Genomic DNA, 144,179 nt, shown 5'->3' with positions numbered 1-144,179 from the left:
AGTATATATATATATATATATATATATATATATATATATATATATATATATATATATATATATATATATATATATATATATATAACGATTGATCTTCATTTCATTCAGAACAAGTATGAAAGAAACAAATCCAATAGAACCGGATTGAAGGTCAGCCATACAAGTGGGGCAAAATAATATATATGATATCGAAGAAAGAAGGTATAATCATTTGATTTCATAAGTGTATAATAGAATTTTGTTCATGTTAGAGAGATTAGTTTATTTCTTTATGATCATAAATCATAACTTAATTTTGTTCTCTCATGTTTAGACCAATGCTTTAGAAGAAAAAATTAGGTTGATTGAGATATATAAATCAACCCACACAAATGTTGGCAATGACTTTCTGAGTATTATTGCATCCAACAATTATGTAAGTAATTGAATCATTTCATGGTCTTGTATATATAAATATGTGTTTTGTATATAACTAATTCAAGTATATGTTCATGTTGTAGCATGAGATGGCATGGCTGGCATCACAAGACTACCATATGAAAGATTTTGTGATACTTAAAGAGGTCCTTGGCACACGACTTAGCGATGTCAAAGGCATGGGGAGTTGTGTCGTACCAACCCTAACTTTCTCTTTTGTCAATACATTGAATGCCCTTAAACATGCGCTTAAATCAACTCAAGAAGAATTGACGGCCACCAAAGAAGAGTTGGGCACCTTGAAGGGTATAATGGTTGATATGAAAGCTAGGCTAACATAATTTGAGAAAATAAAATCTAGGTTGGCACATTTTGAGAGAATGGTTGCAATAATTTTAGAGCAATCATGAAGTTCCAACTAAAATATATTATTAAACAAATTCAGTTTTAATAATAAAACACTAGTGTTTTATTATTTTTTCATAACAGCTAAAAGATATTATAATAGTTTAATAATTTTTTCTTCATGCATGTATCATTACATAGTTAGCTGCTTAGGTTTGTTTACCACATATATATATATATATTGTTTTCTATATTCTATGATTGTACACATTGCACTAAGATCCTCATGTTCAAGTTTTCTTATGCAATTGTGGACACATGCTGGATTTGGATGATTTTGATTTGTCTTTTTTTTTATGAAAATAAAGTGAATACAAAAAAGTTTATGATGTATTTTAGTATTTGATTGATGTTTTGAAGCTTGTAACAATTGAAGTTTGTTTTTTGTTTCTGATGTTTAGGTTGAGCAAACATAAGATACATACGTTTGAGAATATAATGCATATTCCTACATTTTATTGATTATCAATGAAACTTCTTATTTTGTATTATTATAATTATTATAATAATTATTGTTATAGACTATTTTCAATCGTATGTATGGTTATTTGAATCAAAGAGCAATTTTTATAGTAACAAAAAATAGAAAAATTGAATTAAAGTTTAAAGTGTTTTGTAGTAGCAGAGTTTGAAGTGTGATATTTTTTTGTAATAATTAAAGTGTTATGTAATAATCAAAGGACAATTTCTGTAAGAACAAAAAAATTCACATGATTCTATACAAATTTCTCAAGAATTGTGCGAATTTTCATCAAACCATGTATAAGTTCTATGAAAATGTGCATGATTTTATGCATATTTCTTTCTAATTAAGAGATTTTTCATCAAACCATACAGAAATTTTATGCAAATTCACATGATTTCATGCGATTTTATTTTTAATTGTGTGGATTTCTATCAAACAATGTGTTAGTTCTATACACATTCACACACTTTTATGCAATTTTTTTTTTCTAATTGAGTAAATTTTTATCAAACAACATGAAAGTTCTATGCAAATTCACACGATTCTATGAAAAAACTATGCCTATAAAAATATAATTTAAAAAAAAAAGACTTTGCCGACGATATTTATCATCGACTATATCAAAGTTACTAGCACCCATATTTATCATCGATTTTCTTAATCTAACCTATGATATTTATCGTCAATTGTTTGAACATATATTACTTTTAAATATATATATATATATATATATATGTGTGTGTGTGTGTGTGTGTGTGTGTGTGTGTGTGTGTGTGTGTGATGATAATTATCGTTGAGTTTAATTTATACCAAACGATATTTGTCGTTAGATATTTTTAACATATATGTTTGTTAATATAAATATGATGATAATTATCATTGTTTTTAAGAGAGAACTAACGATAAATATCATCAATATTATTAATTTTACTTGACAATATTTACCATCATATTTAATTACTACAAATGATGGTATTTATTGTTGGCTATTTAAACATATATGACTTTTTAATATCTCTATTATGATAATTATCGTTGACTTTTAAAATAGAACTTATGATATTTATCATTGACTTTCAATAATATATGCAACGATATTTATTGTCAGTTTAAATTAGTATAACTGACAATAAATATTGTCGCTTTTAATTCTTATTACTGACGATATTCTAGAACTGACTGTTTTATACTGACTATATCATATTATTGAATTTATTTTTAGATACACGACTATATCATTGAAAAGAGTAATATAAATGATTGTAAAGGGTTGATGACATGAGCGACAATATTTATCATCATTGATGTTATTGGATACCATAAATCATATATTGCTGACGATAAAAATCGTTAGCAGTGTCTTGCTTTCTTGTAGTGGCCCTCCCCATGATGCTGCGACCTCACACCGGAAGCCCATATCATAGGACATGACCTTCTCTTTCATTTCGGGACACTTTAATTAATTATTATTATTTAATTAATATTTTTGATAATATTTTTTTAAATTTTAACATAAAATTATGATTATTGTTTGTTAATATTAGGATTGAGGTTGTTGATTTATTTTTTCTCAGATAGTTGCATTTCAATAATTTGGGGGGTTTGTTAATTTTTTATTTGAATTAGCTTATGTATGAATGATGTTTGCTAAGATTGTGGTTTTTATTTTTTAAATAACATAAATATTTAATTAAGTTTTAGAGTTTTTTATATTTTTTCTTAATAGCATTTAGAATTTTGTTTTGCTTTTAAATAAAATAAATATTTAATTTAGATATTTTTGTATTTTTAATTAACATTATACATGATCCAATGCTTACTTTTAGTTAGAAATTTTAGAGTTTTATTTTTTTTTTGTTTCAATTAGCTTATATGTGAAAACAATGAATGTTGTTTGCTAGGATTGAGGTTTTCATTTAAAATGTTTTAATATCATGAATATTTAATTAGATTTTAGAGTTTTTTATATTTTTTTGATTAACATTTAGACTTTCATTTTATTTTTAAATAATATGATGTATTTTTGAGTTTTTAATTAACATTAAACATGAATCTACATGCTTGATTAACATGAATGTATAAATAGAATTCATGTTTCGATTTTGTATTTGTTTAAATGACATGAATTTTAGATTATGCTTTTAGGGTGTTATGCGTTTTTTTTAATTAGTACTAATTATCAAAAATAAATACTTGACTTTGGTCAAAATTTTGAATTTTAGGTATTTTATTTTAATTAGCGTAGATGGAATTTTTAGTGCTTTATTATTAGTTTTATTATCTTTTGTTCATTGGATTAGTGCTTTCATTTATTAGCCTTATGATGAAAATAAATTTGTGAAAAACATAAAATTTATCAAATATATTTGATGCTTTTTTATTTTGAGTGACTTGTACTTTTTTTTAATTATTTATAAAATATTTATGATGTCCTTTTATAGTTTTTTTTAAATATTAACTAATTAATCGATTATTTATTTCTACGGTGTTTGTGTTCTTTTGTCACGTCTTGTTGAATGCATTTCAAGATCGAAACTTGAGTTTAGTCACAATACATTATTCATAAAATGTACTTTCTTTGGTCTTTATATTAAACAAAGCTAATTTTTGAAGTATACATACTTTGTGAATTTTAAATAATTTTATTTATTATTAAAAACATGTTATTTAGTTTCAACAAAGGTTCCTAATGATAATTATAAATATGGCACTGTAGTTTCTCAATTTTTTTTGCACTTGCTAGTATAGTTTATTATCATAGAATCTTTTTCTTTTTACTGTGCATTAGCTTAAATTCCTCACTCTGCCACTGGCCCAAACTTCTTCTTGGTTAGGAGTATGGGATTGTAACAGTTATAGGCTTTGCAAGAACAAACCACCAAAACTGGTTTCCTTTAGTTATCAATAGGTGATTTGCATTGTAAAAAACTTTTTTTTATCTGGTAGGAGTCTGCCTAACCCCAACCTACTCATAAAAAAGACAAAGAACCTCAAGCTATGCAATTAAGATGAAGTGCAATGTGATTACACACTTTAAGTGTACTGCTGGACCTGATCACCGACCATCTGCTGTTAGGCCTCATATCAAAGATGGTGAGTGATCAAATGCAGCATCACACTAAGGGCCTGTTTGGAGGGCGTTTATCAGTTTATGCATTTGAAGAAGTGACAGTTGCCAAATCCATGATTTAGTGTAAATACAAAGGAAAAAGGGTCTCACTTCCCATCCCAAATGCATAAACACCCATCTCAGCGCCGAGATTCCAAACATGATCACCAAGGTAGTTTGACCAAGATTTTACCTAGGGACAACAAAATGCATAAACGCCCATCACAGTACCGAGATTCCAAACAGGCCCTAAGGGTGTGCAGTCATGTTGCACATAATCCTCCCTCAAGTTACATGGCTGTAAAGTCAAGACATTGTTTTGTGTAGTTTTTCCACTGGGAATAGCAATACAACATAAATGGAGCATTACGCCAATAGACACACAATCCATATGGGTGGTGTCCTGATCCAAATTATTCTATTTTCTAAAAAAAAAAAAAAAATTCACACAAAATCTCATGTAAATGACATTGCCCTGTGTCAGCCCAAAGCCTCCAACCGACTCCAACTAGACGTAGTCACAACCCTTCAGACTTGCTCAAATCAAACCCTAGCTGTTGCAATGACATCCCCCTAGACTAATTCAAACCAAGACCAACATTGGCACAATCATGGTTGGCACAACTTAATAAAAAACATGAAAAAAGACATTTTCCTCATTAAAACAAAGGTTCTATCGAGAGAAGCGTTTAGTACACGAAATGTTATATCTTGTCAAAATACTTTGGAAAAAAAAGTGTGACATGGATCCAAATTTATAGAACATTAGTTTTGAATGTTGTTGAGCCTTGTTCCAAAACATGTAGTTTTTATGTTCTAACCTATTATTTAATGAAAATTCACACACACACACACACACACACACACACATATATATATATATATATATCGTGGTATAAAACTCATGAGTCATACTATGAAACTTTGGGAGAGGGTGATTGAGTCTAGGTTGAGGAAGGTTGTCATGATATCGGAGAATCAGTTTGGTTTTATGCCTGGAAGATCAACTATGGAAGCTATACATCTTCTTAGACAACTTATTGAAAGATATAGAGAGAAGAACAAAGATTTGCATATGGTTTTTATTGATTTAGAAAAGGCATACGATAGAGTACCTAGGGACGTTCTTTGGTGGACAATGATGAAGAAAGGTGTTTCTCTCAAGTACATTAGTATAATTAAAGATATGTATAAAGGAGTAGTAACCAATGTCCGCACTTGTGAAGGGGTGACAACCAATTTTCCGATAACGGTTGGGTTACATCAAGGATCTGCTTTAAGCCCTTTCCTATTTGCGATAGTGATGGATGAGCTTACGAGATCAATTCAAGAAAATGTACCGTGGTGTATGTTGTTTGCTGATGATATTGTTTTGATTGATGAGTCTAGAGCTGGGGTTAATGCTAAGTTAGAATTATGGAGACAAACATTGGAAGCTAGAGGTTTTAAGTTGAGTAAGAGTAAGACGGAATATATGGAATGTCGGTTTAGTAAGCAACAAAGTAGTGATGGGAGTGTAGTGAAGCTCGGTGAGCAAGAAATACTGGTGAATGATTATTTCAAATATTTGGGATCCATCATTCAAAAGTATGGAGAAATTGATGGGGATGTAAATCATAGGATAAAGGTTGGGTGGATGAAATGGAAAAGTGCAATTGGAGTGCTGTGCGATCGTAGAATGCCATTGCGGTTGAAGGGAAAGTTTTATAGGACGACTATTAGACCCGCTTTACTATATGGTTCAGAATGTTGGGCTGCCAAGAGACATCATATTCAAAAAATGAGTGTAGCTGAGATGCGGATGCTTAGATGGATGTGTGGAAATACAATAAAAGATAAGATTCGGAACGAGGAGATACCTAAGAAGGTAGGTGTTGCACCCATTGAAAATAAGATGCGAGAGAATCATTTACGGTGGTTTGGACATATTCGGCGAAGGCCTAATGATGCTCCAGTTAGAAGGTTGGAGAAATGAGAAAATATATTAGTTAAAAGAGGTTGGGGTAGGCCTAGGAAGACTTGGATGGAGATGATAGGAAAAGATATGAATGCTTTGAACCTCACCGAGGACATGGCATTGGATAGAAATGATTGGAGGAAAAGGATTCATGTGGAAGACCCCAAATGAATTTCTTTTTTGGTTCATATCGCTGACCCCAATGGTTTTGGGATGAAGGCGTAGTTGTTGTTGTTGTTGTTGTATATATATATATATATATATATATATATATATATGAAACAATATTTGTTACTAATGAAAGTAAGAAACTAATAAGCTAGAAATCATAGGTGCAAGTTATATTCAAAAAAAAGTGATTTAGACTTTTAGTTTCTTACCTTCGTTACTAGTCAATATTATATATATGCCATTTGTTGCTCTTGTGGGTTTTAAATACTCTAGTGAATTTCTTTTTTGTTATTTCTTTTGCACACCCAAAATGTGTACATGTTTTGGTTTAGTAGAAAATGACATTTGATCGCGCTTTTATGGTATATGTGTATGAATATTTGAATGTTGACAACTCAACTACCTACTCTATGTTGAATTTTCAACTCTCAAAAAATTATATTTTTACGTTGAAAGAAAATATGAACAGAGTGCTTGTTCCTATTATTTTGACTACGTTGAACACATTTATAGTCATATTTGGCTAAAATGACCTTCACCTGTTATTTTCAAACTAATGGGCTTGGAACCCACGACGGCAACCAATATCTCTTTGAAAATTTTATATAGCCTTGCATGACTTTTGATGAAATTCATGGACATTCAAATATTATCTTAAAATTTTTATATAGCCTTGCATGACTTATGTTCATGTGATATTGTATGCAACTATGATTTATCTAAGATCTCATCCTGCTCATATGAAAACTTATATAAGTCATGTCAATTTGGTTACGAGAAAAAACCCCAACCCCAAAACTTTGAATACACTACCTTTTATGTCTCACAAATCAGGTTAGAGGTATAAGCTTTAATGAGTTTAGGTAACGTAGTGTATCTTATTATTCTTTTGTAATAGGGTTTCTCAAAAAACGAGGCCTTCAAGAGATAGTCCTACTCATGGTGTTAGAATAAGAAAATCACTCAAAGACCCAACAAAGACCATGAAGCATGCGATACACATGCTTACCGTATATGCCAGTTAAGTAATTTGATATACGCAAAGTAAGTTAGTCCTATTGAGAGACAATGGTTAATAACCAAGCCCATTGACACCCCCAATTGGGTTTGTATAATGGGGGGTTGTTGTTGCAAAGGAGGTGCTGACCGTGGTAGAGTCTGGTTGTCGTCCACTTGTAGGCAGGCTCGAGCAAATGGGACAGACAGGTTCTTGCTCATAAAAAGGCTGCCTCTCATAGATGTTAAAGGTGCACACCTTTAATGCCCCTTGCCCAAAATAAGCTTTAATAGATTGCGCATCTTGAATGGAAGGAGGACCTTGTCTCTTTCCCATTCAACCACTAAAGCCCAGTTAGTGCTAGGGTTGGAAAACAAGCCAAGTCACTAACAACTTAGCCTAGCCCATGTTCAGCTCAAAAAGAGCTCGTTCCAAACAGTAAAGTAGGCTGAACAAACTAAACACGAGCAATATGTGCTTAGATTGTATAAGCTCAATAAGTAATTGTACACATTTTTTAAATAATAGTGTAGAACAAATAATCAAATTGCAAATAATAGATTTAGAGACAAAATCTTATGGCTTATAGATTAGAAGCAATGCACTTGTTGGTCACTTGGACCTTGAACTCAGGTTGAACCAACCTTCAACATCTCGAGCCAAGTTTTCTGCTCGTTCGGCAGCCCTAGTTAAGTGCAAAACCCGTGGTACCGCTAGCGGTCAGGCCACGGGGCGCATCATAAATTCACAAAAAAGGTAGCGGGAGCTGCCATTCCGTCCAACTCAGACCGCTAGCGGCAACTCTTCCTCACCCGCCCCTCCATTTCTTCCCTCCTCTGCAAGCCCCCCGCCCTCTCTCCCTCTCTCTAGCCCACGAGCAATGGATTCCCTTCCCCTCTCTCTCAACGTCTTCTTCCCCGCATTGTCTCTGCGTCTTTCTTATCTAACATAGGGTTTCTTTCTCTCTTTCTATATAGTTCTTGTTTATTTGGCACGTCCAAACCCTAATGATCGCAAATTTCCACCGTTCTCTGGCCCGTGTCGAAGCTTCTGAGCCGGAGGAATGGAGCAGTCGAAGGAGAAGGAAAAGGAGATCACCGCGGAGCTCGAGGAATTGGGCATCGGGGAAGGGGCGACGGCGGAGTCGTTTCGGAGGCTCATGGACTCTCAGAGGGAGCTCTTCCACGCCCAGATTGAGCAGCTGCAGAGGATCGTCGTCACGCAATGCAAGCTCACCGGTGTCAATCCCTTGTCTCACGAAATGGTAGGGTTTTTTCAATCGCTTCATCGGTTTCGCGCCTCGTTTTTTTTTTTTTATTTATTTTTTCCGTTGTTTACCCGGCTTCGTCGCTAAGGAATCGGCGAAAGTTTCGTACTTCTGGACGTTTTTTGCGCGAATTCATGGTATCTTCTTGGACGGAATTTAAGGTTTTCTTCATAGATAAAGATGTTTCTGCAGGACGACTGGTGAAAAATGCTGTGGGTTCGGCTTAATTGTGTTATTTCGGGGTTTGTTTCGAAAGAGAGGGGTTGTGCATTGTGGAAGTTGGGTGAATTTGTCGCTAATGGTGGCGTGATCGGCGTTTTTTGGGATTTTTGTTGCATGCTTGGTGTTCGTTGTCACGGGAAAGTTGAATTTTAGTCGAGAGAAAGCCTTGAGAGGATGCGATTTGCACCGTGTAGAGCTGTTAATACCAACCACTTGTATGATTCGTGGTCTTGATGTCTCGTGTGCGAGCTAATTGTAGTCGCAATGGGCAGTGAATGCGTCCAAAGACCTTGATTCTTTATCTGACGATCGCATATGATGCATGATTAGTTGGACATTGTATTGGTTTTTTAGGTGAAGGTTCTTTTCTTTTGGGTTCTCCATTACTCTGCCTGTTTCCTCTTCTTCTCGCACGTTTCATGTTGTTTGTCATCCTGTTTTAATTTGTCTCGTCGTCCATATCGGTGATATCACTATGTGGATCGGTACCATTGTAATTATTAAGAAGGAAGATTCGTGATTTACTCTTCAAGATTTCATGAAAGAGTTGCCATTTGCTGGTATGGTGAATTTGAAATTTTGGGAAGGTCAAAAGATTAGTTAAATACTCCCCCTTTTCACATCGTCCATGGGTAAAGATAAGAGAAAGCATGTGCATGTGCACTGACATGCAGCTAGTGTGTTGTGTCTTTTAATCTGCTTTGCCTAAAGGCTCCTCTCTCTTCCTCTATTCCACACATTCTGCAGGGAGAGGTGGTCATGATGATGATGATCTCTATATGATGGCAATGATCATTGACAATGATAAATGGTAATTTTTCTGTTGCCATGAATCATGACAGTTTTCATCCATGCTGGTCACATTTGGTCCATGGTTCGTTGGATATGATCACACATACACATACAAGGAAAATGGCAACTAGACCTTTTTTCCTTTTAAATTTTTTTTTGCCTTTTCTTCTCATTTTATAGTCAAGTTGGAGAATAGCCCATGGTAGGATTCGAGCCTGAGACCTCTGCACTAAGACAGTGAGAATTTTATTGAATGGCATGCGATACCTCTATTTAATTTCATTATTTTCCGTGGTTAGAATGCCTAGTTCGGAGCTTTCCTTAATGTGTTCTCTGAATCTCTGTAACTTTCTCTGTTGATTTTGGAAATTCACCTTGTGGAAATGTTTCCTCATTGTTTAAATATAATAACTTTCTATTTCAGGCCCAATACCAAGAAACCATATGGCAAATGACATTTCTGCCTCTTGAAGCAATACGCTTGAAGGAACATCATAATCAAAATTGATAGTATTCTAACGTGTTCCTAATTACTTTATGTGAATTAGTTTTCACAAACGTTATTTTTATTTTGCTTAAGGGTAATAACTAGAGATCTCCAATGTAAATAGGAAACCATATGAACATGAAACCACACTTGTATAATGCTCTCATATGGATATAGGAGAGTGCAGGCTAATTATAGCTTCAAAACAATATGAAAACAGAAAAATTGAAAGAGGAGAAAGAGAAAAGAAACTTATCTCAGAATAAAAAAGGCAGAGCCAATGTTTCTGCAAAACTATGAGCATATGAATTGTATTTCTGCCATGTTCTCATATGAATGTACAAATACTCAATAGTGATGGTTTTAAAACAAGCAAAAATAAAATTTATGGAAACAGAAAAGTCAAAAGTGGAGGAAAGAAAAGGAAACCCATGCTCAAAGATGAAAAGGCGGAACTATAGAGAAGGAGAGCGTGAGAGGGGGATGGAGAGACCCTTTTCATGTGGATGGTTTCAAAAGGGGAAAATACCTGACAAGCTATGTCACATGGTGCGGGTGTGGGTACGGGGGTGCGGCAAAAATCTAAAAAATTATATATATATATATATATATATAAGTTGGCCATAAATGACCCTGGGTGTGTTGACTGCACCCAGGGTCAGGTTGACCACATCGGGTGCGGGTGCGACGCGGGTGCGACACCTAGTTGGAGAGTCCCTGTGACATAGCTGACAAGGATGGGTGAAGCATGCTTTCAGACCAGCAGTTCAGCAGGCAAGTATGCTGTTGAAGCCTAGGCCAAATCCAGCATTGTCAACTATACCAATTAAATACCAACCATCCAGATGTTCCAAGCATGGTTGGGCTGGAGTATAGTATGTACTATGGCTATACCTATTGTCATGGTACCTCTACCTTGGGCCACCACGTGATACTTGATGCAAATTTTGTAAACTTTTGGTTTACTTATTTAAAAAATGGGAAAAAGAGGGGGAAAGCTTTTGGGTTTGCATCATCCTACTTGAGAGTTCATGCTTTTAGCTATCCCATGGTTTGGCCACGTGGGAAACTGGAGGTAAGAATGTCTTCTAGGCAGCTTGGGCACTGGAAAAATGGGAAAAAATGGGAATCCATATGTTTGGACTAAAGCGGCTGATACACATTTGGATCAAGAAGAATGCTAGCTAATTCAGATGCTTTTGCCTTCCACACCAATGGTCCGGTGATATGTTCATATGATTTGGAGACTGCCTTCCTGGTGGCTTCAACTGGTTCCTTGTCACCTATGCTCTTGCATGTATGATTTTAAATGGACTGGGAATTCCTTGTTGCCAACATGTGAGGCTGTAGGTCGTGTGTTTCCGATGTTTAGCTTCTGTAAGGATGTGGTTTAGATTTGTTTCTTCCACAAAATCAATCAATCTTTTTTATAAATCAATCAATCTTTTTTATAGGTAAACACAAAATACTAAGTTCAGCATACCCATAAAGATGTCCAAACTAATCTAACAGGTGAAAATATTGGTGTTGTCTTTTTTGAGCTAATTAGCTATATAATTGACAAGAGACCAGTCTTGTGAAAAAGGAGTACTCATTGCACTCTTCTCTGTGGAATGCAGTTCCATAAAGGTAGTTACTGGCACATCTCATTTTTTTTGGAGGAACACATTCCATTTTCTAATTCCAGACAATAGTTACAATTTCAGCTTCCAGTTGTAGTCTTTAATAATATTATGTTCAACCTTGTGGTCAAGGGTTTGTGATAGAGGTTGCAAAGTGTCTGTTTTCTGTAAATGTTTATTTAGCACGGTTGCCATGGTGCATGCTATGGTTGGTGCTGGATCCTTATGTTTGCTCAATCAAAATATGTGTTTCACATATGCACTTTGCATGCTCACGTGTATCTTTTTACCATTTAATATGCAGTTTGTTGGAACTTACATTTATCTATAATTTTTGCCTTTTGCAGGCAGCTGGTGCACTGTCGATTAAAATAGGTGAGTCATGAAGGATGTTGACAGTTTTGCATTAGGTGTATTCCTCTAAACTTGTGCATCCAAGTCCAGCTTAATCCTAATTTAAGTCTGGCTGATTAGGTTTAAACTTTAAATTCAGACTCTGTCTTGGATTTAAAGTTTCTGAATTGAACTTAACCTGGTTAGGCTTACCTTTTTTAGCTGTCATTTATTTTACAGGATTGTTATGATTATACAATATAGACAGTTTCTTGCATAATATTTGGAAACACGGTTGCACTCCAGTAACTAATGAACAGTGAAGTCAATAGTTAAGTTTCCTTTTTTGAAGAAAGGAATTAATGATCTACTCATGGGCGAGTCCTTTCCTACATCATTTTCCATGGTGTACAAAGCATTTCTGTTATTCTTCACTTGGCGACTTATGTTTATATTGTACATCATGAAACAAGTCTTCACAAAAATTATGCATATATTTAGGTTCATGTGATTGTCTCTATTCCAAGTGTGTTCATCAGTTGCTCTTTGCATGTACCATTCTGATATTTAGTAGAGTTTTTGTCCTTTTTTGGGGTGCAGTTTAGGAACTTTATTCGTTTCTTGTTACAAAGTGCCCAAGTTTTGGTTCATCTGTACTTTTTATTGGCAGGAAAGAGATCAAAGGACTTGGTAAATCCTAAAGCAGTAAAGTATATGCAATCAGTTTTCTCTATTAAAGATAACATCACCAAGAAGGAGACACGTGAAATGGGTGTCCTTTGTGGAATAACTGTTACTCAAGTAGGTGTACTTTCTCTAATTGCTAATTGATTTGAAGGAAGTTCAGTTTATGCATTATATAGTGTTTCTTCTGCTATTATACCAGCTTGGTATGGTGGCATCAATGAGTCGCCACTTGATTTCAACTATAGAATATCACACTTCTATGTTTAGCATATTGTATTCCATAATAATTAAATGTGGAGAACTCAAATTATGCCTTGTGATGATGCAGTTCGGGCACTCCGTAACTTCGATGTTTTATTGGACCATGCCAAGCCTTGTTCTGGGTTTATGCGGGTCATGTTTTCCAGACTTATGGCCTCCAAATTTTCATATCTGGTTGAATGTTCTGCTGTGGATAAACTGTGTGGCCATGCCATGGGCTGCAGGATCTTGATATGTATGCATATCTTAAAGTCTTTGTTCAAGTGTATGTGATTTTGAGAAACTAATGCTTATTTAGATTTAAGTTCCTATAAAACTTTAATTTGATTCATAAATGGATGGCAAAGGTGGAAATTAAATTTTATATGCTAGTAGAGGAATGAAGGTGAACTACTCTTTTTGCCAATTTTTAAGCCTTTTTAAATGATGAAACCAGTGGTAGATGGAGGGCTAGAGTCTAGCATTAGCTATCTGACTGTTTGGTTCTGCATGTGATGAAGGCCAATTGACTTTACCATGTGGAATTAGACTCGTTGATAGTGTCATATTAAGAATATGTTCGCTGGGTGGTTAAGAAAGGAGAAGTGGAAAAAGATATCTTTTGGGGGTAATGAAAACCAGAAACTGGTAGACCTAAGAAAAATGAGATGATCTGGGGACCATTGATATGAACGTTTTGAACTTTCCATTCTGTAAAAAGGAAGTTTTGGTTTTCTTGCCATGAAAATATGTTGAAGGAAGTGGAGCCCAAGTTACATCTGGGAACAAGTAGAGATGTAAGTGGTACTTAGATAGGCCGTTGGTTGGCTGAAAGCCTGTTAGTCGTACATTGTCATATTGTCCCAGTTGTCCTCTAGTCTGTGGGATGACTGTTTTCTCTTTTGAAAGATAAACCTTTTATAGCTGCTTGAAGAATTAGATGGAGCTTTGGATGATTTGTGTTATAAAATGCCTTGACAAGCTCTGGATTTCTTTCTTATCAGAAAATCTGCCCTGCTTGGCAATCAATTAGAAAAGGGTTAAAACTGTTAAATACCACATTATCTACTTACTACTTTCTAGCTGTCCATTATCCTTCATATGAAAATGGTCATAATGGTAATAAGACTTTGGGCAATGGTGAAGATTGATCCTTCTTTCATCTCTGCCATTATTTAGCAAAAGACTGCCTTGTTAGTTGCTACTAGCTACTTTCATATCAGCTTGTTTATAAAGGCGAAGATTGAAATTTGTTGTTGCTGTTTGTTGTCCATCTTAGAAGATGTCATAGGTCTGTTCTTTTGAAACTTGAAAACATGTATCCGGATCTGTTAGCCTTCCTGATAGCAACTGCATATGGCTGGATACATTTCTGCACCCTGCCTAGTCTTTGTATGTCTTGCATTGTGCTTGTTGTTTTAGTTTGTTTGCCATGGATGCTTGTCCTAAGCTGGAAATTTCATTTGATAGGGGATTGATGAATTCTTGGTCAGATTGTTTGTTGGTTTTATTATTGCTTTTGGTTGCTGACTTCTCATTGTTTAGACTTAACTGAAAGTTTTCTAACACTATTACTTAGTAAAGTCAAGAATGAAAGTTATCATGAGTGGCTTTGGTCATTAAGTAGCATTACATGCTCACTTATGAAAAACCCACCTTCCCCACTCTGTCTTTGAATCTTGAGTTGCAATCATGGTTTCTAAATCATAGAAATTGCAGCCAATCCTAAACTTCCTATCTTTGCAGGTTAAAGAGTTCTTTGCTGGTCAGCGCTCAAAAGTTAGGCGGTTTATCAGGGTATCACGTGAAGAGGCAGTTAGATTTAATTCATCTAGATCAAATCCTGATGGGCAGCCAACCAATTTTGAGCATGATGTTTCTCAACCTGCTCAAGTTTCTGAGCCGTCTTCTGAACTCACTATTGTTGAAGCCAACCCCTCTTGTTCGCCACAAGAGGAGACAATACCAGGAATTGAACCTTCTGACAAAAATTTCGTTGAGAATATTTTCTCTTTAATGAGGAAAGAAGATACATTTTCTGGCCAGGTGAAGCTGATGGAGTGGATCTTGCAAATACAAAATTCAGCAGTGCTGCATTGGTACTGGTGCTATCTATTTTTCAATTATCATATTTCATGCTGTACAATGTTCTATCATGTTGATGGTTTCATATCACTGGCAGGTTTCTAACTAAAGGATGTATAACAATATTAGGGGAATGGTTGAGCGTGGCAGCATCTGAAGAGCAGACAACTGTTCTTGTTATCATATTGAAGGTTACTTGCATTTGGTGCATTTGTTTAGTTAGATTCATTAAACATGTTATTGTTATCGTGATAGTTGAGTAAGATGGCTGTACAGGTTCTTTGTCATCTACCACTGCACAAAGCTTTGCCAGTACAAATGTCTACCATATTGCAGATTGTTAACAGACTTAGGTTTTACCGAACATCAGGTATTGTTGATTATTCTCAGTCCTGAATAGCACGTTTTGTTTATATTTTGTAGTCAACTATTGACTGTCAGCAGTATTTAATTTGGTGCCGAGGATGATGTTGCAACATCCTATAAGTCTCTTCTTGGGACTCTTGCATCGGGATGGGAACATCATTTCCATGTGTTGCCAAAATATGTTGTTAAGCTGCGGTGCTGAGGATGGAGTTTCCAAACACATTCTCTTGTGATTGGTGTTGAAATGTGGTGTTGGGGCTGCCAACTCCATTCCGAATGCAGGGTTTTGGCAACAGTGGACCACTGCTCCCAAACAGCCGAGAGCTTTGCGGAAACTGCAACACACCTATTAAAGGCTCCCAAACAGAGCCTAAATTATGTCAGACCACATATTTCCATGACTTGTGGTATCAAAAATTTTAGTTTTACACTTCTGCCAGTTGTAGCTTTTCAATTTTTCTATTTTCTTGACGTCAAGTTGTCTTCGTGATGTCACTGTGTGACTGTAGTGTTGTGGTCCAAGGAATGATAGACTCGAGTAGTTGAAAGTGGTCTGCACCAAGTATGAGAAAAATCATTAGAAAACTGGTGGGATCTTTTAAGTAGTGCCTTCTTTCTTTCTTTTTTTTGCTCCAAGAGGGTTTGGCTTAATGGGATGGAGCCTAGGCTGCTAGGCAGGCGGTCTAGGTTCAAATCCCATTGGTGTCACCCCTTGCTCAAGCTGAAATGTGGAGACTCCTTGGGAGCAAGGCTGTCAGGACAGCAACCATAATTACGGCAGGTAGAGCCAGTGCGACCAGGTCTCTGATCCTGGAGGCAGTTTCTCCATGTAAATATTAATTTTTTTCCCTCATAAAAGCGAGTACAACTGAACTAGGTATTTTCGGTGCTCTTTTTGCAAATCTATCCCTGTTCAGCATGGTCCATTTACTGGGAATCGACTGTTGAATCATGCTTTTCCGACAAAAAACATGATTTTTTTTATGCTTGAATACTTGTGAAAATTCTAAGCCATTAATTTTCAAGTCTTCAAAAATCCTGCTTGTGCATCGTAATCAAATGATTCAAAGATCCTGTTCTTTTAAAACCAAGCACGTAGTTCACATCCTGTCAGATTTAAGGAAAAAAAAAAGAAAAACTGAAAATTCTTGGTTCACACTTTAAATCTCATATTCTAGTGGCTATATATATGACTCATTTGAATTGGGGAGCACAAACAGTGCAGAATATTTTGGTCTAATCCATGTCAAACCTGAGAGAGAGAGAGAGAGAGAGAGAGAGAGAGAGAGAGAGAGAGAGAGAGAGAGAGAGAGAGAGAGAGAGAGAGAGAGAGAGAGAGAGAGAGAGTTGTAAAGTCGTTTAGGGGATGGGGAACAACAAATGCTCGCTCATGCTCACTGGCGCTCATTTAATTAAATGATAGAAGCTTGAGCACAAGCTTTAAGATAATTTAGAGCTTAATAAGCTTGTTTAAAGTTAAGTAAAATGGTAAAATCAAGCTTGCTCATGGAATAGATGGGATGAGTTTAAGCTAACTTTGATCTCACCATCAGCGGATGTAGTTTGTATGACGGTACCTGACCTGACTGAAAGCTGAATACCCAGGTATTGGCATAAAAATGCTGGTCCGTGTACTATTTGGGTTACCTCTAATGTGACCAGCTTTGGATATTCAATTCAACTTGGCTTTATTTGATTATTTTGCAAGTGTTTGTAGGTGAACACATATTTAGATGCTCTTTAAATTTATGGGTTAGATTTGGGCGTCCATTTTCTGAACTCAACATTATAAGACTGACTACTTGTTAATTGTGCGGGTTCTAGTGCATGTTGACGGGTCAGATATCCACCACCAACAGCCCTAAGAACTCAATAAGCTTGTTTAGGTTGCAAGTAAAAATGAGCAGGGAGGTGTTGCTGTTGGTGCCTTTATCTCTGGCCTTTGGCATGAGTTAGTTTGGGTTGAGCCACACATCTAGAAATCCAGTTTAATATGTTTTGCCTTTTCATGAACTCGATATGTTTGCTTTAGAAAATCATCCATCTATAGGTTTTAAAATTTTAATCTATCTACAATTTGGTATGATTTTACTAGAGAGATCTCAAGGATAATTTCTTGGTTTTCCAAAATTCGGACTTTCAATATGCTGAATGTTAGAGGTTTGTCCTTCTAATTTTAAGTACAAATAATGTAGGAAAAGTGAATTCAGTTTGCAGTTCAATAAGGCTGGGGCAAGTATGGCCTCTGTTCTAAATCCATCACCTTGTCCTTGGTCCATCATTGCGGGCCCATGAAGGGCCTGGTCCTGGTTCTCATGTTCACATGATGGGTCAGTTTCGGTTGACATTCTGCTGGTTCAAATTCGCTTCTTGATCATCTGTAATGATATACTGCCATTCTACTGTGGAGCATTTCTATTCTGCACGTTATGCATCCCTAAGAGGGGTATTTGGATGCACCAACTTATATGGAAAAGCAGAATAGTCTGGTTATTTTATTATGCCCAACAATGCTGCTTGTTCCACTTTTTTCCATCCGTTTGTATGCTTCAAGGCAATCCCAAAAGTTTTCACACTCTGAGCTTCTCTTTTCTTTTTCATTTCCTCAATGTCCGTTCTTGACCATTTGAAACTCATTTAATTTGAAGATCAGACATATCAAACAAGGCAAGGATTCTTTTAGCAAGATGGAGCAAATTATTTGTGAGGAGCCAAGCCTGTAAGAGACCCGCCTCCGGCTCACCTGACATTGAGAAAGAGAAATTAAGAATGCAGAGGTCCTATATTTCTTCACTATGTTTGGTTTAAGCTTTTCTTCTGCTGCACCACTACTAACGATGATCAATGCTTCTCCTGCAGGATCAGTGAACTCCTCAAAAATGAATCATGGCAGTCAAAGATTGATATTACCGTATGTGTTCTTGAGCCTTCTACTCTGCCAACTTCCTTATGAAACTGCTAAAAATTGATAATTACTTTACATTTTTCTTTTATTTTGGTTTGCAGGATGATATCCTTGCTTTGACATCAGAAACTGTGGGGTACTTGCCTAATTTTCTTTTCTTTATTTTTCACACATACACACAGAGAATGGAAATTAAAGTTTCCTTGCGCTCCCCGCCTTGTTTTTCATTCAGGAAATCAGAGCCTGCACACTCTCTAAAGCTGCTTACAGACTCCTGTGATGATTCCAGTAGGAAACCTAGTCGGAGCATTTCTTCACGTATCCTGCACCTTCAACATGAAGTTTGTTGTAAATCCAAGGGAAGAACAATTGTTTCATTGCGCGTGCTAACAAAGTTAAGCATTTACTCAAATCTTTGAAAGCAAAGGGTGTCACCATGGGTAGTTGGGTTCATGCTAGTGTTCTGTTGTCAAATTATTATTAATCCAAAAGAGCAGATCCTGTGATTGGACCAAGTACCTTGAAAGGTACTCAGTGGGGGATGCATGGCATCCACTCAGCCGAGTACTGGATCTGCTCTCCCATTTTGGTCCCCTAATGAACCAACCATAGGATACTGCGTCAAAAATCTCATGGTATGTTCTTCAAGCAAGGGGGATTTAGGTGGGTTATGTACTAATAGAACTGATGGGATAAGTCCACAAGGGCTCCACTCATCTGGTAGGGGTGACTTGTGAATGTCACCAAGTTGTCGGAACATCACAAGTTTGAAACCCACAGGCGGCGGTCCCTTGCCTCAAGGTCGAACTGGGTGTACTCCTTGGTGGGCAAGGGGGCACCTCAAGGGTTTTACCAACTGGAGGCCAACCACTGTGCAGTCAGTGATGGGGGTGGGTTGGTTTCCCTTGGATCATCCCAAAGAAAAAAAAAACTGATGAGATAAAGTGCTTAATTTGATAAGAAACTGTTATGGGTGCTTGGGGATTGTTTAACAAGAGATTAGCCACCAAAGCTACCATTAGGGGACGTTTGAAAGTCTTGAATATCAGATTCAAGGATCTGAGGTGGGATGGTGTAAATGAGATGAAGCACAGATCCTCTGATCTGAGAAAGGGGAGGGGGGTTGGGGTTGGATCTCAAATCCAAGGATCTCCCTGGGATTTGAGATACTTCCCCTGGTGGTCCAAGCTAATAATGGTACTTCAACAGAAAATGTAGTCTCTAAGTATCCACTATGCAATATATGTGCAGCCATATGATGCACATATACAACTGTGGCATGCATATTATAATTGATTCTGGATGGGCGTAGGGCTTCTGCTGTGTTAGGTGACAAAATGATCTTACATAAAATTCTAGGCCAGAGTTGCTGATGCAAATGCATATATAAACAAGGTTTTTTCAATGTTATGAACACATACAAGCTTCTATAAGTTGCTGAAGATAATGGTGCAATTCTTCTATGGATATTAACATACTGAATTGATACCTGTTTAGGCTTATTGGTTGTCTAAAAATAAAAGGTGATTCCTGTGCTGTCAAATAAACAACCCCTAATTTGTTGATTTGAGAGATGAAGAGCAACAAGAACTTCCAAAGGTATTTCTAACAATGGAAATCTTTAATTGAGGATCTGTGCATGAGTGCGGGCTCCTTAACCAGTTTCAGAAACAAGAGGAAAAAGGAAAGTGTTGCTGGTAGAGCAGCCTGGTCGGGCTAATTCTGGGAGGAACTCACAGGTCACAAGGGTGGTGCAGGCGCGGCCGATATCTGCTGATGATATACAGAAAGCAAAGATGCGAGCAAGCTTCTTGCAGAGCAAGCACAACAAAGATGGTCCTCCCAATGGAACTAAATTTTCCACAAACAAAGATAATATTCTTTCTCAAACCAGCAAGCTGGTGCAGAAATCGGATGAAGCAGTTCGATCTGTAGAGGGTGAAAAGAAACCTGCTAAAGCCACTTCCAAAGCCTCAGAATCTCCAACAGGACCTGCTTTAATTCAAGATCAGACTGTTCAAGAAGATTCAAGAACCAGCAATGGTGATGTTTCCTTGACGCAAAGGCTACAACCTACCAAAATTCCATGGCGGAGACCCCCAGGTAATATTTGGTTCTGTTGTTTTCTCATGTCTTTTTCTAGTTTTCTTAGTTTAATCTGGACATAAGAGGTCACCAAGTTGATGGGACATCACAAGTTCAAAACCCACGGGAGGCATCCCTTGCAGCAAGGTCGAGGCTGGGTATACTCCCTGGTGGGATAGGGAGACCTCAAGAGTTTTACCAATCTGAGACCTGCCCATGTGTGATAGGTGCTGGGGGGGTTTTCCCTTGACCTAGCCACAAAAAGAAAGGTGGTTAATAAGAGTTTAATGCTTGTTCTTTGGAAATTAGCGATGATTTACAGAACCATTGAATTACATTCAAGTCTGTCAAAAAACATAACTTTCCGACATTGCAGTAAAAAATTAATGATGATGTCATCATCACCTTCTCCCATTGTTTCTTCTCGTGTAGAACTCTGATGCATTTCAGGTCTGCTTCATTTCTCTGAGGCATTCTGTGATTTAATAAAAGATATAAAACCAGATGCTGTACTTTTTCAAGGATGTTTACCGTCGTCAGCATACTGAAACCACGCATCCTGTTTGTTCAAAAGCCAGACCCCACATCGCCACTATATTAACCTCTCGTTGAATGTCTTCAAATACCTTTTTTGAATTACCATGATAGAATTAATAATCAGAAGAAATGGATTTAAAAGAAAAAAGCTGTATGAATAGGTTATAGTAGGTGTAAATGTAATGCATTGTCAAGTCATTGACAAATGAGGAGCATTCCTTATTATGGTGCCGGTAATATAAATTTCTCTGTTTATTTTAAATGTCAATAAAATAGTTCTGATATTTGTTACAACATCGATTCATGGGTAAGGAACCCTTGGTGGAAAGATGTAATATTTTTTTTTCATTTTTTTTTTTGCACATCTGACCCTCTGGATGTGATCTACATATTGTTTAGTAGAAACTGACCTTTGGATCATGTTTTTCTAATGTGTATTTCAGATTTTATGAGGGTTGAAAAATCAACGGCCTACAATGTACCAAATTTTCAAACCTTAAAAAACATATTTTTACATTAAAAAACTATGATCCAAGAGTCAATTCCTACCATTTTGACCATGTTGAACACATCTGTGTTGTCAGTTTTGGTCAAAACAGCCTCCCCTTATTAGTTCCAACTAGGGTAGGGCGTTCCTTGCCCACAAGGGTAGCAAATGCTATCCCTAAATTCACTGTAAATCTATATGGAAAGGGGTGTGTAATTTGGTCGTTTTGTGAAGTAAAACAGAACTTTAATGCTGTTATCCTGTGTGTGGTTTCCCCATTAATTAAAAAAAAACAGAACCTTAAATATGTCTCCCTTGTTTTCTTTTCTTGGAGTATACATGAGCCTAATATTCTCATCAAGTCTTGATCCCTTTTCATGGTGTTAGCAGATCCCCACCATGATATGCATGGATTCAGCATGTTGGTATCAGGTAAAATCACATTGCACAAATGCAGTGTGCTGCCGCACCTGATCACCATCCATCTGCTATTGAGCCCCACTCTGACAGGTTGTACAACAGAAGACGGAGGGTGATCAGGTGCAGCGGCACATTGCATGTGCAATGTGATTGTACCTGGGCCTGCCTCGGATTCAGCTGGTGTTATCTCCATATCATGCAATGTTTCAACAATAGTGGTGGTTGCAAAGCCCCCATGAAAGAACAATGTCCAAAGCATTAAGCAAGAAGCTTTTTAAAGCACAGAATTCCTTTTTGATTACTAGAACAGCTAAACGGTTGTAGGAAAATGTATTCCCAATCATCCTTTGAGACTTCAATTTTTGTACACGATGCAGAGATGAGGATCAATTGCCTATGGAGAGTTGGAGCAGGAGGGAAGAGCAAAGAGGTAGAGGTCCAGACTCAACGTCTGATGAGGGAGAGGGAGACGGTCTACCGGAAAATCCAAGACATTCCGTCCAATCCCAAGGAACCATGGGATATTGAGATAGACTTCGATGACAGCTTGACACTGGAAGTCCCGGTTGAACAATTGCCGTCTGGTGGTGAGTCGCCGGTCGACACCAGGCTTCCATCTTCCTCTGAAGAAAGAGACATTGCTACGACTTCTGAGTCTGTAGTCTCTGCAAATACAAATGCTCTTGTTTCTAGCATCAGTGCAGCACCAGACATGGAGTTGCTAGCTGTCCTTCTCAAGAACCCAGAGCTAGTCTTTGCGCTGACCTCTTGCCAGGGCAAGAACATCAGCAAGGAAGAGACGGTTGCGTTGCTCGACCTACTCAAGACTAGTAATGCTGGCTTTGTTGGTGTTCTGAATGGATTGACTGGAAACAGTTCTGGACCACTGGTAGCTAAGCCGGAAATCCCGCCTGTTCCACCAAATGATGTACCATCTGCTTCATTGATGGTGAGTTGGGTGAGGTTTGTTCTGTTTCAGTTGCACTTTGTGTATAGTTATGCACTCTAAAAATGATTTATGATGTGCAGCCAAACAGTTGGAGATCAGAACCGTTAGCGTGGGATGGTCTTATAAAGACTTCACCTTTAGAGAGAACCCTAGATGTGTCTCCTTCACTGGCCGTTCCACGATCTCTGCATGCCCAAGTGGGTTTGATGGTCCAGCAGACTCCATTAACCAACTCACTGCTGCCACAAACGTCTGCCTCTGTTTCAACAATGCAACATCAAATTTTACCTGCTGGAACGCTTCTGCAGCGAGCCACAGCTGCATTGCCATCACCGGCTGAGCAAAGTCCGGCCCCTGCGAATCCTGCTTTGCAACTGCCTGGCAGTATCCTGCCGGTTCTTCAGATCCCCAATGCTAACTTGTCGATTAAATCAGCTCCTGCTTCAAGCTTGCCTTTACAACATATTCCACAGATTGCGTCTTCCACAACTTTACATGTCAGTGCAAGCAGACGCAATCACAATTTGAACATGTCTCCAAAACCGTCGGCCTCTTCAAATTTAGGTAAGGAGATGCCGGCTACACAACCACTGCTGACTCTACTACCGGCACCACCAGCATTGATACCTGAGCCTCTGTCTGTTCCACCACTGTTGCCAGGATGGGGACCGGGAATCAGCAATCCGGGTGTCCCTGCAGTCGATCACTACAAGAATGGTGGGAAGCAGTCCACACCAACCAATGCTGGAATTAGGCCTGGCGACAAATCAGCAGGAAGTGTTCCTGGTCTGGTGTGGGATCAAGATGTCCCGGTGAGCCGGAATAGCTACAACACTTTGCCACAAGTTCAGCGGCAACCAATGTGGTCAGAACCAGGAGGATTTCTCCGGGCTGCCGAAGGTGTTGACGAGTTTCCAGGCGAGCCTGAGTTTGAAACATGGAGCCCAGAGAGGAGCCCCCCTCCACCTGTGGCGATTAACTATGGTCCTCATGGCCGTCAGCAGTGGGCCGGCCCCACGAGTGGGTCGAGCCGAGAGCGTCGGCGTGGCTGGCGCCACCGTAATCGCAGCGGTAGGCCTTGGCACAACCATAGTCATGGTAACAAGAGGGACCGGAGGCGCTAGGGCAGTGTAATAAGAGGGGACGGAGATACTAGAACAAGATTGAGATGATGCCGTGAGTCTCCGGGGGATGGTGCCCTGGTTGATTTTCCAGTTCTCTCTCCCTCTCTCTTTCTGTGTGTGTGTGTGTGGGGAGGGTGTGGAAGTTAGGGATGGGTGTTGTATACCTAGGGGTATGTAGGTGAGCCGTTAGATTTTATAATTTTCACTCTTTTTCCTTTATTTATTCCATATTTAGGGCGAAGGGGGGGAGAGGGACTAGCGTCCTAGTTTTTGAATTTATAATTTGCAACATTTAAAAATGCTGTTGGTGGCCCACTGCTGCTGCTGTGGATAGGTCATAATTTTAAGGGAGTTTATATTAGGGGCATGCCAAACTCTGCCATTAGAAGGTCTTGATCCGACTAGTGCAACCCCAAGCTTCGAATGATTTGGGTTGGTGTCAGTGGCAAACAGCTGTTAAACTCTAACCATGACATTCCTCAAGGACTTTACGTGTAGGTGATTGATGAAAAATGATATCTTGACCTGTTGCCATAGGGGTGTCTCGGGTTTGGTTCTAACCCAGGTGAAACCAGACCTGGCCTCAATTTTTGGATATGGTATCAGGTCTGGACCTGAGTCTAATGAGACCCACCATAAGAGAAACCATACCCAGATCTGATAATAACTACTTGAACCAGGGGTTATACCCACTAAAACAATATTTTATTATTATTATTTTTACATTAAAAAATTGTGAGTCTTAATCGAAACTCTGGCCTGCTATAAAATTTCGCAAGCGCTTCATGTATTAATCGGACCTTTGGGTCCGGACATGGGTCTTAATCAGGTCTTCTTATTTACCTTATAATAGGGTTTGGTTTGGGTCGGGTTTCAGTAAACTTGACCGGTTGAAACCCCTAGTTGGCTAGCATGAAAAACAAGTCCCCTTGCCATTTGTATAATTTATGACTTGTGATAGTTTACTCTCCTTGGAGAACTTTTTTTACCTTGTTTTTTAATGTTCAAAACCGGTCGTGTACCCAACCAATCAAGGTATACCTCAACCCGCCTAAATAACAAATTATTGGGTTCAGGTTTTTGGGGGTCACGGAAATAGAATCTTAAAATTGGATCTACATAATTTTAGAAATTTATTTTTATTAAAAATATGTATAAAATATTTGGGACAACTCATGTACTGGTGTTAACCTTTAAGTTGCCATCTGCATCATTTGTCTTGTGACACTGGTGCCCATGCTGATGGGCAGTGCTGGTAAAGGCTCGGCTCATGCTTAGGTGAGCTGAGCTTGAGCTTGAGCTTGGTTCGTCCCTGAATGAGACAAGCCAAAAAAACTGTTCATATATATATATATTACATTAAAGTATATATTTTATTTATTATACTTAATTTCATATTTTATGTATATATTTTCTATGCAGACTTTTCTTTGTATATATATATATATATATATATATATATGAGATCTCCCAAGCCGAGCTGAACACCTTATGTTTGGGCTTGACTCATTTAAGCTACATGAGCTGCTCGTGGTTCAGCTTGCCAGCTATATGAACCAATCACAAACGAGTTCGTGAATGAACCTAGCTGAGTCACTAACTGCTTTGTTCGTTTACCAGCCATGGGGACATAGTCATTTAGCTAACCCCAAATTATCTTAACGTTCCATGTGTATGGGCAGGGAGCGGAAGGATGGAGTTTTTGAAGGTTAAACAATAATACTTGGAAACAGCAAGAGTTTATTAAAAAAGAATAAATGTTTAAAAATGTTTTTGCACTTTTTAAATGTAATTTTCCAAGCTGTCATTCTCAAAAGATAAAATTCCACTTCTTTTGGGAGATATAATCGTTTCTCACGTGCTTTAAGTGGGGTTTCTAAACCACCCAATCACTGTATATTTTAACATGGTTTTGATCACCGGACCCATTTCATACCTCTCCCTGAAGACCTGACCCACATTATTTGCAGGCCTGTACTCGAGCTTCTTTTGTAATGGTTTGGATCTGGGTCTATTATTTAGGCCTAATTTAAGAATGAATTTGATTAAAACCTGATCCATTTATACCTGACCTGGAACATACCTGAACCCGATAACCACCGGTAGCGGTCTTCAATTTTAATCACATGAAACCTGAGGAACCAAAATCATGTTTTGTCCAGTTTGGATCTACATTTTAGAACCATTTTAAAATCAGGTTGGATGAAACCTAACTGAAAAGGATCGCATGGCATCGGGCATCTTTTTTCTTGTTTTTCTCCCAAAAAGGGGACCGATTTCATAATTTTCATTATGAAGAAAACACAGAATCCAAATCCAAATCTGATTAGGTCAAACCCGATTAAGTCGGACTCGGTATGCCTAGATTCAACCCAAGTCCGACCTGTTTACATCCCTAGGTTTTACTCAATGCTAGGGCCAAGAGTTTGTGTAAAGTTTGTTATCTTTAAGCATTTGCTGCCCAAAAGCATAGATAAGGTTACAATGGTATTCTGGATCATTATTTCATGGCTTATATGCTATTTTGTGGTAGGACTCCCACAAGCCCATGTGTATCCAAACCTGATCCAGCGAGTTTGGTTGGGGCCCAGTGGGCCATGGGTAGGTGCTATAGGTGGCAAGGACCCAATGTAAAAAGGTACATGTCAATGGATACCAATTTTTGAAAAATCCTCAGCTCAGCCTTTTCAAGCTTTCTCAAGGGAGAGGTGTGAAAGGATATACATGTAAAAGTGGAAGGTGGTGGGAAAGCCCCAAAGGGGTTTAGGGTTTAGGGTTTTGGCATTGTGTGATGGACTTAGGCCACTAGGAAGGTGGTCTAGCTTCGAATTTCATGGGCTTCACTCCCTTACACAAGCCCAAAACGTGGAGACTCCTTGAGGGGGGTAAAGGTAAGCCTTTACACTGTCAGAACAACAACAATAAGTATGGCAGGCAAAGTCATCGTGGTTAGGTCTCTGATCAAGAGGATGATTTCTCTATGTAAATATAAAGAAAAAAAAACTGAACCTCACTTGTGTTAGCATGACACTTCCTCGTTACTATGATTCTATGCTTGTTTCATTCATGGCAGGAAAGGAAAGGAAAAGAAAGGAAGAAAGAGGATCAGGTCAAGGCCATGGATGCCGTTGATCTTGAAAATGCGTGACACCCACCATACAGAGAATAAGGTGCATTGTGAGCCGTTCATTTTAAATAATTGAGATAAGGTCAAACTGAAATACTAACGATATCAGGAAAAAGGTGAGGCTCATCCAAGTGATGGGCATCTCATCCAAAAAAGTTTGGATGCCATCCATCTTGAGATCAATGGCATCCACAGAAGATCCCGCGGTATTACCATCAGATCCCACTCTAACCTGATCCTATGTCGGAAAGGATTACATCAAGATTGCCAGCTCAGCATTTTTCTCGTGTAAGTTGCATGAAACTAAGGAGGCTAGAAATGACCTGTTTGTTTTATGAAAAAACAGCCGATAATGGTTGTTTTCTCACGGTGTCGGAAATAAGTGGGCCAGATGGGAAAACGGTTGCTCAAGTTAGGGGTGGCAATTGGGTCGGGTCGGCGGGTTGGTGGGTCGGGTTAACGGGTCAGAATACCTCAACACGAACACGACCCATTTATTAAACGGCTCGGATGTAGCAAACACGAACACTACCCATTTATTAAACAGGTAACCCGACACAACACGGTTAACCCGTTTAATAAATGGGTCGGGTCGACATGACACAATTACACGATACGATGACCCATTTATTAAACGGGTCGACCTGATAACATAGACCCGATAACCGACCCGAGTAACCCGAATAACCAGTCTAACCCGAATAACACAATTAGAAACAGAAAAAGGGTGGTGGTGTGCGCCTGTGCGGTGATGGCAACGAGATGGAGAGGAGAGGTCTCGGGCTCTCGACTGGGTAGGAAGGAGTTAGGTGGGTGACTAAAGTGTAAAGTTAGGAGTTAGGGTTAAATAAGTTTATATATATATATATATATATATATATATATATATATATATATATATATATATATATATATATATATATATATATATAAATGGGTTGCGGGGTTGACGGGTTCGTGTAAACGGGTTGACCCCCTCACTAACCCGTTTATTAAATGGGTCAAACAGGTTGGCGGGTTGGCATACCCCTAACACTTACACGACCCGTTTAATAAACGGGTTTGGCGGGTCGACCCGTTTATGACACGAACCCGTTTAAGCCAAACCCTAAACGGGCTACGAAGCGGGTTGGCGGGTCAGGTCAGATTTTGCCACCCCTAGCTCAAGTGGAGACACACACACACACACGAAAACCCATGGTAAAGCATTTTCCTGCAGAAAACAAAACCCTGGCAGGTTCTTACGGGATGTGCCTTTCACACGGAAGGTATTTCTCATGGGCCGTCATGAAAAAATATTGCTATTTGCGCGTCGTATTCTCTTCGCGTGTCGAGTCGCATCCGTATCTTTGTGACATACAGTTGAACGACGGCCACCATAAACCCCAAATCCGCGCCACAATTTTTTCTTGAAAAACCCTAAGAACTCTGTCGATCCATGCCTAGGGTTTCCCTCTTCTTCAGAAACCCTAATCTCCGCCATTTCTCTTCTTCTTCTTCATGGCTTTCTCTTCCTGGAAACCCTCTGATGAGGTGGCCGTCCGATCCCTCGCCTCAGAAACCTCCCCGGGATCCTCCTCCGATCAAATCCCGAGAAGGAGACGAAGAGGAAGAATTGGATCTGCAGAGGGATTCCGCGATCATCTCCCCGCTTCTGCGCGACCGCCCGGCCGATGATTCCGGCCTCCGATCGGCGCTCGATCGAACTCTAATTCGGCCCCATCCCGCCCTAATTCAGCGCCTCATGAGTTCCTGTGAGTACTCCTTCAGACCCCTCCACACTCTTTTCCTTTGGGCTGAGACCCAGCCTGGATACCTGCACACGCCGGCCGTTCTCGATTCAATGGTCGATCTGCTGGCGAAATCGAGGGAATTCGATTCGGCCTGGTTGCTGATCGATCGGTTCTCGCGGCCCGGCAATCGACTGGTCTCCCACGAGACCTTCACGATCATGATCAGGCGCTACGCGAGGGCGAGATTGCCCCAGTCGGCGATCCGGACTTTCCATCTCATGGAACGATTTGGGGTTCCCTCGCCGAATTTCGATGTTCTCTTGGACGCCCTCTGCAAGGAAGGTTTGATCCGATCGGCCGAGGCAGTTTTCCGGCAACGGAAAGAGCCACCTCCAGCAACCACCTCGTACAACATTCTTCTGAACGGATGGTTCCGTTGCCGGAAGCTCCGCCATGCCGAGAAACTGTTTGCGGAAATGCGGGAGAGGGGTGTAACTCCGACTATTGTTACGTATGGAACCTTGATTGAGGGGTACTGCCGGATGCGTAGAGTCGAGAAAGCAATCGAATTGATCGAAGAGATGAAGGCTGTAGATGGGATTGAACCCAATATCATAACTTACAATCCGATTGTGGATGCTCTGGGTGAATCACAACGATCAAAGGAAGCATTGACTATGGTCGAGAGGATCGTTTCTTACAGATTAGAGCCCACAATTTCGACGTACAATTCGCTTGTGAAAGGATTATGTAAAGATGGAAACTTGCTTGGTGCTAGCAGGGTCCTCAAGGCGATGATAGGGAAGGGTTGTCTTCCTACACCTACTACTTACAATTACTTCTTCCGATTCTTCACAAAGTCTGGAAAAATCGAAGAGGGTATGAATCTGTACAGCAAGATGGTCGAAATGGGGCATGCTCCGGATCGATTAACTTATCATTTGCTAGTGAAGATGCTGTGCGAACGGGGTAAGTTGGATAGGGCAGTTGGGATCATAAGGGAGATGAATTCGCGAGGGTGTGATCCGGACCTTGCGGTCTGCACAATGCTGATTCATTTGCTTTGCAGATTGGATCGATTGGAAGAAGCTTACTCTGAATTTGTGGGCATGATTGAAAAGGGCCTTACTCCTCAGTATCTAACATACCAGAGGCTGATTGCAGCTCTGAAGAAAGCAGGGATGATGGAAATGGCGAATAAGATATCCGATATGATGTCAAGTGTTCCACATTCTAAAGGATTGCCTGATACATATAAGGGAGACGATGTTGATAATAGATCATTGATAATGAAGAGAGCCCAAGCAATGTCTGATGTCCTAAAGAGTTCTAGGAATCCAAGAGAGCTTTGTAAGATGAGAGGTTCAGGTGACGGTGCTTTGGAGAAAGCAAACCAATTGATAGCAGAGATTAGGAGTAGAGCTTATGGTTCTTAACTAGTTCCCCATGGGGGATATTCTGTACAGGATGATGCTCCTCAAGGTGCAGATGGACGTGAGTGAACTTGTTTTTAATGGGTGAAAAACTTGCTTGCTCATTATATCCCCGGCGTTTGAGGTGAAACAAACGGGCCTCCTTCCCACTATTTGAGGTGAAACAAACGGCCGGCGTTTGTTACACTCCCACCCGAGGGAAACTTCTTTACTTTGAAAAAGACACTTTAGAAGGTAAGTGCTTCCACATTGGAGTGGTTTTTGATAGAAAACATATTTCTAATAATGGAGATGTTTGTTTCATCCCTTTCTGTGAAAGACGCCTTGTTTCCTATAAAAGAGAGCTTCTTTCGTAGCAAAGGGCACGAAACAAACGCCCCCTAAAATAAGGCATCGCCGGATCCCAACTTCTAAAATAGTCTTAATGATCATTGATCCCCATGAATTTAAAGGAAATGCTCAGAAATAAAAAGGAAAAGAAGAGAAATATTGAATCACATGAACGGATAAATTGGATAAGATTTTCTTTTATTTATGGACATCAAGAAGCTTGAAAGAATCTGCAATCTTATAGAACTCATACCTCAGAGATGACCATTCTGATTCTGGGGTCTGAGTATTTAAGGTGAACAACCGGCCATTATGTGCAGTACAAACCGCAACATTGTGCCTATGAAATGAGGGGCCTTCCACCTTAAATTCTAAGATGTAGTACATAACATTTGATCCAGAGTCCAGTACAGCTCTTGAATCGATTAGGGTGGCAACAACCCCTAACCTCCCTGAACCTGATATCTTCTTTATGAGTGCTTCCCCAACTTCTCTTGCACCACCAAAAGCTTCAATTCTGTAAAAAGGCCAACACCAATAAGAGCAGAACAACACGGTAGAGAAGGTGCTGAACCCTTCGTCCCACACAATCTGCAGGTGCCTTTAATTGGTGGGTTCGGCCTGTTTTTGATGACCTCACCCGGGTTTACTTTTCAGGTGGCAGGGTTCTCGTTGAGGGTGGTTAGGGTTCCATTCCCATGACCATCAAGCCTTTGACTCTCTAAGGGCAACGAAGAGGCGGAGCCAAAAATCCAAATTAGGGTGGGCGCATATGTGTGTTTGTGAGTGCAAATATTTGTTTATATATATACCGTTGATTTTTGAACCTTATAAAAACTTATTCATGCATCGGAAACAAGTGATCCAATTGTCAATTTCTAGTAAATCAATCATGTTGAACACATCTGTAAGGTTAAAATTTTGAAAAAATATCTAAAAAATTCTTAGTGGGTAGGGTTGGTAAGTTTTCTATTTTCATTTCTCTCTCTCTCTATACATAGAGAGTGGATGCTTTTTTGTGCTTGCAGTTACAACATGCCTATCTAAAAAGATTGTTTTTATTTTTTCTAAAATTTGACAATACAGATGCGATCTACATGCTTGATTTTGTGGGAATCAACTTTTGGATAGTTAGATTCCAACACCCAGTTAGGTTTTTATAATATTAAAAAGTCAACAGCCTATAATTTAAAAAATATTCAATGTTTAAAAATCATTTTTTTTCAAAAAACATGATCCAAGTGTGATTTCTTAGCAAATGAACACATTTGTAGGGTCAGATTTTTTAAAAACAACCTGTACAAAAAGAGTTAGACACCTACCTATATATGTATATATGTGGCTAATGTAATATGTACCCGCATGCATCAAGATTTTATTGGTCTTATTTCATTTTTTCTAAAATTTTACCATACATGTGATCTAGATACTTGTTTTTACAAAAACAGACTCTTAAATCATCCAATTATAATGTACAAGAATAATCTTTTAAGGCTTGAAAACCAATGGTTTAAAATTTTCATAAATATTCAAGCATACAAAATCACGTTTCTTGATCCAATTACAATAATCTAATAGTCGATTCCAAGCAAATAGATCACACATCTGCATAGTTAGATTTACAAAAGAACTATAAAAATCTTGATTTATTATAATATATATATATATATATATATATATATATATATATAAACAGGTATGCATCAAGATTTTTATAGGTTTTAATTTATTTTTTTTAAAATTTTATCATACATATAGATACTTGATTTTACAGAAACATACTCTTAAATCATCCAATTATAATGTACAAGAATGATCTTTTAAGGCTTGAAAATCAACGGTTTAAAATTTTCATAAATATTAAGCATACAAAATCACATTTCTTGATCCAATAACGATGATCTAATAGTTGATTCCAAGCAAATAGATCACACATCTGCATGGTTAGATTTTAAAAAAACTATAAAAATCTCGGTTTATTATAATTTATATATTTTGCTAGTTATATATATATATATAAAGAGAGAGAAGAGCGCAGCATTTGAGGTCAGGGTTCCTGTGTAACTATGCCACTGGCTATGTGTTTACACTGTTGGAACAGCGACAGTAGGTACAGGTTTAACCAGCGAGACTAGGTCTTTGCCCGAGGGTGGCTAAAAAAAAACTTACGCAAAATCAAGGGGAACTGGAGTGACGATGAGGCTGACGTTAAGCTCTCCGCTGGATCCAGGTGGACCAAATGCAGCCACTGGCTCTACGGAAGACCTTCGTTTGGTGCTGTTGAGTGGTGGTGGATCCAGCGACCTTTCAAGCTCTGCTCTTCCTGCAGCCCGGTACAATAGCCGTTGATCTCCCACCCAAGTTGCCGGATAGATGAACTCTGTTGGGGAGCAGTTGTAAAACAGTGAGATAGGATTCCAATTTTCAAGTCGATAAAAACAGACTTGACCGCTAGATTATGCAAGCTTTCACCGGTTATCAACACCCCCAAAACTATATCGCAATGGTTCGTGGACTCATAGACTGGGATTCAGATTGACTCAAAAGTTCATTTTTTTTGCAAGAATGGGACACGAGGACACGGAAATTTTTTAATTTTTTAATCAATAAAAAACTATTTTTCAATATTTTAGCACTAAAACATGCCTTTTTGCTGAAATAAAATGAAAATAGAATACAATATTATTTAAATTATATGTCGCCAGTGTCCACAAGCGTATCAGATCACAAAGACACTAAGGCAAAATAACATGTTCCTGTTACAGGGACAAAAATACCCAGAGAGAGAGAACCAACGAAACATCAACATTACTAAGACAAAGGGTCAACAAACGTTGAGTCCACGAAACAGACTGCAGACCCAATCCAAAGGCCGAAAACACAAAAGCAAACAGAAAAACACAAGGATAGAAGTCCAAAAAAGAACGAAAATCCGACAAATTCAGCCAGGGTCAAGAGGAAGAGAGGGCAGCTAAAGGTGATGGAGACCAAGGCAGCAGAGAAGCAAAATTGCGTACACATCAGCAAAGATGCAATGCACGAGCTTATTGAAAACAATCAGAGTTTGATGGAATATCCCATTGTTGCGGGTCATCCAAACAACCTACCAGGTAGTGAGGAGCCAAGTTCTCTAGATCATCCGCCATCTCTTGCAACTGCGCATCTGCGGCGGGTCCCACAGAAGATCGAGCGCGAAAGAGTCTTGTCGCACGTTGACATCAGGTTTGTTCCACGTACTCTTCAAGAGATCCACAAAGATTGGGCATGCCCAAAACATATGATAGGTGGATTCTTCCGCCGCATTGCACATGATGCACCGACTTGGAAGCTGAAAACCCACTCATTTGAGGAAGCTGTCCGTCTGGACCCGATCATGCAAAATCAACCAAGCTAAGAACTGAGAACGCAGAGTTGGGCATAACAAATGCTCAGGTAGCCAGTCAGCTCCAGGAGGAAGAAGAGACCCATAAAGAGATTTGGTGTAAAAAGCGTCGCTAGGCACAATTGCCCGATGCAAAAGCTGGGCGGCAGGGTCGGGATCACCCTCATTCATGAGGATGAAAGACATGACTTTAAGTCACATACGACGCAGGTGCGAAGTAGGAAGCCTGTGATGACGATGATAAAAAAAGAACAACTCAAGGGAGCCATATTTAGCATCCAGTAAAGGAGCACACGAATTGCCAGGACGGTGCGCCATCCAACATTGCTTCATGACGAGAGCAATACTTTTAAGTCTCGGAGCAAGAATCCTCAGACTCGCCATACACCTAGGGAGCAACAAAGAATTCCAACCCACCAGATGACGCTTAGTCTGAGGATGCAGTCAGACCAGAGGAAATCTGCCATCAAACGGGAGATTTTTTTTTCCACGCCTGAGGGCATCAAGAACAATAATAAGGAATACCGGGATAGAGGATAAGACATGCTTGATGAGGGTAAGCCTACCTGTGATAACAAGGTAGGAAGCCTTCCAGAAAAAAAATTTGGTCTGGACTTTTTGAAAAGTGACATTCCAAGCTGTTGAGGGGATGCACATTAGTTGCAAAGGGAGACCTAGATAGGAAATTGGAGGATCCAAAGTGGTGCAGACAAAAATCTGCGGACCAATGGCCAGCAAGGAAGGGGGAGGGGGGGGGGGGGGGCATTGAATATGGACATGCAACATTTATTGTCGTTAAGAGATAAACCTGACATAGAGAGAAAAAACTGAAGGATGAGCTTGAATCTCAACATTTGTTACACGGAGGCATGACCGAAGATGATCATATCGTCAGCGTAGGTGAGAATATGATGGGAGAATTCCTGAATGCCGAGGGGATCAATAAAGTCAGAATTCACAGCCCTCTTTAACAAAACCACGAGGCCCTCATCAACGACGTTAAATAACAAAGGAGAAAGAGGGCAGCTTTGCTGAATACCGCACCCAAGCTTGAACTGTGAGCCTCTAACTCCATTGATCTTAATCATAGAATAAGCATTTAAAACTAGTTTGTGCACCCATCGAGAGAAACGATGATCGATACCGAAGTTGTCAAGCATATGGAATAAGAAAGGCCAATGAACTAAGTCAAAGGCTTTATGGAAGTCGAGCTTGAGAGAAAAAAGGCTGGTCACTGATATTCAAAGAGTGTAGGACTTCCGAGGCCAGGATGAAGGAGTGATGAATCCTCCTAAGGGGGATAAAAGCGATCTGGGAATCCGAGAAGCGACGGTTCTGAGTCTGTTAGCCAAAACCTTAGCAATAATGCAGTAGAGCCCCCCCCCCCCCTCAAAACTGAAATAGGACGGAATCTTGAGATATCAGATGATGCCACATCCTTAGGGATGAGAGAGACAATGGCTAAGTACATGTGGAGCGACAACCGACAATTGCGATGGAACTCCACAAAGACTTTGATAACGTCATTCTTAGTGTAGGACCAAAAGATACAGAAGAAGTCAACGAGGAAGCCGTCAAAGCCAGGAGCTTTCCAACTTGACAGGTCTTTAATAGCCGAAAAGATCTCATCGTCAACGAACAGAGATTGCATGGATATGGATTGGGCTAGGTCAATAGTCCGAATGAGGAGAGGACCAATAGAGCCACCGACGGAGGGTTGAGCAGCATAAAGGGCCTTGAAGTAAAGAGAAATGGCAGGGATGTCGTTGTTGGCATAATAGGTTACTCCCTCAATGGAGATAGAAGGGATGGCATGCCTCCTATGCCATGCGAAGCGAAGGAATGAAAAAATCTGGTGTTGCCGTCACCAGCGGCAAGTCAATGCACTCTCGATCGCTGCTTTCATCGAATTTCATCCTTGATTCGCCAGGATTGCAAAAGCAGAGAAAGCTCAACAGATCTGACTTTTAAGCTTTGAATAGAGGAATCAGAAAGGGAGTTCGAGAACTAGGGATGGCAGTGGACCGGGGGACAACGAGACCCCGCCCCGCCTCGCCCCGTTTGGACCGGGGATGAAGGGCATGAAATGGGGATGGAGGCGGGGATGAATGTTAAAATCTATCCCCGTGCAGGGATAGACTTATGCTTTCCCCCGCCCCGCCCTGTCCTGTCCCTGTCTCAATCCCCGTCTTTCCTCGCCCCGTCCCCAATCCTTTAAGGAATGACTATAGATTGAGGGGAAACGGGGCCCCGCCCTGCCTCACCCCCATTTGGATCAGGGATGGAGGACATGAAACGGGGATGGAGGCAGGGGTGGAGGTTAAAATTCATCCCCGTGCGGGGGTGGAGGCGGGGATGAAGGTTCAAATTTAGAAACCGGGCGAGGGTGGAGACCTTGCCCCCACCCCCGCCATCCCTACCGAGAACGACAAAGAGTGATGAACGCCAGATAACTCTTGTTCCCAGGCGTCCAAGTGCTGAAATTTGTTGATGCTATTAGACCGAAGCCAAGCTTTTATGTCGCAGGACAGGCGAAAGAGCTTCACAAGGCAACAGACGGCAACTCTAATCAAAGATGAAAGACCTAGTAGAGGAAAACCCTTCCCCCCAACGAGTAATGACCTGACTATGGTCAGAGACAGAAAGAGGAAGAAGAAAGCAGGTGTTGTCGGGAAGGATCACCATAAGATCTGCGGAGACGAGCACACAGTCTAGCAGTCTGCAGCACGGACAAGATCGTCTATTAGACCATGAGAAAGCCTCATCGGCAGGAGAAACATGGTAGAGCTGGTGCAGTTGGACAAAATCTTGGAAACCCCGCATAGATGTCGATGGAGAAACAAGAAGGTTGGAATCATGGATGGACAACAAGCAGTTAAAGTCTCCATTAGAAGGTGCAGCTCCCCAAAAGAACCAAGAACCCTGCTCAAATCAGTCCAAAAAGTGGAGCGAAGGTGGGGACGATTGGGACCGTAGACAAAAGTGACCACAACAGGGAAGACCCCCGCTTTCAAGGGGATAATAAATGATAGGGAGAACAAGCCTTCGTCAACTTGAGAGATATCCAGAGAAGGTTTACCGAGGATAAGAAGACCACCAGCGTAGTGGACCACAAGTTTAAAAAAGAAATCGGCCCATCTCCAAATTTCGAAAACAACAGAACGAGAAACCATGACCATTTTGGTTTCGCATAGGGCAATGAGACCTAGTTTTTCTTGGCGAATTCAACTTGCCAAGAACAAACACTTATCGAGACAATTCAGTCCCCTGATATTCCAGTACAATACCTTCATAGCTGAAAGCCAGCAAAACTTCGAGGGGTGGGAGCTCTCGCAGAATGCCTAGGCAAAAAATCAGCAAGGGTGGGCAAGCATTGTGGGAAGCGACGACGCCCACGGCGGGCAGAACAACAATGTCTCAGGGAGGAAACAACTCCAACAGCTGGTGAAGGGGATGAGGAGGCAGTCCGACGACCAAGAATGGTCTTCGCTTGGAGAACCACATAGGAAGGCAGAAGGTCAGAGATCGCAACAACAAAAGCTAGCATGACGTCAGAAATATGAATGAGCTGCAGATGAGGAAGAAAGACTTCGAGCAGTCGGGCAACGCCATCCACGTCGATGCCCAAAGGAGAGGAGGGATGATTGAGCCCTACATGTGGGTGAGCACCTGCAGGGGAAGAAACACCAGAGGAAGCGATGTCGGGCTCGCAAGGTGAACCTTTGTTGACCGACATAAACGAAGAAGGGCAACGAAAAACGAAAACCACAAGGGGGGGGGGGGGAGAAGAACTTGCATGAGAATAACCATGCTAATGGAGGCGTGACAGAAAATGGTATTGAAAATCATCACATGAACCGAAGGGCCATCAAAACGCCTGCATAGGGAAAGGATCATGAGCGAATCCCCACATTTAGACTTACGAAAGCTGCACACGACTCCAGAAGCAAACGAAAAACCTTGCAAAACGGTGGCCTGGGAGAGAGCACATGCTAATGATGGCCCTACGACTCTGAGAGGGGGGAATAATGAGACTTGAGTCTGGGAGAGCGAGCAGGTGACAGATTGCTGAGCAGGAGAGCCATCATCAAAGGGCGGAAACCCAAAAGCCTCGAGAACGTCAGCTGCAGAGGTTCTTGGTGGCTGAAAGGAGCGATAACAAAAAAACCTCGAGAGCAGAAAAAGGAGCGAGAGTAGATACCAAAGCAAATGAAAACTGAGAATACCACCAACCACACCATGAGTTGCCAAAGCACCTTGAGAAGGGGCGACAAGAGATAAATGCGAAGAGGATTGAGGACGTCAAGAGATTCCTTGCAAACCACAAGCATTGGGAGACGAAAGGAGAGATGACGACTTCTCAGAAAAGCAATCATCAACGGGAGGAGTTCCAATGCACTTGGGAGCATCACTTCGAGATAGAGATGGCGGCTGAGAGGAGCAGACCGAGGAGACCACTAGGCAAGCGGGAGCTGCCACCGAAAAGAGTTGCTAACAGAGAAGGACATGCTAAAGACTTCACGAAGGATTTTTCGGTGAACGACATTGGCAATGTAGGCGACTTGCTGGTCGAAACCCAGAAAGAACCGATTTTGATAGCCAAAAAGGATGACTTGGCTTCAAGTAGCTTGCCAACTTGCACCCAAGGCAAAAAGGAAGCACAAAGTCGGGGATTCTGAGAACGCCCAGGACCCTAGCTGGATATCGGCTTCTGTCGCAAGGAGAGAGAGGGAGGACTATTGGTACGATGACGCTTTTAGACAGGATGCTGTTAGGAGAGGAAAGATGAAGCACAACGGTGATAGGCGGCACACTTCCGAAAGTTAAGGGAGAAACACTCGGCACACCACCAGTCGTCAAGCTTCACGCGACACAACTCAGTTCGAGAGAGAACACATGAGAAAGAGCATTGTCAGGAAGGTTTAACATCTTGCCAACCTCGAGCATTGCCCCTGCAAAGAAAAACCTGAAAAAAAAAATGGCTCACGCAACAAAGATCCCATCGAGCAACTCTGAAGAGGCTCCTTCCTGACGACACAGATGAAGTACCAGATGTTCAAGGGGAGGAGTAAGCCAGAGCCCAGACAAGACGAGAACATGATCGAAAATGATGAGAATAGCTTGAATGATACACGAAACAGAAGGGCAACATCAAAACCCCGTCGCCCTAGGGCAAAAGCAACACCCCAGTCATTCAAAGCATCTTGAATGGAAAGAAGGGATGGTTGACGTGCAGAAGATAGTTGAAGCCGATACCCCCAAAAGAAACATTGTGAGGAAGACATGGAGAGAGGTTTTTGGAGTTTCATCGTCATCGTCACCCTTGTGTTCACGGATTCCTCTGCGAAATCCAGGTAAGTATTTGCAGACGATCCTAAGGATCGGACGGCTCTGCTTGTCAAAGCCCTCGAGGCGCAGGGCTTGAGCTAGTCGAGGTCAGAGAAGTCGTTCTCAAGGAGGGACGAGCGGCAGTCGAACCACTCCTCCTCCTGCTGGATGATCTCGTGCATCCGTTCCAGGAAGGTGCGAGAGTCCACCGTCAGATCCGACGCCAAAACCACGATCGACAGCCGTCTCCTCCTGAACTGGTGGAAGGGATGGTGGCGATTCTCGGCAAAAGGGGTGTTGGGGAGACAACATGGGGAGAGAGACGAGAGTGAGAGAGCTTGGTGAGCTCTCGTAAAGGAGCAAAGAGAGAGAGAGAGAGAGAGAGAGAGAGAGAGAGCATGGACACTAAAGGGAGAGGGGGTGTGGTACGTAGTGGGTGAGATATATATATATATAGAGAGAGACTTACCGAACCCTAGAGAGGGATCCCAGCACCGGCTGTGCCCATTGATCGGGTACAGAACGTCCAGCCTCAGGCTCCGGCCGGTTTCCGGCAACAGGCCGAGGACGGCGCTCGTGACTCCTGCGAAGTTCGCGCCGACGGCGACCAGCGAGGCCGACGCCGCGCCCGCCAGAAGCCGCCTCCGGAACACGAGGGCCATCGACGAGAACTCCTCCGCGGGGCTTCTCTGCACGCCGCCGCCACCGCCGCCGCCAGCGGAAGGGTCGGGCGGCGCCCCGGAGGGTTCTCCGTCGCCGGAGAGTTGGCTAAGGGGGATTATTCGCCGGATTCTGTATGATTCCGGCGAGGGCGCGAGCGACCTTCCGGCGAAGGAGCACACTCGCACGGCCATGCTTTTTTTTCCCTCGAACGAGAGGATGGCGTTCCGCTCGTTATCCCGTTCGGTGCGTTTCTGTTTTACTGGCGGTTCGGTTTGGATGGATTTTGATTTTGGATCTAAACCGATCCATACGGCTGAAGAAACCACAGCGACACCATTAGACACGGTTATACAGACACGAACACGTACATGTACTATCTCAATAACTTCAGTAGTATTTTGCTAAAAATGCATCGTTATGTACTAACCAACCAAACAACGGTTTTTATTGATTGAAAATTAGAAAATTTGTCTCCTTCAAAATTGCTTCAATTTTTATCTGTATATTTAATTTTCTTTTTTTCATAAAGCAACAGTTAAATATGCTTGAAAAACTTGGCAAAGCCAATTGATGACTTGTTCTCTCTTGCATTATAAGAAATTTCTTGTTAACAAGGTCTATATAATAAGAACGCAAATTGCATATTCCTATTTATTGTTCATTTAATTAATTGCACATTTTTTTTTGAATTTTCATCTCTATTTAAATTGTTAGTGCTGGCCGAGATGCAATCATATTTGCCAAATTCGTCCTCGGCAATTCCTCGGGAAGTGCCTTATTCAGCACATCGTGATTAATCGGCAAATAAAAATCTGTCAACCTCATGCTAGGTATGGCTTACTTGAAACATGGGTGATAAATGGACATCTAAATCAGCCATGATATGTTTTTTTTCTCGAAAGGCAAGCTGTGGTTAGGCAGACCCCCCACCAGTTATTATTCAACGTACCACTGGGTTTTGAACCTGCAATGTCCCACCACAAGGTGACGTGCACTGACAGCTCCTACCAACCCCAATGATATGATTTTGCTGGCCTAATTTTGGTCAAAAAAAAAAAAAATGGGATAGAATAGGTTTAGAGGAACTTGGATTGATCCATTTGGTCAAATGAGTTTTCTCTTAGGAAAGTGTTTGGAATAGGGTTACAGAAAAATTCTGAAAAACATAACAGCTTACATAAAGAACTGATGAGATGTAAAAGACATAACAAGCCTCAACATTATATACAAAAAAAAACTCACTTGCAAAAACAAAGGATTTTTCTTGTCCTATGGAGTGTGTAGGCACTTTTGGTGCTTTGTTTAAGATTTACAATGGAATTAGAAGCTGAATGAGGAGAAAAATGATAATAAGGGCAATTTACAAAAGGGCGCCCTAACTTGTCACTATTTACAAAAAACTGTTCAATATTTTTTATTGCTACATTTAACCCTTCCTCTTTTCATCGAAAATGCTTGGTCCTATCATTAACTTGACCTTTGTTTACTCAAACCAAATGGCTAAAACGCCTTCACTATTAATTTCCTTAGGGTGCGTTTGTGTGCCACAGAAACACGGGTTTTTGCGAAAATGCACCGAGCACCCCAACTTTTTCTTGAATTTATAACCTGAAGAAACTGCACCCGGCGCGAAGACCTGGTCACGAGTCCCACTTTGATTATGTAAATGATGTAGTACACACAAACCCACAAGAAGGCGTTTTTCACACAAAAAAGTTGGAATGCAAATGGATCAGATCCGGATCAGCTAAATATATAGGAAAGTCAGATAGAGTCAAAACAGCCAAAAATCATAAAAGTGGGTTGAGAGGTGTCACATAGACCATGGCCCTGTTTCAGTGTCTGCGGTGTAAAAGTCTCCGAGTACTTCACCCCTGCTCGCCAGGAATAGTTATATGTTGGCTTGGGCATTGCAGCAAAGGAGGCACACCCCAAATGTCAAAAACACTTGACGTCCTTCAAACTTTATGACACCTTAAGACAACTCATCTAGCCCTTGTGGGCTTAAAGACTAGCTGTTTGGAACCTTTTATGTCCATATATGCAGGGTTATGCATACTGCATACTATGCATCAAGTACCAACTTAAGCAGAAAGGGTTCTTGAAAAAATCATTTAGTGCAGTGATCAATACCATAACATGGAAAACATGAAAAGGTGACATATTTTCATATATTTTTATGATAATAAAGTCCAAGCTTCCACGAAACCAGGATCATCACAGAATAAAAACACAATTGGCTTTCACCTGTTTTAGCATGTGTCCAGCATTCGACTACGATGGCAATAAAAAAAAAACTGCGAAGTTTGGAACTCCAAGCGACTCTTGTTTGTTGAGCTTGAAATTCATGAGCAGTTCAATTTTACGCGGGTTAAAAACCTAATTTTAAGCTGTATCACATCTAAGTATTATGCTTCCTGTTATGCGTACAACTTTCTTCTGATAAAGAAAATGGGTGTGCAACATGCATTGAAATCTTCAAACTTTAGAATCACATATATAAATTAACCGATTATGATTTTAAATAGCAAAGCAAGCGACAGCATGCAGACACTCGCAGGAGCCTTTTCACATACATGTGCATGCTCACTGCATTTGATCTAGAACCAAAAGAATGACATGCAACTTTGAAGGTTAATGTTGGTTCATAAATCATATCAGAGCACACACCATGAAAACAAGAAAAGCGCGGGCGCGCGCGCAGGCGAGAGAGAGAGAGAGAGAGAGAGAGAGAGAGAGAGAGAGCAAATTATGGTCTTTAATGATTAAAGATATGCATACCCACTTGAGTGAAGAGAATTAGAAACTCAATTACAAGACAGAAGAACCTTCAATTCATTCATTATAGATGATGAAACACTGGGAAATGAAAAGATACCACAATACAGCAATACAACATTGGATAAGATAGCACACCCCTTGAATGAAAGACATCAGAAATGTAAACTCAGATCAGTACGATATCTGCTGAAGCAAGCAGGTGACTTCCACATGGCAGCTGATCCGCACAGCTCTATTATAGCAAACACTTGCTTGAATAACACCAGCACCCATAACAAAACTGGTGAACCATATGATCTAGCAAAGGAAAATCAAGACTTCTCTGCAAATTTATTATCCCAATGGCATGATTCTCATAGAATTGGGATGCCGTATCCAAATGAATCTCTAACTATTGAAAGAGAAAAACTGTGTTTGTTATGACAAACCACACAACCACATCCCACCTCACAGCAGTACCCTTGCACTTGACTAATTCCAGGAGAGACACCATGTTGCTTTCAGCTATAGGTCTTCATGTAAGTAATGTCATGCATAATTAGTTTCTCAACAGAGGACGCAAGAGCACTTCTAACCAGATAGACCATCATTTCCAGTTTAGATTTCAGACTTATAATGAAGATTTTGACAGCCGAATCATTTCAAGAGTCACTCCCTTTTCAGGGTGAATCTGATTCCTGATTTTATTAGTACTGCCCTCCTCATCCAATATTTCTTCTTTAGGGTCTATAACAGCACCAGTACCGTTACCAGAAGCAAGAGACGTGGCTTGCTCTGGCACTCCAGTATCTTTCTTCCTCCTTCGGGATCTAGATGCCAGGTTATCCGCTGCCCCAGATTTTGTGCCCCCCCCCTTACGTCTTGTGCTCAACAAACCACATGCAAGAGCTTCCAAGGCCCTTATTGTCAAAGGTCGGTTTCTGGTGCTCTGCCTCCTGGCCTGTGTTATGGACTCCTTGGCACTAACCATGCTATCTGAGGGTTCAAATACTTGGGCACTCTCTGTCTGCTGACTCATTTCTAATGGAAAAGAATCTCCTTTCATGTCAGAACCATCCTGACAATGTACCACTTGTGTATCAAATGCATCGTCCATTTCAACATCAGGTGGAAACTGTGGTAAGTTCAGATCAATAAGAGTACGTGGAAAACTTTTGCTCTCACAAAGAGATGGACCTTTGTCCTGAGACTTTATGCTGTCTAAACATTCATCATCCACTGTAGTTTCATGTCTCCCACCAAAACTTGTATGGGGAGCACTTGTCTCCTGAGAATGATAAACTGCTGTAATTTCAGGAACACTGGCCTTAAATGACTTTGAAGGGAGCTCCTCTTCCTTAACCTTGGATCCAACGGATAACAGTTCATCTTCTTTACTCTTATCTTCATCACTGCCTGGGTTAATCCTCCGCCGTTTTGAAATAGGAGTTAAATATTTATTCAGGGAGGATTCTGTCATATGATCAGGTTCATGATCTTTCTTCTTGGAAATTAATGCAACAGGTCCTCTATCCAGATTGTATGTACATGTTCTTGCCACATCCATCTCATCTTTAGGTGATGTTTGTTTGGAAATGGAAAGTTGACCATCTGGAGGCTCAGGTTGCATTCCTCTGTTGACGACCTTTTCTAAATTATCACTACTCTTAGCAGGAGAAGCTTTCAAATCATTAGGAAATGTCTCTGCTGAATCAGATTCATCAGCTAGCTCCTCAGAACTATCACCATCAGTTTCGGTTGAAAGGCTGGCTGGACTGCAAGTGCCAGAATCCACAGGTAAAGTTCTCATGTCTCTTATCTTGTATGGCTCGTCATAAACCATACTGGTATCTACAACCGTAAACTTGATATGCTCAGAAGTGCAATTTGAAAGCCTTGGGCGAAGATAGCAATGGTGATGGTGATCAGATTGGCCTTTTTCATCCAGCTTAGCATCCGCATCCCATAAATCTTCCTTGACACTGTTGCCTTTGGTCCCATCAGCCTCAATCTCAAGCAGGCTTGGATCTAATGCTACTTTATTCAAGACATCACTAAGTGAGTCAAAGTAATGAGTACCCTTCACAAGTTTCCTTCTTGAGAATTTCTTTATTCCAGGGATGAGGAAAACCAATGAATTCTTGGAACCAACATAACCATGATTTTTAGGCTGCTCTGAGTGCCAACCTCTTGCAAGTAAGCGGGGCCAAACAGCTTCCCAGAATAGATCATTTGACCGAGCTTTGCTTAACCTGAAATCCCCTGTCAGAAATTTAATTATCTCCTCAGATGTCAGGAAGGAGCATGCATTACCGACAGGAATTTCAGAACGACCAACAGTTGGTTGGTTTGCCTTTGCTGGTTCCACAATGATGCCAGTGAGGTCTTTTTTTCCTTTCCCAATCCCAACAGCTTCTACTAGTGTAGCCAATCCCACTGTCATCTTTAACATGGTAACGTATTCCTCGAGTGAAACTTTTCCCTCATTATATGCTCTGGTATTCTGTCCACAAAATTTAATTTTTCTTCAAAATTGAAAAACCCAATGCATCTACAAAAACCAAAAAAAAAAACTATACATAATAGAAACAAGAAAAATCAAATATGAATTAGCAAGCACTCGCCCAGAAGGGATACAGTCAAAATGGAGGGCAGAAGCTAACCATGGGTCTAACATAAGGGCCATATTTCATTAGTAGACATGCTTGGATAATTCTTCCACAAGTTCGGCATAACAAAAACCAAAGAGATGGTAACTGATGGAACTAAGCCAAAAAATCAGTCTTCATCCATTTGATTTGTTACTATTTTTCCTTTCTTCATACTGTACTGGAGATGTTTCACCAGAATGGGGAGTGATAATGAAACCATTGGCCAGAATATGGGAACAAATAAAAGGTCATTTATAAGCTATTTTCATTACAATATGCACTGGATAATACAACCAAACTGACATTAACCAGTCCCATTTATCACTCTGGACATCCAAGAGCTTGTAGATTGGTGTCCAATAAATATCTGTGAGGAAGTGGCTTGATCAAAAGTTTCCTTCTCTGGATGCATTTGATACAACAGTAAGCACATAAAAACATTGAAACACCAAGTCTTCAAATTTCACTGCGTATAGGTATGGAGATAGAATTGTCCAGCACAAACCCTCTAAGGTGACCCCACTTTTGTCATGATCATGTTCTGACAAGGTGATGAAGTGAATAAATAGGAGAGAAAAAAAATAGTTCATTGGAATTGAAATCTCCAACAAGGTGATGAAAGTGCACAAGACTCTTCAAAACCAAAAGGTGAGTGAAGGATCTGGAATTCTGGATGAAAACTGAAAGGTGCGGACTGCTGATCACAAGGGTATAGAAGGACTGAATTCCATTTTAAACAGAAATTAAATGTTTATTGCTGATGTGACAGCATTATAACAATTCCATGCAATGTCCAGTTAATGCAATACATATTATCATCACCATGCAAGAAAAAATTCTGTATCAGTTTGAACAAACTGCCAACCAAAAGTCAATATAGTTGTTTCTATTTTCACTCACCTACTGCATTGCTAGGACAAGTCATAGTCCCACTGTTCAATCTAAAAGACTCAACCCAAAACAAAGGACAATGGCACACTGATTTGTACAATTACAAGCATTGCAAGAAGTCTAAGAACATTCTTGAACAGTGAAAAAAGAACTATGCTGATACGAAATGATCTCTTAATCTGCTAATAAGCCGTTTCATGGCAGTTCCATCTATCCCTTTATTGGGAAAGACCAAATCAGCCCGTTCTGCCATAAGTACCTCCATATTCTGATGAGTAGGATTCGACAATGGGTTTGAGTCAGTGATACTAAGACTTCCTTTCCTCGATCTTGATTCACTTACAAATGACGGAACATCGATACTGGTTGAATCACACCAGACGTTATTCCGAGGGATATAACATATCAAGTACCGTATGAATAAAAATAGGATTGACAAAGCCCTTGTAAGGCTTCTTCTATTTCCCGATAAAAGGAAATATGATCAACAGTGGTTTGAGTAGCTTGCCAAGCATTATGACATGGGAACTTCACACTATCATCAGTAAGTTCCAAGAGGGAGCAATCTGCATCTTGGCTCATGTTGAGATATTGACTCCTCCACACGACAATTTGCTTCTCGTATTCTTGAGGAGGAGCATATGATCATGTTAAAACAATGACTCTCAAGTGACCAGGAGTCATTAGAAACGTTCTTCAGAAAAGACAATTCAAACAGTTTGAATTCCATAAGCAGAAACTGGTCATGTGTTTTTGGCAAGTCATTGGACAATAACATTGCAAAGTGTTTAGGCAAAGTTTAAAAGGCCATTTGGAAGGACAGATTGAGAGGAATGTTTTTTGGCATATGGAAGGGTCTTTACCAAATTCTCTTGACGTGTAAGCAAGCATGTGGATTTTGTCAATCTTACTTGCTAGGTGGCATTAACCTTAAGCACAGGCACAATAATTGTGTGACGTGGGCAGAGAAGATCCAATTAATCCGAGCAAATTCTGGGGTCCACGTGATTCAAAAGTGAAAAGATAATTGTAGTTTGTCTATTTCTTGAATCATTCTTTGTTTCATTGCCACTTCAGCTCTTTTTGGTTTATATCGCCTCTCTTGTCGATGAGTCGGCACTGTATTTGCTTTCTTTATTGAAATCTATCCTCTGCATAGGTTGGAAAAGAAAAACATTTACTTGAAGATAAAAGCAAGGTAGCTAGTTCTTAAGCCCTTTTCCCATGTCAAGTTCATAAATTCAAATAAGCAGATGACTTAATTCTCTTTTAAACTTTTTTATAGTTTGGGACCACCAAGTCGAAAGATAAACAATAGCAGCTTAAACAAGCCAATCGTGGATAAAATCAGATCCTGGGAGTCAGTGTAGAAGATCTCTACTGGCCATGGCTTTATGTTGCTTTATCACAGCACAAGAGTCACATTGTGCATCAGCCCTAGAACTTATGCACAACCTAAATCTTATTGTTTGGAGTCTTTGGACCATTGGAGTGTCTCCTCTATATGCATCTATGATGGACCTTTCTATTCAAATTAATGTTCACATAATTCCAAAACCACAGCATTAATGTTTAACTCTAATTTCACCAAGATGAACTCTTAAGTTGAAAAACTAAAAGAGAGAAAGAACTCAACTTACTAAATTCACAAATGTGATAGCAAAAGTGCACATATGTTCTATCTTAGTTTTGAGGAAAATTAATCTACATGAAGGAACATAGCACCTACATTGAACTACAGTGAAAGCACATTCAGATACAATAAATGCATGGTTATGGATGCTGACAGATCTTACTAGCTAGGAAAACTTCCTGCAGCTTTTGCATGTATTAATACAGATGAAAATATTAGAAGTCATAATATTCCCTGAGCGCTTGAGAATGCCTTGTGCATTACCTCTAGCAGACTGTTTTTCAATTCCTCTGGTGTATGAAGCATCAAGCGGGACAGCAATTCCTGTTGCCTTAACCCATGAAAAATCCGATGCCCATGAATACTCCGTTTGCTTCTGAACTTACGACACTCCGACCATCTTCGATGTGCATCAGTCTTAAAAAAGTTTCCATAATAAAAGGACAGAATATCCCCCATACATTTACTCTCCAAAAATTTTTGGACTTGAACAAGGTTTTTTCCAAAAATGTAGAGACCAAGAAGAAAGCTCTCCTGTTCAAGTTGACTCCATGTCTCACCCCGTGCACCAGGCACAAGATGCCAACTACTTAAATCAACAAAATTCAAATGATTGTAATATTTGCCTTCAAATATCTGGTCGAAGGAAGAATTTTGTTTGCATAGCATAAACGGGTTATCCATCTGTTGTACTGGTGATTTGAGCTCAAGACTTGATGGATCCTGTTTGCTACCACTTGCAGGATGGTCCAAACTTTCAGCTTTCAGTTCTGGATTTGCATATACAAAATTTGTAGTAGTACCAGATGAACAAGTCTTCAGGCTTGCAAGAAGATGTGGGGCATTGCCTGAAATTTGACTCAAAGTGGAATCTCTTATATCACCTTTGCATTCTTTACTATCCTCATAGTACTGTGATCCCATCAGAGGAACCGCACATGCAAGTGGTTCATGCTTGGTATTGTCAATTTTATCATGGGCCCACATCAGTGGAACTGCTAGCTGCATGCACAAAAAATCATCAACATCACTCCTGTTCTCCAGGTCGCTCCACGTCTGACTCAACTGAAGATAATCCCTTTCTGTCATTATTGTTGGAATCTCTGCCTGGTACTGCTCTCCTACTCGAGGATGTACTTCTGGGGTTCCATAGATATCCTCTAAACTGGGTGAACCAGTATGAAATAACTGTTCTGGATCAAAAGATGCATCTTCAACAGAGCCCTCATCATGATTCACTTCGGCCATCTGCATCTGTCAAACAACAAATCTGTATTAGACCAGAAAAATTTCTCAGTATAGCAATATCATATCGACAGAAAGCAGATTTGCGCCACTTATATATAGTAGCCTCATAACCTGACAGTTTTCAAGCTTGCTAAAAGCACCACTGTATTTTAATTATGAAGAATAACAACAAACAAAAAAATCATAAAACAACTGAATCCTTTGATAAAACCTTGATTGGTCTGTGACAAAGAGACTTCTTCCTCCTCCGTGTCATCCCAATCAAATTAGACCAAAAGCATTCAAATGAAAGGATATATTTACGTTTCAAAAGTTGCCAACAATCAAGGTTATGGCCTTAGAACTTGTAGATGATGCTTTCTTTGTGCTATGATTAAAGAAAAAAAAAGGTTTGTTTTATGTGATGCGTTGAACTTCCCTTCAGTTCATAAATCAGTTCAAAAGAAAATCTAGATCATGTGATTGCGAACCACAGAAAACTAAGGAATCCTTGTGAGAATATTCAACTGCTGCACTTATAAAACATGACTTGCACGGATTGGGATTAACATCTTTCCTTTGGTAAATCAAAAGCCTTCGTTTGTGACACAGACACAACAAACAATTACAGAAAGACTCTTGTTTTTTTCAACCATTTACTTACCATGTCTGGTTATGCTATTGATGTGGTACTCCACGAGAAGACATCTACATTTATGGAAACGGTTTGATGGTCTCAAACATGTAATTGCCAATTCACATCGACAACAACGTATTGAGTTTGAAACCCTTGTTTCACCAAACACTCAATTTCGCTTATGAAATTCACAACTCTCATTTCCTAACAACTTCTATGCTAAGGAAAACAGGACAACCCAGCAAAGAAACTCATATATATTTAAAAAAAAAAATTCTGCCTACAAAGTAGAACCCAAGAAAAGAAAAAGATGGACTTGAAGAAACAGGATTGGTATCAGCAATTAGGTATGAAAACAAATGTTCCATATCAGCAATTCAAACTAAGAACAACTAGCAATACCCATTAACAAAGACACCAACATGACGGCCAACACGATTACCCACCATGGGAAAGAATTGTACATCAAATAAAACGACTACTCACGCTAGTTCTCCAACAAATCTCCAACCAAACCACACGAAAAGAGAAAACCCACAAATAATTTCATCGTATGACAAAATACATACACATAAAAAAGCTTACAAACACGAATTCACATAAGATCCGACAAGCATTCCACTAGATAACAAACTAAGAACCCACCAAGCTAACAACCAACCGTTCCACGCATGCTCAGCACAACAAAGACAAAGAACCAACAAAAGAAAATTCTTGGCTTACCTCCATGACGAGAAGTCTAACGTCCAAAACACGTAGAAACGGAAGAAATCGAAGGGAGGGTGCGTGATCACCTGATGGAATCAACGGTGAAGTAATAAACCATCATGTAATGATTGACCTCTCGATTCCAAAACCAAATACTGCTCATACCCCATATATATTAAACTCGAGAGAGAGAGAGAGAGAGAGAGAGGAGGAGGAGGAGGAGGAGGAGGAGGAGGAGGAGGAGGAAGAGGAAGAGGAGTGGTTATTTGAGGGATGGAGGTGGAAATTGGTGGGACTACAGAGGGCAGGAAAAGGAGAGAGAGAGAGAGAGAGATATAAGAACAAACAAAAAAACAGGGGGTGTTTTGAACAAGAAAAGAAACAGAAAAATGAGGGTCGGAGTTAAGGGTTAGGAGGAATTTAAAGAAGTGTGATTTTCGAATAACCTACAAAAGTTTTATACTAATTTAAATATCAGACATAGCTTTTCTAATTTGCTCAAATACACCATCAGACCTATGCTCTAGCCTAATCACGCTCACCCCCACAACTTATATGTCAAAATGACCAAATTTTACCCTTACAAAAATTAATTATAACCCATCCATTTTCATTCTTTTAGATAGCATCCTTGCTTTTTTGTCTTAATCAATAAAATTGCTCTAACAGTTTTTCAACTCTTAAAATCAAAGATTTTTGCTCTAACAGTTTTTCACCTTATTTTGCTCTAACAGTTTTTCAACTCTTAAAATCAAAGTTTTTTTTTATTTTTATGTTAAACGTATACAAAACACCCGGGCTCAAACCACTACCAAATTAAAGGGATGTCACCAGTTCAAAACCCACAAGTGGGCATCCCTTACCCCGAGGTGAGGCTCAAGGTGAGTGAATTCTCTAAAAAGGATTTAGAGTTTTACACCAATGAGCTCGTAAGAGAGTGAAGTGGTTCTTTCAATTTATTAGAGAAAAAGAATAAGACATAGCTACATGGATAATATGGAAAATTTGAATTTATGATCAACATTAACACAAAATTAAGCAAAAAAGGTGTCCTCTCAAAAAAATTTCAGCCAAAGGTGGCAAAGAAAATGAAGTATTTACCTTTTTTTTCTTTTTGAGGAAATGGGTATACTTACTTAAACGTAACAAAAGTTTGAGCGACAGTTAAAAAAAAAAGAAGCCTTGGTGGATGCATTTAATTAAAATAAAAAAGTGTTTGAGGCATTTGAAAATTACCCTTTTAAAGAGGGGCAAGGGAAAATTTTTGCAAGTTCGGAGGGATGGACGGTGGGTTTACAGCCGGCTTTCTTCCCTCCGTGCCTCTCACGTTTTGCCAGATCTAACCCTTACTTGCCTGAATTATTACGAAACTGCCATTGTACGAAATATTCTATGGCGGAAACTTTTTGTGTGCACGTTGACCTGTCTACGGGGTTGGGTCCTGATCCGAAAACCATTGACCTCTACTTGCATTGCATGATGGCTCCGTTAAGCTTATTGTGTTAAGGTGCCAATGGAAGGAAATTAAGATCCGAACCAGGATTAGGTGCATCGTGTTTGGATCATGTCTGAATCGGAGATCAGACCCATTTCATGTTCAAGCTTGATCTGAGAAAAGAATGAGATTGCATGCATAGATGGACTTAGCGTAGGGCTGGTAAATGAGCTAAATGAGCCCAGCTTGGGTTGTTCGAGCTTGGCTCATTAAGGGTGCACTCTTGTTCTGGCTGGCCGGCTCAGTTCATGAGCTCATTACGAGCAGAGCTGAACCCGAGCTTCTTATGAACTGAGGCTTACAAGCGGATCATGAGCTGGCTCATTTTCTAAACAAATTGGTTTAAGTATTTTTAAAGCTTGATAATATATATAATATATAAATAATATATTTATAAAATATATAATATATAAAACAAGCCTATACAGGTCGAGCCTAACCAAGCTTCCCATATTTGTGCTTGACTCATTTACCTAAACGAGCTAGCTTGTAGCTCGGCTCACCAAGCTCAATTTACAAGCAGAACCATAAGCTCATGAGTGAGTGAAATGGTTTTCCCAGGTTATCCCAAGAAAAAAAAAGAAAAAAAAGGTGGTATTGAAGCAAAATCCAGAATCGCCACATGTTACTTCTTTGTAATCCAGGGGTGTAAATGGATTGGATACAGTTGGATATCCGATTTCAATGCAACGTGTTAGGATCTATATGCATTCATATTAGATTTAGATTTCCTAGGTCAAATTAGTTTTGGACTCAGATCAGTATTGTAGGTTAGATCTCATCTCTATTCGGATCAAAATACGATTTCATTACATGTAAACAGCTTGTTTCTAGTCTGTTTTTTTGAGAACCAGTATTACCACATATATTTTGAATCCATATTCAATTATATCTCTGATATTTTCCTCAAAAAAAAAAAATCAACTCTATCTCTTCGGATCTGGATTTGGATTCAAAATTACTGTTTACATTTCAAGTTCAGCTTCAGATCTGGGATGATCTAGTCTGTGTACGATCCATTTGCGCCCGTACTTGGTACTATAGCATGGCAGTCCAAGGATGAGAGTTCGTTTTATGTTTATCTTGTCTTTTGCTGCCTTTTCTTATTTTGTGATTTATTGTTTTTTTTTATCGAAATCGTTTCAGGATAAAAAAAGCCAGTTTTTTTATTTTTCATAATTTTATCTTAATTTTTCACATATTTTCTACTGTTCTAAATGTTCATTTCATCAATAAAGTGTGAAAAAATATAAAAAGTTATATTTTTTCATGGGAAAATTAAAAGATGTTGAATTGTTGTTCTATAGTTTTATTCTTTTGTTATATGGCCCAGGCCATCGTTATCAGCTTCTCTACTTTGGGCAGCCAACCATGACCACTGACTGGCTGGTAGGAGTGTCAATGGGCCGGGTTTGGTTTAGACTCAGGTGAAAAAAATCCAGATCTGATTTGAGATGCTGGTATCAGTTCCACACCAGGGTGCTGTCGGACCCATCTTAAGATAAACCATACCCGGATCCTATAAGGATTACATGAATCAGACCCAGGCCATACCTGGTGAAATAATATTTTGTCTTTTTTACATTAAAAGATTACACATCTTAATCAGAGCTCAAGTCGAGCTCGGGTCCGGTATGAAATTTCACAAACCATGCCCAGCTCCATATATTAATCAGATCCATTGAATCTAACTTTGATTCTAATCGGACCTCCTTGTTTATCACAAAACCCTGACCCTATAGGGTTTGGTACGGGTTTCACAATCCTTTTTTTGTTTAGATCAAGCTACATCATCTGAATAGCTGATTTGTTAGAAACATGTTTGCGATCATCTTATGATGTGTAAGAAGTTAGAGAGCATGAAACATGACCAAATTGTTGCTCCTAATAAAAACAAGCAATTTGAATAAATAATTGAGCAAATAAAATTGACACCTATCATTTTTAGTTAGATAGTTCAATACTATTCAATAGTAACTAAGATTTCACACACACACACACACACACACACACACACACACACACACACACACACATATATATATATATATATATATATATATATATATATATATATATAAAAGGTAATACATCCATGCTATTGGATTTTTGTTGTTTCTTTCAAAATTTTAACCTTTTTAGAACAAAATAACACGATCTAAGGCTTAATCCTTAAGCAAACAAACCTTCCTAAACACACACACACACATATGATAGAGGGGATGATCCACCCACTAAATGGCCTACCCCTTGTCCTTCCCTTTAAAATATGTATTTAAAATATGCTTTTTTGGCAAATCTGACCATATAGATGTGATCTCCATGGTTGAAAACATCTTTTTTCTTTTTTAGGCAAGCTGGGGGGGGGGGGATTCTATATCAGATCATATGTCCTTATATGGGGGACCAGTCGGGGGTGATCCTTCCATCATTTTGGATCTTCCCTTTCCAAGTTTGGCTAAGAATATAGCTATGTAGTTAGAATTTTCTTTAGGTTGTACATCTATTCTTTCACAACTATACAAAAAATCTCTCACCTCTTGAGCTATGATATTAGCATTAGATCCATCATTCAAACACTTTTATTGTGGCTACCATTTCAACCATGTTAGGAATTAGGGTTAATTACCTTTGACTGTGTTGGAATCATGGTGAAAGTTTTAGGCCACCTACTCTATTCTCTGTCCTCCAGGTATGACCCTTTAGCATGAAACACCCTACTGCAATGAAATTTTCAATGTGGTTCTTGATTGTAAGACCCATTGGCCATGTGATTTGAAATATATATTGCAAATACAAATCTGAAACCAGTCTTGCTCTAGGCGATCCAGCCCCCTTATGATCCAGGTGAGGATCTTCATTTAACTTATGGGGGAAGGAATTGAGGGTGAGTAGCCATTGTTCTGCTCTTCAGGTTCCTTGGGATGTAGAATTGATTTTGTTCTTTACTTTGATGGAAATGTGTATGGGTACCACCACGCCTAGTAGTTGTATATATTGTCTTTAACCAGGGCTCCCCATTGTAGGAGCTTGTTCGTGTTTTTCAAGTTGAACCGAATGTTGGATCAGGTATCCGATCTTGGGTCAATCACAAATCGCCATGTTGGGTTGTAAAGGTAACCAAATAAGGTAGGGGTACCCTGGGGAACGGTTAGTTCCAACCCCAACCCCCTTGAGGGGTTCAATTGGCATATCCTTTAAAAAAAAGCTACCTGGTCTACAACTGTGGAAATGATGGGAGCTACCTGAGTTTGTGAGTTGTGGGCCTCTCTCCCGCTCCACAATGTCTAAGCCTCTTAATTTTTGAGCTCGGTGTTCGTGGGGTGGCCGTGTCGCGTGTCCGCCTCCTTCACCTCGCCCTGGTGGTTGGTGACAGTAGCTGATGATGGCTGCCTTCTGTGGTGGTGATATGCCTTGCTTGGTGACAGCACCTCTGCGGGAGATTAGCCAATAATGCTCTTCATGTCTAACCGATGACTTTGGCTATGAAATTTTCTATGTTATAAAAATAGTTACCTATACCTCCTACACATCAAATAACTTTGGCTCAAGAGTCCAATCATTTGCAATCTATTGCACTTATAATCTATTTGGAATATCAACTTGTTTTGACTCAATCTAACTTCATTAGATGTGTTCATCATGACAAATTTTGTGGGGAATGAACTGCTCTATGTTATATTTATGGCCCCAAAGGCTTTGACACAGTAAAGGGGGGGCTTTGGTCACTTAGACACCTTGGTCAGAGTTTCATTCCCATGAGTGTTAAACCGCTTGCATTAATGAGGGCAATACATAAGCCCTTGTTCAGCTGAAGTTGGGCGACTCCTTGAGAGAAAGGGGTGCACCATGGGGGTTTTAGGCAATCAGAAAGGCAATAGTAAGTTCGGTAGGCCGAGCCATGACGGGGTTCTCCATGAAAAAAATAAAACCTTGGATCATGTTTTTCCAAAAAAAAAAAAGTCTTTTAAGTTGAAAAATTGATGCATTCATAGCTGTTGATTTTTGATTATTTGAAAAAAATTAAGTGCAATTTTTAATATAAAAGGTCAAATTTTGTTGTTGGCAATACTAAATTTGACCTTTGTTTTTTCTTACACGAGATAGTTTGTGGTACGGTCGCTCAATTGGCTCGAGCTCAGCTTGAGATCGAGCTTGGCTCATGTAGTTACGAACACGAGCTGAGCTTGAGTTGACTTAAATGGCAAATGAGTTGAGCCTAAACAGGCTAGACTCGACTCGTTCAGCTCGTTTACCAGCTTGTGGATCTTTATTTTTATAAATATATTTGAAATAGATTTTAAAATGGGTATTTTGAAAATGGATCCAGGTATAGGCTTTGAGAGACAAAGGTTTTATTCTTCAAGAATATGGATATTTTCAATTGAATTAGGGGTGAAACTTTTTGTCTTACGGTTCTTGGCTTGCAATTTAACGTACCTCGATATCTTAAAAAAATGTGAGGTTGATACTGTAGCTAGAGCACTACCAATGGGACCATATAAGAAAATGAGAATTAGAGAAAAATACATTTAAATAAAGAAAAATGCTTACCATGGGCTTAGATAGCCCTCTTAATACTGGTTTTGATCGATGTGCGTGCTATCCAACACCACCTCCACAGGACATGAACTTGGGGATCCAACAGAGCGGACCCTAGGGTTGGACCTAGAGCTAATAGGTAGCTAGATGGCTCACTAGAGTGGGAACTCCTAGGTTGAGTCAGAGTCAGGGCTTCTACAATACAGTTCTAGATGGGTGAAATGAGAGGGAAGTGCCTTATTTTGTAGATACTTAAGTGGGTTTGAATCCATAATTTATGGAATTATGGGTTTAAATATCCAGATCCAGTTAGTGCACATCAACTTGAATTTTTTTGGTTGGACATTCTGCATGTCAAGTTTTGATTGTTTGATATTGTAAGGCTTATTCTAACGAGTCTACTTAGGAAAAAAGAAAAATAGATTTTGACATGATTAATAACTTAAACTTGAAAATCTATGACTTAGTTTAGTTAGTTTGGGCCAAGACACATTTTCCAAGGCAAAAACATGTTTAAAATGACAAGTTTTCGATAACTTTTTTTTTTTTTATCATCTCTCAAAAATATAATTCCTTTTAACATGAAGTTTCTTTTATTTGAAAGATTGCAAATTTACATTTGATTTTAGCTCAAGAACTAAAAACAAAATTTAATAGGTCAAAAATATGTTTTAAGTGGAACTTAGTTGAAAATCATGGTATGTCTTTGATAAACTTAACTATTTTAGCAATAAATCATTTTTTGAGCATCTAATTTGACCTAAATTTATTTTATTTGGAAGGTAACAATCTCTAGAATGTAGAAAAAAAAAGTCAAAAATGTCATCTTGTTGGTCAAAATCATGTTGCAAATCAATTATGTTTTGTTTTGAACTTGGAACAACTTGTTTGAAAAATACAATCTAAAATCCAATTTACCCATGGCCAAATAGATCAAAATTGAGGTGTCTACGCAACCATAGATAATGCTCATACAGATAGTTTAAAATGTCATTTTAAGTCTTTAAGGGCGTGTTTTAATCATTCATATTTCAATTCACATTATCATAATTTGGGATTCAAAGATTAAGGATACACATATATTTCGCTGCCTCGCTTTATCAGGAAATCGATTCGCACTTATCTAATTCATCATAAAATTCTCAAACCTGGTCAAGCATTAATCTGGTTTTGACTCTTCATGTAGGTTAGAGAGAGAGAGAGAAGTCCATTATCCAGTTTTATTTGGACCCTTGATGTTGTGTCCAGTGTGACAAATATCACGATATTTAGAAAAAACATTGTGAAAATATCTTAAGAAATTACCAAAACATTTTAAACTATAATTTCTCATGATATTTTTCAAAATACCATGTTTCTTTTTAATTAAAACATAAACATTTCATTTTAAACACGATATATACATTTGTAACGACTATTTATCGTCTCAACAAAAAGGTGATGTGCACTAATTAACTGCTCCTGCCAGACAAGTGAACCAACGTTGGTTACAAATCATGATTTCAGATATCGCAAAACCAAGTTTTTTTGTTATTTAAGGGTCTTTTGGTTGAGAGCAGATAAAGTCCTAGACGCGTTTGTTTCATGCCCACTTTCATGAGAAAGGTCTCTTTTTGCATGACAATGGTAATATTTCCCGCTTAGGGTGGAAATTAACGAACACCAAATGAGAAAGAGAGAGTGGGGTTCACACATTTTCTCACCAGAGGCCTCATCTTTTTTCTTTTTAGGGCACTAAGTAAACTAACCCTTAATGTCAATCTATGTCAAAGGGACACTAGGGAGACTTCAACCTGCCCTCATGTGTAGGGATGGCAGTGGACCGGGGGAAAGCGGGAACCCGCCCCGTTTGGACCGGGGATGAAGGGTATGAAACGGGGATGGAGGCGGGGACCAAGGTTAAAATCCATCCCCGTCCGGGGATGGAGGCGGGGATGGATGTGCACATTTCCCCGCCCCGCCTCATCCCCGTTTGAACCGGGGATGGAGGACATGAAACGGGGATGAAGGCAGGGGTGGAGGATAAAATCCATCCCCGCCGGGGATGGAGGCGGGGGTGGAGGATAAAATCTTGAGGCGGGGACCCCCGCCCCGCCCCACCCCACCCCACCCCACTGCCATCCCTACTCATGTCGTGTCTCATTGTATGTTATTTTTAAAGTCACCGCACCTAGAGCATATAGAACAGATGGGGTCATGATTAGATGGATATGGATATCATTCACCTTGTGGGTCCCACAAAAATTCTAGAGCTCATAGTGCTCGAAATGAATGACATCTTGAATAGAGGGATGAAAGGAAATGTTGGTTGTTGGATATGGTTTGTCTCATGAATTGACGGCATCGGAGAGATCTGGCGTACCCCCCAACCTGATCTGATCTCATTTTTCTCCTTGTTGGGACTCTTTCTTACAATCCAACCTTTTAGGTAGGGGTCGGGTTTTGGATCGGATCATTGTTTATATAAATTAGAATCCAAACTTTAAGAAGCAAGTATTGATCTGAGTTCAGATCCGAACTAGATAAAGTCACCAAGCAAAATGTGATCCATACACTTAAGCCAAAACAATATTTCCATCATATGCTGAAACTAGCCTTATCTTTTGCATAAAGTACAACCGAGAATGTTAGGTATCATGCAATAGGCTAACGGGAGAGGTAGATCAGTAGGGTTGCAAACCTGTTGGATTTGGGTCAGATCTTGCTAGATTTGGATCTGGATCCAGATTCGATGTGGTAAAGTTTAATTTGAATCTGAAACATGTGGTAATATTGGATCTGAAAAAAGGAACAAAAATAAGCTATTTACATGTAAAAATGCAAATGGGTCATAATTTGATTCAGATCAATTTCAGATATGACTTAAAATATTGATAAAAAAATGTACAGAATCCAAAGGTAAAATGATTGAACAGAACGGAATGCACATTCAGATTATAGTTAAAGGGTCCAAATCCAAAAATAATATGTCAGTCTCATATTAGATATCCGACCATACCCGATCTGTTCGCAGAACCGCAAATCAAGTTATGTCGAATATGACTTATCATATTCACTGCATATCTCACTTGGGAACTGTGAAAGTTGGGTGTACCTATCAAGTTAGATGTGCGGTTGGGATTGAATATGGTAACAAGAAAAACTTGTTTGAAGATTGTGGTGAACGGTGGGGATCAATGAGTGTGTGAAGACACCCTATAAGGCATGGGGGTCAGTGGACTATACCTGGGGTTTACTTAGTAAGTAGGCGGGTCCATTAAGTTGACAATTAATATGTGGTAGTGGGCTAAGGCCTCTTATGGTGATGGTTTAGGAGGTACAAGAGGCTATCAGGTCAGAATTGCTAAATCGGGTAAGTTAAAATTAAGCTCGATATGCAAATAAAAAAAAAATTTGATTCAAATTTGAAAAAAACCTGATTCAGGGTTTTAGAGGGACCTAAGGTCTTGTGTTGAGGTCTAATATAAGTGTTAGGGAACAAAGAGGTCAGGCTGAGTTGTTGGAGAGGCTGATGAGGTCAAACCGACAAAACTACATGTTTTATCGAATAAGCAGGGTACAATTTTAGCGTTTTGAGTTATGAACATGGATAAGGTCTTATCTAAGGTTGTGATTAGCCATAAGGGTTGTATAATAGATTTAACGAGATATTAAAGGGGTCTACATGTTAATGTAGGGTCAGGTAAAGTGCAAAGGGTCATAGAAGGTGAAACAACCCACAAAATGAAATTGCATCACTTCTACGAATAAGGTCTTGGTTTAAACATCTTAGGTGACTTTATGAAAGGTTATGGATTGATCTTGAGATAAGATAGAGGTTCAAAGAGTAGTATAAATACTTGAGACATGTTCATAAAGAAGTCTAATCAGCAGAACCATGACTAATAGGGCTTCTACATTGATTTCCAAATTAAGAATCATTCTACAACAAAAATACAGGTACAAAAATGACCTGGACCCTTGGAAGAGATGAATGACTAGCCTAAATGCATCTAATATTCACATGAATTACAGAGAGAAGAGGAAGAAACATGAGGAAAGAGAGAGATAGAAGATAAATAGATGTCTAGAGAGAGAGGTTTAAAAAATCAATTCAATCTTATTCAATAATTAAAAAGAATTCTTCGTACCTTTATTTATAGCATGAAGTAAATTCCCAATCAATAAGAAATTCAATTAATCCATAAATTATAAAAGAGTCAAGCTGTGAAATAAGAACTAGACTAGAGAGAGGATTCTAGAGTCCTATTTCTGCTATGATTGTTACCCTAATTAAAAGTCTTAATTAATTAACAAAAAATTAAACTCTCCTTAATTAACTTGAAAAACATCTAAAAATGAGAGGATACCCCGTCATGTTCCTCCAATTAAACCTATCCATGTGGGTCACGTCATGACTCTTCTTTGTTTTGACGTGGACATGTGTCAAACTCTCTTTCTTTCTCGTATGAACATGTATTAATTATCTTTTTCATATTATATTCCATTACATAAGCTTTTATGTCAACATAATGTACTCCACACATAAGCTGAAATCACCGCCTATAGGTATGATGTGGCATCTAGGATTTTGGAGTGTGAATCCTGAAGTGAAAACTAGGTGATAACATATTCCTTCATAAAAAAAAAAGTCGAATGAGCACATGGATCTTGTACTACAAGTTATTCCAATCAAATGCATGACTAACCAAACACAGTCAACACAACTGGCTGACACCAGTTAGCAGAGTGTGTGCACTGTAGCAAATGGATTTAGTATGGGCCATATCATGGTTGTTTTAAGCCCGCATACTTATTATAATATGTAGGTCCCAATCCTAATGAGATCCAATTAATGTAGAGTGAATTAAGATCCAAATATTATATGGCAATACTGGATCCAGTAGAAAAAAGGCATGGAAACATGCACTTTACATGTAAAAGGTGTAAACAGCTCAGATTTGATTTGGATTTGGTTATAGGTCTCATGGAACAATTATTTGAATCTAAACCCAAATTCAACCAGTGAAACTATGATTTGATCCAAGTACATATTCTGATATTTTTTAAAATCCACGTTGGAGGAAAATGTATCATATCTGGATTGTAGATCCAACTAAACCCGATTCATTCACAACCTTGGTAGCCCGATATCCAGTCGTATATTGGATCGTGCTTGCTACAAGTCAATTGAGTGTCATGGTCAATAAAGCTTAGATTTTGACTCAACCAAGCCCAGTTCCCATGGACCCTAGCCTAGCTGCACTGGCTTTGCCTGCTATACTTATGGTCGCTGTCATGGCAGCCTAAAACTCTGTAGGCTTACCCTTGCCCCCGGGAGTAGCCATGCTGAGGTTAGGCAGACCCCTACCAGTTATACAACAATACCAATGGGATTTGAACTTGCATCGTCCCAACACAAGTTGCCGTGCACTAGTTGTTCCTACCAGACAAGCAGGGCTCCTGTTGGTAGGTACAAAGCAATGTTCCCAAGAGGGGAAACCAAAACAAGAAACCTTTTGATAAACAAAAACGAAAAAAGAGGTTTTCCCAAGCATATATGAAAGGAGGAATGAGAAACGAACAAGAAACGACTGGAAAACAAATAAGCAATGCTTAAAAAAACATCTTGATAACATAATAAATGAGTAAAATCAAGTATGAAAAACGTGTGTCCCATGAAAGGGAAATGAGTGGGAAATGTGTTTCTCAAATAAGAGAAACACGTGAAAATGGCCTTTCTCAAATATGAGAAACACATTTCTCATAAAATTTTTGACATTTCCAAAATACGCAGGAAACACACTTTCCCATTTCGAAAAACGGGCTACTGGGAAATGCATTTTCCATCTTCCTATTTCGGGTAACCTAGATATAAAGTTCAAATCCAATTACCTCAAACCTTTAAATAAAATTTTCTTTTATACACCACCCAGGTGGTATTCCATGTGGCAAGCGGGGTCCTGTACCAAGCTGAAGGTCCAGGTTCGAATCCCTCACCCTCCTTGGGCTTAAGAGATATCTGACAGGGTCTGCCTAACCCCAGCTTGCCTTTCAAATCTTTTATAAACGAGCCAGGTCGAACTGGACTTGCATTGCTAAAGCACGTCAAGAGCTCGAACTCGACTCAAAAACTCACCACAAAAAAGAGCGGAGCTTGAGCACCACAATGTTGCTCTTTACCAGCTTGTACCATTGTTGTCAGTCAGTATCATCGCGAATCGGCTTGAACGGCCGATTCATATTGCATCGGCCCAAAATCGAGACGAAACAAGCTAATTCGGCTTATTTTTTTTAAAATATTTAAAATACCATTTTAGTTTTTTTTATCGAGTCATCTGATGGTTAAAAAAATCGACCGTTTCGGTTTGATTTGTTTGGCGTTTGATACGGGGATGTATGTCCTGTACTGTACTATTGTTCACAGACAGGACAGGACGCACTGTTCTGCCCTGTCAATGCACCCCAAATTTTTTTTCGGTGTGTCCTCCAGTGTTCATCCTGGGTGGGGCACGGAAAACAAGCTCATTCTGCTTATTTCTTAAAATATTTTTTAAAAAATGGTGTAAAATATCACTTTATTTATTTTTTATTGAGTCACCTGCTGGTTAAAAAAAATGAGCTGTTTCAATTAGATTTGTTCAGTGTTTGTTACGTGGAAACATGTCCTGTCCTGTCAATGCACACAGAACAGCAGCGGACGCTGTTTTGGTATCTGTGGAATGCACCGAGAATGTGTCTGTGCCTCCAGCATTTGTGTGGGCGGGCAGACACGCGTAACTGCAGTGTCGTCACTGATTAATTGGCGAGGAGAAGCTGAGGGGGGGAGATCCGTGGATAGAGGGACAGAGATCGTGTACGCAGCGCGCAACTTGTCCCAGGTTCGAAGATCGTGTGTGGGAAGACCTCACCCGTCTCTCAAACCGACCATCCCGGACAGCGTCTTGGAGTACGAACCTCAAGTTTTTTTTTTCTTTTTTTGAAAATTTTAAACTATTATTTTTAACGTATATATTCCATGTACCCTGCAGGCTCGGGGATTTAGGGCATCGACCCGCCGAATTCTCCGAGTCCGGGAGATCGCGTTCGCGTGATTTGGGAGCGCCTCAGATCTTGATTTCCGGTGAGAATTGTGGCTCTTTTTTTTCCCCTGATCATTGTATGCGTTTGTGTCGGGGATTTCATGATTTTTTCGCGTTTTCCTTGTTTAGTTTTAGCTTCAAGGTGAGCTTGTTCTGTTTCTTGCTTGCTTTTGTTCATTTTTTTTTAAAGTTTTACGGGATTTTTTGGGTCGTTAGAGTTTGGATATTTTGCTTATATTTCAGAGCAAAAATCGGTACTGTGAAAACGAGGGATTTTGGAGCTCAGAAGTACGAAAAATCCTTTTGGTCCATCAAAAGAGAAGAAAAAAACTAAATTTTTGACGAGCTGATTATTTGCTTTTTTCTTGATTTTCAACATTTCGTTCAGATCCAGCTCGTCTTGTGACTTCTCTCGGTTTTTCCAGTTTTTTTGTCAATCACAAGTGTTCAGGTTTTAATTGTTATTATCGAAGGATTTTCTGTGTTTTACTGATCTCTCTCTCTCTCTCTCAGAATTACAGAAACTGAAAGCGATTTTTCCGAAATCCAGATCGTTTAGGATGCGAAATTTTCACGATTTAGTGAGGCAGAGGACGTGAACTCAGCCAATGATACAACGTGGACGGCTCCCGACGCTAAATGTAGTAAGTGTTTGAGTGATATAGTAGAACAGTTAGCAACTGTCTTCCGTTCGTTTTTCAAGAGCATGGATTTATTTGGAAATGATCTCAGTTTGTGATCTAATTCACAATCTTTTTCGTTTCTTTGGGCCCTCTGCCTCATCCCCTGTTTCTCAAGTTTTGCATGAGCGATCCGAGTCTGTTGAGAATTCGTACAATCGTTCGATCTTGTTCGCGATTGTATTTAGTTCTTTGGTTCTTCTTTTTTTTCGTTTTCTGATTGTGATGGGAGTTCATCTCATCTGTGATCTTGCGGTATGATCACCTCTCTCTCCCTCTCTCTCTTTTGAATTTTTAGTACTTCAATTCATAGTTTCGATTAGATATACACCGAAGCTATCTGGCTGCCAAAATGCAATTTTAAAAGCATAATACTGCGATGAAATAATGCAAGAGAAGCATAGTGAAAGCTGGAATTCATGTGCAATATAATGCACATGGTTACAAACAATAAATTTTTAGTTGGCCATCACTTCTTCCATTGCAGTCAGTCCCTCATCAACTTTCTTTCGTTTTCTTGGTTGTCGATTCTTGGTTTTTGAGTCTCTGCTGCATAGCTGTGTTCCAGCTGTTCTTAGTTGAATTTTATGATGTTTGTCAGGTTGATTATATATGATTATGTAAATGCATAAGACCGAAGATGGTGAAGTTTTGCCTGCCCAGATGCCGCCTATTGAGTGTTATCGTTATGCTTCAGATCATTCTAGGAAGTCTTGTCATAATCGTCAGTCTTGCGGGTCTGTTTAGATTCTACTCTTCGGGGTTCTTGTTCCATGATGAAGATATTTGCCGGAAACTCTATGGGGCAAAGGAGGAGCATTCAGGTTTTGATATGAAAGCATTGTCGGATCGGGTGGATGAAGTTCTTGAGAAGTTGGCTGATTTGCAGACCAAGCTCGAAAACACTGTGCAGCAGATGGATAAGAGAAATATGTCAGGTCCCCAGTTTAAGAAGTTTTTAGAGGATGAATTTCTCCCACCTGTTTATAGTGCTCATGTATCTCTTAGACAGATCAGAATTCCGAAAACCAACGGGCAATCGGGTCTGAAAGAGGACCCTCTGATAAACTTTTTCACTGTGGAGGAGATAAGGAAGTATGTTACAGCAAAGGAGAACAGACATGGGAAGATGAATGTGTATGGGACTAAGCAGGTTTATAATACAATTGGGCATGCATGTGTTTTGATGAAGAAGGAATTGGAAGAGTACATGAATTATGACATAGGGAACTACTGTAAAGATGATTGGAACCTGGGGCAGAGGCTCATGATCAGTGGGTGTGATCCATTGCCTCGAAGGAGATGCTTAACTAGAGCTTCCAAATTGTATGTTAAACCGTCGTCCATTAACGAGTCTCTGTGGCAGATGCCGGACGACAAGAACATCAGGTGGAACCTTTATGCTTGCAAGAACTTCAGTTGCTTGGCAGGAAAAAATCCTAGAGGAATCACAAAGTGCACTGGTTGTTTCAATTTGGACAAGGAAAAGGTGAAGTGGGTACAGAACAGCTCTGTGGCAGCAGATTTTCTGATAACAGATGTATTGAATGCCAAGCCAGGAGAAATAAGAATTGGGCTGGACATTGGCGTGGGTACAGGAAGCTTCGCAGCAAGGATGAGAGAGCATAACGTGACTATCGTCACTACTGCTCTCAATTTGGGTGCTCCATTCAACGAGATGATCGCACTTAGGGGCCTCATTCCCCTGTTTGTGACAGTGAACCAGAAGCTGCCTTTCTTCGATAACACAATGGATCTGATTCATACCACTGGGTTCCTAGATGGTTGGATAGATCTGCAACTGATGGACTTTGTGTTGTTCGACTGGGACCGGATTCTTAGACCAGGCGGGTTGTTGTGGGTTGACAGGTTCTTCTGCAGCAGGAAAGATCTGGATGATTACATGTACATGTTTCTGCAATTCAGATACAAGAAGCATAAATGGGTTGTGTCAACTAAATCCAAGGAAGAAGTTTATCTTTCTGCATTGCTAGAAAAGCCTCCAAGAACCGTGTGATTTATCCCTCTCTTTTTTCTCTCTTTTTGCTTTAAATTGTTTGTTTTGTCCCTGTTTCTATTCTCTTCTGATGGGGCTTATATTACACTAACATGTTAACATGTTGGTGAGATTGTTATGCTGCAACTTGATAGTTAGTAATAAAAATCCACAGAATTTGCTGCAATTTATTTCTCTGCCTATTTTAACTTATCCAAAGTGTGGGACTCCATTTCTGCCTTGCTAGTGGCCCTCTCATCTGAATAATTTAATGTGGTGTTGCATGTACTTGCATGTTCCATTTGGTCAACTGTATCCTCTTTCTTGGAGATGAGATCTTCATTGCCACTTTACTGATTATTTTTTTTCATGAAAGACGGGGAACCACCCTCGGAATGAGAAACCTAGTCGTGCTGGCTAAGCCTGCCATACTTACAGTAGCTATTCGCGTAGTGTAAACCCATGGTGCACCCCTTTTCCCCAGAGAGGGAGTCAGCAAGCTTCAGCTGAGCAAGAGCTTATCCCTTGCCCTCGTTAACGCAATAGGCTGACGCCGGTGGCTATGGAACTCTGACCACAGGTCTAATGGCCAAGGCTCTCTCCACTGCACCAAAACCCTTGAGGCTGCCACTTTACTGAAGTTGAATTGCAAGAAAGTCAATAGCTCTTCCAATCCAGAAGAACACGTGATTTCTTAAATTGCATTCATATATTCTATGCAGAGCGGTCTTACCATCTTATTAGTTTAAGCAGAGTTATTTGTGACTAAATGAAAATGGAATGTTGCTCTTTTTTCTTTTCTGAAATCGTTTTTTCTGATTTGAGAGTATATTTATTGATATAGTCTTCATAAAAAATAAATGACCCGAGGGTTTTGATTGTTTAAAAATATGGCATTGACACTTTGACAACAGGTCCCATCGTGGAACTTGCAAGAAGAAAAAGACTTTTGGCCTATTTTCAAACCTAACTTTTGAAATATTATAAATGCATCCCTACTTGACAAATCAAATCTCAAAAGTTAGGCGTGCATGTATAATATTTTAAAAGTTAGGCGCGCATTTTTTAAATAAGCCAAAAGTTATGCGTGCTTTTTAAATTTTTCTAAACAACAAAAGAAATTTTCTTATTTAGCCATTGTAATTTTTACCCTAATTCCAAACATAGGTCTCACAAGTCACAAGGTCCAGCCTTTTACACCAAGTCCGAACATGGGCCTCGCTTTTCTAAGTTTCTTGGTACGGGCCATAGGTTTCTTGGAAACTGTCGAATAAGAGCCTTTGGACATCATCTGATCAATGTGACCTTTTTTTTCTTATAGTCTTTTGAAATTGAAACTTACTCAATTTATCTTCACAAGAATGAAAATAGTTAGGGATGACAATGAGCCAGGGGGGGGGGGGGGGGAGTCCTGTTTGGACTGGGATGGAGGACATGAAACGGGATGAACTTAAAAGCATTTTCCCACCCCACCTTGCCACGCTCTTGGGCATCCCCGATCCCCTTTAGTAAAATGCGAAAATACTCTTTAGGGATGACAGTGGAATGAGAAAAAATAAAGCCCCACCTCGCCTCGCTCCATTTGGACTGGGGATGGAAGACATGAAACGGGGATGGAGGTTAAAATCAAAACCCATGCATGGATGGAGGGCAAAATTTTGAGACGGGGCGGGGGTAGAAACCTTGTCCCCCAGCCCTGGTCCACTGCCATCCCCAAAAATGGTAATACATATTTTGAACATTTGATTATGAGAATTATTATTGTAATATGACTTTAAATGTAACACTCTCTTCTCCACAAGGGTGCCGTTCATTTGGCAAGGAAAACTTGTGAATGTCACCAAGTTGAGAGGATATCAATAGTTTGAAATTCACGGGGGCATTCCTTGCCACAAGGTCAAAGCTGTGTATTCTCCAATAAGCATAAAAGACTTCAAAGGTTTTACCAATTAGGTGTCTCGTAACCTTTGCTTGTCCGGTAGGAGCAGCTAGTGTAGGCCACCTGTGTTGGGACATTGCAGGTTCAAAACCCAATGGTATAGTTGTATAACTGGTCGGGGTCTGCCTAACCTCAGCTTGCTTTAAAAAAAAAAATGGTGTATGTTAATGTGTGGTCGATGATGAGAGTAGGGATGACAGTGGACCGGGCCGGGGTAGGGGACAAGGCCTCCACCCCTGCCCCGTCTTAAAATCTTGCCCTTCATCCCCGCCTCCATCCTTGCACGGGTTTTGATTTCAACCTTCATCCCAGTTTCATGTCTTCCATCCCCGGTCCAAACGGGGCAAGGTGGGGCTGAGCCCCGCTTGCCTTCAATCCATTGCCATCCTTAAAGAAGGTTTGGGGACAGGATGGAACGGGGAAAGCACAAGTCCATCCCCGTATAGTTTTTTATTTTAACCTTAATTCCTGCCTCCATCCCCGTCAGGCGGGTTGGGGGCCCATTTTCCCCCGGTCCACAGACATACCTAGATGGGAGAAGGGGTTTCCCTTAGCTAGGACAAGGAGAAAAAAAAACAAAATAATAAGCTTGTATCAAGAATTTTGAAAAAATCAAGCCACATTTTTGTAAATAATAGCAAAAGGCTGGCCTCTAAATGGAATTGTCTTAAAAGAATAAAGAAAGAAGGGGGAAGCATGGCGTCAAAAGTTTAAATTAAAAAAAAAACGGCAGCAAAATCTCGCAAGTGTTTTTTTTTTCCTCAATGTTTTTATCAGCACAATATCAACTAACTAAAAATTGAAAAGTGTAAATAAAAAAATGCAAAAACCAATAATAGAAAATACATGCAAACTAAAACAACTTGTCTTTTTTTGTCTGGCAAAACAGTCATTTGAAAGGCATACACATCACAATAAATCATGATATTTTCACGATATTTTGGTCGTTTAAGATGGTACACAAAAATAACACATTTTTTTTTTCGTTATATTTTTAAAATGTGGTCGATATTTGTCAACATGGTCGGAAGAATGCGTAGAAAAAGAATAAAAGGGGAGTACAATAATTAAAAAAAACAAAAAATACAGATCGATGTAGGAAAGTTTCAAAATTTTTAAAATATAAAACCGTTTTAAACGTCCACATATATAACCAAAAGTAGCTTGACCATGCGACTGGATAAACTTAAAGAACTAGCCAGATTTTGCCTAACTATTAGAAACCAAGCCAGTTGGTCAATCCACAAGAAGCTGCCTAACAAAGCAACTTGGTTTTATCAAGATCCAGATTTTCACATTTTGTTTTAATAAAATAAATAAATTTATTATTTAAAGAGGTCTTTTTATATTTTAGCCAAGTTTTGGCATCTTCCAAAACCAAACGGCACTATTAAAATTTGTTTTTTCAATCAAAACCTAGATTCATGTCGGCCAAATGGTGCCTGCTATTTCCTCTTGGGGTGTCAACCGGTCGAGTTTACCAAACCCTATAGAGTCCAGGTACGGTGATAAATAAGAAGATTCGATTAAAACCCAGGTCCAGACCCGAAGGTCCGATTAATACATGAACCCGAGTATAGTTTATGAAATTTTATACCAGAGCCGGACTTGACCCGAGTTTCAATTAAGACCCGCAAATTTTCAATGAAAAAATGATAAAAATTATGGTTCTACAAGGTATGGTCCGGGTATGATTCATGTAGTTCTTATCGAGTCCAGGTATGGTTTTCCTTATAATGGACCTGACTAAACCCAGGTCCGGACTCGATACCAAACCCGAAAATTGTATCCAAGTCTGGTTTTACCCGAGTCCAAACCAAACCCCACCTGTTGACACCCCTAATCTCCAAGCGGCTAAGTGATAGCGACAGGAAAGCCTGTCATTCAAGCTACAAGGGAGGGATGATTGGATGGGCTCCTCTGCCTGTTCTGCTAGCAAATGAAGAACTCTTTATTTAGCGAATAAATGATAAGGGACAGGAGTAAGAAGATAGGCAAAGATGGTAAGTGGAGAGGAGATCCAGGGAGCCCTTAAGTGCCCGGGCTATGTGAGACAGCCAATCACATGACAGCATACAATGTCGGGGCCTGCAATAAGCTGTTGCGGCCCCGTCATGTGATTGTCTGAGTCACCTACCCGCGACACTTAAGCGCTCCCTGAATCCCTTCTGGGTTGTGGAAGCCATTTTGATGCATGGGTGTTGCGTGTTTTTCCTGCACTGTAGCTACAGTGTGTGTTCCGGAGTTTCGATTGAGTACGGTGCACCCGTACATCCGACTGAGCATCATGCGTCAGTCGGAACCCCGAAGCTATAGTACGACATATAACCGGCTCAGGAGCAACATAGGACTAGCAAAGAAAAAGATTTAAACTTTTGCAGACAAGGATGCATCAAAAACCTCAGGTTCATGGGAGTAAATGCCTTTTTAAGGAATCATAAAAAATGGTGGATGGTGAGGCTACAGTTGATGGCGAACTAGTTTTTGAGAAAAATGTATCAGTAGCTTAGTTGCCATGGGGAAAGGTTACAATTCTGAAGACGCTGTATAAATGATTGCTAGTTACTGCTGGGTCTAATGGTTCAAGCCAACCCATACCTAAGTTCATAGCATGATTTTGCAAACCAAAATTTCATTTAACAACATGCATTATACTGAAATTTTTGTAGTAGCTGTCAGCGCACGCCTCCCTGTGGTGGGACGTTGTAGGTTCAAAACCCCAGTAGAATAAATAATAACTGGTGGGGGTGGGTCTGCCTAACCCCAGCTTGCCTTTAAAAAAAAACATGCTGGCCGGATACCTGACTCAAATTGCCTCATAAAGCTTGATAGGGCTGTCAATGGGTCAGGACTCAGGTTGATACCGGGTACCTGACTGAAATTGCCGGGTATGGGCATGAAAATGCCAACCCAAATAATATTTGGGTCGACCTGAACAATATGCTGGCTGAGTTTGGGTTATGATTTTAGCTGGGTATCTGACATGACCCAAACCGGATTTTTAGCTGGATACTAGAACCGACCCAAACCGGGTTTTTAGCTGGATACAAGATCCGACCCAAGTATTTTATATATGTAACAAAAATTCTAGAATTATTCGGGTCCATGCTTGGGATTCCATTTTTCATGTCTGGACAAAACTTTTTTGCGATAATATAGCGAGAAATTGCTTGAAAGTTTAAAACGGCAATTTCTTGCAAGATTTTCAAAATATCGTGAGATTTATGAAAAAAACATAAATACCGCAATTTAAACACAATATTTATGTTTTAAACAGCTATTTATCATGAAAAAATCGTGTATTTTTATTTTTAAATAAATTTTATTAATATTTTCTTATAAAAAATAAATTTTTTATTTTTTAATTATTTTTTTTATTTCCAAGATTTTCCAAAACAAATGCAAGATTTATGAAAATTTTTCAATTTCTCGTGAGTTTTTGAAAAAAAGAGATTTTTGCCAATAAAAACTCTTGGCTTGTAATAAGCTCAGGCTCGTCTTGGCTTATTGGATTATTTTCAATATATATATATATATATATATATATATATATATATATATATATATATATATATATATATATATATCCTAATACCATACTAACAAAAGTTAAAAATGGCAAAATCTCGGGAGATTTTGAATTTTTTCATAAATCTCACATTTTTTTCCGGCAAAATCTCGGCAATAAAAAATAAACTAAAAAATATAGAAAATAATTTTTATAAGAAAATATAAATAAAATACATTTAAAAATAAAAATCTCATGATAAATATCTGCTAAAACTGTAAATATCGCAATATTTGTCACGGTTTGAAAATCTCGCTAGAAATTGCCGTTTTAAACTTTCAGGCAATTTCTCGTGATATTATCGCGAGATTTTTTTATAAATCTGGCAATATTTGTTACAAAGCCTAATACTTGTTTTGGAAATCATGTTTCTAATCCCTAGACTTATCAATCAAGTTGGGACTCTTAAATTCTAAGTCTTTCAAGGAATCCGTCAACTCTGAGAAGTGGAGCTGAGTGGTATATCGATTTTGGGACATTTGTGGTGGTTGTTTTGCTTAGAGTGGCATTGACTGAGCAGGAAATTGACTTACAAACCGAATCTTGCATGAGGGAACTTAGACTATGCGCTTGGATTACAAATAAAGGTAAGAAATGGTACAGGTTTTGGCTTTTGGTGTTTCTTCTAGTTGGAAATAAATGGTAGTCTTTTTTTTGAGAAGTCAATCTCAAACCAAATGATGCATGGGCAAATTCATAAGGATCAACCCACTTATGGAGTCTGTCACGTTGCAAGTTGGTGGTGTTTTTGCAGATTAATAAAAAGTTCAGAAGATGTTGCTGACTGCCTGTAAATGTGGAAGCATACCATTGGGTTGCTTGGTTAAACGCTAAACAATGCGATCCACAAATTTGTTTTCTTAATAAATCTATTTGGTGCAAAAAGTGTGTTGTTGTTGTCATTGAACAAGTTTCACAGGGGCGTTATTTATGTTTGAATTTACTTATTCAATATCGTGCAGACTTTCTTCAAGTATGCACGTGGTGTTTCTTGAGAGTTGGGTCAAATAAGATAGTTTGGATCAATGTTGTGAATAGCGTTGAGGCATAGTGAGATGCTCGTGAAGGGAGGTGTAAGGCGTAAGCTTTATAAAATAAATATTTAAAAATCGATTAATTAAATGGTTAATTTTTTAATAAAAATATATATATATATATATTAATTAATTGAGCAGTGGAAGAAGAAGAAGACCGACAAGAAAGAAGAACAACAAAGGAAGAAGAAGATCAGTAGAAGGAGGAGAAGAAAAGAAAGAGAAGATCAGTAAAAAAGAATGGCAAAAGAAAGAGGAGAAGAAAAAGAAGAAGAAGAAGGCGAGAGAGAGAGAGAAGGAGGAGGAGGAGGAGGAGAAAAGAAAGAGAAAAAGCAGAGGAAGAAAAAGGAGAAAAGATAAAGTCTTATCGTTTTTTTTTTTAAGGAGGAAAAAATAAGGCGTGCAGCAACACGACTCATGATGCCTTGCGCTTTATTAGTGCGCCTCGAGGCATAAACGGTCGCGCCTGGCCTGGAGTCGCCTTTCACAACACTGGATTGGATGGTAAGGTGTCTCTTTGAATCCATAGGGAGTTATCCTGCAGCTTGACTATAAAAAAGATAAAAATGCTTATGGTGTTTCTTGATTCATCCTAGGTGTACCATCCAACATCTACCTACTGCTAGTTCAGTTTTGAATATTTAATTTTTTTAATTCTCCTTCTTGGTGTGGCTGGTAATTGATAAATATTTGGCGTTTAATACTGCCCTAGCATTATGTTCAGAGTGATCTCTTGTTTTATCCTGTATATAAGATCCTCCTTTTAATCTTTTGTCTTCAAATGGTTAAAAAAAGTAGTTTACAAAATAGTAGCAATAACCGATCCTCCTTTTGGTTCATTGATCAGTGAAACTTGGCCTTGTTATTCTTACAAAATTAGGTCTCTGTTCATAGGCCCTTCCAGGAGCATTCCCCGGAGTTGTTGCAGGAGCTGTACGTGCCCTTTTTGAAAAGATTGGAGACGTGGCTATGGAATGCCGCACTCTGCCCGTGCAGTGGATTTCACATCACTTGTAAGTGTTTCTTAGATGGTTAACATTTGAAATTAAGAGCTCAACTCATGGGTGGCTGTATTTATATTTTTTGTCCATCTTGTTCTTTCTTAATTCTTTCATGGTGTCATCATAATTTAAAGGTGCCTAAAGGTTTTTAAACACTGCAAATTACTGGCAGCTTCTGTCTTTTGTTGTTTGATTGAAAACATTGACATACCAATAATTGGAACCTCCACAGTTTGATTGTAGAAGTTCTTGGAAGACATCTGTGCTAATTGTGCAAATGAGTAGCTAAGAATATCTTCCCTATTTTCAAAATTGAATATTCTTTAACTGATGGTTGAATAGACCCTTTGCTTTGAACATTTTACCTTCTATTATAATACATGGTCAAGTATCCTGTATAGTTAATTGCCATTTCTATCTTCCAGTGGCTTCCTGAGTGTTTTACAGAATTGCTTGTTGTGCATGATTATGCTGAGTTCTATTCTTTACTTAAGGTTGTTTCTTCCCTATTTTGGCTCCAATATAACTGTGAGGGCATTAGATCGATTTTATCAATCATTGAGTGTTTTTTAAGGGATTCTTTGACAGACATAAAAAAATATCTTGTTAAAATTTAAAGGTTGATGGCTTCTGTGTAAAAATTGAAACTGCTGCTACTGTGTATTTTCCTTAAAATAGAAATTGGCGACCTTTTGTTAACATACTAGATGATGATGTGTTCCAGGTCCAACTTCCAATTTATTTGGCCATGGGAAGAATGGACATATGTCTTGGACCTTCCAAAATGGGCACCACAACGAGATTTTGTGCAGGAAGTATTAAAAAGAGAAGTCCGTTCGTCATACTGGGACAAAATCAAGCAGGTAGTGCATTCCTATTTGTTGGTTTAAAGGAAACAGAATCTTAGCCTCTTAGCTTTTAATATATCGGGAGCCTTTTCTCTTTTTTCCTGTTTTTGATTATGAAGATATACTTTATCTTGCACGAACAAGTTCCTGCTTGTATCTGTGCATAGTTTTCTGCCTGTTATGGTATGAGCAGATGCAACCACTGCTGCACTGTCGCTTCATGTTGTTTGAACTTTTGATTATCTTTTCTTTGCAGAGTATAGAGAATGCCCCTGTCTTAGAGGAGTTGCTTCCACCCATGGGTGGACCTCTCTTCAAATATGGTGGAGATGACAGCAGCGAAAGCACACCAGAGCTTGCTCTCTCAGTAGAACTTAAAAGCATGGTGAAGGGAAAGAGAACAGCTCGTGAATTAATTTCATGGATGGAGGAGCAAGTAGTACCAGTGCATGGTCCAAGAGTTGCTCTTGAGGTGGTTATCCAGACACTTCTTGACATTGGAGCAAAAAGTTTCACACATCTAATCACTGTGTTAGAGAGATATGGTCCAAGAGTTATGTTCTGACCAGGATCATCAAGTTTTGATGATGGATGAGGTCGATCTATTTTGGAAAAACCGCACTCAGATTACATCTATCACCATTGATTGGATGATGGATTATAGACTTATATCTAATCTAGCAATTGTTAGTTGGGTTCTTTCTCCTGCTAATGTTGAACAATTCCATACTTCAGATCGGCCATGGGAGGTACACACTTTTATAGACTATAGGGCTGTTTGATGGTTTATGTGTTGGTTGCATTTTAATGTATGGATGAATTATTTTGTTCATGTGATACACTTAGTTTAAAAGTAGTAAATCGAAGCAAATGAAATTTGTATCCCCGCTGAATACTTTCTGCTTTAGGAAACTACGAGAGACTTCTATCAAAATGTGCTTAATTGGAAAATCATGATTGTTTGGTGGAGATTTAAGATAGTTGAAGGCATCTTCTTTCCTATTGTTATTCTCTCAATAGTATCATCTTGATACAATTGTTGTATGTATGAAATTTGTTTTTTTGAGGTTCTGGTTTTCCTTTTAATTATGGTCTTTAAAGGAGCTTAGTCTGAAAAGGTAACCAAATGTATACTGGCAAAGCTTACAGACACTCCCCATGTTCTATAGCTACTTTGCCATTTTATTATGCCCCTGCAATATAGAGTTACATGATTTGTTTGACTGAACCATCAAGTGTATTTTGATTTTGCACAGGTCAGTTCTTCATTTTGTTCCTCGTCTACGCTACTTGGCTAAGCTGTTTCTTTTATGTTCTGTTTTCTTTCCTATCATTTCATGACGCTCTGTAGGATGAAGTTTGCTTGTTAAATGTATTAGGGCATAATAAACTATGTTTTCTGCCAAGAAATGTCTTTGGCTTGTATGTGTGTGAGATATAATGTATTCCACATTCATCCTGTATCTTTCCAGCCAGAGAGTATGATTAAGATGATGAATGCATATTTAATAGACCATCGTTGCTTGTTCACTATGATTAGTATTGGAACATGTGTTGCTGTTGCAACTTCTAAAATAGAAAAAGTATATTATGATATTATGATGTATACCTAGATTCCTTTTGTCGTTATCAATTTTTTTTTTCAAATCACAGATACTAAGGAATGCAATAAGCAAAATATGTAATCGCATCTCTGATCTTAGAAAGGAGATCACTTTGCTGAAGGAAATGAGATCACCATTTGCGCAGTTGTTTTCTGAAGTACCTTGCTTGTAGTCGCCCCTTCCTACACTACTATTGTTGAGGATGACTTTGCTATCTTGCATTTGCATGTTCAACTCTGAAATGATATTGAGCATCCGAATTTCTTGGTCATAGACTCATAGTTGTTTTGTTGACCTGTGCTACTTTGGTACTGTTTTAATGGGTTGGCAAATCACAGTAATTACATAATGCAGGCTTTCTTCATTGAATTGTATAGAAGTTTTGGTGATGTGCTTCTGAAACGTATGCCCAAATTTTCTGGTGATGAGAAATTTGAGAATGTCGATCCAATGGCTCTTGATGCTGATGAACCTTCCATGGTGTATACAGACAATCATCAAAAGGGACAACCAAAGCCATGGTTTGTTATACGGTTTAATTTTGAAATCGCAAGAATTATAAATGGTTTGTTTCTTATTTTCCTTTTTATCCATCTGTAGTAATTTGAACCTGAATGGGATAAGCAATGACTATGATGTTGGAGAGATTGAGCAATGACGTGACTGTGTTTTGGGTTATGCAAATTCTTGTACAAGGCAGTATGCTAATGAGGTAAACTTAACTCAATCTAATCATCTTGTGCTATCAGAGATGGAATTTTTGGTTTCTGTTTTTGATGTTGTAGAGTGTGCGCGCATGCGGTTGTGTGTTGCATGTTGCTATTCTTTTCTTTTCTTTAGGTGATGTGGCTGTATTCAAGAGTGGTTCCGTTAGGTTGAGTTATTGCTACTTCTGGTTTTTCTTTCATCTTTGTTTTAGCCAAATAGTTTTGTGTCTATCGGAGATTGTTCTCTCATTCTTTTTCATTATTATTAAATTATTATAGATGTGTCTTGGTTTCTAGATTTGGCTTTATATCGAGAAACTCGAAAGAGAAGTGCTTGTGGAGGATGCACATCCACTGCTTATAAAAGCTGTATACCCAGGGCGACGTCGCCAGTACAGATAATAGGATTCCATTCATTTTTCCCTTGTAAGTCTTCTAATTTAACAGTGTCCTGTGTAACATTAATGCTTATTTAATAGCAGTTCAATGTTATTCTCACTGTGAGAGTGTTGGGGGTGCATCATTCTGTAAAATTGTTCGATGCACTTGTTTTTCTTCTAATTATCTTAATTTCTGCTTATCCTGGAGTTTTTTCTTTTTTAAATTTGGGAGGTGTGTGTGTTTTAGATGCAGTTCTATAGCAATGTTGCATTGAAATCTCTTAAAATAACCCAACACATGGACTTTTTTTTTTTCATAATCCAAGGGAAAAACCCCATCACGACCTCACATTGGCTGACCTCTGGTTGGTAAAACCCTTGAGGTCTCCCTCTGCCCACCAGGGACTTCACCCAGCTTCGACCTTGCAGCAAGGAACACCACCTGTGGGTTTCAAACTGGTGATGTCCTGTTAACTTGAGGCTTGGCTTTAGACTATTTAAAACAAATATTTACCCATAAAATTTCATATACTTGGCTGCTACTTGGGTTGGGTTCAGGTCGACCTTAATATATTTTGGATCAGCATTTTCTGTTTCCATGCCTGGGTATTCAGGTTTGGGCTGGGTCAGGTATAGGGCACGAGTCCAATTCATTGACAGGCCTGGTGCCCCAACCTGCTGTGCACTTCCAAACCACTAATTTTGTTTTTTCGTGTGTTGGGTTAGGCAAGCTGGGGGATTACCCCTGTGGGGTTCGAATTGGGGACCCCTCAGTTGTGTTGGTGCGACCTAACCATCCATCTCGTTCGACCTCCAATAGGCAATAGTAGTTATCTGTCGAAGGTAGAAACACGAAGAATAAGGTGATTGTTCAGTTTTTTTTTAATAACAAAAAGTCTGGATTTTCAGACCACCACATCGGAAGGTTTGCAAAGTTTTGAAAAATTCTAACTATTTTTCTATTAATTTCTGAGAAATGATATTGCCATATGGATATTTAAATAATAGTGGATGTTTTATCTTTTAATATGTTGGGTGAGAAATATATGGGCTTTTGAACCATTATTTACTTCGATTGAATGTGATAGCATTAATATCTTAAGCCAAAGAGGAGAAACCATTCTTTATTTCTTTTTTCGACAGAGAAAGCTGGGGTTTGGTAGACCCCTACCAGTTATACAACTATGCCATTGGGATTCGAACTTGCAACGTCCCAACACAAGGTGACATGCACTAACTGCTCCTGCTAGACAAGCAGAGCCCCCGTTGGTAAAAAAAAAACCCACATTCTTGTATATAACTAAGAAACCACTGTTTTTTTAAAGGCTAGCTGGGGTTAGGCAGACCCCTACAAGTTATTATTCAACGTACCACTGAGTTTTGAACCTGCATAGTCCCACCACAAGGAGACGTGCACTGGCAGCTCCTACCAACCACACGGAGCCACAAGTTTTGCACATAGAAACAGGACATTGTGGATGATTTTCCTGAACATGACTCGAGCTTGGGAACCAGTTCTTCACTGTTACTTGTAGATGATGGCACATGGGCAAAATGTATGACGTATGATGTGAAAATGATTTTATGCAAATGCTGGGAGAATGATTTTATGTGCTTGACTCATTGAACAGGCTGATGGTTGACACTAGTCAATACTCTCCCACTTGATTTTGCTGAAATCCACTATTATCTATATGATATCCACTAGATCAAATCCTCCCACACTTAAAAAAAAAAAAGAGACGAGGTTTCATGGGAAATTTTGGGTTTTATCTTTCCACCTAATCTGTTAGATGAAACCTCGCTGCCCACAAGGGCTCCACTCATTTGGTAGGGAGACTTGTGAATGCCACCGAGTTGATGGGACATCACAAGTTCCAAACCCATGGGTGGGATCACTCACTTACCACAAGGTCAAAGCTGGGTGAACTCTCCGGTGGGCAGAAAGGATCACAAGGGTTTTACCAACCAGAGGCCAGCCAATGTGCAGTCGGTGATACATGGCTCCAAAGAAAAGAAAGAGGAAAGTACACCTCTCTGCTTCTGCAAGATCCCATCCAATCCATGCTTGGGCTCTAGTTAGCCGGCCTACCTAACGAAGTGGAGAGGTGCTAATGGATGAGAACTATTTGCAAATGAATAGGGTTTGTGGTGGTGTGGGTGATTTAGGAAAATGAGTGCCTGACAACTGAATCATGCTAAGAAACAGTTATTGTCTATTGCTTGCCACCTGTAAATTTATATGTATTTTTTTCTGAAAGTTAGCTCACTAGTTTTTTAGTTCCCAACCTACCCCTCAACAGTACACACATGGCTGATATGGGTTACCTTGTCTTGGCCTATACACATATTTGGGAATGAGCATATCACTTCTCATTATTTTGTGTATGATAGAACCTTCTATTAAATTTGCAGTTCAAGTCTACACGTTTTCTTGGGGGTCCTAGAAATAAGCCACAGCAATGAAGGAAATGCCGAAACTATGTGTCACTCAAATGGATGCATGCATGGAGGGTGGCACCCTTTATTTCATGAGGAATTCCATTTTCCTTTGGTCATTTGCTTTTTAACCTACTTTTTCCCTTGCATTTTTTGAGTCTCAGTGGTGGCTTTATTTATTCAGTACAATAGTAGTGTTCATCAAGCTTCAGTACTTCACATTTGTAAGCTCTTGTCCCTATACGCAGTCCAAAGTGTAGTCATTTTCATGGATTCTCCAGTCTTGATATGTGAGGGTGATGTACTTGGAGAGGACCCCATCATTCTCACCTCCCCAAGAAACCCAGTCCCACAAGAAACGCTTTTCCTGTCAAACATTGATCAAACTGTGGCCTTCCCTGTTGAGACCGTGTACTTTTTCACTATGGCAGGTGGGAAACCAACATTTGATATTGTGGAAAGAGTGAAGGAATCAGTTTGCAAGTTGTTGGTTCCTTATTACTTCATGACAGGGAGGCTTTACTTTAACAGTGAAAGCAATAGGCTGGAGTTGGTTTGTAACAACTCTGGAGCTCTTTTTAGGGGGGCAAGGTCAGCCCTAAGTTTACAGGAGCTTGGGGATGTTTCTCTGCCAAATCCAAGCTTTCAGCATCTCATTCTAAGGGTTGATGGCTTCAAAAGACTTTGTGATACTCCAATATTTACAATTCAGGCAAGTCTTTGTCATTTCATCCAGTTGTCAGTTGCTAAATTTTATTTTGCTTTGTTTATGGAAGTTTAGACCTGTCACAAATTGTGTTTTCAGATTTTTTTTGCAAGGAAGTAGGGATGGCAGTGGACCGGGGAAAGCAGGGCCCCGCCCCGCCTCGCCCTGTTTGGACCAGGGATGAAGGGTATGAAACGGGGATGGAGGCGGGGATGAAGGTTAAAATCCATCCCCGTCCGGGGGTGGACGAGGGGATGGACGTGCACTTTTCCCCGCCCCACCCCGTCCCCGCCACGACCCCCGCCCCAACCCCGCCACGATCCCCGCCTCATCCCCGCCCCAACCACTTTTCCCCGCAATATCCCCGCCCCGCCCTGCCTCATCCCCGTTTGAACCGGGGATGGAGGACATGAAACGGGGATGAAGGTGGGGGTGGAGGATAAAATCCATCCCCGCCGGGGATGGAGGCGGGGGTGGAGGATAAAATCTTGAGGTGGGGCGGGGGTGGAGACCTTGTCCCCGCCCCTCCCCACTGCCATCCCTACAAGGAAGATCCCACAATAATTTAAGATTTTCTTTTCTTTTTTCTTTTTAAAACAAAATACTGGAGAATCTCATACATTTAAAAATCAGAAGAAAAAGCAACATCAAATGATAAAGAAAAAATGAGACAAATAAAAAAAAGACCATTAAATAGCACTACGTTTAAAAATGACACAGTAAATTAATGTAATTTGATTATGATTTTCATGTTTTGTAAATTCTTAGTAGGTTTAGTTAGGGCTGTCAACGGGTCGGGTATCTGACCGGACCTAAATTCTCGGGTATGGGCATGAAAAGTGCCAATCCAAATAATATTCAGGATGAACTGAACCTGACTCAAACAATATGCGGGCTGGGTTTGGGTAATGATTTTTTTCCTGATACCCGGCCTGGCCCGAGTATTTTATAAAAATAAATTTATGAAATTATGTGGGTCCAGGTATGAGATTCCATTTTCGTGACCGGGCAAAACCCGAACCCAGAAGTTTGTTATTTGGGCGGGTTTAGGTATACCCTGATGAGTCGGGCATCAGACCTGTTGACATCTCTAGGTTTAGTCTCAGGGCAGAGTCATGCCTAATGACATTTCATGTTCAGTGATGTCATTTCTCCTAAAATAGATTTAGGCTTTAGACTCATGGGACAAGCCATGCCTGAGGACGTTCCATGACCATGACTCTCAAGGCAATCTCAGTTCTGCAGACTCCCGGGTCCACCAATGAGTCAATAAGTCAAAGGACCAAGACCTAGTTAACTCGGGTCGAATGTTTTGGGTGAAGACAATTCAGATTTATAGATCCTACATCAAACCCAGATCCAATTAAAGCATTCACCCTAAAGATCTGACATATACAAATAATTGGGTGGGAACTTGTAGGACTTTAAGTCAGACCCGGGTTCGGGATCAGACGTGAGAATGCTGCAACCAAATCCAAGCCTGAATCTGACTTCGATCTGGTATTTCTTACTGAATCTGACTACAAAGACTAGGACTCGGTTGGATATCTGTCCAGGACCCGAACTGTTTGCATATCTATTTAAAAGACATGAAATTTTTTATTATGTACACACACACAATATATATATATATATATATATATATATATATATATATATATATATATATATATATATATATATATATATATATATATATATATATATATATATATGAAAACCTACTAAATGAAACATGATTTTCAGTGTTGTTTCTGAAATTCCGAACCCATAAATGTGTTCAGTACGATTGATTTACTAGAAATTGACTCTTGGATCATGCGTTTTGGATGAAAAAATGATATTTGGAGCCTGAAAATTATAGACTGTTGATTTTTAAACCTTACAAAAACGTATCCTTGAAATCAGACGTTCCAATAAGTGATTCTTATAAAAACAAGCATATAAATCACTAGTCAGAATTTTGAAAAACACCAGAAATTCATGAAAATCCAATAGCATGTTTTGTATGATGATGATGATGATGATGAACCCTTAGCAAATTCGGGTGGGCCCCACGACCACCCAGCCTAACATGACCCACCTACGGTCACACCCATGTGCCAGTGTGGTTTGATTCGGTACTTTCATCTCAAGGCCTCCATAACCACCTCCTCTGGCCAAGTGGGTGGCGGTGATAAATTTTGATTATTATTATTATTTTTGCATCGAAAATCTAGTGCATGTAAAATTTTGTGCAGGTTACGAGCTTCAAATGTGGGGGCTACTCCATTGGATTAGTCACAAATCACAGCATATTAGATGGCAAATCAGCTCTAGATATGATTCAAGACCTTGCCTCCATATGTAGGGGAGGTGGCTTGAAAACCCAATTTCTACACAATGACAGGAGCTGCATCAAGCCCAGAAGCCCTCCTCAAATAAAATACCCTCACCCTGAGTACATCAAACTCTCAGATCTCTTGGCGCTCTCTTCTTCTTCTTTTACAGCACCATTCAACCCAGACCTCACTTCCCTCCTCACCCTCTCTGAAAAGCAGTCTTACAAGCTCTTCACCTTCTCTCAGGAAAAGATCAACCAACTAAAGAAAAAGGCAACACCCACAGAATGCTCTACTTTTGAGGCCATGGTGGCCCACATATGGAGATCAAGAACAATGGCTGTGTTTGGGTGGGACCCACCAAGGACATCTTCAGTGTTGTTTGCTGTTGACATAAGAAAAAGGGTGTCACCACCTTTACCAGATGGCTTTGTGGGCAATGCAGTGGTCACAGCATGTGCAAGGGCAAGTGTCCTAGAGTTGAGAGAGGAGCCCTTCTCTACCATAGTGAGCAAGGTCCAAGAAGCAGTGAGGGTCCTGACAGATGATTACATAAAGTCAGTGGTTGACTGGTTGGAGGTTCATAAGGGGGTGCCCTCAACTTTGGATGGCAACTTCTATGTCTCTGCATGGTGGAAACTGCCATTCCATGAGTTGGATTTTGGGCATGGGGAGCTGCTCCATGGAGGGCCAATTGTGAGTGGGATGTGTGAGTTTGTGCTGCTCCTCCCCAATAGAGGAAGTGGCGTTAATGTGTGGATAGTCCTTGAAAAGGGTCAGATGGAAAGGTTCATGGCTCATATATATGATATATGAAGCTTTCATATGTGGCTTGAGTGTTAACTAACAGCCTATTACTAGTATTTTGTTTATTGTTATTGCTATTAATGTTGGTGTCATTGTTTCTGATGATGATAATTATGATTGTAGAGAATACTTGGATAAATGCCAAGATCAGAACCATGTCAGTTCCACTCATCCCCTATGTCATCCCTATCTTCATACCCCACCTTGATGCAAGTTGTTTTGGTCAAATCCTATCTCATGGATGTGATCTACATGGTCCATTTAGTGAATATCACCATTTGAATCGCCAAAACCTGACTTAGATAGGATTTTCTAGTGATTCAAAGATCAATGACTATAAATACGTCAAAATTTGTTGATTTAAAAGATCAAATACTTATTTGCTAAAAAGATTCCAAGGGTAGATTCTTATGAAACTGATATGTCTAATTCAGGTGTCGGATTTCATCAAAATAACTTGCATCAATGAGATTCCAGATGGGGTATAGGGATGGGGGATGCCCTAGAAAATGAGTGGAACTGAGTTGCATCAGAACTGTTGTCACTACCGGGGGCTCTGCCTCTCAGGTAGGAGCAGCTAGTGCACGTCACCTTGTTTTGGGACGTTGCAAGTTCAAAACCCAATGGTATAATTGTATAACTGGTAAGGGTCTGCCTCACCGCAGCTTGCCATTCAAAAAAAAAAAAAAAACTGTTGTCACTTGGCCCCACCAGTGACATAATTAAGGCCTACTAGCTAGACGGGTAAATTATCACGGAGGAGCCTTATGGGAACTACAATCTTCTTGCTAACCTTAAAGAATCTGGATATGAAAACCTACAAACCATTAAACAATTGCAAAGGTGGTTAGTCTAAAACAAAAAAAAAAAAGCAACTGCAAAGGTGGTTGACTAATTATTTTGAGGAAGAATACGTGGGGCTTCTCAAACCTAACATCCCATGCCTCTTTAATTAATCCAGTATTAAGGATGTCAATGGATCGGACTGTTTTCAATATCCGACCGGATTCGACTCCGTAAGTCAAAACCATTTCCGATTATAATTGGATATAGATGATTTGATTTTTTGGTACCGAATCCAAAGAAAATCTGGATTTAATCACCTTTTTCACCATCTGAACTCGAATTTGAATTTGGATCCGCTTAGCCAACATTAGATTAGTCTATTTTGGTATTGGTTGAATCCTATGTAGTCAAAAGCTTCAACTAGGCACTGACTAGTCTGCCTAATAAGTTTAGGGGTAAGTAAAATGGCTAGTCTTTGCGATTCCTAGGTGGGTAACTTAAAATGTACCAATTTTGCCGAAAAGGCACCAACTAAGGCACCTAGTCGGCAACTAAACTGCCCCTGCCTAGGCACAAGGGCAGTTTAGTTATTTATTATTATTATATATATTTATTATTTTTTGTATATATATATATAATTATATATATGTGCGTTTGTTTGCATGTTTTTTTTTCTAATGAAAACATGCTTAGTTTTATATATATATATATATATATATATATATGTGTGTGTGTGTGTGTGTATTCTGTTTGTTAATTTGCTATTGGGATTTTTTATGTGAAACATTGAAAGCATACATATTTAATTTAAATTGATTATGTTATTTTATATATGTTGTGCCACTTTGTTTCTTGATTTTTCCTATAAAAGTCTGAAAGCATGTTTAGTATTATGGATTATGTAATATGTTATTTATATATGTATGTCTTATTGTTTCTGTGAAAGGTTAAAAGTCTGAAAGCATGTTTTGTTGATTATACTGAACTCTCGGAGTACCTACTCCCACCTAATAGAAGCTTTAGATTGTCAAAATTTGTAAACTTTTTTAGTTGATCAGACCCTATATATATATATATAACCATTATTTAGTAGAAAACAAGTTTTGGATCATGTGATTATAGCAGATGTGTATCTTTTTTAAGACCTTTAAAAATCAATGGCTCACAATGTATCAAAATTTTATGACTTAAAAGATCCTACTTTTATATAAAAAAACATGATTCAAATCAAGATTCCTATCAAATAAAATATGCTGACTACATCCATAAGGTTTGATTAAGAAGATACAACCTACAACCATGATTTCTAGTAAGTGGGAGTAGGTACTCTCCGAGCACCTTAGCATCTCTCTCTCTCTCTTTATATATATATATATATATATATATATATATATATATATATATATATATATTATAATTTTTATATTTTAATTGAGGTACCAACTAGCCTGACCAGCTTTTTTAGGGGTCTACCGAGTAGGCACTGCCTAACACTTTTGACTACATAGGCTGTATGCATATGATTGGAATCCAGACGATTTACATACCTACCTAGTAGTGACCATCCACTGGACAGATTTGTTAATTAAGGATTAATAGATCGAAAGTAGGGTGTCTTAAAGAAGGTTCTTAATATTAATAAATAAATAGGCAAACAATTCGATTTCTTTTTAGCTGCCAATGGAATCTCAGGCCAATTCAAAAGCTTCCCTATTTTTCTTCTCCTGTGAATATGAGAATTTGGGTAAGAAAGTTCGCCACCACAAGGGTGGATTCCTGAGCCTATGGATACTTTAGACATGTTGGGGTACATGATGCCTCATCATGCTTGGATGAGTAATACTATATTAGAAAAGAATATATCAATAATTAAGCCATCTTACACAATGTGAGAAAGTGATTTCACAACTGACTGGAATTCAAACATCAAGGTTTAGGTCTTGAGTTTTAAAATATCAGGAATCAGCACTTTGGGAGAGGCAAATATGTTATAATAAGATTTTCTAAGAGAACTATGGTTAACCAGACAAGTGTCAGTCAACCACTCAATATAATAAACTCATGATCATAGTGACCAGCCAATGAACTTGCTAGGCCAGCTCTTGGTGATGCTTATAACACGCATTCACTCCATCCACCACAAGTTTACATATCACAATAAAGTTGTGCAATAAACTGGTTGATCCACTAGCACAAACATGAATGTTTTGCATGCAGGCACATGATTGTAACCCTTACATTGTATGGACTAGGGGTGTCAATGGGCTGGGTTTGACCCATACCCGACCCATACCAAACCCTATAAGGTCAGGGTTTTGTGATAAAAGAATGTCTGATTACAATCCAGGTCAGACCCGAAGGGCCCAATTAATATATGGAGCCAGGTATGGTTTGTGAAATTTCATACCATATCCTGGCTCAACCCGAGTTTCGACTAAGATCCACAAATTTTCAATGTAAAAAGGATAAACAATATTATTTTACTGGGAATGGTCCGAGTCTGCTTCATGCAATCCTTATAGGATCCAGGTATGGTTTCTCTTATGGTGGGTCTGATTGGACCCGGGTTTGGATTCAGTAGTAGTATCTCAAACCAGATTTGATTCTGGTTCCACATGGGTCTGAACCAAACCTGACCCGTTGACACCCCAAGTATTATGAGTACTTTTACTTGAGGTAAGAGATATTATGAGTAATTTTAGAAGTAAATAAACATTTTACATTGTATGTTATTGTAATGTTATAAATGAATATAATTAACATGATAATTTGTGAGTGAGATCATGACTTTATATACATGTGTGTTGTGATATGCATGTTAGTTGTGGTTTGTCATGCATGTCAAAAAGAGATTAGATTTGTAAACACATCTATGTGGTTATTAATATCATGCATTGTAATGAGATTATGTTTAGATTAGAGTTTCTTTTTATTCTATTCATGTTGTATGAATGAATATTTTGAGATTAGCATACAGACCCCTTAAATCTCGAAAGTGGTGACCTGTGGTAAGAGTTACCTGGTTCACAGCCAGAGTGCAACCACCATGAAGAGTGAGCCATCGGTGATTTAACGATATAGAAACACTACATTATTGCGTTCTTAGTGAGAGATGTATGTGAGTCCTAAGGTCATCATGAGATTTAAGAATGAGATTCGTTGTAATCTGTTCACGACATCACTCATGAGGGAACGAGTGAATTATGAGTTTGAGAATGTGGTTTAATGTGTTAAACTTAGTCATGACTTAGAATTATACTCACATCAAGTTTGGGATTCTAGAGAACCATGAATGGTTGATAACCATCATGGTTAGTATGTAACATGAACCATACCGAGATTGAGAACTTGACCTCCCAGTTAGCTACCGGTGGGGTTCCCGTGGTGGTTCACTGCAGTGCCTGGTGGTCCGGGAACCACTGAGAGTGTATTGTTTATTGTCTAGCCAACATGTAGAATTGAGGTGTTCTACGAGGTTGCTATGCCCATAGAGGGCTATGACCGGTATAGCCGACGTAGTGATAGTTGTTTTGAGATAGTGTTAAGAGAGTGAATGATGGTAATTAAAATATACCAACTTGTGTGGTGTGACAAAAACTAAACTAATACTAGGGGCTTAGAGCCCACTACAGTTATAAGTTTAAATGTTTATTTACTTATAATTATTTCTTACTGGGTTGTAGGCTCACCCCAAATGTTTAATTACAACTGTATGTTTCAGGCATATTAACACAAACAAAACGTGAGCAGCTTCTTCGTCATCAGCAGAGTACTTGGTAGATTTCATTTCCTTGTCATTGAATAAAGATGTAATTGCTTTTCTTTTGTTATGAATGATGAACATTGTAAGAAAAAAGTTGATTATGAAATTAAATTTTTTTTTAGCCATGTTTTCTCTGTGTGAACTTTGAATTTTTTTCCTTTGGAAAGTAATACCAACCGAACTCGGACTCCCGAGGTCCTATATCGGGGTGTTACGGTCAGATTTTAGAAAAAACTAAAAACAATCTTTCCAAAGCTCGGTAGGCACAAAAAGCGCCAGACACCTACCCATTACTCTCTCTCTCTCTTTATATATATATATATATATATATATATATGAGAGAGAGAACTAAACATATTAGGCCCTCTTTTCTCGTTCTGCCCATTAGGCCCCACAGTTTGAAGTGTTTTATGATAGATTTGAACCGTTAGATGTGTTTAGCATGCTCTATTTAGTGAGAATTGATTCTTGGATCTTGTATTTTTGATGAAAAAATGCATTTTTATGTGCCAAAAACAATTGATGCCTTCATATCCATTGATTTTGGATCACCGAAAAACCTGTATCTCGGTGATCCAAAAGCCCGTTCCCACTAAAGAAAGCTTATAGATGACATCTATGGTGTCAGATATGAGAAAAAATACTGAAAACTACGATCTTTGAATGAGCCCAATGGGGGCAGAACAAGGGCGTAGCTAGGGCGGGGGCAGGATTGGGCTGTAGCCCAGTCCTGCCTCCCAAAACAGTTAATTTTTTTTTTTTTTTTTAAAGCTCAGTCCTAGCCCAGCCCTGATTCCATATGAAATAGATTTTTATCCATTTTTGTAGCCCAGTCCAGTCCTAGCCCAGCCCTGACTGCAGCAAATAGTTTGATTTATCCATATGAAATAGATTTTTATTAATAATTGTAGCCATTTTTTATTTTATCTCAAAATTTTTTTTCGGGGGCGCTGCCCCCGAACCCCCGAACCCCCGAACCCCCGAACCCCCGATTATCGCACAAATAAATTCTTTTCCCCTGTTTGCCCCCGCCTCACATGAATCCTAGCTACGCCCCTGGGGCAGAAAGAGCCCATCTTTCTCTCTATATATATATATGAATGGGAAAGTATGAAGGAGCTCCTAAGTAGCATGATAAACATCAATTCATGACTTGGACCCCTCCCATCCTGAAGTTATGATTAGAGAGCATGCCTGATGTTGGTAGATTCTATTGGTGGCCACTTACGCAATTCAGAGTCTTCAGACAGTGTGGACCTTTCCATGAATATTATTGCATGATTGTTTTACACCATGGTGGGGAGGGTCAATGGCACTTTCATATGAAAACTGCATGAAACAAATGGGCGCTTAGGAGAACCATTTTGTCACCTGATTGCAAGCATGAGAAAGTTGGGCCCTGAAATTCAGATTCATTTTAGATAAAGATCCCCAATCGACAGAGAAATGGCCTTGTGACAACTCTCGAGTCTCTTTGACCTCTCTCTAGTCCTTCGAGATAGCTAGGATTGGCTCTAATCAGGCAATTAGATAAGTATAAGCTCGCACGTTAGCTAGAGTGTGTGAGATATTTCACTATTTACCATCACTTTGGTATCTATTTCTCTCCATTTTGCCTACCTAAGGACTGTCTGGTATAAAAAAAAGTAGTAAATTTCAAAAGAAATAATATGACGGAGGAGCTCTCATGAGCCCAGTGCAAAGGCTACGCACCTCATCCCACATTCATCTTCTTATATGCGAGTGCTTTTGGTCACGCATATGAGGGTTGCCATGCCTTTTTGGCCAGCATGAATTCAGAAAGTTGGTGGTCTGAAAACCAGAATGTCCTTTTTCAAAAGATTCTTTTTATTGGTATTTTGTATTTTACCACGATTTTATTAACAAATCACCATCAACCTGACAGCTGATGCTATATGAGCTGCTGTATTTTTGCTGAATGTTTTAATTCAGTGACAATTTTTATTGTATTTGTCATTTCCTCTGTGTTCGACGACGAGGCAGATTATGTTGTCATATTGTATATAGACGATCACCAGTTTTTTTTTTTTTTTTTAAAGATAATAATATATGTATTGATTAAGCAATAAACAGTACGCAGGTTGTAAAGTTAGGTGTGATGAGATATCACGTCCACTATACCACAGCAAGCACTCCAAATTACAGCAAACAGTGTAAAACACAGATTACAGAGCAAACAGAAAAATAGAAAAACATAAATTACAGGGGAGACATATGAAGATGAAGAATAAGGAGAGAGAACCAGTCACAGTCCGGGTGTTATAGGCTCAGGTCGGCCTTGCTGAACCGTTAAAGATTCACACCAGTTACATTCAATCCCTGACACATCACTGTGCATCTCACTTGGGAACCGTGAGAGTGCGGCATATACTGATAAATTGGTTATATGCCTACACTGATAAAATTGGTTATATACAATATGACTTTATCTGCCTTCTTGAGTGACTCATTGTCATGATTCATCTACTCATCTGAGACCTATTCATTGTTCACTTCAGTCGTGTGCTCTGTTTTAGTGATATGGTTCTCTTTACTCTTGAAAGGAAAAGCCTATGATCCTTCCTCGACCAACAGATGAAAACCTAGCTCACGAGGGCTTCAATCATCTGGCTTAAGGGCCGCTCATGAAGTGCCAAGTTGAAGGGGTGTCGAGTTCGAAAGGGAAGGAGGATCTGGGGTTTTATGCCGATGCGATGTGCCATCAACCAATTGTACTTTCGAGCAAACAGAAAATCGATGGCACGAAAAATTAAATCATGGTAAAACCTCCTTGGTGATTATCAGAACAATCACATATAATTTTATTTGATAATCAAATCAAAATTCTATACAATCATAGCCAAGGGACAAAAGGATCATATTCCCCACATTAACCTATCCAAGAAACTTATTCAATTATTCAACAATCACAACATGACCGACTTTCCAACTTTTACATTATAACTTTCATCTTATTGTGGAATCCATAACTCCACAGCCTTGGATGTAGCAACAAGTTAAATACAGCCACGGCCAACACTTCATCAAACAATGCTAGGAAAAGGTGGCCTTGAGAGAGATTTCTCTCTGTCTCTATAGCTCATATGTCATGCCAACCTTCAAAAGGTGTCTACGTGGAATTGCCAGCATCTCCTCCCCCTGCCTCAAGTTCCTCTTGATGAAATTGTACACATGGTTGATCACTATTCTCTTTCCCAATCCTGATCCTTTGCTAGCTACCAACTCAGTCTCACCCAATAGATAGACAACACCTGCATTCCATGCCTTGTCTATCATAGCCAAATCCTCTGTTGAATTCACATTTATTATGTGATTGTCTGCAACATGGCTGGCACCGTTCCTGTTCTCTGATGAATCCATATCTGCTATGTTGTTAACAGCAGCAAATCTACCACTGCCAATGCTTGGCACTTGGTTTTCACTGTCTTCACTTTTTGCCATGAATGTTAACTCCTCCTTAATAAAGTCCTTCAGCTTCTTAACCATCAATTTCTCAAGCCCTTCCTTCTCAGTTCTCAGATCAGTATAGCCATACCTGACAACACACCTAAACACGCGGAGCTCGCGGGGTTCAACTCGCCTGAAAAGGAAACGCTCTTCGGGAGTTATTTTGCTTACTGGAAGAGATTTGATGGCAACAAATACCAGGACCGAATGAAGAGCTGTGATGTTGGACACATAGTGGCTGAAGATTGGTGGGATGCCTTGGACTAGCTCGGAGTAGAAGAGGCCGAGGCCTGGCATCCGGTGGATGTCGGGATTGTTGGCTACTTCTCTGATCTTTTCTGAAGATACTTTGTTATGCAGCTCATATATGTACTTTCTGCGATGCACGTAGTTCCAAATATACATGATTGACATCACTACTACAGAAAAGGCTAGTGGGAGGTAACCTCCTCCGGTGAACTTATAAAGGACTGAACTCAAGTAGATATACTCAATCGGCATTATAACTACGATAAATGCAAGAATAAAAAAAATGTTTGTCTTCCATATCATTATCATAATTAGTATCAGATAGGCAGATGTAATTGTCTCAGCCGTTACCACAGCAATTCCTGCATTGCCCACACACAGAAGAAAGCTATAAGCTTCAATTGGGTAAATATCACTTCTTGTTCAATTAGGATGTCAAAAGCATATAAATCTTTCATATAAATGTATGTGGTTTATGTACTACTTACCATAGGCATTGCCAATTTTAGCAGTAGTCTTGAATCCTGCAGTGACACCAATACATGCTACCATTAGAAAGAAGTTGACCTCAGGAATATAGACCTGGCCTTCATATTTATCAGATGTATGAACAATGTTCACACGCGGAAAACAGCCAAGTGAGACTGCTTGTTGGAGGATGGAGAAGACGCCGGAGATCATAGCTTGGCTTGCAATTATAGAAGCTGCTACAGCCACAACAAACTGCGGCCAGTACAGAGGACCTAATTCAAGACCATGTGAAAACTTTTTAGATGCTTTGTATAGGAGTGCAACATCTGTTCCGAATGAAGCAAAAGCAAGAAGAAAAGGAGATATAAGATGAATTATGATGAAAATTAAGGACGTAACCTGGGACTGACTTATAGAAAGCATCGGTAACATCCCCCATGTTTTTACGAAGATAAGATGCTTGGCCTGTGTATGTACAAAGGAGAGCAGGGAAGACCGTAGAGCACATGCTAATTTGTACTGAACGTACCGTAAAATGGCCGAGATCAGCAAACATGGCTTCTGTTCCTGTAATTTGAGCAATATGATGGTTTCATCAGTCACAGTCACCACTACCACCGGTCTAATACTATTACATTTTCATTATTGCCAATAGCATGTGAATGCTTTTCTTATATATGCCATCCGTCATCATATGGCTTGAAAAAAAGAATGACAAAAACAAGTTTCAAAACAACTAATGCAATTATCATTTGAATATAAACAAGGTATACAAGCAAAAATCATGAAATATTTGGTCTTGAATTTGAGGCACATTCCGGACTGAATGATTTAAAGATAATATGCCTCCTCTATTTCTTGAATCAAGTGCAGAAAAAAAAGGATCAGAGACTAACAAGAATAAATAAGGCCTACAAGTATATTCTTTTCTTTGTATTGGTTAGAAAAACACAAGTTATATATAGTATGAATATAAAGCACATGACTTCTGGAGTTTATACCCTTTAGTTCCTGAGTTAGATAGAAATGATCACCAGCATCTCAAGGATAGTAGGATGCAGCAAGGCATAGTTAGAAATTGTTTGCCCACATGATTTCTGTGATTTTGTGTAAAATCTTTTGATTACTTTTTGAAGGGTAAAAACTGAGAGAGAGAGAGAGAGAGAGAGAGAGAGAGAGAGAGAGACATCTACGACTATGCGAGTCTCCAGTTTCACCAATAATTTTGAAAGATTAGAAGCTCTAGGTTAATGCACTAAACATGGTTTTACTATACTAGGCGATCATCTGGTAAATGGCATTTATTCTGCAAGACCTTCAAACTTGATACAGTACTTAAATACCGGATTGAATTTTCAAGATTAAAATGATAATGTGCTAATACTTTGATGCATCTTACAATAACAATATAGTGCTAGCTATATTAAGAGACCCAGAGGTGCAAAAAATGCTGATACATTGTCTCTCTATAATAATATGATAATCAACTTAAGATTCTCTTTTATTACGTTTGAAACATCTCCAGCATCATTTTTTTGAAAACAAAAGATCTGTGCCCAAAGTCAAGGAACTATTGTTTGTGGCTACTTTAAAAATGCAACAGGAGATGATGACATATGCTGATAGCCATTCAATTGCAAACACCAATTAGTTTTCACCTATGTCACAGGGATTCGGCTAGCAGGATGCCACACCTGCGTCGATGCGGGTGCGGTCAACCCTGGGTGTGTTGACCGCACTCAGGGTCATTTGTGTCTAATTTTTTATTAAAAAAAATTGTCCAATTTTTTTATTAAAAAAAAAAAATTGGTTCTGGGGGCGCACGGGACCCGTGCCGAGGAAGCCCCCGAACCCCCGTTTCTGCAAGGGCAAAAACTCTGAATCAGGCTCTACAACTCATCAGCTTGACCCCTCACCTGCACAAAGAGGGCGCAAGGAGGATGCTTGACCCGTCTCCTGCACAAATTATATATATATATATATATATAAATTTTTTTACCGCACCACCGCACCCATGTGACAGGTTTTCACTCACACAGACATGGGAGTATCATCGAACGCCAAAACGTTGGACGTGTGCCTCAGGTTGATTTAAGACAACAATCTTTGAGTGCCCCTAATGATTTGGGCGAAAAAATGACCTTTAATTAGTGGTGGTTGTGACAGAGACTAAAGGTGATTTTTTTTAACTAACACATGCGCTGCTGCTTCGCATGCGTGATCAGTGGCTCAGGTTCGTCCGAGTAACGTCGAACAAAATGCTTGTTTGACATTACTCCCGATAAAAACCTATATATATATATATATTTATATATATATATATATTTTTTCTAACCACATCTCATCATCATGGTACCAACTCATAATTTAAAGTGTTCACCAACAAAAAGGAAAATAAATTTCTAAAACAAAATTTTGCTGTGCACATCAACTGTAAACCCAAGAGAATGGCTATGAAGAGAAGAAAGAGAAATTCTTTATATTCGATAAATGTAAATGCGTGAGCTCTTCATCTTGCTAATTGAGTAATTAATAAGCTAAAATTACAGATTCCAGTGAGATTATTGTAGGAAACAAGCATTAAGGAATGATCTAGTATTAGAGAAGAAAACATTGTATTTGATCAATACAAAACTATGAGTTCATGACTTGGCCAATCGAGTAATTAATAAGAAGCTAAATTAAGATACATAATTCAATGATATTAGTGTATGAAGCAAGCATTAAAGAATGATCTATTAAATGTCATGCATGTGACAGCAGTTGTGTTGTCATTATCATCATAAATTCATAGTAAAGTAAAAACCTGTGATGCACAAAACAACCCCTCCCAGGGAAACCCATGCTTCCTTCTTGTTCCTCTTGAAATAATCGATAATGTATGCTGGATTGAAGGCCTTGATGACCATGGGGTCATGTTTGATGAAATTGTAGATGCCAATCAGCCCAATGAAAATGAACCAAATGAGAATGACTGGTGCAAAGCTGTAGCCTACTCTATCTGTTCCAAATCTTTGAACTTGGAAGCGGCAGATCAAGATTATCACAATCTTGTCTGAAAGACAACAATCATCATAAGAATATGAACAAAACACTGATTAAAGCAAGACAACAATCATCAAAAGAATATGAACAAAACATTGATTAAAGCTCTTGGAATAACATTCTCCCAGATAATGCTGGGATCTGTCACAAAGACGGTGGACACGAGGACATGCGAACCCCGCCCTCTCTCTCTCTCTCTCTATATATATATATATATATATATATATATATATATATATATATACCAAGGCGGAGGCGGGGGACAAGGTCTCCACCCCTGCCCCATCTCAAAATTCTGCCCTCCATTCCCGCCTTCATCCCCACACGGGTTTTAGTTTTAACTTCCATCCCCATTTCATGTGCTCCATCCATAGTCCAAATGGGGTGAGGCGGGGCAGGGCGAGGCCTTGTGTCTCCCCGGTCTACTGCCATCCCTAAAGGTATTTTAGTTATTTTACTAACGGGGATCAGAGACGGGGAGGGGAGGGGAGGGGCAGGGCGGAGGAAAGTGTAAGTCCATCCACGCACGGGTTTTGATTTAAACCTCCATCGCCAGTCCAAACAGGATCACTACAAGAAAATTAGCGACGGAAATTAGCGACGGATTTTTTCCGTCGCTAATTAGCGACATATTAGCTAGAGATAGAATCTGTCGCTAATTCGCGACGGATTAGCGAGGAAACAAATTTTATCGCTAATCTGTCGCTACTTAGCGACAGATTAGCGACTAAATTTTTTGTCGCTACTTTTTATTACAAGAACACCATTTTAGCGATGGATTTAGAGAGGGAACTCTGTCGTCGCTAATCCGTCGCTAATTAGCGACAGAGTAGCGACAGAATATATTCCGTCGCGGTTTTTGTATTTTGATTTAGCGACGGCTTAGCGACGGAATGTTTCCGTCGCTAAGCCGTCGCTAAATATCGCGTAAATCCCTAATCCCATCCCTCTTTCTCTTTTTCCTGTTTCGCTGTATTGCTCCCGCCCGCCGCCCTCTCCCTCCCGCCGCCCGTCGGCTCTCGCCACCGTCCGGCCGCTGCCGCCTCGCCGACGATCCTCGCTGCCGACCTCCCTGCTTGGCTAGCGGCTGCGCCAGGGACCCCGAGCACCGCCGACCCGCCGCCGACCTCTTCCTCCTCCCTGCTGTTCCTCCCTGTGGCTGCTGCCGGGAGGTGTTGTCTCCCCTTCGCCGGCGACTCGCAACCGGCGTCCTCCGCCGCCGACGACCGACGATCCTCCCTGCAGCCACCTCTTCGCCTCCGCTCTGAGTTCCGGCGACCCAGTGGCCCCCGAGCTTCGCTCCAGGTCTCCCCCTCTCTGCTGTCGACTGCGCCGGCCACCGGCGACCTCGCCAGCCGCCGCTCCCCGTGCTTTCCGGCAGGGGGGTCGACCCCCTGCGTTTCCGACAGGGGGGGTCGACCCCCTGCCGGAAAGGCAGGGGTGGTCGACCCCCTGCCGGAAAGACATGGGGGGTCGACCCCCTGCCGAAAATGCAGGGGGTCGACCCCCCCTACCGTAAAGGCACGGCAGGGGGTCAACCCCCCATGCCGGAACTACCTTTCCGGCAGGGGGTTTAACCCCCTTCCCTGCCGGAAAGGCAGGTGGTTTAACTGGCTAAGTTGAGATTTAAAATTCAAAAAAAAATTTAATTATAAAAAAAAATTCAAATCGAAATCAACTGGCTAGGTTGAGATTTAATCAACTGTGGTTAGTTAGAGTATTTCATAAATTTTTATCAATTTGTTAGTTTGTTCTAGTTAGAGTAGTTCATAAATTTTTATCAATTTGTTAGTTTGTTAATGTCTACTGGTAGTTAGTTTTACTTCAATTTGTTTTCTTGAAATCTGGTTAGTTAGAGTATTTCAATCTATTAGTCTTTTATAATTATATTTTTCTTAGATAGATTGGTATTTAATGTTCTCACAATCAGTTAGTTAGATTAGGGCTATTTGAATTCTTTATGATAGTGGTGGTTAAACGGAGTTCACATCTTTTCTAGTAAACTAATTGATTGATTTACTATTCCTTTGCTAAGTAGTTCAGATTAGAAATTGTCTATGACTTTATGTTAGTCGACTGGTTCAACATGTTATAGCTGGTTTGTTAAATTAGCATCTTCTAGTTAGATTTGGCTTAACATATATACTATTTTTCTTTTCTCTTCTTTCAATTAGTTAGAGTTGTTTTAATTTGTTTTAATTTTTTTAGTTAGTGTTTCATCTTGTTTCATGATTAGTTAGTTTGTTACTTAATTTGTTTTGTTTTTGTGCAGATTTTTCAACGGAACCAACTCGTGCTCGGCCACCTGTGGTAAGTAAATGACAAAAACAATGCAAATCGGGTAAATACCCGTGGTGAGTAAGTGATGCAAACGTATCACATGTTATTTAATTTATTGAATGCAACACTTTATTGTTCACACACTCACTTAGTTGTTGATATCTAGGACTGCTTTGTTGGAGTTCGGAGATCATGCTGAGCATGATTTTAATGTAAAAATATGGAAGTGTTCTTATTTTTGGAGTACGGAGTCCATGCTAAGCATGGTAGTAGTTAGTGAGATATTGAAGTGTGTTTGCTGCAGGTACATGTTTGTCATTTATTTGATATGAATGATTATGATGTATTGCAATGTTTGATGTAATTGTATCCATGCTTGCATGTAGTTACTTTCAATTTGATTTTGACTTCCATGTGAAATTTTATAATAAAAGCATGCTTCAAATGATTGTATCATGTCATTAATAGTTTGCACATGAAAATATTAAGTTATCAATGCATGCATCAAAATTCTTGTTATTGTTTGACATTGTATATTGCATGATAAATTTGATATTTTCTTCATCGTAGCATTCTGATTGTTTTTTTCTTAATTCGTTAGGATACTATTCGTAACATCATACGACAGAATGACTGCAAACCGTGAATGGATGTACCGTAGGATAGTGGACAATGAGTTATCGCATGAATATATGGATGGTGTCGATAGTTTTATTGAATTTGCAACGGCGAGTGTCAGTACGGTAGATCCCACAGGTCGGATTAGGTGTCCCTGCAAGATTTGTAAGAATAATCGATTTGTAGAACCTCATGGCGTTAGACATCACCTATACAGGAAGGGTTTTGTGAGTGATTATCAGAACTGAACGTTTCATGGAGAAGAATTTAGAAACGATTTTGATGCACGGGTGAATGTGGTGTACGATAATCCATATACGAATTTGATATTTGATGCTGCAGGAACAGAACTGGGTTCTGCTATGAGTTCTAGTGATGTAAGAACTGCCGTAGATGAAGAATCACCAAACGATGCAGCTAGTAGATTTTATGATTTACTTAAAGATGCTGATGAGCCACTTTGGAACGGTTGTGAGAGTCACACTATCTTGTCTGCAGTTCTTCAACTAATGAATTTGAAGTCCGAGTATAATTTGAGTCAATCATGTTTTGACCGTTTGTGCATGATTGTGAAGAGTATGTTGCCTAAAGATGAGAAATTGCCACAAAATTTCTATCGTGCGAAAGTTATGGTCAACGCTCTAGGTATGGGTTACAAAAAGATTGATGCTTGTCCAAATCACTGCATGTTGTATTTCAAGGAGCAGGAAAACGACATATCATGCCCGTCATGTGGGCATCCTCGGTTCAAGCCAAAGACAAGAGGCAATGGTAGCACGAGATCAAAGGAAGTTTCATACAAGTCGCTCCGCTACTTTCCTATCACTTCTAGATTGCAGCGATTGTATATGTCTTCAAAGACAGCTAAACACATGAGATGGCATGCAAATAAAGTTCGACATGATGAAAACAAGATCACGCATCCTGTTGACGCTGAAGCTTGGAAGCACTTTGATCGTACTCATCAGAACTTCGCAATGGAAGTGCGAAATGTTAGACTCGGTCTATGTACAGATGGATTTAATCCATTTGGGGGTAGATCAACTCCATACTCATGCTGGCCAGTATTTGTAACTCCATACAACCTTCCACCAAGCTTGTGTATGAAACGTCCAAATCTTTTCTTGTCTCTGTTGATCCCTGGTCCGACCTCACCTGGCCAAAATCTTGATGTATATCTAAGGCCATTGATTGATGAATTAAAAGTACTGTGGGATGACGGTGTTACCACGTATGATGCCCACAAAAAACAAAATTTCAACATGAAGGCCGCTGTTCTATGGACAATCAGTGACTTCCCTGCATATGGTATGTTATCTGGTTGGAGCACACATGGGAGGTTGGCTTGTCCGTACTGCATGGAGGATTCCAAAGCTTTTAGATTGAGGCATGGAAGGAAGCCTTGCTGGTTTGATTGCCATCGTCGATTTCTATCCAGCGATCATCCGTTCCGACGTCAAAAGAATGCATTTACAGCAGGCACAACTGAAATGGAAGGTCCATCCTCAAGATTGTCTGGCATAGAGATTTTAAGAAGATTGCGATACTTTCTAGATGTATTAACAGATGCCCGCAGTCCTACACCCTTCTGTGGATTTGGGAAGGAACACAATTGGACAAAAAAATCTATTTTTTGGGAACTACCGTATTGGCCGACCCTATTGATACGACATAATTTGGATGTGATGCATGTAGAGAAAAATGTGTTTGATAATGTGTTCAATACAATAATGAATATTAAAGGAAAAACGAAGGATAATCCGAAGGCCCGTATGGATTTAAAATTAATATGTAAAAGACCAGAATTGGAACTCAAAGAGTATAATGGCAAAGTACTGAAACCAAAGGCGAAGTACGTGCTCGGACCTGATCAAATAAAACATGTATGTCAATGGTTGAGACAACTGAGATTTCCAGATGGATATGTCTCTAACATTGCTCGGGCTGTGAAGATTGACGATGGACAGTTATATGGGTTGAAGAGCCATGATTGTCATATCTTTATGCAACGATTGATACCCCTAGCATTCCATGATATATTAGACAAACCTATATGGGGGGTATTGTTTGAGTTGAGCGGATTTTTCAGAACATTGTGCGCATCGGAGGTCATTGTATCAGATGTAAAGAATCTCGAGGACTCTGTCATCACCACTGTTTGTCTGTTAGAAAAGATATTTACGCCAGCATTTTTCGATGTTATGGAACATTTGATCATACATTTGCCATATGAACTAAGGGTTGGTGGCCCTGTGCAATATCGATGGATGTACCCATTTGAAAGGTATATGTTTTTTTATATTTGTCTCTTTAATGACATATATTTAAAATTTGAAATGTATATTCTTGTCAGATGCATGTTCGACCTAAAAAAAAGGTTCGTAATAAAGCAAGAGTAGAAGGCTCTATTTGTGAGGCGTACACTTTAGAAGAGATTTCAAATTTCTCATCTATGTACTTCGAACCTCATATTTCAACACGTTACACATGCCCACCCCGTAACGATGATGGAGAACAAGTAACTGTAGCTGACAAGCTGTCGATATTTCAACGACTTGGGCATGCATTTGGTAGTTGCCGATCAAGGCTATTGACAGATCGAGAGCAAGATGCAACACACATCTATATTCTTTTTAATTGTTCAGCGATCGACCCATACATCGAGTAAGTATATGTATATGCAACTCAATTATAAATCCTTTTATGTTCTATATGTGGATACATGGCTCGGTAATATAAGTATTTGTGGTTTGCAGACGATTTGATCTAGAGTTGCAAAGCAAAGTTTCACATCTCACTAATGCAGAAGTACAAAAAGAACGTGAAACTAAGTTTGTGGAGTGGTTGAAACAGTTGGTAAAGAAGCTAACATAAATTTTGTACTTATAAACAACACTAAGTTACTTAATTGATCGTGATCACAATAATTGTTTATGTCTGTGCGTAGGTTCGCCATGGTGATGTTAAAGATCAAGGAATATGTGATTTAGAAAATGGTCCGACCAAAGTTGTGCAATGCTACAACGGGTATATCGTAAATGGTTATCGATTCCATACAAAAGACTACGGTATAAACAAATCAACGATAAATAGTGGCGTGTGTGTCAAGGGTAGCAGCTACGGTGAAAATGAACATGATTACTACGGTGTTATAGAGGAAATAATGGAGTTGACTTAGGCATGAATAACAGGGTTACGGTATTCAAGTGTCATTGGTTTGATCCAACTGCAACAAGACTCGACAAAGCTTCAGGCATTGTGGAGGTGAATCATAAATCCAGGTTTGGAACATATGAACCATTCATATTAGCCTCGCAAGCTCAACAAGTTTATTATACTTCATATCCGAGTATAAAAAAGTCAGATAGAAATGAATGGTGGGCAGTTTGCAAGGTGAAATCCAAACTATACCCCGAGTATGATCAGTTACAGGAAGATGAGTTAGCTGAAGACAGTGATTACTATCAATCAGATGATGTCTGTGACTTCGCTTATGGTCACGATGTTGCGCATGATATGCATGTCATATCTCCATTGGCTGATGAAACATTCATAGAGGAATGTGATCCAAATGATGTACCAAGTGGATGGGCAAACAATGAAGAAGAAGAAGAAGAAGAAGAAGAAGAAAGTCAAACTAGTGACGAGGAAGAATTCTCAAGCTAGTGAGCAAAATCTTATACTACAAACCTCTATTTAAATGCATTGTAATACTTGATGTGAGTTGTATTGCAATACTTGGTGTGAATGATTAAAAATTTTATTTCAATGTATTGTAATACTTGATACGAATGATTCAAATGCATTGTAATACTTGATGTGAATGATTTCAATTATCTGAATGTATTATAATTTATGCAATTAACGAATGATTTGAATTAGTGCAATACTTGATGTCAATGATTTGAATTATTTGAATGCATTGCAATGCTTGATGTGAATGACTTGAATGCATTGTAATACTTGATGTGAATTATTTGAATGTATTGTATGACATATGTTATTTGTTAGAATATGGTTCGTGGAGGTTATAGTGATCGCTCATCCAGTAGTAGCTAGGCTCAACCTTCGTCTTCACGGGCTCCTGTGATAGGTATATCATATAACTAATTAGATGCTTGATTAGTTCAAATGCACATTCTGAGAACTTGGTGTGTATTTTTTTACAGATGATGTTGCGCCTGTACACGACTCACCTACACCAGTTGATCGCACAAGTCAACAGCCAACACAGGAAACAGGGTCTTCTCAGGCTGGCACAAGAAGACTCATTCGAATAGTGTATATCGATAATCGACCGTAAGTATTTTGTTTTCAATTATTGCATATCTTTTAAATATTTTATATTGATATTTACTGTGTAACAATTCATGTGCAGCACGAGGTTTGAGCCACAAGAAGTAGTACGGGAGATTAGGAATTCACTTCTTCAACATCTACCAGGACCAGTTGCTCAATGGAAAGAGTACCCAAAGGAGGTGTTAGACAGATTGTGGTCCTCATTCATGGTATACAGTTGTTCCTCATAGTTAATGTCTTTCATATTTAATTTATTTAAGCAATGTCTACTAACTTTCTGAAAATATTTGTAGGCTTCGAATCGCTTTGCAACTACGGTGGAAGAAAATGATGCAAGGAAGGTGTGGCAGAAGGTGGCTGCCAATCGATTTGCAGACATGCTGCACACTATGAAGACTGCAGCAAAAAAAGCATCTGGCGTAGTAGATGATCCATTACTGTGGAAGGGCCATGGTCCTATTACTATCAGGAGAGATTACTGGGATGAAATGTGCGATATGTGGGCGGGAGATGCATTTAAAAATTGCTCTGCGAAGGCTTAACAAAATCGATCGAAGATGCCCGAAGCCCATCTACACACAGGTGGATCTAAGACATTTGGGAGCCACCTAAAGAAAATGGTAACTCATCAATATATAATATTAATTTTATAAGTATTGTTGCAAATTTGTGTACTAAATTTTTTGTCATTTAACTTCGCAGGAAGCAGTATACCATATAAGGATGTGTTTGTAGAAACACATAAACGGAAGACCACGGGAGTCTTCGTATCAGAGAAGGCGAGAACGACAACGGTATGTATTAATTTTATTAATAATCATTGCAATATATATGCAAGTCATCATAATGTTATCATTAATTATTAATGAATACTTTAAACATTATTTTGTAGGAGGCATATGAGCAACAGATGGTAGAGCGATATGGCGAAGACGCTACTCAGCATCCATCATTTGATCCTACAGCATGGGTGACTGCAGCAGGTGAACCCAAAAAAGGTCGCGTGTTCGGGTTTGGGAGTAATATGAACACTTCACCAGTTATTGGTTCTTCCAGTTATGGCTCACCGACTTCTTGCGCCGACATAAGCTCCAAGCAGCCGACTATTCTTTCCGGTGATGATGTACGCGAGATCATTAATGAATCACTGAATAACTACTTCCAATACATCGTCGCCCCCTTTCTCCGAAATGAGATCAAGGCCGCTGTTCAGGATAGGGGATCTTCGATTCCAGGTCCCTCTCAGGTATAATCACATATATAGTTTTTTTGACTGTCTTAAAGCACATCTGAGCATGGTAGAATCACATATAGAGTTTTTCTAGATGCCTTAGAACACATATGAACATGCTATAATCACATATTCAATTTTTTTACTGCCTTAGCACACATATGAGCATGATAGAATCACATATAAAGTTGCTTTGCCTGCCTTAGAGCACATATGAGCATGCTATATTCACATATTCAATTTTTTTACTGCCTTAGCACACATACGAGCATGATCGAATCACATATATAGTTTTTTGCCTGCCTTAAAGACATCTGAGCATGGTAAAATCACATATAGAGTTTTTTTATATGCCTTAGAACACATATGAACATGCTATAATCACATATTCAATTTTTTGACTGCCTTAGCACACATATGAGCATGATAGAATCACATATATATATATATATATATATATATATATATATATATATATTTAACTTTTTGTCTGTCTTAGAGCACATATGAGCATGATAGAATCACATATAAAGTTTTTTTGATTGCATTAGAACACATAAGCATGCTATAATCACATATTCAGTTTTTTTACTGCCTAAGAACACATATGAGCATATTATAATCACATATTCTGTTTTTTGACTGCCTTAGCACACATATGAGCATGCTATAATAACATATAGAGTTTTTTAACTGCCTTAGAACACATATGAACATGTTATATATCATTTATGATAGAATCACATATAAAATTTTTGGCTTTGCCTGCCTTAGAGCACATATGAGCATGCTATATTCACATATTCAATTTTTTTACTGCCTTAACACACATACGAGCATGATCGAATCACATATATAGTTTTTTGCCTGCCTTAAAGCACATCTGAGCATGGTAGAATCACATATAGAGTTTTTTTATATGCCTTAGAACACATATGAACATGCTATAATCACATATTCAATTTTTTGACTGCCTTAGCACACATATGAGCATGATAGAATCACATATAGAGTTTTTTTATTGCCTTAGATCACACATGAACACATGATAGAATCACATATAGTGTGTAATTTATTTCATTATATTTTGTTTATCAATACTGACTGTTCTTTTCTTGTGTAGGCTGCTAGCGATAATCAGGGTAGTGGAGCTGAAGGGACAGATAAAGACAATGAACAAGAAGACGCACAAAATCTTGGCGATGATTAGAGGACTGTGTTGAAGAAGTTCTATTTTTTTTATTTTTCCTAATTGTAATTGTTGAATTGTAAATAATTAAACTTCTTAGTTTTAAGGTGGAACGATTAATTATTATAGATACTTGTTATATGAATTTTTTTGTGTGGTTTGTTTTTTATTTATAGGAAATATAAATTGTACAGGAAATATAAATTGTACAGTTCTCGGTAATTAATTTTTAAATAAATTTTTTTTGATTTTTTTTCGTTTTTGCGATGGATGATTCCGTCGCTATTCATATTAATCTAGCGACGGCTTAGCGACGGAATTAAATCCGTCGCCACGCCGTGGTCGCCGTTTAGTACCGGCGGATTGGCGACGGAATATAGCGCTCGTTATTCCGTCGCAATTAGCGACAGACTTGGCGACGGAATTATTCCGTCGCCAGTTAGCGTCGAAATATTCGCGACGTAAGCATACTGTCGCCGCGTTGTCGCTAATCCGTCGCTAACATGGTTAGCGACGGAATGTGGTCGTCGCTAATCTACTGCTTTGTTGTAGTGGATGCGAATGTGCATTTTTACTCAAAGCATTAGCCACGGACATGACCGCTGTTAATATTTTTTGTGCAAAAACAATATGTTACGGGTTTTCCTATATATACATATAAAGAAAATATATGGCTATGCCCTATGATATCGTGCACAGTATAGTTTGGATGGATCTAGCTACCAAATGGTAAATCTAGCATTGTTTATTTACTATAGTAGAAGGTTTTATTATGATCAATACACCACAAGATTCTATTTTTGAGATGGTGAGAAATTGGCTCACAATTCATGAAAATAAGTTCGGTCTAGAAATAGTATAAAACATCATATTTGAGTCAACTTTAAAACATGAAAATAATAAATAAAACATGCAAAGCTTGATCTAAAGGCAGGATTTTGCATTTGGAGATTAGACTTATGTAAATAATGTGGGTACCACCGTAAGCACCATAAGTTATGGTGGTAAAATAGCATCATAGAAACACACACACACACACACATATATATATATATATATATATTAGAGAGAGAGAGAGATTATGATGATTAAATTTGCGCAGAATCCTAACCTTGATTTAAAGAACTAGCAGCCCTCTGGAGTCCACTTACCGCCGAGAGCACTAGACAAAAGAAATGAACATTAATTTAAGTTAAAAAATAAGGCCTAATGAAGTTAAGAAATTGAGAAACTAAACTTTATCTACTTAACATGGGAAAGCAACAAAACACCACAATATACTAAGTGGGATCCGTTGATCTCTTTAACTCCTCTCTTGTGTGTACACAGCCAATCACATGACAGCATTTGAAGTAAGGCCTGTTTCTGTTGGTTTGGGGCCCATGGAATGTGCTGCCATTGCCATGTGATTGGCTGAGCACACACACCACGGAGTTAAGAGATGAGTGGATCCTGGTTGGCACCAGCTCGGTAGAACCACGGCCCAGCCTGCTATGGGCTAGGCCTGGGGCTTCATTTTAGACCGAACCTCAGCCTGAACTGGCCTTTGGGCTGCAGCCATTATATATATAGTCACTAGAATATGAGAACTAATGTGTGTACCTACCACGATTTTCATGAATTTTTTTATCTCTTTTCTTGAATCTAACCGGAAGAATGTGATCTACAGGCTTGGTTTCACAAGAACCTGCTCTTGAATCATGCAATTTTGATTTATAAACCAGATTTTTAAGGCTTTAAAATCAATGACTCATAATTTTCATAAATATTCAAGCATTAAAAATTTGCTTTGTCATAAAAAAATGCACTATGCAATCAAATGGTTGATTCCTAGCAAATTCACCTTGCCAAACACATCCACATGGTTGGATTTGCAAAAAAAGTGTTTAAAACCCCCATATATAACTTGCAGGCCTCGACCCAACCGCCAGCTAAACATTTGGCAACAGGCCAGGCTTTACCAGGTCCAGCCTGGTTTATTAGCAGGCAGGGCCGGTCCTTTGCCCACTCGTACTTCACATGGCAGCACTCCATGGCTCACAACACCATACTGATGACTCCACTCAATGCTAGCCATGTGATTCTCTGCGCACACACAAAGAGGAATTCGAGTCATAAATTCACAGTGTCACAGGCTTAGAAGCCAAGGTCCCTGTGACTAGGGGTGGCAATCGGGTCGGGTCGACGGGTTGGTGGGTCAGAATACTTCAACACGAACACGACCCATTTATTAAATGGGTAACTCAACAGGACACGGTTAACCCGTTTAATAAATGGGTCGGGTTGACACAACACGATTACACGACATGGCGACCCGTTTATTAAATGGGTCAACCCGATAACATAGACACGATAACCGACCCGAGTAACCTGTCTAACCCGAATAACACAATTAGAAACACAAAAAAAAATACATATTATACTTTTACGACACAAACTCATTTATTAAACGGGTCAAACGGGTTGCAGGTTGACGGGTTCGTGTAAACGGGTTGCAGGTTGACGGGTTCGTGTAAACGGGTTGACCCGCCCGCCTAACCCATTTATTAAATGGGTCAAACGGGTTGGCGGGTTGGCATACCCTAACACGAACCCGTTTAATAAACGGGTTAGGCGGGTTGACCCGTTTACGACACGAACAAGTTTAAGCCGAACTCTAACCCAGCTAAGAAGCGGGTTGGAGGGTCGGGTCAGATTTTGCCACCCCTACCTGCGACGTAGCTGAAGGCTAGGGCTGTCAACCGATTCAGTACTCGACTCACTCATCAGGGTATACACGAACCCGAATCCGCTCAAATAACAAATTACCATGATTTGGTTTTGGTTGGTAGGAAAATGGCCTCCCAAACCCGGCTATGCATAACTTTAGAAATTTATTTCATTAAAAGAGTACATATAAAATACTAGGGTATGGTCGGATTGGATATCAAGCAAAAACTCATGACCCAAATACAGCCTGCATATTGCTCAGATATGCGGACCTGAATATTATTAAGAGTACCATAACCCTATCCAGAATTTGGGTCCGGGTCGGGTTGAGTACATGATACGGGTCAAATCGAGTACCCGATACAAACCTGACCCGTTGACAGCCCTACACGGCAACGTCATCGTTCTCATAATTAAAGGAATTGCCACGTGCGTATCATGCCATGACACTTTTTTTGGTGGCAAAACCTTTTGCCGGTAATGTCAAAAATGGGCCTCACTTTTCCTAAATTCCTGGTGTATGCCATAGGTTTCTTAGAAACTGCCAAATAAGAGCCTTAGCTTAACATGCATCATCTCAAAACACCTGATTTTTTTTCTTTTGTTTTCAGCATTGTCCTTCAAAATTGGAAAATATTCATTCATCCTCATAGAAAGAAATGGATAAATATTTGATCATTTAATTATAGTGGTCGTTATTATAATTTGACTTATGATTTAACCTAGGTGATGTTTAGCAGTTTCTAAAAAAAATAAAGGCTCATTTCACAAAATTCAAAAAATATGAGGTTATTTTCCAATTAAGTTCAAAAGTTTGTCCTCTAAATGAAACTTTTGCCTTTCCACATAGTCATGATATTCTTCTTACTTATTGAAGTGAACAAAAGAACAAAGAATTGTAAACTATTTTAGCTACATGCGCAGAGAGATAACAGGGAGCAGAAAGGATTGAACAATTACCAGAGATACAAGGCGTGAGAATCCCATCGCCAACTACCATTGAGGTGCCAAGAATGGTCATCATCAGCAGGGTATACCTTGCTGCGGTGCCCTCAAGCTTCTTCTTCATCCAAGATGCTCTTCTCAGCCTCTTGCTTGGCAATTCTAGATGATAGTTTGACAAAACCCTGTCCTCAGCCTGTTCATTGGGAATGAAACTGACCTTTGCATAACGGCACACCAAAGAATACAGTGCAAATGTGCCCCCTGCAACCAACAAAACTTGTGAAGTAAAAGTGGATATATAATAAAAAGTTAACTAATTATAATCTCGCGGGTCGCCCGAGTGGTGGCAGGCCTGAAGAGAAGGTGCTGACCCCTTTGTCCCAGGTTTTACTCTCATTGAATATGTGGGTGGGCTCAGTAAGGGCTTGGGTGTCAGTGACCCCACCTAAAGATTCCTGCTTGAATGGAAAACTTTGTCAAAAAAAGAAAAGAAAAACAGTTAACTAATCAACAGGACAGAACAGGACAGTGATAGTAAGCATGACAGGCAGGGCCAGCGAGGCTAGATCTCTGTTCCTGTGAGCGGTTTTTAGGGGTAAATATAAAAAAAAAAATCAACAGGAAGGTATGAGAGGAAGAGGTAATGAATGACCAAAAGTATGTTTGGAGTCAGTTTTAGGGCTTGAATCAAACATCTAAATGAAGATTAATATAAACCGAATAGAACCCAAGGGGTTGCCCACATGGACCCGTACTCGTGGAGAAAGAGGTCTCCTCCTACATTGAGTTTGAGTTTTTGTGTAGGCTGCCTCGATCCTTCTACATGAAGAAGCAAGAGGCTCCTTGGAGTCGAGGAGTCCATGAAGATACATCAACCATAAGTATGGTACGCTGAGACAGGTCTCCCATCTTAAGTGTGGTTTCTGTGTAATAAATGAACACCTAATTCAAAAAAGTAAAACCAGTTGCCTAAGGATGGCCCTTATGGCACGATCACAAGCAGCCAAACCCTGGCACATCAGTTGGCCCTTCAGCCAGACTTAGCTGGAGCCACTAGACTAGTTGAGGAAAAGACAGTTCACCAAAGTAGTTTTTTTTCTTTTGTTGGGTGGGGCAGTGTTCAAAGCATAGTTACTGGAAGTGTCTTCGCAAGGTAGAAAGCAAGCTTTGGAAGTGAGAATTAGGGGGTGTCAACCTGTCGGGTTTGGTTTGGACCCAGGTAGAACCAGACTTGGATTAGATTTTTTGGTACAGTATCGGGTCCATACTCATGTCTAATCGGTTCCACTATAAGAAAAACCATACCCAGACCTGATAAGAACTACATGAACCAAATCCGGACCATACCCACTAAAACCATATTTTTTTTTATCATTTTTACATTGAAAATTTGTGGGTCTTAATAGGAACTCGGGTCGGGTCTGGGTCTGATATAAAATTTCACAAACTATACCCGGGTCAATGTATTAATCGGACCTTCGGGTCCAGACCTAGGTCTTAATGGGGTCTTCTTATTTATCATCATACCCGAACCCTAAAGGGTTTGGTTCAGGTTGAGTCCAGGTAAACCAGGCCCGTTGACACCCCTAGTGAGAAGCATCACTTTTTCTCCTTTTAGAGAAACGTGGGGGAAACTTGCTATTTTGGTTTGTAGGAAGTGTGCTTCCCACTAGCTTCTCAAATCACATCCCTTTTGTTTCTTGCTCGTTTTTTCCAAGCTGCCTACTCATTTTTTCCTCTGTTTTTCAGTTTTTATTTTTTGTTTCTCCTTCACTTTCCACTAGTCTCCTTCACATTTTTTTTTTCATTTTTCATATGCTTTCACAACTGCTTTCAATCTCACTTTACGCTTCATACTACTTTTAACACCACTTATCCGTTTCTGCATCACACATTGCTTCCCCTATCCAACTCGCCTTCTGGTAACTATGGTTAAAAGACTTTGAAGACATTAACAAATTTACCATTGTAGTTTTATTATAAAAATTATAAAAAAATAAATGACATTTTTGTCAAATATACTCCATAATGCATAATTCCTAATTATATATATATATATATATATATATATATATATATATATATATATATATATATATATATATATATATATATATATATATATATATATATATATATATATATATATATATATGAGATGCTATGGTGATCGGGGAGTACCTACTCCCACCTACTAGAAATCATGGCTGTAGGTTGTATCATCTCAATTAAACCTTATGGATGTACCCAATTAGGAATCATGTTTTGGATAATGTTTTTTGGACATAAAGGTAGGATTTTTGAAGTCATAAAATTTTGATACATTATGAGCCATTAATTTTTAAAGATCTTAAAAAACATATACTCTTTAATTGTTTTTTACTAAATAATGCTTATAGATATATCTATATAGGGTCTGATCAACTAAAAAAGTTTAAGAAATTGGGAGTAGGTACTCCGGGAGTACCATATGATTACTGTATATACATAGAAAGAGAGAGAGATTACCATTGCCATTGTCGTTAGCCCATAGGACAATGAAGATGTACTTGACCAAGGTGATGAGGACGAGGGTGTAGAAGATAAGGGAGAGGACACCCAAGATGTCATCCTCATGGTTGATACCGTTCGGGAAGGTGCTTGCATACACGTACAGAGGCGACGTACCAATGTCACCATACACCACTCCGATGCACTGGAATGCCAACTTGAGCGTTGTTCCCCAACTCGATCCCTGTTGTTATAAACACCAAAAACACACACAATGACACAGCAATGAGTAACAATGAACATGATGCCAATCACAATAACAATGATCCTTTATTTGAGAGAGAGAGAGAGAGAGAGAGAGAGAGAGAGAGAGAGAGAGAGAGAGAGAGAGAGAGAGAGAGAGAGAGAGCTCTCACGCTGGCTCCATGATGGCCGTGTCCGCAAGGCATTCGAGTGGACTCTACATCAAGAGAGTCGAGTCTCTTCATCATGGTTTCCCATGATATCTTCTTCCCCTTCAAACCACTCACCTTCTCCCCACCACCCATCTGCTCCATCTCCTGCTCCTCCACTACCTCCTCCCCTGACATTTTAGCTCCCTCCAACCAAAGACACACCCAAAAGAGAGAGAGTTCTCACCGACTTTATTGATCCTCCTCACCTCAATATTTATATGGGATTCTGTCCTTTTCTTCCACTGGATTCCCTTGTCATTTTTTTAATCCCCTCTCACAACGAGAGAGAGAGAGAGAGAGAGAGAGAGAGAGAGAGAGAGAGAGAGAGAGAGAGAGAGGTGTGCTGTCCTGTAATATTCATTTCTTTGACTTCTTTCCAATAATTCAATCAGAAAAATTTCTACACCATGCGTTATACTGTAAGCCACTATTCAAACTCTCAAAGATAACATTGAATATTCTTTCTAAGTTTTGAGATAACATTGAATATTCTTTCTAAGTCTTGGTTAAGTTCATATTTTACAATGGACCTAAGCTAAAAATGTGGGGAGGCTCAGGAAGCAGGTTCTTAGTTTTTTTTTTCTCCTTTTATTAGCAGAGACTCGAGAGTTGACAAACTGAACTTTTGAAGTATCATCCCCTTATTAACGTGCGCTCACACTCTCATGGTGTACGCTTGAAAGTGCTCCTCCAAGTACGGTGGTCAACTTGTACGACCCTTCAACTATTAAGCCCCAAGTTTCCACGCTAAAGAGAACAAGCAGGATTCTGTGGATTCAATTTTTTTTTACTCAAAGAAACCGAAGGAACAAAGACCTAAGTCACGCTGGTTCTGCCTGCCGATAGTTTTTCTGACAAGAGTAAAACTTAGAGGGCTTACCTCTTGACCCCAGGAACTGGCCAGGCTTTGGCTTGCGCAGGAGGTGACGCTCATGGGATTTTAACCTAGGCTGCCGGCCTAGCGTTCTAGGCCCCATCCTACTACGCCCAAAACCCTTGGGTCTATGTGGATTCAATTCTTGCCGACTGTCACAAAATTGAAAGTTTGTAATTTTTTTTTTAAAATAGTATACAAGGACATGAATTTCTATATTTTCAACCTATAAAATGTATTTGTTAATGTTACTGACAAAGACATAGATGACACTCACTTTTTGCACCATTTCATATTTTGGCTGAGAATGAAAGAATATGATAAACATGGCCAATTCACATCTCAAAATATGACAAATATGGTCCATTGATTTTTTCTTAATTGTTTTTTTGAAAGAAACATATTTAGTATTGATTTAGAACAAGAATCGTTACAGTAGGTGGTGTAACGAGGGATCATACATTACGTGTAAAATGCTGCTATAAAGCAGAGAGTTAACACTCATACAATAGAGTATTACAACCCTTGTCATCATTCAGCAAAGGGACAAGGTTTGTGAAATATTAATAGAAAACTTTGTTTCTGTCGATCTACAACCATGACTGCTCCACCCATTTCCTGCGCACCCTAAACGTTAGCTCCCATTTGATTTGTTGAAGAATATGATCAGCTGATGTGTGGAAATTCTGGAATACCCGTTGGCTGCGTTTCCACCAAATGAGACGCCACCCATGTTCTCCATACAAATTATCATTTCTTTCCTCCCGCATAAAAGTGTTGTGCAATAAGCACATGACGAGGGAAGGAAAGAGTTTCCCAACTACTACAAAGTTTTCCCTATGCTTGGTTTAACAATTGACGAACAAAAAGGGCATCCAAAAGACATGCTCAGTGGTTTTCTCATTGCATAGGCATAAAACACATCTACTGCATAATTGAAAGTCCAATCGCTTTAATCAAATTTCAGATTTAATCTTGCCTTATAAGATAAACCAGCCCACCAATGATCTTCATAGTGGAAGCTCACCACCCCAAAGTGTATTTTTTGGCAGCCATGCTACGGATGATGAAAAGAGTGCCTTGTATGTGGAAGAAGTGCTGAACTTGTTGTCTTTAGTTAATGCCTAATTCACCCGATCGAGTATGGGTATCAAAGAACTACCTTGCAAGGCGATGATGATAGTTGACCATTGGTTAAAAGCCACCTCGGATAGGTCCCATCTTAAGATTACTTCCTATCGAGTAGAAGTTTGTACGTGACCAAAACTCATAGACACTTCCATAATTTTTTTTGGGGCTGCATGGTATAAATGAGAATAAACATCACACAAGGGTTGGTCTCCTCTCCATGTATCATACCAAAATAGTGTGTTAAACCCATCAACAATATCAACCCGAAGAAAGGAAAAAAAAATAGTAATAACCATTGACCACCCCTTCCAAATACCTGAACCTATTTTTCAATGATGGAACTCCAACCAATTCCATGGCCAATCCTCTAAATTATATTTTTTCAAAAAATTGTATGTATTATTCCTTCTCTTTTATAAATAAATTATCCAAAGCCATCGCAAAATGAAGGCCTTATTAGAACGAGGTAGGTGATGAATACCAAGGCCACCAACTTTCAAATTTTGAGCAATGGCATCCCAACACACCAAAGAGTTTGAACCTCCTTCCCCATTCCCATTTCAAATGAGCTTTTGAAAAATATTGACCAATCTTTTCTCCACTTTATATGAAATGGCGAATAATTGTATATAATGATTTACAATATGGTGGAGATGTTAAAATGCACCAAGTTGGTATGACTAGCTCTAGATAATACCCAAACTGCAGATGTTTGAATCTTTACCCGAATTTGATCCTCCACCTTACTCCAAATGCATTTCACAAGAAACTCTCAAATAAAGTAGGAAACTCAACTATTCTAGTGGCAAGGACCCCAACCCACACCAAAAAATATGTGTAGCCCTCTCTTGTACGCTTTTCTTTATGGTCATTTTATGATGACCACACTACTCTTTGCCTCATTTACACACAGTTCTGAAACCTCCTCAAAACATCTTAAGATGGTGCACATTACCAACCTGCTTTCATCCGTAGCCTCCCTAAATACCATCATGCCATCTAGAAAGAAAATTTGGGAGATACTAATGTTGTTGGATACTTGACATCCTTGAAAGAGACTTTCTATGGTGGTTGATATCATAACTGACAAAACTTCCATAGCCAAAATAAATAGTAACGGGGATAATGAGTCTTCTTGAAGGCTTAAATGGGTCTCCCTTCTCCTCATTAATAGAGACTACAATTGATATAACATGAAACGATCCTTGTATCCAACAAATCCATATTTTCCCAAACCCCATGTTTTGCAAGCAACATACAAGAAAATTTCAATCTCATGAATCAAAAGCTTTTTCAAGATCAACCTTCAAAATGAAAGAAGGCTTACCTGATTGCTTAATGGAGTGTGTCGCCTCATGAGCCAAGATGCATGCTTCATGTAACCTTCTTCCCAGGATGAGTGTACTTATAACCTGTTTCAATCTCATAGCCAATAATTTCGTTATGATCTTAAAGCAAGTGCCAACCAAAGAAATTGGTCGGAATCTACTAATGTCCTCAAAATGTGGCTCCTTGGGTAGGAGAATAAGTGTCGATCCACCCATGATGCCCTGTATCTTAGTATTTAAAAGAAATTCTTGCAACATGGCTAGCAAGTCATACTTTACACAATCCCAATTAAAAAAAAAAATCAATTGGAAAGTAATCAATGTCCGGAGTTTTACCATTTGGAAGAGACCATACAAGCTCTCTAACCTCCTCCAAGCTGAAATTAGCCTCTAATGTAGAACGATCCTCCTCACCAAGTTTAGTAAAATACATTCCCAACAAGTCGGAAGGTATGAAACCAATCTTTTCAAAAGGATTTTTGAAGTACTTGGATGCTTCAAAGAGGATTGCTAGCCCTTCACAATGCCTACCCTCAATATGCAATGAAGTGATGGTGTTCTCCCTTCATATGTTAAAGAACTTGGTGTTCAATTCCTCGGATTGGTGCCAATAGGTTTAGCTGGTTGCTTCTACCTCATGCTTTCTCGAACTCTCCATTCCCCAATGTTCATAACCATTTTTTCACGCCTAGCCCTCACACCTAAGTCATTAACCTCTTCTCCTTCATCTTCTTCTATACGTTGTAGGGCCACCAATTGATCCTCCCATTCATGCAACTCTTTAAACGTGTTCTTGTGGTTGGATTTGTTCCATTCTATAAGATTTTTTCAAAAAAAATGCAAGCTTAGTTAGGATCTTTTGTGCGGCCAATTTTTCATTAGGTGGTGCCTCCTCCCACCCCGGTACTCTCATCCACCACAACTCCATGCAGAAGCCCTTCTCCCTTAAGCCACCTTGTTCGGCCCATTCCAACCAAATAGGTGCATGGTCCAAAACCGAGAACCGATCCGCATGACCACACATATCATGAAAATGTTGCACCATATGTGATGAGACAAGGAAACGATCAAGTTTGCGCAAAAGAGAAGGCACACTGTTAGGAGAACCGTGTGAAACGATCAACTTTTTGAAGAGCAACAAATACAATAATATATAAAAGAAGTCATATTTGTCTAAAATCTAGGTCAACACTGTGAGAACCTCAAGACAAAACTCTAAAAAAAACAACGATATGGGTCAGAAGTCAGGTAGCCATATAGTCTCCTCAAAGAAACAGAACGAGAATAGATATACAGGCAATCCCAAGTGGATCAAAGACCGGACATTCACCAAGTTTGAACAACCTTAATCACAAGTCCTGGATCTATTGTTATAGGATGACCTAGTCAAGCTATACCATATATATAGACAATGAGAAGTTGTTGGTGAATGAAGAACAACTAAAGCCAAGAAACAATGATTGTGCCACAGAAAAAACGGTTCGAGCTTCTGATGTAAAAAATAACTGGTTTTCGAAGAAAGGTATGAAATAAGGACCATCTGACAACATAATAGTTTGTGTTCCATGAGCTCTCTTTTGTAGTAATTGTTTATGTTTGATGCTTCTAATACCCCAAATTTGTTATCAAAGAAGGAGAAGGTTCCAAGAAAGAGAAATCTCATGAGAGAACCAAAAAGTCAGTTATATAAACATGATTGATCTGAGCTCACCAGACAATAATGATATCAAGGTTCCTCCCCTAGTGTCCTAGTACCTAACTTCCATCACAGAAAAAGACTTCTTTGTACAACTCATATTGTACAAACTTGAGGGGCAGACTTACAGGGCAACTGTTTGGTCGAAAAAAGTAATGACCCCAGCATCTAACCCAATCGTGAATGTGATGTCATCCAATTTTGACCAAGTGTCAACCAGAGTCCTCTCCAAAGGGCCTAATATCATAAGAGAGCCTCTTCCAACTTCATCCGGAATAAGAACCCAGGTGAAGGACCATTTCACGAAAAGGGCCACCATCATAAACTTAGTGAAAGGATTCAGCACATCAGAGAACACGGGACTAACTCTCCCCCTATAAGGACTTAGCCCGGGACAGAAAAAACTATAAGTCAACCTTGACTCCTCCGTCTCCCCTTTAGCAAAAGGGAGACACTATGCTCGAAGCAAGTTTCCCATAAGTCAGACAGGACCACCATGGTATGGAGGAAAAATGATATCTCGCATGGGTCACCATCCCATGGCCCCAGGTAAGTCTTCAAAAGCTGGATTCTGTAAAAATAGTATTTTAAAAAACAAAAAAATCAAAAAATAAAATAAAATAAGTTTTGAAAATCCAAAAAAATTGAAATATTCTAAAAATAAAAAAATTAGAAAAGTCAAGAAAATAAAAAAATAATTTTTTTCCCAGGGTCCAAGTTATCCTCTTTATTGCATGATCATACTATTCCTGTAGACAAGACTAAGGAGGTCTTTGTCAAACCCCTTCTTTGTTTTTTTTTGTTTTCTTTGATCATTCTCAATGATGTCTTTCTATCCAAATCATGCGTGGGCATCTCAAAAGAGTATGAACCTATGCAAAACCTAGGGATATGATATTGTAAAACCATTTCAAAGTCTAAATCTCTTACACAAGAAGAGATCTCTAGCATCCAAGCATATAAATCCCAAACTAACTCAACCTCACTCGACGAGACTCAAGTGGTATTGAAAGCCTAGTTTACCTCTGGATACTGGCTCATCCTTGTTCGACCAAACCACAAACCAATCTTCACACGCCCAATCATCTTTAAACAAATTTGACATCATTCGGCAAGACCTAAAATGGTCTTGACAATCCAGTTTACCTTGACTCTAACAGTCATAGGATGAGGATATAGCTTCATCATTATGAAAAACATGACATTAAAAGTTAGAGATCTTGTCTCAAAATAGATCTAGCTCATTTCAAAACAGTCATTCCCTCAATTATGTTCATGTTCCTGAGTTCACCACATAAGTCATCCAAGTCTTAGAAAAAATAACATAGTAATACAGTGATGCTAGGATATTTTAATTCAATAATTCTAACCCATGAGTCTATAAGAAAGAATTATAGGGGCATGAAATCATTATCAATACAAAGATGTAATGCCTGGGAAACCCACCTAGGCAACCAACTCTTCTAAAAAAGGGTTGGGTGTTGAATACATTCGATGAAAATCTGTTTTATAGGTTGGCCTCTTGAAGAACTTTTTCCTTTTATCTTGATGGGAAAAAATATTGAAAAGGAGAAAAAGAAAAAAAATAGAGTAATACTTACATCTAGATCAATGGCATGGTGGTAGGCTTCGGTCCTACAATTACTTTAGGGGTAGAGGTTGGAATGAAAAAAATGTATTAAGAGAAAGTCTTATGTTTAAATTGACCATCTTAGAAAAAATATCTCTACCCTAAGACCTTAGTAGGATAACTCTACCCTATCCATAAACCTATAAAAAGTGTAGGACTCCTGATGTTTGCCCCTACAAATTCTCAAAAAAGAAAAAAAAATCATTCACAAGAGGCATGAAAGGGAGTCACATTTCTCTTGTGCTACCCCTACCTGAAGCCACTATTTCTTTCTCTCTATTACAAATCAAGTGGTTTTCAAAACTGACACTGACCTTGTTTGGCGAGATTAAGCACAGTCTTGACAACCTAATTGTCTTTACATCTCAGTTCTTCTCCCTTTTTAATATTGGCACCGACCTCATTTGACAAGACTGAATTTAGTCCCGACGACCTAGTATTTCAAGCCTTGACTGTCTACTTATTTGTCATAAACTGAATCACATCGATTAATAATAAAAAGAAAAATTTGTAAATACGGAAATTTTATGATGCATAATTGCTAACATCTTTTGAAGACATGTCTGCAGGTAACGAATAAGAATTTGACACCCACATGTGAAAGGCAGAAACCACCATCCGTCACAGGATGCCATCCATTACTGGACGACAGAACGTAACATCATCCATTACAGGACGGCAGAGTGTCATCTGCTACGGGATGGCAGAGCAAAACATTGTCTGCTACACCGAACACACAGATAAGCTTCGAGGCTTATCCATATCTCATCCAACTGTATGTCTTTTAGGGCAAGATGACTCTTTTTGGACGAGTCTTTCTTTTGAGAAAAAACTCTCTTAGAACTCTATGAATAGGTGCTCACCTCTATACCTTAAACATGTAGAAAATATCAAAAAAATTTATCAAAAAATCCAAAAACTAGATGCCTACGTCTGGCCCTGCAAAATCATGTCAACCCAAGCCTTGGTAGTAGCACACATATATACGTGAAGAGCTAACAGACAAAAAGGAGCTTGAAAGAAAAATATTTTCTCAAATTCCTAATTTATTTATTTTATTCTTATTTAATCTTTAAATTATGTATTTATGCACGTTTTTATCTTTGATTTGTATATTAGGTCACAATTTGAGATATGAAGATTTAAAAACCTAACTTGTTTTTACCTTTTCTTTAAGCAAAGAATGATTGTTGCTTGCAGTGGTGGGTCTCTTACGATTTCAAGATTTCACTAATCCTAGTAAGTCTAGAATTTTTTATCAACAGCAACCTAACAACAAGCCATCTACTACCTTAAGCATGAAAACACTGATCACTTACAAAATTAAAATTTGAAAATGAGACACGATCCAAATCTTCTGTGATAGTGATGGTCCAGAGAAGACTTTAAGTTTGATACAAAGTACAGAAGTGACTTTATAAAAAAGCATAAATGCAAAATCCTTTTTTTAAGCTTATCCTTACCTCATACCAGTTTGTTTGTACCTTTTTTGACAATTTCGTTGTGCTTACGCTGATGCGTGACGTATGGACACTTCTTTTTCATCAGTGATTTTCTTTGCTTTCGAAACTTGGAAAAAGAAAATTTACATTAAGAGCCAATATTTTGCCCTTAATTTCAAAATGGACCAGACATTCCTGATATGGACCTTTTCTTTCCTAACAATTGCTGTTAAATAAAGGCCTACTTTTATCATTAGTTAAATCAGGTTGAATCATAAGTTAAATTACAATAATAACCTTCATAATAAAAAATGTTCACAATGTTTTGCTCTTTTCTTTCTTATGAGAACGAATGAAACCAATTTCACTGGACAGTGCAAGAAACCAAGAAAATCACATTTAAACATGATATTTATGTTTTAAACAGCTATTTATTGCTATTTAAACGTGATATTAATAATTTTTATTAATATTTTCTTATAAAAAAAACATTTTTATATTTTTTAATTTGTTTTTTATTGTCAAGATTTTGCCAAAAAAATGTGAGATTTATGGATTTTTTTCAATTTCTCCCATTTTTTTGAAAAAACGAGAAATTGCCGATAAAAAATTTTGTCGCTATCTTCTCATGTACGATGCACCATTGGGTTTTGAACTTTCAACATTCCTGCACAATTTGTGATGTGCAATAACAACTTCTACCAAACAACCAGAGCCCCCTGTTTGTGATCCAAAATATTTGGGTGACCTTATAAATGAAAATTTTAAGCCATCTCCTTTTGAGAGTCGGGTGTATTGAGATTTCTAAATATTATCCAGTTTTACACTGTAAATACTGAATCAAGGATGCAATCAACGTGGCACCTCACCCTGTAAGAGGACTTCTGAACCATAACAGTGATTTTTCTCCTCGTTATATTAAAAGAAAAAAATAAGAGAACAGATCAATAAAAGTGGGTAAGGGTGAACTAGGTAGGTGATAACTAAAATCATGTGGGTCTTCCACATCATTATGATTATGTACACCACATAAATGCCTAAGAAATGAATTTATGTAACTTCAATAGTCATGCTTATGTATGTATAGGTACATAAGGACATACCATGGTATCAGCTGATCTTTGTAATGGTTTAAGAGATTGTGTCATAATTTAGGGCATATTTGCTTTGGTCACAAGTACGGATGAACAATCACATGTGAGAAAGTAGTTGTGATTGTTGGTCATAAAGTTCATTTTGTGAGCAACTTTCCCGAGATTCAAGGCAAAAATAATCACAGTTGGAAATCGCAATCACAACTTGTACTTGTCTCATGTTTTCACCAACATTGAACAAGGTCTGTGATTGTAATTTACAAATCTTGAGAAAATCCAAGAATCATAAGGCACTGCAAGCAACTAACAGGATATTTGATCACTAATCATAATTTTGATTACAGTAAAACTAGTGAGAGAGCAAGGATTAACTATGCGTCCTTACTGTTCCTCTTGAAATAATCTAGGTTGTACTCAGAGTTCAAGGCACTGATAACCGCTAGATCAAACTTTGAGAAGCTAAAGATCGATCTGATTATGAGTCAACACTGGATCCAAAACTTCGAACAATGGATCCAGGGTTTAATTAGGATCTATCTTGGATCTCACATTAAACTTCCAGATCCAGATAGGATTACTAGATCTGCTAAAAAACAAGAACCTCTATTGATGGTCATGTGAAAAAGTTAAAAACAGGTAGGTTTAGACCTTATTCTCACCCAGGTCCGGCTTTATTTCTGTAACTTGACTCAGGCCATGAACTGAATAGACATGGAACATATCTGTTCTAGTTCCGACCTATACGCTTGAAATTTTATTAGTTAGTTTTCTCTTATAAATAGAGAAAATCAATTTTCTATACGCCACAAATACAATCAATTGACATATGCCTTGTTTACAGCATCCACTGGCAAGAAATTGTTGCAATGCTATGTGATTCTTGGATTTTCTCGGGATCTTGTGATTGTAAATCACAATCATGACACTTTCTCAAGATTAGTAAAACAATTAGGTGAGCTTATGAGTCAGATGACTGGATCTTGAGATTGGATATTTTATTAATTGAGTCATTATTATTGGATTTAGTTTTGACTTGGACCTAATCGATATCTGTCCCAAAATCTCCAAACTTGCAAGAGTATCGTTAGTAACCAATTAAAGTTCGGGGAGAAGGTTCTGACCTCTTGATCCAAGGTTTGTGTGGGTGACCTCAACTGGTGGGCTATGTAAGGGCTTGGGTGTAAGAGACTAGACCCGGGGTTTAATATGCAAGGGGCGGGCCCATTAAATGGCTCAGTTTTTCTGTTAGAGTTTTTCGTTATAAAAAATTTATAAAATGTGGTTTTTTACATTATATATAGGAGTTTAATATTAGATGTATTCAACTTTATTAAAATGATTAAAATAAGTTTTGAAATAATAATATTTTTTCAATTGTTTTCATAAGGTTGAATTCGTCTAATATTAAACACAACTACTGGTTTAATGATAGATTAATCTTATATATATATATATATATATATATATATATATATATATATATATATATATATATATAGAGAGAGAGAGAGAGAGAGAGAGAGAGAGAGAGAGCCGAAAGTAATTCAACATTACCACTCATGAAGATCAACAAAATGTTGAACCCATGAACTGAACAAGAACAAAAGCCAAAACAAATAACGAAAGCACAAGAGAAAAGAACATCAGACAGATAAAATGGGCTCACGCCAGAGCCGCTTGCCCAGATTGCGACAAAGGATAGGTAGCATCAGCAGGGAGTGGAAGATCACTAAGATGCATACGCAAGATTGCATAAACATCTACCAAGATTTTATGCACCAGGTTTTGAATGTTAACTGGAATATGACGAAAATGAGCATCGTTTCGCGCCATCCAAACAAACCACCAAGAAGTAAGCAACCACGTCCGCCAGATGAACCTCCACCTCTTGCTGCGCCTAATACAAACCGGCCCCAAGATCAGATCTAGCGCAAAGGACTCCTCCTTAACAAAAACTTCCGGATGCCTCCAGGTCCTGCTAAAGATTTCCATAAATATTGGGCAAGACCAGAACAAGTGAAACGTAGATTCTTCTGCAGCTTGACAAAGCACGCACCAACTCGGGAGTTGAATGCCCCACTTCTTTAAATTACTGTGGGTCTGGATCCTATCGTGCAAAATTAACCAAGCCAGGACTCGAGAACGGGGGGTAGGACCCTTCGCCCAAAGCACATCCTCGGGCAACCAATCAGCCCCTGGCGGTAGCAACGATCTATAGACTTTTTTGGTGAGAAACTCTCCGCTTGGTGCCAACGCCCACTGAAACCACTGACCAAAATTTCCGAAGACCTCAAAATGGTCTCTAAAGCAGGCTAAAGCCCTCAACCACGATTTACGCAAGTGCGAGAGCGCCAAACCTCGGGTTCCCAGACGAACCGGGATAAGAGCTGGATCCCCATATTTAGCAAGAAGCAAACTAGCACAAGGGTTATCCGGTTGGTGGGCCAACCAACATTGCTTGGCGACAAGAACAATGCTTCGCAGTCTGGGCGCCGGAATGCCTAAACCACCCATACGCCAAGGTAGGACCACCGAACGCCAACCAATCAAGTGACGCTTACCTTTGAGTTGACACCCAGGCCATAGAAAGCCTGCCAGCAAGCACGTCAGCTGCTTCTCTACTCCCACAGGCATCACAAACATAGACATGAAAAATTCTGGAATAGTTGAAAGAACATGTCTGACTAAGGTTAGACGGTCAGCGCTAGAGAGATAAGACGACTGCCACGAAAGTAATTTGCACTTCACTTTTTGAAGTGTCGGGGCCCAAGCAGCTGAAGAGAGGTGCTTCACTTGTAACGGCAAGCCAAGGTACATAATAGGCAAGTCAGAAGTAGTGCAATTAAAAATTCTCTTTCCAACTGCTAGCATATTGGCATTAACATTGAACATGGTAATAGAGCATTTGGTCTCATTTAGAGAAAGCCCGGATAGGGAGAGAAAGAACTGAATGATAAGCTTGAACCTAAGCATCTGTTGAACATTTGCACGACCAAAAATGATCATATCATCAGCATAAGTAAGAATATGACCCGGGAAGTCAGAAACCTGCAAAGGATCAATGAAACCCGATATAACAGCCCGCTTAAGCAAGACCACAAGACCCTCAGCAACTGCATTGAACAACAAAGGTGATAGGGGGCACCCTTGCCGCAAACCCCGCCCTAGCTTGAACCGGTCTCTTCTAATACCATTGATATTTAACATGGCCTGGGCATTTGAGACCAGCTCTCTCACCCAACCAGAAAAACGACGACCAATACCGAAATTTGCTAACATTTGAAATAAGAATGACCAATGCACAGAGTCAAAAGCTTTATGAAAGTCTAATTTAAGGACAAAGTAAGGTTGACTGCTATGCTGCAAGGAATGGACAACCTCGAACGCCATGATGAACGAGTGTTGGACCCTCTTATTACGGATAAAGGCGAACTGAGAGTCTGAAAAAATATGGTTAGCCACCGATTTCAGCCTATTCGCCAAAACCTTGGCAAACATCCGATAGAGAGCACTCATAACTGAGATTGGTCAGAATCGAGAAATATCATTGGCCTCATCATCTTTCGGAATGAGCGAAATAATAGCAACATGCAAATAATAAGGCAGTCTGGAGTTACGATGGAACTCATCAAACATACTCACCACGTCTGATTTAACACCGTCCCAAAAGATTCTAAAAAAGTCGACATGAAACCCGTCAATGCCAGGCGCTTTCCAACCCGACAAATCCTTAATGGCCGAAAAAATCTCATCTTCAGAGAACCTTCTTTGCATTGATCTGGCTTGCTCAGGCTGAATTGAGCCAACTAGGATATTACCAAAGACACCCTCCGCAGTTAACGAAGCAGAATATAAGTCTTTAAAGTATAGCGAGAATGCCTGATTAACGTGCTGATTGAGATAAAAAACACCCTCAATGGAGATAGAAGGAACAACCTTCCCCCTATGACGATGGGAAGCATATGAGTGAAAAAATTTAGTGTTGCCATCACCAGCCGCAAGCCATTTCACCCTAGACCTTTGCTTCCAACGAATTTCCTCTTTGATCCTCCAGCTTTTCAAGAGCATAGTTAATTCTAAGAACCTGGCCTGAAGACTGAGAAGTTGCAAATCAGAAAGAGAGTCAGTAGAATACATAGACTGATACAACGCAGAAATCTCTTGATCCCATGCAGCTATTTGCTGAAATTTCTCCACCTTACGACTATGAAGCCAAGCCTTGATATCCTTAGCTAGACGAGAAAGCTTATTTTGAACACGTAGCGCGGCCCAATGCTCATCAACAGTTTTGTTCCAAGAATTAGTAATAACCGATAGAAAATCTGGCTCCTGAAGCCACGATTCTTCAAACGCAAAGCTCCTAGTGGGTTGAAAGCCACCCCCCCAATGAGTGATGATCTGCCCATGATCTGAGATAGAGAGAGCAAACAACACACACTTAACGTTGGGAATGAGGTCCAATAAATTAGGGGTGACAAAGACCCTATCAAGGACCCTACAGCACAGACGAGACCGCATATTCGACCAAGAGAAGCGCTCCCCGGTTAAAGGAATAGGGTAGAGAAAATGACGGTGAACAAAGTCTTGGTAACCTCGCATAGAGGGATTAGGAATTACGAGGTTATTAGAGTCGTGGATAGATAACAAATAATTGAAATCCCCCATAAGAAGGTGACAATCCGCGCTGGAAATGACAACCCTATCCAAATCCTCCCAAAAAGCGAGCCTCATGGCGGCGAGATTAGGTCCATAAACAACAGAAACCACTGCTCTTCTATCAACTGCCTGCAAATTGAAAGCAACAGACAGAGAGAAAAGACCCACATCCAGCTGTGATAAATTTAAAGACTGCTTTCCCAAGATAAGGATACCTCCTGCATGATTTACCGCTGGCTTATAGAAATAGTCAGCTCCTTGCTAGATGCTAGAAACGACCATGAGCGAGATGACCTCCATTTTAGTTTCACATAAAGTAAGAAGGTCAGACTTTTGCTCCCTAACCCAATTAGCCAGAAACAGGCGTTTAGTGGGACAATTTAAGCCCCTAACATTCCAACAAACAGTCTTCATGGAACAAAATCTGGAAAAACCCGTGGTTGGTGGCACCGAGATGACCTTCTTGGGGACCTAGCATCGGTAGCCGAAACAATTAACGAAGGCCTCCTTCTTCGCTGACCACCAACACTGATAGACGACCTCAAATGACCATCGAAAATGCCCAACTGCTCACAATCTGCTCCACCAGAGTTGCAGAGAGAGTCTCCAATAATCGCAGAAATAGCTGAAATCGTAGAATCCATATCAACAGCTATAGCTTGCAGCTGTGAAGAGGAGAGAGAGATATCCAGCAACTTAGCTGCATCGACAACCGTAACACCCAGGGGTTGTGGACTAGGATGCTGCTGACTCTGTGCTGGACTAATGGAGGAGACCGCGTTTGGCGAAATACCAAAAGATTTGGTAGAAGAAAAAACCTCAGAGACATAATGCGATACAGGGAGAGGACGAGGAACCGAGGAGCCAAGCACCATGTATCTGATTGCCAGGTTGGTTCTAACATTAAACGCAATAAGATTGATAACCAGATAGTCAGAGCGTCTAGAGGGAAAAATAATAAGGGACGATTGCAGATTCGTCATTTGTCCATCACGCGCAAGCCTGCCCAACCGCGCCTCCAAGCTGAAATGGCAATTGGTACAAAGAGAAGCAGATACCAGGCCCCGAGCTTGAGAAAAAGCTAGCGACTGAACTCCATTAGAGAAAGCATTGCTATCATGGTCAAATTTTTGTGGGCCCACCCTTGACAGAGCTCGTGATGGCGATGATGGCAAAAATTTTCTCTGCTTCCCACGAGCATGCCTACCCAACCGCGCCACCAGTCTGCCACGAGAATTAGCGCAAAAAGAATCAGACGTTGAGCTCTGTGCATTATAAATAGTGAGCGGCAAATCTCCAAGAGAGAAAGCATTGATGGCAGACCCAAATTTTTTGGGGCCCACCCCTGGCAGAACTTGCAATGGTTGGGAGATGCCATCAAAAGCTGGCGAAGAGTCTAACATAGCTGGAGCAATAGACGGAAAAGAAAGTCCAAAGTGTTGCGGCTGGACCGGGACCTAGATAGACCCAATCTTGATAGCATTGAATGAAATCGCCGGGTTGTGGAGATTGCCAATCTGCACCCATGGCGAGAAGGATAATTTTTGGGAAGGTCGTTCAGGATTCCGACTTGCCGGATGACGCACCACCCCAGAAAAATCTTTAGAGACTAGATTCATCCCTGATGAATGGGAATGTGGGGGGTTAGATCATTTTCGCTTCCAGACTGGGTGCCGACGAGAGAGAAAAGATAAGCCGCACTTATGACAATCACAACGTTTGTGGAAGGTCAAAGAAAAATAATTAGCACACCACCAATCCCCCGGCCTGGCATGACTCAACTGAGATCTATAGCGAATAACATGGAAGGAGCTTTGCCAAGTAGATGGGACCTGCTTCCATCCTCGATCAGCAACCCATTCTGGAAGCTCACGAATGAAAAAAGGAGAAACAAGCAAAGCCTTAACAGAGCACGCTTCGAGAGGCTCCCGTTTAATAGCTCGTAGGAAAAACCTAATGTCCGAAATACGAAGAGAGCCCACATCTAGGCATGATCGGAGGGACTCCGAAAGCTTATAGAAGAACCAACGATTGAGTCTGAAAGGCAAGACAACATCCAATCCCCATCGGCGAAGCACAAAGGCTGCACCCCAGTCGTTCACAGCTTCCTTGATGAAATGTAGGGCTCGCAAGTTGACCCTCAATGGGAGATCGGGAGCAAGTCCCCAAAAACGGCTAGACGAGGGGCGTATAACCGAATGACGAAAGGCACCGATGAAGGAGCCTACAAAACTCTGAAAAAGAGAATAAACAAGATAGAGGCACACCTGCGAAGGGCGGGGACTCCGGCGATGATCGGCACGACCAACCAACGCAGCACAAGCTAGGGCAACCTCCGTTCGAGCCTGCCGCTTGAAATGCAGACTTTGACGCCTTTGTCAGACATCGACCGAGACTTCCACCGGAAGGCAGTAACTGAAGCTTGGCAGTTGCAGACTTGCCATCAGATTGGCAACAACTTGAAGAAGAAGACGGATAGCAGAGGAGGGAGAAAACCCACGCCCGACGAAACTGGAAAACCACCGGAGGCAAACGGCGGCGGTTCCTGGGCTGAGAATGTCAGCAGCGGCCTTCCCTTCGGCACCTGAAAAAAGAGAGAAAACTGGAAACCAGGCTGCAAGTGAGGTCGCCGGAGGTTTTGTCGAGTCGAGTGAGCAGAGTGTTGACTAGACCGGAAACCAGGCTGAAAGGGGGTCGCAGGTGGTCCGCAAGTGCAGGGGTCCGGGGAACCGAGGCTAATAGTGAGGAAGACGAATGGTTGCAGGGCTGGAGGCAATGGTCTTCTGCTAAAACACTAGCGATCTGAGGGGGAGGGGGCTGCTTCCGACGAAGGGGGCTCAGGCTCTAGAGAAGAGGGCGTGAGATAGGACGGCCTAGGGGGAGAATAAGGAACTCGGGGAGAGAAGGACAGAGAGTGAGTGGGGAGGTTGGAGGGTGGCCTATGCAATGTAGGCTCCGGCGTTACGGGAGACTCAGGCGGGGGGTCGGGGTTGCAGCAAGTCGAGGAGGGAGGGTTTCGCACGGGGGAGGAATCGGGCGTGGGAGAGAGTCGAGGGGAAGAGAGGCAGGAGACGCAGGGTAGAGGGGGAAGGATACCGCTGGTGGGAAGAGGGGCTCCGGCGAGGCGTGCCGGCGTGAGGAGGGGCTCCGGCGAGGCGTGCCGGCGTGAGGAGGGGCTCCGGCGAGATGTGGGCTGAGCAAAAAGGCCAGACGGACCAGAGAAGGGGAAAAGGCAGTGTTGGGAAGGAATCAGGCGTGGGAGAGAGTCGAGGGGAAGGGAGGCAGGAGACACATGGGAGAGGGTGAAGGATACCGCCGGCGGGAGGAGGGGCTCCGGCGAGGCATGCCGGCGTGAGGAGGGCTCCGGCGAATCGGGCGGGAGAGAAGAGAGAGAGAGAGGCCCAAGGAGGACACCTGCTGCGCCGACCCTGTCAGGGGAAGGTGTCCGTTCACTGGGAATGAGAGGACGAAGAGCAATGAGCGGAAGATGGGAGGAATAGCTCAGAGAGAGAGAGAGAGAGAGTTGGTCAGCAACTCAGCATGTTAAGATCCCCAGATGTGAACTCGCCCACATGCTTTTTTCCCCATATAGTTATTAGAGAGATTCCGTCAACCGTTTCAAGGAATTAAAAAAGAACAATTTCAGAACTTTTATTCATTTAATAATTCTGAAAATAGTAGACGGTGAGCCAAAACCATAGTTACAAATAACTGCAAAATAATTAAACTTATCACAATTTTACCATGATAAATTCGCAAAACATGACAATGTCGATAAGATTGCAAAGAATTCTGATTATCGCTTATTAAGGTGGTTTTAACATGATCTTAACCTTTTTTTATTGTCAAAAACTTGCTTTTGGGGCTTCCAATAAGGGAAAATCTTGCAATAAATTTAGAAAATTAAGTTTTTTGAAAAAAAATGTAAGGATTATATTAGCATATATATATATATATATAATCCATAAACATAGAAAAATAGCAAAAGATATAAAGAAAAATTTATAAAAAGAATTAAAAATATTAAAATAATTCTTAATAAATCGCATCAGTATTGCTTTAAAACTGATTTTCAAAGTATGTGAATTTTTTCTTAGGAAAACCTCAGGAAAATATCTCTATACTTAAAATTTAAAAATATATGAGAAAATACATAAAAATAAAAGAAAAACATTAAAATATAGAGAAAACTGTAAAAATATAAATATTGTAATAAAAATCATATCAGCAAAATAATAGGTGATATTTTGAAATATTACCTTTTTGGAATTATATTGGTTTCTTAAAATTCCGCAACAAAATCACAAGATTTTCAAAAAAATGCCAGCATGTGTTTTTGTGGTACAAACCAATGTTAGTCAGTATAGGTATCGGCCCTGTATCGTTTGGCCAACAATTCAGGTGAATCGGCCAATACTGATACTCAAGTGAATCGTCCTGAATCAGCCAAAAAAGATTAAAAAAATATCACATGTGTTAAAGACATTAAAATAATATTAAAAAATAATTTTAAGCATTTTTATATTTATTTTAAAAATAGCTGATGCAGGGGTGAAACGTATCAATTTTCTGCTGATACGACACGATACACACTGATGTTGACAACATTGGTACGGATACAATACGCATGTCAATTGCATATCAAATGCGGACACATAGGCACCCCTAAATGCATACAAGGACAGGACACTTTTGTGTCATGGGACTCAAACGTGTTGCATTGTGTCATGAGTGATACATGCCCATTTTCGCCTTGTGATTTTTCAAGTATCAATAAGGAGAGAGGATCACCTCAGAGGCAGCTAACATCGTCAGAGCTGCGTTGGATGTCATTCATCTTAAAAAATGAACGACACTCATCAAAACTGTGAACAAAGCTCATTGTGAGCCGTTCATTTTAAATGATTTTGATGTTGTCTACACACGAACCACATTGAAAAAACAGTGGGTCCCATTCAGGTGATGGGCATCTCATTCGTACAAGTGCTCTGATGGTATAGAAGGAAAGAGTTTGCTGGGGGTTAGGCAGACCCTTACCAGTAATACAACTATACCATTGGGTTTTGAACCTGCAACCTCCCAACACAAAGGGTGCACTAGCTGCTCCTACCAGACAAGCAGAGCCAGTTGGCGAATCCCTAAAAAATCAACAATGACAGGAAGCGTACCTGAATTTGCCATAGTTCATGTAGGTGATTCGGCGTTCTCCTCAGCCGGTCGATGCCCACAATGAGCCCAGACCTTAGGTCGACGGTGAGCAGGACCCTTTCTGCAGCGTCTGAATGCGGAATAGAATTTTGGCAGGGAAATGCTATGAGTCTCTCATCATCCTTATAGCACCTAACCCCTTATGTAATAAGAGATTAGGCAGTTACGTGAATGGAGTTATTCCACATTCACGTAACTCCCACCACTACCCCATTACGTGGTCACTAACGTGACCCACTAGGAGGGTGTCAAACAGGGTCACATTCGTAGGTTGGACCCATAACTGATAATGTCCAACATTCTCCCACTTGACCCATTGACACCAAAAGTGTACTAAATTGAGGTGTATACCGTTATCTCGATTTAATTATTTATGTGGGTTCACATGCCACCCTTTATCACAAGGATGAATCGTATGAGTCAAGGATATGAACACCCCTTTATGAAATGTCATATTTCTATGTACTACGCTACAATTCACCTTCAGTGCTTAGGCATGTAAAAAATTACCTTTATGAATAGGTTGGTCTCTTACCTATTCTATTGGTCCTTTAATATTGTTATTCTGCTATTCTCTCTAACCCATATGAGAGATTCTTTATGCAAAATCAACAATAACACAAAACCTTAGAGAATCAAAACATAAACACAAATGTGATCACATATTGTATTGTCATACATCAGAAGGAATAAAAAAGACCCATCCCCTTTACATGTTGGGAATACAATCCTGGTGCTAGCCCTTTAGTAAGGGGATCCGCAGTCATTTTCTTCGTCCCAATTGTATCAATACATACCAGATGATTCTCAGTCCTTTCTTTAACAACAAAATATTTTAACTCCATGTGTCGACACGATGTTGAGCTCTTGTTGTTATTTGAAGAGGACACGACTGCTTCATTGTCACAAAAGATCTTTAGTGGTCTCTCAATAGAGTCCACTATGCCAAGACCCATAATGAAGTTTCTTATCCAAATGACCTGTGACGAAGTGTCGTATAGAGCAATAAATTCCACCTCCATGGTATGAGCAGCAGTGGTAGACTGCTTTCCACTTCTCCATGAGACAACACCACCCGCTAGAAGGAAAAATGTATCCAGTAGTGGATTTTCTACTGTCAATACACCCTCCTAAGTCCGCATCAGAGTATCCAACGACCTCTAGGTGGTCAGCTTTCCTGTAGGTCAACATATAGTCTTTCGTTCCTTGTAAATAGCACATGACCTTCTCCGATGCCTTCCAGTGCGCAATGCCTGGATTTGACTGATATCTACCAAGCATTCCCACAACAAATGCTATATCAGGTCGAGTGCAGGTCTGCGCGTACTGTAAACTCCTAACTGCTGAAGCATATGTGACAACATCCATCTGAGCCTTCGCAATATCATCCTGAGGATAGTCCTTTAAGCTTAATTTATCCCCTTTCACTATAGGTGTCGAACAAGGAGAACAATTCTCCATCCCATATCTTTTAAGAACCTTAAGGATGTAGGATTTCTGAGATAGGCCAAGGACACCTTTAGTTCCGTTATGACATATCTCAATTCCAAGGATATAAGTGGCCTCACCCATGTCTTTCATATCGAAATGAAAGAAAAGAAAATCTTTTGTTTCATATAAAAAACTCAAATCATTAGTTGCAAGAAAAATATCGTCAACATATAAAACCAAAATTATGAACTTACTCCCACTAGTCTTAATGTAAATACACTGATCAACAATGTTTTCAGTGAATCCAAAGTTCATTATTACCTGATTGAACTTCTTATACCACTGGCGGAAGGCTTGTTTAAGTCCATAAATTGACTTATTCAATTTGCAAACTAAGTTATTCGAGTCATCTATACTAAAACCATGAGGTTGTTGCATGTATACCTCCTCATCCAGATCCCTATTCAGAAAGACAATTTTCACATCCATTTGATGCAACTCTAAATCAAAATGAGCTACGAGAGTCATGATTATTCTCAATGATTCCTTAGTTGAGATAGGAAAAAAAGTCTCATTATAATCAATGCCCTCTATCTGTGTGAAACCTTTTGCAACAAGCCTAACCTTGTACCTCTCCACATGACCTTTAGAGTCTGTTTTGGTTTTATAAACCCATTTACAACCAACAGGTCTAACTCCATCAAGTTGAGGTACAAGATCTCACACTTGGTTCTTTGCCATAGAGTCAAGCTCTTCTTTCATGGCATTGATCCAATGTGTTGATCTTTCACTTTCAATGGCTTCTGCAGATGTGAAGGGATCTTCATCAATGTCTATGAAATCATTTGACTCTTATAAATACATCACATAGTCCGGATGGACAGCAGATTTCCTAATTCTAGTGGACCTCCATACAGGTGCTACAGGTAGTTCAAAATGAGCCTCTGTATCCTGTTGTTGTTGTATATTCTCATCAACAACCGGATCTAGTTGGGATTGATATTTATTGACTGAACTTTCTCTTACATTACTCGAAGGAACAATGATAGAGAAAATTGGGTCTTTATCCTTAGCAGGTGTGAAACCTGAATCCTGCATTTCCTCAAAATCAATATTTTGAGACGCATCTATCCCAACATAACCATTTTCAAGAAATTTTGCTTTATCTGTTTCCACTATCTGTGGTGTATGAGATGGACAATAAAACCTAAAGCCTTTCGATCTTTCTGGATAACCAATGAAGAAACCACTAGTTGTCCTAGGATCAAAAGCTTTTATATGTGGATTATACAATTTAGCTTATGTTGGACATCCCCATATGTGCATATATGATAAAGAAGATTTTCTACCTGTCCATAACTCGTAAGGAGTCATTTGAACAGCCTTCGTAGGAACCTTATTCATAATATGCACTGTTGTTCTAAGAGCTTCACCCCATAAGGTCAAAGGGAGGTTTGAGTGATTCAACATCGCTCGAACCATTTCTTTAAGCGTACGGTTTCTCCTTTCAGCTACACCATTCTGGTAAGCACTACCAGGCATGGTACACTGAGGAACAATGCTTTCCTCATTTAGAAACCGCGCTAATGGACATTCCTTTTATCCCATCTCATTGAAATGACCATAATATTCGTCACCTCTATCTGACCTGACAACCTTAATAACTTCACCAGTTTGTTTATCTACTTTTTTCTTGAAGTCCTTAAAAACCTGAAAGACTTCTGATTTTTCAGATAATAAGTAGAGATACATATACCGTGAGTAATCGTCTATAAAGGTGACAAAATAATTTTCACCCGTATAGCACGGTGAAAAAGGGCCGCAGACATCCGTATGCACTATTTCTAACTTTCCATTGATGCGTTTGACATCTTTCTTATATGTGTTAGACTGCTTAGCCTTTATGCAGTCAACACATGGCTCTATATTCGTAAAATCAAGGGATCCAAGGATTCTCTCTTTCATAAGTCTTTGGACTCTCTCTTTCGAGATATGTCCTAATCTTTGATGTCAAAGCAAATAGGATTGATCATCCTTTAGGCCACATTTATTGCCAATCATTGTGTTCTCAATGGAGTGAGATTCCTGAATTTGGAATTTGGTTCTTAATCGATACAAACCATCACTCATATATACAAAACCTATATTCATTGAATTTTTCATAATAATAAGTTCAGATTTTTCAAATTTAAAAGCAAAACCAAACTTGTCAAGATTTGAAATTGAAATTAGGTTTCGACTATAAGATGGAACATAAAATGTATCGACCAAATCTAATATAAATCTCGACTCCAACACAATTCTGCAGGTCCCAACGCTTTTGACATGTGAATGCATCTTATTTCCTGAGAAAATGCTTCTGTCATGCTCCGTTGGTTCCCTTTTGTTCAGAAAAGCCTGCAAAGAGTTGGCAATGTGCATCGTGACACCAGAATCAATCCACCAACTATGCAATGGAACATGAATTAGATTGCACTCATGAGAAACAAATGACTTATTACCTTTATTTTCGAGCCACTTCTTGTACTTCAAACAATCCACCTTCTTATGCCCTTTCTTTTTGGAGAAGAAACACTTTATAGAAGGGCCACCTAACTGGGATTTGGCTTTCGCCTGAGAGTTTGAATTCTCCTCAGTGGCTCTCTTCTGATTCTTCCTTTTGAATGAGCTTTTCTTTGGCCTCGACCTTTGTTTATCCTTATGAGAGGCCATATGTGCACTTGGCACCCTCTCACTCTTCAATCTCTCCTATTTCTCAACACACTTGGCCAAGAGGTCATTAAAAGACCACTCATCATTATGTCTGTTGTAAGAGATTTTAAAAGGTCCATACTCAGTAGGTAACGAGGTTAAGATCAGATGGACTAAAAAGGAGTCAGAGATGATGAACTTCATGTCATTCAGTTGAGTCACAATATTCCTTATTTCCAAAATGTGCTGTCGGATGTGACTCTCACCAACATATTTCATAGACACTAATTTGGACATAAGCGTATTGGCCCTTGCCTTATTAGAAGTGACGAATTGAGCCTCAATGGCTCCTAGAAATTCCTTAACAGTCCTACAATGAGGAATGACGCCTCGAATATTCTTAGCCACCCGAGATTGCAAAAGCAACAGGCTAAGTCTGTTCGAGCGCTCCCACTTCTCAGAGGCAACCTTCTGATCAGTTGTGCTTTGCTTTGTAAGAGCGGGAGGTTCGCCAATTCTAAGGGTCAGATCTAAATCCACATATCCCAAAGTGAATAACACGATTTCTTTCCAATTAGAAAAATCCGATCCGTCTAAAATGGGGATATTACTAGAACCGTCGATAAGGAAAGAGCCTGATAAAACAAGGAACGAAAACAGAAAGACATTACTATTATTGCTCAAACAAGACTCGTGTTGAAAAGGTAAACGTGAGACCATTTATTTTCACCTTTTCTGAGACAAGCATAGTTGAGTCATTATCGTTCCACTTTGGTAAAATCAACAATGCTCATAGTTGCTCTGTCTCTTCAATTCTCAAGGAATTGACATCAGTCGGTGAAACTAGCAGATCATGTAACCATGAGGCAATTCAGCACTGTACCTTTGGGTATGAACATGTTTCATGGGCTGGAATACACATCTACTATCACACCCTGTGTAAATTTGTAACACAATGACCTACCTTTGGGTAAAATCGATGTTTCATAAATTCACACACAATCATAATTACGAATCTTAATACGGTCCAAAGAATCCTTAATTAACACGACTCAAATCACTTTGGTGATTATAAAAATCGATCAATCAAGATCTTTTACCGAAAATCCTATTCATATTATGGAGCACGCCCATGCACACATTTTAATACATGTATATTCATGACATAATATAAGTTCATACTTCAATAAATATGCATAAACTAATTGTCATGAATTTAGTTACAATTCATGCTTAAAATCATCATGCACAACTTAACCAACGCAAAATACATGAATTAACATGCATAAGTCATGCATTATTCAAAATAAATACTTTATAAAGCATGAAAAATAACAAAAACATGCTCATATGGAAAAAACCCAAGATCCTCAAGTAGGAACCGATTTAAAAACACTCTGAACCGATCTGAAACTGCCCCGAACCGGTCATCTAAGGGTCCGAACCGGTTCTAAACCTTATAAACCAATACTTAATATGAAAAAAAGTTCATGAAACCCTATAACCGTTTGCCAAAATCCATGTATCTCTTTATATTTATGAAAACAGGGTTTCAGCATCTCGGAACCGGTAAAAAACTGGAAAGAACCGGTCAAAAAGGGATCTGTACCGGTTCTGGAAGAGGTCGGATCAGGTTCCTGATCTGATTCAGTCTTAATAGTGTTCGGATCCTGCTTTCATAGATCTGACCCGGTTTAAATGGAAACCGGGTCTGACCCGACCCATACTTGATACGGGTCAGACCCGACCCGAACAGAACCCGGGTTAGACCCGGTCTGAAACAGACCCAGGTCGGACCCAGTCCAAAACGAACCCCGGATTAGACCCGGTCTGAAGCAGAATCGGGTTAGACCCGGTCCTAAATGGACCCCAGGTATGACCCGGTCCATAACAGAACCGGGTTAGACCCAGTCCTAAATGGACCCGGGTTCGACCCAACTCTTAATGGGTCTGGATCAGGCCTCGATCCAAAATGGATCCGGATTGGACCCTATCCAAAAGGCGACCCGATTCTTTTCGGATCAGACCTAGACCCGGTGACATTATGGGTCCGGGTCAGATCCAAAAAATAATATCAGGCCCGATCCACCCAAAATGGGTTTGGATCGGGTCTGTTATCGGGCATTCAATTGGGCCCCGATCCAGTCCCCTGATAAAAATGAAACAGAAACCCGATGGGTTTCTGTTTACATTTTCAGGGAAACTGAAAAGGGTTTCCGCCCTTTTCGGTTCCACGATGACCCACGTTGTCGTAACGGCGACTGACGCCGGTTGCCGGCGACCTGCGTCACCCCACGGTGACGCCGATCCGACGACCGTCCCCCTGTTAAAAGACGTCGCCCCACGGTGATGATTCACGGCTTTGTCGTCAGATGGTTGAAGACCAACACTGCCTGCCAATCCGGCGACAGCCCTAGCGGTGTTAGCAAGGCTGCCGCCGACCAATGGCTGCCCTTGCTGGCAAATCGCCCCACGGCGAACCCACCTCCCCCGGCGACAGGTAAGAGTTATAATTTTTTTTATTGTTGTCACCGGAGTAAACAGTAGACCGACAATGAGGTTGGGCAACCTAGGCGCCGGCAAGGCCGCTGCTGTTACCTGCAGCTCACAACAGACGCCGGCAATCCGACAACCTTTTCTCTGGTGTGTCTTCGACGACGCTCTAGGTATAAAACCCAGATACCTTATGTCGTCAGTGATCTTATTGATGCAACGACAAAACCCCCTGCAGTCCCACAACTATAGGGGATTTCAAATGATGGCTCCAACAACCATCCCGACAACAATGGATCCTCTTTGCAGCCCGACGGCCACAGGTATATGTCCATCCTTTCTTTTCTTTTATAAGGATTTGATATGCCGCTTACCGGTGGTTGTCGCCCCATGGTGACTCCACCGATGCCTAAAACGCCGAAACAACCTTCACGGCCACACACAACGAAAATGCATGGGAATGTGGGCCCATAACCCAATGTTGGCGAATCCCTAAAAAATCAACAATGACAGGAAGCTTACCTGAATTCGCCATAGTTCGTGTAGGTGATTCGGCGTTCTCCTCAACCGGTCGACGCCCACAATGAGCCCAGGCCTTAGGTCGACGGTGAGCAGGACCCTTTCCGCAGCGTTCAAATGCAGAACAGAATTTTGGCAGGGAAATGCTACGAGTCTCTCATCAACCTTGTAGCCCCTAACCCCTTATGTAATGGGAGATTAGGCAGTTACGTGAATGAAGTTATTCCACATTCACGTAACTCCCACCCACTACCACTACAAGAAAACACGTTGTTAGCGACAGACGTTAGCGACAGAATATTTCCGTCGCTCGTTAGGGACGGATTAACGAGCGACAAACATCCGTTGCTATAATCAATGAAGCATACGAAACCAGCGACGGAGTATAGTCCGTCGCCCCGTCCGTCGCTATTTAGCGACGGCTTTTCCGACACACTATTTTATCGTTACGGCCGCACGATTTGCCGAAGCCTCTTGCGACATACTCTAGTTTGTCGCTACTTAGCGACAGACTTGGCAACGATGGATAGTCCGTCGCTGTTTTCGTAAATTTGATTTGCGTGGGTTTAGCGACAGATTAATGCCGTCGCTAAGTTTTGAATAACCCTAATCCCAGACAGCCTTTCCTTTTCTTCTTTCGTTGCTCCCCCGTTCGCCGCTCTTGCCATTCGTCGGTCCCAGTCCCGCAGCCCAGAGGAAGGTAAAGGACCCCCCCCCCCCCCCCCCGCATTTTCTGGCAGAGGGTCGACCCCCTGCCGAAAATGCAGGGGGTTAACCCCCGCATTTTCTCGCAGGGGGTTAACCCCCTGTCGTTTCCGGCAGGGGCCCCTTGCCCCCTGCCTTTCTGGCAGGGGTTAAACCCCCTGCCGGAAAACACAGGGGGGGTTAACCCCCTGCCGTTTCCGGCAGGCCCCCCCTGCCGTTTCCATCAGGGGCCCTCTGCCCCCTGCCGTTTCTGGCAGAGGGTTAACCCCCACGTTTTCCGGCAGGGGGTTAACCCCCTGCCATTTCCGGCAGGTGCCCCTTGCGTCCTGCCTTTTCGGCAGGGGTTAAACCCCCTGCCGGAACAGCAGGGGGTTAACCCCCTGCCTTTCCGACAGGGGGTTAACTCCTTGCCGGAACAGGCAAGGGGTCGACCCTGGCAGGGGGTTTAGCCACCTGTCGGAACAGACAGGGGGTCAACCCTCTTCCTGCTCAGGCAGGGGGGCGACCCCCTGCTGTTCCGGCAGTGGGTCGACTCACTGGCGGAAAAGACTCACTGGCGGAACGACTGGGGTCGACCCCCTGCCCGAACAGGGGGTCAGTTAACCCCCTACGTTCCGTAAGGGGGTTAACCCCCTATGTTTTCGTAAGGGGGTCGACCCCCTGCCGGAACAGCAGAGGAGTCGACCCCTTGCGAGAACAACTCTTTTTTTTTATTTTGTGGTGACTTCATTTTAAAACAATGTTTTTTTGTACAGATTTTTTAATGGAATCAGCTCATGCTCAACCACCTGTGGTAAGTAAGTGTCAAAAATAATGCAAATCGGGTAAATACTCGTGGTGAGTAAGTGATGCAAGCGTATCACGTGTTATTTAATTTATTAGATATAACACTTTATTGTTCACACACTCACTTAGTTGTTGATATTTAGGGTTGCTTTGTTGGATTTCGAAGATCATGATGAGCATGATTTTAATGTATGAATATTGAAGTGTTCTTATTTTTGGAATACGGAGTCCATGCTAGGCATGGTAGTAGTTAGTGAGATATTGAAGTGTGTTTGCTGCAGATACATGTTTGCCATTTGTTTGATATGAATGATTACGATGTATTGCAATGTTTGATATAATTGTATCCATGCTTGCATGTAGTTACTTTCAATTTGATTATGACTTATATGTGAAATTGTATAATGAAAGCATGTTTCAAATGATTGTATTGTGTCATTAATAGTTTGCACATGAAAATATTAAGTTATGAATGCATGCATCAAAATTCTTGTTATTGTATGACATCATATATTGCCTGATAAATTTGATTTATTCTTTATCGTAACATTCTTATTGTTCTCTTTTAATTCGTTAGGTTATTATTCGTAACATCATAAAAAAATGACTGCAAACCATGAATGGATGTACCGTAGGATAGTGGACAATGAGTTATCGCATGAATATATGGATGGTGTTGACAGTTTTATTGAATTTGCAATGACAAGTGTCAATACAGTGGATCACATAGGTCAGATTAGGTGTCTCTGCAAGATTTGTAAGAATAATCGATTTCTAGAACCTCATAGCGTTACACATCACCTATACAGGAAGGGTTTTGTAAGTGATTATCAGAACTTGACGTTTTATGGAAAAGAATTTAGAAACGATTTTGATGCACGGGTGAATGTGGTACACGATAATCCATATACGGATTTGATATTTGATGCTGCAGGAACAGAACTGGGTTCTGCTATGAGTTCTAGTGATACAAGAACTATCGTAGATGAAGAATCACCAAACGATGCAGCTAGTAGATTTTATGATTTACTTAGAGATGCTGATGAGTCACTTTGGAATGGTTGCGAGAGTCACACTATCTTGTCTGCAGTTCTTCAACTAATGAATTTGAAGTCCGAGTATAATTTGAGTCAATCATGTTTTGACCATTTGTGCATAATTGTGAAGAGTATGTTGCCCAAAGATGAGAAATTGCCACAAAATTTCTATCGTGCGAAAGTTATGGTCAACGCTCTAGGTATAGGTTACAAAAAGATTGATGTTTGTCCAAATCACTGCATGTTGTATTTCGAGGAGTAGAAAAACAACATATCATGCCCGTCATGTGGGCATCCTCGATTCAAGCCAAAGACAAGAGGCACTAGTAGCACAAGATCAAAGGAAGTTTCATACAAGTCGCTCCACGACTTTCCTATCACTCCTAGATTACAGCGATTGCATATGTCTTCAAGGACAGCTAAACACATTAGATGGCATGCAAATAAAGTTCGACACGATGAAAACAAGATCACACATCCTGTTGACGCTGAAGCTTGGAAGCACTTTGATTGTACTCATCAGAACTTCGCAATGGAAGTGCGAAATGTTAGACTCAGTCTATGTACAGATGGATTTAATCCATTTGGGGGTAGATCAACTCCATACTCATGTTGGCCAATATTTGTAACTCCATACAACCTTCCACCAAGCTTGTGTATGAAACGTCCAAATCTTTTCTTGTCTCTGTTGATCCCTGGTCCGACCTCACCTGGCCAAAATCTTGATGTATATTTAAGGCCATTGATTGATAAACTAAAAGTACTGTAGGATGACGGTGTTACCACGTATGATGTCCACCAAAAACAAAATTTCAACATGAAGGTCGTTGTTCTATGGACAATCAGTGACTTCTCTGCATATGATATGCTATCTGGTTGGAGCACACATGGGAGGTTGGCATGTTCGTACTGCATGGAGGATTCCAAAGCTTTTAAATTGAGGCATGGAAGGAAACCTTGCTGGTTTGAGTGCCATCGTCGATTTCTACCCAGCGACCATCCGTTCAGACGACAAAAAAATGCGTTTAAAGCAGGCACAACTGAAACAGAAGGTCCATCCTCAAGATTGCCTAACATAGAGATTCTAAGAAGATTGTGATACTTTTCAGATGTATTAACAGATGCCCGCAGTCCTACACCCTTTCGTGGATTTCGGAAGGATCACAATTGGACGAAGAAATCTATTTTTTGGGAACTACCGTATTGGTCAACCCTATTGATACGACATAATTTGAATGTGATGCATGTGGAGAAAAATGTGTTTGATAATTTGTTCAATACAGTAATAAATGTTAAAGGAAAAACGAAGGATAATCCGAAGGCCCGTATGGATTTAAAATTAATATGTAAAAGACCAGAATTGAAACTCAAAGAGTATAATGGCAAAGTACTGAAATCAAAGGCAAAGTACGTGCTCGGACCTGATCAAATAAAACATGTATGTCAATGGTTGAGGTAATTGAGATTTCCAAATAGATATGTCTCTAACATTGCTCGGGCTGTGAAGATTGACGATGGACAGTTATATGGGTTGAAGAGCCATGATTGTCATATCTTTATGCAACGATTGATACCCCTAGCATTCCATGATATGTTAGACAAACCTATATGGGGGTACTGTCTGAGTTGAGCAGATTTTTCAGAACATTGTGTGCATCGGAGGTCGTAGTATCAGATATAAAGAATCTTGAGGACTCTGTCATCACCACTGTTTGTCTGCTAGAAAAGATATTTCCGCCAACATTTTTCGATGTTATGGAACATTTGATCATACATCTGCCATATGAACTAAGGGTTGGTGGCCCTGTGCAATATCGATGGATGTACCCATTTAAAAGGTATATGTTTTTTTATATTTGTTACTTTAATCACAGATATTTAAAATTTGAAATGTATATTTTTGCCAGATGCATGTTCGACCTCAAAAAAAAGGTTCGTAATAAAGCAAGAGTAGAAGACTCTATTTGTGAGGCGTACACTTTAGAAGAGATTTCAAATTTCTCATCTATGTACTTCGAACCTCATATTCCAGCACGTTACACATGCCCGCCCCGTAACAATGATGGAGAACAAGTAACTGTAGCTGACAAGCTATCGATATTTCAACCACTTGGGCATGCATTTGGTAGTTGCCGATGAAGGCTATTGACAGATCGAGAGCAAGATGCAACACACATCTATATTTTTTTTATTTGCTCAGCGATGGACCCATATATCGAGTAAGTATATGTAGATGCAACACAATTATAAATCCTTTTATGTTCTATATATGGATACATGGCTCGGTAATATAATTATTTGTGGTTTGCAGACTATTTGATCTGGAGTTGCAAAGAGAAGTTTCACATCTCACTGATGCAGAAGTACAAAAAGAACGTGAAACTAAGTTTGTTGAGTGGTTCAAACAGTTGGTAAAGAAGCTAACATAAATTTTGTACTTATAAACAACACTAAGTTACTTAATTGATCATGATCACAATCATTGTTTATGTTTGTGCGTAGGTCTACCATGGTGATGTTAAAAATCAAGGAATATGTGATTTAGAAGATGGTCCGACCAAAGTTGTGCAATGCTACAACGGGTACATCGTAAATGGTTATCGATTCCATACAAAAGATTACGGTATAAACAAATCAATGATAAATAGTGGCGTGTGTGTCAAGGGTAGCAGCTACGGTGAAAATGAACATGATTACTACGGTGTTATAGAGGAAATAATGGAGTTGACTTACTTAGGCATAAATAACAAGGTAACTTTATTCAAGTGTTATTGGTTTGATCCAACTGCAACAAGACTCGACAAAGCTTCAGGCATTGTGGAGGTGAATCATAAATCCAGGTTTGGAACATATGAACCATTCATATTAGCTTCACAAGCTCAACAAGTTTATTATACTTCATATCCGAGTACAAAAAAGTCAGATAGACATGAATGGTGGCCAGTTTGCAAGGTGAAGTCCAAACTATACCCTAAGTATGATCAGTTACATGAAGATGAGTTAGCTGAAGATAGTGATTACTATCAATCAGATGATGTCTATGACTTCGCTTATGGTCACGATGTTGCGCATGATATGCATGTCATATCTCCATTGGCCGATGAAACATTCATAAAGGAATGTGATCCAAATGATGTACCAAGTGGATGGGCAAACAATGAAGAAGAAGAAAAAGAAGAAAGTCAAACTAGTGACGAGGAGGAATTCTCAAGCTAGTGAGCAAAATCTTGTACTACAAACCTTTATTTAAATGCATTGTAATACTTGATGAGAATGATTTGAATTATTTGAATGTATTGTAATACTTGATGTGAATGCATGAGTTGTATTGCAACACTTGATGTGAATGATTAAAAATTTTATTTGAATGTTTTGTAATACTTGATACAAATTATTTGAATGCATTGTAATACTTGATGTGAATGATTTGAATTATTTGAATGTATTGTAATACTTGATGCGAATGCATGAGTTGTATTGCAACACTTGATGTGAATGATTAAAAAATTTATTTGAATGTATTGTAATACTTGATACGAATTATTTGAATGCATTGTAATACTTGATGTGAATGATTTGAATTATTTGAATGTATTGTAATACTTGATGTGAATGATTGAATGCATTGCAATACTTGATTTGAATGATTTAAATTATTTGAATGTATTGTAATTTATGCAACAAATGATTTGAATTATT

The 144,179-nt window shown here is 39.6% G+C and overlaps 7 protein-coding genes and 1 pseudogene across 9 annotated transcripts; 5 read left to right on the top strand and 3 right to left on the bottom strand.

Moving 5' to 3' along the window:
- The first annotated feature begins 8,316 nt into the window (after window positions 1–8,316).
- LOC149820577 (homeobox protein LUMINIDEPENDENS-like) lies at window positions 8,317–24,496 on the top strand. Of its 2 annotated transcripts, XM_089983288.1 has the most exons (14): window positions 8,317–8,786; window positions 12,260–12,287; window positions 12,916–13,046; window positions 14,919–15,271; window positions 15,355–15,448; window positions 15,534–15,627; window positions 18,277–18,400; window positions 18,483–18,534; window positions 18,630–18,664; window positions 18,761–18,846; window positions 20,197–20,631; window positions 22,435–23,006; window positions 23,087–23,570; window positions 23,667–24,324. In XM_089983288.1, exons 1-14 carry the CDS (start codon window positions 8,586–8,588, stop codon window positions 24,128–24,130), a joined length of 3,153 nt encoding a protein of 1,050 aa, XP_089839414.1. In that variant the 5' UTR covers window positions 8,317–8,585; the 3' UTR covers window positions 24,131–24,324. The 2 variants fall into 2 exon arrangements, with proteins under 2 accessions (XP_089839414.1, XP_089839413.1); XM_089983287.1 differs by having other exon boundaries at window positions 23,087–24,496.
- Window positions 24,497–28,695: 4,199 nt separating this feature from the next.
- LOC149820576 (Pentatricopeptide repeat (PPR) superfamily protein) lies at window positions 28,696–30,555 on the top strand. The gene has a single exon (XM_089981829.1). It carries the CDS (start codon window positions 28,696–28,698, stop codon window positions 30,424–30,426), a length of 1,731 nt encoding a protein of 576 aa, XP_089837955.1. The 3' UTR covers window positions 30,427–30,555.
- A 334-nt stretch (window positions 30,556–30,889) lies between these two features.
- Window positions 30,890–40,507, bottom strand: LOC149820575 (Photosystem II reaction center PsbP family protein). The gene is made up of 3 exons (XM_089983286.1): window positions 39,933–40,507; window positions 32,923–33,133; window positions 30,890–31,270 (listed from the first exon to the last, which is right to left on the bottom strand). Exons 1-3 carry the CDS (start codon window positions 40,315–40,317, stop codon window positions 30,952–30,954), a joined length of 915 nt encoding a protein of 304 aa, XP_089839412.1. The 5' UTR covers window positions 40,318–40,507; the 3' UTR covers window positions 30,890–30,951.
- A 2,405-nt stretch (window positions 40,508–42,912) lies between these two features.
- LOC149820574 (uncharacterized) lies at window positions 42,913–50,994 on the bottom strand. The gene is made up of 3 exons (XM_089981828.1): window positions 50,649–50,994; window positions 48,326–49,315; window positions 42,913–45,389 (listed from the first exon to the last, which is right to left on the bottom strand). Exons 1-3 carry the CDS (start codon window positions 50,652–50,654, stop codon window positions 43,518–43,520), a joined length of 2,868 nt encoding a protein of 955 aa, XP_089837954.1. The 5' UTR covers window positions 50,655–50,994; the 3' UTR covers window positions 42,913–43,517.
- Window positions 50,995–63,390: 12,396 nt separating this feature from the next.
- Window positions 63,391–66,594, top strand: LOC149820573 (S-adenosyl-L-methionine-dependent methyltransferase). Its single transcript, XM_089982354.1, has 3 exons — window positions 63,391–63,772; window positions 64,245–64,375; window positions 65,013–66,594. Exon 3 carries the CDS (start codon window positions 65,052–65,054, stop codon window positions 66,426–66,428), a length of 1,377 nt encoding a protein of 458 aa, XP_089838480.1. The 5' UTR covers window positions 63,391–63,772; window positions 64,245–64,375; window positions 65,013–65,051; the 3' UTR covers window positions 66,429–66,594.
- A 6,758-nt stretch (window positions 66,595–73,352) lies between these two features.
- On the top strand, window positions 73,353–77,059 carry LOC149820572 (nuclear cap-binding protein subunit 1-like; annotated as a pseudogene). The gene is made up of 7 exons (XR_016426377.1): window positions 73,353–73,452; window positions 73,843–73,961; window positions 74,674–74,812; window positions 75,054–75,546; window positions 76,451–76,558; window positions 76,756–76,922; window positions 77,002–77,059. The product of XR_016426377.1 is annotated as a nuclear cap-binding protein subunit 1-like (transcript).
- Window positions 77,060–80,195: 3,136 nt separating this feature from the next.
- LOC149820571 (acyltransferase GLAUCE-like) lies at window positions 80,196–83,770 on the top strand. Its single transcript, XM_089981827.1, has 2 exons — window positions 80,196–80,639; window positions 82,874–83,770. Exons 1-2 carry the CDS (start codon window positions 80,196–80,198, stop codon window positions 83,768–83,770), a joined length of 1,341 nt encoding a protein of 446 aa, XP_089837953.1.
- A 7,338-nt stretch (window positions 83,771–91,108) lies between these two features.
- On the bottom strand, window positions 91,109–111,894 carry LOC149820570 (potassium transporter 5-like). Its single transcript, XM_089981826.1, has 8 exons — window positions 111,835–111,894; window positions 111,323–111,548; window positions 108,830–109,075; window positions 106,272–106,322; window positions 95,305–95,553; window positions 92,898–93,065; window positions 92,516–92,770; window positions 91,109–92,389 (listed from the first exon to the last, which is right to left on the bottom strand). Exons 1-8 carry the CDS (start codon window positions 111,892–111,894, stop codon window positions 91,404–91,406), a joined length of 2,241 nt encoding a protein of 746 aa, XP_089837952.1. The 3' UTR covers window positions 91,109–91,403.
- Between the last annotated feature and the right edge of the window lie 32,285 nt (window positions 111,895–144,179).

This window comes from Nuphar pumila, chromosome 12, assembly GCF_984573655.1.
Source record: "Nuphar pumila chromosome 12, dmNupPumi1.hap1.1, whole genome shotgun sequence".
In the NCBI taxonomy this organism is placed as follows: domain Eukaryota; kingdom Viridiplantae; phylum Streptophyta; class Magnoliopsida; order Nymphaeales; family Nymphaeaceae; genus Nuphar; species Nuphar pumila.
Note: the sequence above shows the minus strand (reverse complement) of the source record. Positions and strands in the feature narration are given on the sequence as shown.

What these genes read in the sequence shown, in the direction of transcription:
- LOC149820573 (XM_089982354.1), top strand. Translation starts at nt 65,052, where the DNA reads ATGGTGAAGTTTTGCCTGCCCAGATGCCGCCTATTGAGTGTTATCGTT.
- LOC149820577 (XM_089983287.1), top strand. Translation starts at nt 8,586, where the DNA reads ATGGAGCAGTCGAAGGAGAAGGAAAAGGAGATCACCGCGGAGCTCGAG. An exon ending in GAGAAATTAAGAATGCAGAG is followed by an intron (nt 18,401 to 18,482) that starts GTCCTATATTTC and finishes CTTCTCCTGCAG; the next exon opens with GATCAGTGAACTCCTCAAAA. An exon ending in TACCATCTGCTTCATTGATG is followed by an intron (nt 23,007 to 23,086) that starts GTGAGTTGGGTG and finishes TATGATGTGCAG; the next exon opens with CCAAACAGTTGGAGATCAGA.
- LOC149820574 (XM_089981828.1), bottom strand. An exon ending in TGAAAAACAGTCTGCTAGAG is followed by an intron (nt 45,390 to 48,325) that starts GTAATGCACAAG and finishes TTTTGTGGACAG; the next exon opens with AATACCAGAGCATATAATGA.
- LOC149820575 (XM_089983286.1), bottom strand. Translation starts at nt 40,317, where the DNA reads ATGGCCGTGCGAGTGTGCTCCTTCGCCGGAAGGTCGCTCGCGCCCTCG. An exon ending in GGATCCCTCTCTAGGGTTCG is followed by an intron (nt 33,134 to 39,932) that starts GTAAGTCTCTCT and finishes GCTCCCCAACAG; the next exon opens with AGTTCATCTATCCGGCAACT. An exon ending in CCAGTTCCCCTTGATTTTGC is followed by an intron (nt 31,271 to 32,922) that starts GTAAGTTTTTTT and finishes GCCTTTTTACAG; the next exon opens with AATTGAAGCTTTTGGTGGTG.
- LOC149820571 (XM_089981827.1), top strand. Translation starts at nt 80,196, where the DNA reads ATGGATTCTCCAGTCTTGATATGTGAGGGTGATGTACTTGGAGAGGAC. An exon ending in CTCCAATATTTACAATTCAG is followed by an intron (nt 80,640 to 82,873) that starts GCAAGTCTTTGT and finishes AATTTTGTGCAG; the next exon opens with GTTACGAGCTTCAAATGTGG.
- LOC149820570 (XM_089981826.1), bottom strand. Translation starts at nt 111,894, where the DNA reads ATGTCAGGGGAGGAGGTAGTGGAGGAGCAGGAGATGGAGCAGATGGGT. An exon ending in GGCTAACGACAATGGCAATG is followed by an intron (nt 109,076 to 111,322) that starts GTAATCTCTCTC and finishes TGTTGGTTGCAG; the next exon opens with GGGGCACATTTGCACTGTAT. An exon ending in TCTCACGCCTTGTATCTCTG is followed by an intron (nt 106,323 to 108,829) that starts GTAATTGTTCAA and finishes TCTTTTGTCTAG; the next exon opens with TGCTCTCGGCGGTAAGTGGA.
- LOC149820576 (XM_089981829.1), top strand. Translation starts at nt 28,696, where the DNA reads ATGCCTAGGGTTTCCCTCTTCTTCAGAAACCCTAATCTCCGCCATTTC.